The sequence below is a fragment of the Lagenorhynchus albirostris genome, chromosome 6 (genome assembly GCF_949774975.1).
Source record: "Lagenorhynchus albirostris chromosome 6, mLagAlb1.1, whole genome shotgun sequence".
NCBI classification, from domain to species: Eukaryota; Metazoa; Chordata; class Mammalia; order Artiodactyla; family Delphinidae; genus Lagenorhynchus; species Lagenorhynchus albirostris.
The window spans coordinates 22430664-22574842 of record NC_083100.1 but is presented as its reverse complement, the minus strand read 5'-3'; the positions used below and the strand labels follow the sequence as shown (position 1 = coordinate 22574842).

General features: G+C 37.8%; 1 protein-coding gene across 1 annotated transcript; it reads right to left on the bottom strand.

Moving 5' to 3' along the window:
- Nucleotides 1–47936: 47936 nt before the first annotated feature.
- BARD1 (BRCA1 associated RING domain 1) lies at nt 47937–124577 on the bottom strand. Its single transcript, XM_060151303.1, has 11 exons — nt 124435–124577; nt 112850–112906; nt 109362–109510; nt 95429–96390; nt 86427–86507; nt 84559–84731; nt 74321–74429; nt 67984–68116; nt 67314–67406; nt 49855–49952; nt 47937–48795 (listed from the first exon to the last, which is right to left on the bottom strand). Exons 1-11 carry the CDS (start codon nt 124575–124577, stop codon nt 48463–48465), a joined length of 2331 nt encoding a protein of 776 aa, XP_060007286.1. The 3' UTR covers nt 47937–48462.
- Between the last annotated feature and the right edge of the window lie 19602 nt (nt 124578–144179).

Here is a 144179-nt window from a genome sequence, read left to right as displayed (position 1 = left end):
TCTAGGCTCCCATGTGTCTATCTAGAACCTTTACATTACAAAATCCAACCTTCTGCTTTGTTTTAATAATGTCTTTAGGCTTCCACTGCGAATTTCTTCAATACACAAAGATATTAATTGGTGAACAAGAAACCTATTTGAAGGACTTCATGCCCTACAATTATTTTGGGGGAGACTTGGGGTTTTCATTAACATATGAAAAAATAGTTGTGCCTCATCTTCTCAGTGATAACTTGCTGTAGCCATAATTCTATCTGCACGAGGCTATCGTGTGTTTTAGAATTGCAAAAAAGAGTTTCCTCTGTCAGAGGTAGCATCCCAAGACAACGTAATGAGAAAATAAAGCAAGAAACATGCAGTTCTCTTGTGACTGTAAACAGCTAATTTAATGAATTACACAGTAGACAAAAATGAAAATGAAAACAAGATTGACTCGATTTATGTGAAATCCCCTCTCTTTTTTTTGCACACACACACAAAAGGCTCAGAGTTTCAAATTTGTTTCTTTCTAATCCAGAGACCAAAGAAGTGGAAGCATGTAATTTTTTTCTTAGTAAAAAAGACTTTTACCATAGTAATACCATGTATTATGACACAGAGTCCATTGAGAAGAGGCAGAGATGTATTACAAAGTAGTGTTCACATTTTGTGGAAATTTGTGCACCTAAATTTCCTTATTAGAATAATCTGAACTGGGGATATGCAATTATTATGCAGCAATAAAAGACTATTGTACTGAAGGCTTACTTGTTCATTACTTGGTTTGGGGTACATTTTTATTGCTGCTTTGTACAATCATATGATGGAATCTGTGGCACATGAAAGCACAATGACATACATGCAAGGCTTTTGATTATAGCACTGTTTGTAACCAAAAATAAATGGGGAAAAACTAAATATCTATCAACAGGAAATATTTTAAATAAATTATGACATATCTGTTTAATGAAATCTAGGTAAATGTTAAAATAATGAAGTGATTTATGAAATTCTCCTTAACAGATCTAATTACATGAAATTAAAAAGGTGCAGTCTACTGTATATAATACACAATCATTTGTGGGACAAAAGAGGGATTAGATATTTATATATAACTTGTCTATGCATAAGTTAGTAATAAAAAATAATAATCATGCAGAAAAGAATTGAGAGAGAGTAAGAATTAGGGGCAGAAAGAAGAATTTTTACCTTTTCTGTGTTGGATGTTGTCTGTACTTTTCTCTAAAAGACTTTAACATAGATAGTGTGGTATACATGTGCACATTCAACATTTTAAACTTATCCCTGTACCCTGGGGGGTTAGTTAATATTTGAAGTGCCTTAATCAGGAATACACACTTAAATAATTATTAATAGTAACTATTCTTATTAATCACTTGTATTTTAAAGTATTTAATCAAAAGCCCTCATTCCACAAATAGGCTAATATATCACATCATCAATCTTGCTTTCTGATTAATAGCAAAGGTCATGCTAGTTTAAAAAAATAGTTTGTATTGATTTATTTATGTATTTAAGAAATATTTATTGAGCAACTACATGATAAAAGGCATTTTCAGCACTTGTCCAAATTAGTGACCAACAACAATTAAAAAAAGAGAGATTTATATTCTTGTAGGGATCTAATATATTTTTTGAAAAATGTTTTTCTTGGTAAGATTAGTGGATTTGACTTCTGCTTCCAGCCATGATGGATTAAATAGTACCTGATTTGCCCTGCCCCCAGCACAATCTGAAAACTAAACAATACAAATAAGTGTTTAAAGACACTGAAAAACAGGCAGCCCAGGACAGTGAACCCTAAGGGAAGGTAAACAAATAAAGTGAACCCTACATGTGTCCCTCGCTTTCTGCCTGGAGTCACATTCCAGCCAGTAGCACAGAAACTGGGACCCCTAACAAACCACAGTGGTCTTGCTGACTAGAAAACACAAAGATCAGAGTCATGGAGGCAGCTGACATTTGCAGGGCAGAGCACTGGAGAGAAAGTTTCTACACAGAGAAAGAACTCAAAGAAACCTGCTTAGGCACCCTCTTGAGTCAGAAAACTTATAAGCTGTAAGCTGAATAACTTTCACTGCTCACACAGGGCTGGGAGACATCCAAGTTCCAGGGAGCCAAAGTGGAGACATCACTGAAGCACCTACACATTCAACAGAGACTCCAGAAGGGCCATGCTTTTAGTAATGGGGCTAAACCAGTCCTATGGTAGGGGCTACACAAGACTCACTCAAACAAACTTAAGAACAAGCCTCAAAAGTATCACACTATCTCAACTGCCTGCCAAACAAAATGCAAGATTCTTTCTTAAAAAGACAACAAAATCTTGATTCTCAATAATTTAACATGATAATGTCTGACATCCAATTAAAATTTATTATACATGCAAAGAAGCAGAACAATGTGATCCATAACCCAGGAAAACAATCAATCAAAAGGAAAAGTCACCCAATGTCAGAGATAATGAACCTAGTACACAAAAACTCTAAAACAGCTACTATAAATATGTTCTTGGATTTAAAAGAAAACACAAGCAAAACGAAGAAAGAAATGGAACCTGTAAAGAAGAAGTAATAAGAACTTCTAGAAATGAAAAGTATGAAATGAAAATTCACCATATGTGCTTAGTATCAGATAAGACACATACACTGACTTGAAGTTATGGCAAAAGAAACCATCCAAACTGAATCACAGAAAAAACAAAAAAAACAAAAAACGTTAAAATTAGCAAACACTGAGTTATGGGACAGTATCAAGACTTTAACTATACATGAAATTTAAATATTGAAATTGAGGAATCAGCAGGGGGCAAAGGAAGAGAAATTAAAGAACTAATGTCCAAACTTTTAAAAAATTTATTGAAAAACAAAAACCTACAGAAATCCAATATACTCAACAAACCCCAAGTAGGCACATCATAATCAAATTGCTGAAATCCAGTGATAAGAAGGCAGTCTTAAAAGCAACCAGAGAAAAACGACACATCACTTTAAGGAAAACATTCCAAAAGACAATAGAATGACATCTTTAAACTGATGGAAAAGAAACTATCAACCTCAAATTCTATGTCCAGTGAAAGTATACTTTAAAAATGAAGGGAAAATAAAGGCTTTTATCAGACAACAAAAAAAAGGGAGAGAATTATCACTAGCATACCTGTGTGCAAGAAACACTAAAGGAAGTTCTTCAAATTGAAATAAAAGGATATCTCATGGAAATGCAAATGTACATAATGGAATGAAGAGAGCTAGACACAGTTAATGTGTAGATAATATATGACTTGTATTTTCCAAATTTTTGACTTATTAAAAAAATAATAATATATTGTGGGATTTATAACACATGAAAAAATATAATGAAACAATGATAGCAAAAGGGACAGTAGAGAGAAATGGACATAACTCTGTTAAAGACTCTTACATATGAAGTACTATAATATTATTTTAAGTTAGACTCTGATAAGTTAAAAATAGGTATTATAAATTCTATAATAGGGAGACTGGTTCAAGATGGAAGCGTAGAAGGATGTGCTCTCACTCCCTCTTGCGAGAGCACTGGAATCACAACTAACTGCTGAACAATCATCAATAGGAAGACACTGGAACTCACCAAAAAAGATACCCCACATCCAAAGACAAAGAAGATGCCACAGTGAGACGGTAGGAGGGGTGCAATCCAACAAAATCAAATCCCGTAACTGCTAGGCGGGTGACTCACAAACTGGAGAACACTTACACCACAGAAGTCCACCCACTGGAGTGAAGATTCTGAGCCACATGTCAGGCTTCCCAACCTCGAGGTCCGGCAACGGGAGGGGAAATTCCTAGAGAATCAGACTTTGAAGGCTAGCAGGATTTGATTGCAGAACTTCGACAGGACTGGGGGAAACAGAGACTCCACTCCTGGAGGGCACACACAATGTAGTGTGTGCATCGGAACCCAGGGAAAGGAGCAGTGACCCCACAGGAGACTGAACCAGACCTACCTGCTAGTGTTGGAAGGTCTCCTGCAGAGGCAGGGGGTGTCTGTGTCTCACCATGAGGACACGGACACTGGCAGCAGGAGTTCTGGGAAGTACTCTTTGGTGTGATCCCTCCCAGAGTCTGCCATTAGCTCCACCAAAAAGCCCGGGTAGGCTCCAGTGTTGGGTTGCCTCAGGCCAAACAACCTACAGGGAGGGAACTCAGCCCCACCCATCAGCAGACAAGGGGATTAAAGTTTTACTGAGCTCTGCCCACCAGAGCAACACCCAGCTCTACCCACCACCAGTCCCTCCCATCAGGAAACTTGCACAAGCCTCTTAGATAGCCTCATCCACCAGAGGGCAGACAGCAGAAGCAAGAAGAACTACAATCCTGCAGCTTGTGGAACAAAAACCACATTCACAAAAAGATAGACAAGATGAAAATGCAGAAGGCTATGTACCAGATGAAGGAACAAGATAAAATCCCAGAAAATGAAGTGGAGATAGGCAACCTTCCAGAAAAAGAATTCAGAATAATGATACTGAAGATGATCCAGGACCTCGGAAAAGGAATGGAGGCAAAGATCGAGAAGATGCAAGAAATGTTTAACAAAGACCTAGAAGAATTAAAGAACAAACAAACAGAGATGAACAATACAGTAACTGAAATGAAAAATACACTAGAGGACAGGTTTTTTTAAGAGCGATTGGTGGGACTTCCCTGGCAGTCCAGTGGTTAAAACTCTGTGCTTCCACTGCAGGGGGCTCGGGTTCAACCCCTGCCTGAGGAACTAAGATCCCACATGCTGTTCAGGTGTAGCCAAAAAAAAAAAAAAAAAAAAGAGAGAGAGAGAGATTGGTGAAAAACGGCTTCAAATATGAAGAAAAATAAAGCAGAATTCCTACCTTACAACTTAGAGAGGAACTCCACATGAATTCAAGATATAAGTATAAAAAAACTAGGAAGCTAATGAAAGAAAATGTTGGGGAATAGTTGTGATATAGTGGTGAGGAAAGGCTAAAACCCCACATATCAAAAGGTTAGAAAATGTAATGAATTTAAGTATAACAAAATGAAGAATTTCTGCTCAATGCAGGATAGATTATAAACTTGAAAAACATAATTGCAATATTTAAAGTTGACAAGAAAAAAACATACAAAAAAAGTACACTAGAAGGAATCAATAGCAGAACAACTGAGGCAGAAGAATGGATAAGTGACCCGGAAGACAGAGTGGTGGAATTCAATGCTGCAGAACAAAATAAGCAAAAAAGAATGAAAAGAAATGAAGATAGCCTAAGAGATTTTTGGGACAACATTAAACGCAACAACATTCACATTATAGGGGTCCCAGAAGGAGAAGAGAGAGAGAAAGGCCCCGAGAAAATATTTGAAGAGATTATAGTCAAAACTGCCCTAACATGGGAAAGGAAATAGTCACCAAAGTCCAGGAAGTGCAGAGAGTACCATACAGGATAAACATGAGGAGAAACAGGCCGAGACACATAGTAATCAAGTTGGCAAAAATTAATGACAAAGAAAAATTACTGAAAGCAGCAAGGGAAAAACGCCAAATAACATTGAAGGGAATCCCCATAAGGCTAACAGCTGATTTCTCAGCAGAAACTCAACAAGCTAGAAGCGAATGGCATGACATATTTAAAGTGATGAAAGGGAAGAACCTAAAACCAAGATTACTCTACTTGACAAGGATCTCATTCAGATTCAATGGAGAAATCAAAAGCTTTACAGACAAGCAAAAGCTAAGAGAACTCAGCACAACCAAACCAGCTCTACAACAAATGCTAAAAGAACTCCTCTAAGTGGGAAACACAAGAAAAGAAAAGGACCTACAAAAACAAACCCAAAACAATTAAGAAAATGGTAATGGAACATACATATCGATAATTACCTTAAATGTGAATGGATTAAATGCTCCAACCAAAAGACACAGGCATGCTGAATGGATACAAAAACAAGACCCATATATATGCTGTCCACAAGAGACCCACTTCAGACCTAGGGACACATACAACTGGAAGTGAGGGGATGGAAAAAGATATTCCATGCAAACGGAAATCAATAGAAAGCTGGAGTAGCAATACACATATCAGATAAAACAGACTTTAAAGTAAAGAATGTTACAAGAGACAAGGAAGGACACTACGTAATGATCAGGGGATCAATCCAAGACGAAGATATAACAATTATATATATATATACACCCAACATAGGAGCACCTCAATACATAAGGCAACTGCTAACATCTACAAAATAGGAAATCAACAGTAACACAATAATAGTGGGGGACTTTAACACCTCGCTTACACCAATGGACAGATCATCCAAACACAAAATTAATGAGGAAACACAAGCGTTAAATGAAACAACAGACCAGATAGATTTAATTGATATTTATAGGACATTCCATCCAAAAACAGCAGATTACACTTTCTTCTCAAGTGCACACAGAACATTCTCCAGGATAGATCACATCTTGGGTCACAAATCAAGCCTCAGTAAATTTAAGAAAATTGAAATTATATCAAGCATCTTTTCTGACCATGATGCTATGAGATTAGAAATCAATTACAGTGAAAAAAAACGTAAAAAACACAAACACATAGAGGCTAAACAATACATTACTAAATAACCAAGAGATCACTGAAGAAATCAAACGGGAAATCAAAAAATACCTAGAGACAGATGACAATGAAAACACCACAATCCAAAACCTAGGGGATGCAGCAAAAGCAGTTCTCAGAAGGAAGTTTATAGCAATACAATCCTACCTAAAGAAACAACAAACATCTCAAATAAACAATCTAACCTTATACCTAAAGGAACTAGAGAAAGAAGAACAAACAAAACCCAAAGGTAGCAGAAGGAAAGTAATCATAAAGATCAGAGCAGAAATAAATGAAATAGAAACAAAGAAAACAATAACAAAGATCAATGACACTAAAAGCTGGTTCTCTGAGAAGATAAACAAAATTGATAAACCATTAGCCAGACTCATCAAGAAAAAGAGGGAGAGGACTCAAATCAATAAAATTAGAAATGAAAAAGGAGAAGTTATAACAGACACCGCAGAAATACAAAGCATCTAAGAGACTACTACAAGCAACTCTATACCAATAAAATGGACAACCTGGAAGAAATGGACAAATTCTTAGAAAGGTATAACCTTCCAAGACTGAACCAGGAAGAAATAGAAAATATGAACAGACAAATCACAGGTAATGAAATTGAAACTGTAATTAAAAGTCTTCCAATAAACAAAAGTCCAGGACCAGATGGCTTCACAGCTGAATTCTATGAAGGTAACATTCATCCTTCACAAACTCTTCCAAAAAATTGCAGAGGAAGGAACACTCCCAAACTCATTCTAAGAGGCCACCATCACCCTAATTCCAAAACCAGACAAAGATACTACAAAAAAAGAAAATTACAGACCAATATCACTGATGAATAGAGATGCAAAAATCCTCAACAAAATATTAGCAAACAGAATCTAACAACACATTAAAAGGATCATACACCATGATCAAGTGGGATTTATCCTAGGGATGCAAGGATTCTTCAATATACGTAAATCAATCAATGTGGTACACCATATTAACAAATTGAAGAATAAAAACCATATGATCATCTCAATAGATGCGGAGAACGCTTTTGACAAAATTCAACACCCATTTATGATAAAAACTCTCCAAAAAGTGGGCATAGAGGGAACCTACCTTAATATAATAAAGGCCATATATGACAAACCCACAGCAAACATCATTCTCAATGGTGAAAAACTGAAAGCATTTCCTCTAAGATCACGAACAAGACAAGGATGGTGTGATGAACTGGGAGATTGGGATTGACATATATACACTAATATGTATAAAATGGATAACTAATAAGAATCTGCTGTATTAAAAAAATAAATAAAATATTCAACAATTCAAAAATAAATAAGTAAATACATTCTATAATAGCCATTAAAAATTCAGCAGACATAAATCTAAAAAGCGAAATACTATTAATTTAAATAATTTATAATTTATATACTTACATAACATAAATTCATATACGAAGAAATGTCCAAAGAGTCAGGCAGGGTATTATATTATTTGCCTGAATTTTTTACTGTTTGTGATATCTGTCAGCTCCACAAAAACTGAATAATTTTTTTGTGTGATTTCTTTTCTCTTTCTAAATATATACTTATTTTTACCTGTAGTTTTGAATTTGGAGTTTTGTACTATTTTATTCTTAAAAAGCGTTCTCAGGGACTTCCCTGGTGAGGCAGTGGTTAAGAATCCGCCTGCCAATGCAGGGGACACAGGTCCGAGCCCTGGTCCAAGAGGATCCCACATGTTGCGGAGCAACTAAGCCTGTGCACCACAACTGCTGAGCCTGAGCTCTAGAGCCTGTGAGCCACAACTACTGAGCCCGTGTGCCACAACTACTGAAGCCCGTGTGCCTAGAAGCCTGTGCTCTGCAACAGCAGAAGCCACCACAACGAGAAGCCCACGCACCACAACAAAGAGTAGCCCCTGCTCGCAGCAAGTAGAGAAAGCTCACGCGCAGCAGCGAAGACACAACGCAGCCAAAAATTAAATAAATAAAATTGTAAAACAGAGCTTTCAGAAGTATTTAAGCTTTGGGCCACACATGATCTTTAAGCAAGGTGCTGCCCGAGGGCCTGTAAGAACAGAGATGGCTCTCGATCAAGCTTTCAGAACAGGCTGCATGACTGTTTTTGTGCCTGCTTGCTAATAAAAGTTTTTATATGTGACAGAATTGGGCCCAAGACTTGTTTCCAATATAATATACTACCTGGTAAGGAGATTGTTGGGGAGGAGACTAAAGCAGGGTAACCATATAATTTATCATCCAAGCAGGGCACTTTTAATAGTGCTAAACTACTAAACTGAATGGGTCACTAGAATATCAGGCACTAACGGAATCTGGTCCAAGCAAACTGAACGAATAGCCCCTCACCTTCTTTCATCTACTGGATGCCACAGATAGCTTCCAAAAAGGACTTTTGACAGATCAAGTGGGCTTAGGTCAGTTCACGACAGTTTGAGTGTATATATGTATGTATAAATACAGATAAATGTACATATACTTACGTATGCATATATGTATATACAGGTATATATGTACATATGCATATGCATCTATACGTGCATACATGTATGCCTACGTGTATATATGTATACACATATACTTGTGTATATACACATGTATATATGTATTTTTTTTTAGTAACGATCATCATTTCAGATACATAGTCTCTTTGGGAACAATTTAAGATGTGTTTTTAATGTCACTTTGTACTCAAAATACACAGCTATCCAAGAACAAAGTGAGGTACTTTTTTAAGGGCGAATAATTCTGCTACTTGCGTTATTTGTCTTCCTTATGCAGTCCAGTTCTTCATTATGAGGGACAGTAAGAAAACCCCAGATGTCAATGCTTTCTCAGAACCCCATTAAGGCAGAAGTGAGAGGGTGAAATATTTAAAGGCCTCTGAAAGCAGGAGCTACACTAAGTGTTTCTGGGTGTCTGCTCTCTACGTATCTGGTCCCCAAACCTCCCTCTTTATATGTAACTATCCTTAAAAGAAATATGCTACAGGAGCTGTATGAAGTTCCTGTCATTATAATCTCATGAAATAAGTAAATATAACTAGAATTCTCACAGTCTTCTATTTTGGTCTGACTCCCTTAGACTCTAGAATTTGAAGCCAAACAACTGTGTAAAAAATCATCAGATTTTTGCCATGTTGTTTTCTTTTTGAAAATCTCAAATATTTTCAACTGATGCTCTTTGTCTATTTCCTATTTGGAAAGAAATCTACCATCTCACATTTCCCAAAACAGTCACCAATAGGCTTTCACCAGAAGAGGTTGTGAGCACATGTCAGTCAATACCCAAGTTTCCAAATTCAAGGTGATGGCAGGGTCCTTAGGAGAAAATACACTTGGTGTGACTTCACACTCGAGTGACTTTTCAGTTTCTCATTTGATAGCACATTAAAGACAGTGAAAAGTGAAGATGGGCAACACAGAGAAAATAAAACACCCATTCTTGGTGCCCATGATTAAATCAACATTTAGATTAAGAACAGTTTTTAGAAAATAGATTCTTCTGCCTATGACTTTAATTTAAAAAAATTCAAAAACAGTACACTTCTAATAGAAGTTGGAATATAGTCAGCAGAATTGTATGATTTTTTTTTAGCGGCTTTAGTAAAAAGGGTATTGTATTTATTTCCTGTTTTGTCAATATCTCTAATGCTGTTTGTACCAAGTGTACTTGTTGTCATTGTCCCCAGTTTCATCAACAACAAACTTGAAGGAAATTTCTTATGGATTGAATGAATTAATTAAAAGGACTGTAGAAGTTTAGGGAATTATAAACTGATGATTTGCTTGGCCAGTCAGTGCAGTATCTGGATTTTGACTCAAAGTCCCCACTCCACAAGGTCCCTTCATGCTGTTTCACTCTCTCTCCTGCTCTTCTGCTCTTCTTGTCTTTTCTCTTTATTCTCCTTTTTTTTTTGTCTTTATTTCCTTTATCTTAGGTACACACAATAAAGATAATGAGGCTCTCCTCATGGCCCACCATCATCACTAGCTATTCACTTTGTTTCATTTTATTTTATTACATATCTGCTTTGTCTCTGTCCCCATCCCATTCCCTTTCTCGTCTCTAGTCACCTACTTTACTGTATTTAAAATATACTCCTAATATACCATATTTATGTATATTAGATAAACAGGTACCCTTAAAATATTTTTGTGTTTTGTAAAATTTCATAAATAATATTAGATTTAAATCTTAGTATTTGTTAAATTTTTCTGGTTACACTTTTCTTGAGTTCTAACCCACACTATTGTTAATCTAGTTAATTAATTGTGACGGTAGTATAATATTGCACCATGTGGTTTTACCACAGTTCGAGTCTGATTCCCCTAAAGACCATCATGTATCAAGGACCAAATTTTGCCCAATAAAAATGCAGCTGTAAGCTTCGTCAAACACATTCCCTCATGGGTCTGGGCCAGTTTCTCTGAGGTATATACACTGGAATGGGCTTGTGGGGTCTACAAGTACATCTGTATTTAATGTCACTAAGCACAGGCAGGACATTTCCCAAATGACTTTATGTGATGCTTCCCTTGAACAGGGCCTCCCTTACTCTCATCATGACTTCCTCAATTTTGATGTTTGTCAAAGTAGTGCTATTCATAAATTTAAGTTGCATCTCTCTATTTACTGAAAAAAAGTGAACATCTTTTCATATACTTCTTAGCCATTTGGTTTCCCTTTCTCTGAATTACCTATTCATTGTCTTTGCCCAATTTTTGATTGGGTTTCCTTCCTTTTCCTTGTTAATTTGCAGACATTTCCTCTGTTCTAGGTTTTAATCCCTTCTTATATTTTAGAAATTGAAAATATCTTCTCTCAATCTACCATCATATTTTAACTTCATAATGGTAAACTTTGTTAAACAAAAAAAGGTGATTTATGATAAAAGTCAAACATGAAGTTTTACCTGATGGTTAATGCTTTGAGGAATCTGATTTTTTCAAAAATCCTTCCATAATCCAAAGTCATAAAAATGTTCTCATATGTTTTGTTTTATTAACTTTAAAATTTTATCTTTACAGCTAAGGTAACTATCAACAAAATGAGAAGGCTGAACAGGAGAAGATATTTACAAATATTTACTGAACAGGAGAAGATATTTACAAATGATATATCCAATGGATTAATATCCAAAATATACAAAAACTCATGCAACTCAACACTAGAAAAAATAAACAAACAACCTGATTAAAAACTGGCCAGAGGATCTGAACATTTTTTTAAAAAGACATACAGATGGCCAAAAGGCACATGAAAAGATGCTCAACATCACTAATCATCAGGGAAATACAAATCATAACCACAATGAGATATCACCGCACACTTGTCAGAATGGCTATTATCAAAAAGACAACAAATAACAGGTGTTGGCAAGGATGTGGAGAAAAGGGAACCCTCAGGCCCTGTTGGTGGGAATGTAAATTGGAAAGCCACTATGGAAAGCAGTATGGAGGTTCCTCAAAAATATTAAAAATAGAACTACCATATGATCCAGCAATTCCACTCTTGGGTATTTATCCTAAGAAAATGAAAACACTAATTAGAAAAGATATATGCACCCCTATGTTCACTGCAGCATGATTTACAATAACCAAGACATGGAAGCAACCTAAGTGCCCATCAATAGGTGAATGGATAAAGAAGATGTGTGTATACACACACACATATGTGCATGCATGCACACTATGGAATATTACTCAGCCATAAGAAAAGAATGAAATCTTATTGTTTTAGACAACATGGTTGGACCTAGAGGGTATTATGCTAAGTGAAATAAGTCAGACAAAGACAAATACTGGATAATTTCACTTATATGTTGAATCTAAAAAACAAATGAACAAAGATAACAAAACAGAAACAGAGTTATAGATACACGGAATAAACAGGTGGTTGCCAGAGGAGAGTGAGGTAAGAAGAGGAAAGAAATAGGTGAAATTAAAAATAGGAAATTAAGAGGTACAAACTTCCAGGTGCAAAATAAATGAGTCACAGATATGAAATGTACAGTGTAGGGAACACAGTCAACAATTATGTAATGTCTTTGTATGGTGACATAATTAGACATATTGTGGTGATCATTTTGAAACCTATAGACATATGGAATCACTATGTTATGCATCAGGAACTAACATGGTGTTGTATGTCAGTTATATTTCAAAAACAAACTTGAAGAAAAAGAGATCAGGTTTGTGGTTACCAGAGGCAGGGGGTAGGAGGAGGGGAACTGGATGAAGGCAGTCAAAAGGTACAGACTCCCAGTTATAAGTAAGTACTATGGAGGTAACATATAATATGATAAATACAATTAAAACTGCTCTATGCTATATATTAAAATTGTCAAAAGAGTAAATCCTAAGTTCTCATCACAAGAAAAAATTTTTTCTATTTCTTTAATTTTGTATCTCTGTGAGATGACAGATGTTCACTAAACTTATTGTGATAATTATTTCATGATGTATGTGAGCCAAATCATTATGCTGTATACCTTAAACTTATACAGTGCTGTATGTCAATTATATCTCAATAAAACTGGAAGAAAAAAATAAATACATTGAAAACAAAAAAGCTGGTGATTTCAATAATAAGGATTGGAAAAAAAATTATCTTTACCAGTTTAAATCTTTAACTCATCTGAGGTTCATATGGTATTAAGTAGTAATCCAATTTTATTTTTTCTCTCTAAAGAAGGAGAGTTTCTCCAAGATCATCTATTAATAATCCACCCTATACTTACTGTCATATACCAAATACCCATAAATATGTGGATCTAACCCTGGGATATTTACACTCTTCCATTAGTCAATTCTCTTTTCCTGAACCAGTGCCATCTTGTTTTTATTTCTTTGCACTAGATTCCAAGGGTTAATAGTTCATAGTCCTCAATTTTGTTCTTAAAAAGAGTTTGTTTATTCGTAGACTTATTTTTCCATATAAATTTTAGAAAGCCACTTCTCAAATATCATAAAAGAGTCCTCTAGGAATTCTAATTGGAATTACATTGAATTTAAGATTAATTTGGGGAGAAACTAGGTCTTCACTATATCATATAATCTCATCTTTGAATACATTATATCTGTTGACTTATTTGTCTTCTTTAACTAACTTTACAAGCTTAAAAATTTTTTTTTACTGAAGATGTTGTGCATTCTGTTAGTTTTATTCCTCAGTATTTCATAGTTTCTGTTGCTCTAATGAAAGGCATTTTTGTTTTCTTATATTTTCTACTTAGTTTTTATTCTCTTTTGCAGAAGAAAGTTATTGACTTTTGTATGTGAAACTTGTATCCATCATTATTTACTTAGATATTTTCTCCCTTCCCTTTTTTTTCTTTCTGAGATTAATATTAAAGAAGTGTTGGCATTTCTACATCTAGCCTTCATATCTCTTTTCTTTCATTCTTTCCATTTCTTAAAAACCCTTTTCTGATGCCTTAAAACAAAGTCCCTCAACCAGATCTTCCAACTGACTAATTCCTACTTCGATTGCGTTTTCTCTTCACTTCATCTCATTCATCGAGTTATTTCAACAGCTTAAATGTTAACTGAGGACCACTGATTCACCCTCACTGATGCCACATGGTGTAAAAGAATCATCTGGGTGAGCTCTGACCTAATCCCTGATGCACAAGATTGTGAGATATAATAAAATTTGTTCTTAAAAATGCCACTAATTTTGGCCCGGTTCACTGCACAGCAACTGATAACCAGATCGTCATGAGATGGTGGTAAATGAGGATGCAGCTTTGACAGACAGATGAATCAAATTCCAGTCTAGATTTTGAAAAGAAAACAAAAATAATCTAAAACTGGTTTAATCTAGACTTTAAAAGGAAAATAAAAGCTGCCCAGATTGGTCCCAGTGCAGACAGTCTTTTCCCTGCTCTTACCTCTTAGTGGTGTCATGGGAGTCCCGGCCTAGTAGAAATGTCGAGCTCTCAGGGGGCTTTCACATCACTAGATTCATCTGCATGGACCACTGTGGGGACGCTTCTATTCATAGTGCTGTGGCCTGTTTATTAACTGAAGTAGCTCACCTCATTATGAATACATCAAAATGTGCTTGTGTTTGCTCTTTGCATTCTCAGAGTGATTTTTAAAACAGCATTTTTACATGCTGAGAGCCTCTAATGAGGAAAACATCAATTCCAAAAAACATTAGGTTTCAAAAGGAACAGCTAACTAACCTTTCTGCTGGTAGCTTACAGCCCACGCATACGGGCTGAACAATAGATTGTCATTCATCTAAAGAAGACAACCTACCACAGATCTTGAAAAAACATGTATTTACCTTTAATTTGCCTCAAGTATGTAAAATTCTAAAGTCACTTGTCCAAGAGAGAACACTGAGTGGCTGTGTGAGGGGAGAAGAGTTGTTACATACAATAAACCCAGTGTACCATGTGGAAAGAGTAGAAAGGTCCTCGGGAAAGTTGTTTTTTTTGTTCTTGTCTTTGCTTTTCCTACTTAGCCTCAGTTTTCTCACCCATAAAAGGAAGATAATAGTACTCATTCTCAGGGCCAATGTAAGAATTTAGTGAGAATTTATATCTAAATTGCCTGAGAAGCACTCAATAAATGGTAGCTGTCACTTTTATTGTTATCATCATCATTATCATTAAAAAGGGAGGAATGAACCTCAGTAATTCAGAGCAGGGTTAAAACCTAGAGATCATGGAAAGAAAGTATTTTGTCAAGATGTCACTCCAAAACCAGTGAAGCTTTAGATTAGCTAGAAAACCAGCAGAAGCACCACAATTACGTCACTTGGGGGTGCTGGACCAGAACCCAAAAAGTCAGTTTAGACAGAGTACTCAAATGGAATCAAGGGAATGAAGACCTCATGTAGAAAGAAAATTTTTGACCCATATAGCCCATCCCACTCTCTATGCCATTTTTAAAGGGCAATATGCCTTGATCAATTCCCATCATAATGTTCAAGAGCAGGGAAGTCTGGTGGCGCAGTGGTTGAGAGTCCGCCTGCCGATGCAGGGGACACGGGTTCGTGCCCCGGTCCGGGAAGATTCCACATGCCGCGGAGCGGCTGGGCCCGTGAGCCATGGCCACTGAGCCTGCACGTCCAGAGCCTGTGCTCCGCAATGGGAGAGGCCACAGCAGTGAGAGGCCCGCGTACCACAAAAAAAAAAAAAAAAAAAAAAAAAAAAAAGCAGGGAAGTCTTCTGGTGAAGGGCAATAAGGATAAAATAGGACAGAAAGATGTCATCAAGAATTCCTCTTGGAAAGGGCAGTCACTATTTGGAAAGAATACTTTGATAGGGTAGCAGACACTGTCGGTGCACAGCCTACATCTTCTTGGGTCCCTCATTCTGTTTCTTTGTGCACCTTCACCCCAGCTTCCACGTGCACTTGCCCCTCAAGGCCCATGGTAGTACCTCTTCTTTGAGGGACTGCACTTAGGCTCCTGGAGTCCTTTGCCTGCACATACAGAGAGCCTCAAATACATGACAGTTTATTACCCTTAGGTTGGCCCTTGGCCAATGACCAATGGTGCCTGCGCATGGAAGCCCAGTCTTCTTGCCTTAAGTCACAAACTATGAGGTGTAATTTGTATCACACAGCATCATGTCAAGGGTAAGGTTTCGCCTGAGGTTACACCTTTGCTTGGCTTCTTCCTGTTCTATGTTCTGCTTCCCTCACTTCTCCAATTTCTCCTGGGAGCATCATCTGAAATAAATCACTTGCACTTGACTTCTCATCTGAGGGTTTGCTTCTGAGAACCCAACCTAAGACAGTGAGCCACTTCAGTGTTGGCTGCAACAAAGAAAGGATGCATAGGTAACAAAAGGCAATCTTCCCTCGGAAACTGGCAGAGCCTATTAATTGGAGAGCCCTTTGTTTCAGTGGATTTGAGAATTTAAATTTTGCTGAGACACAGCTGGTATTTGTGTGATATAACCACTCCCCCACATACACACATATTCAAGTCATCTCCTCTGTAAAATATCAAGTAATGTCTATGTCACACACTAAGATATTCACACACATGTGTGAATTCTTTTGAAGAACTGACCACGTGCTGAGTTCCTCATTAGGAGAGGCAGAAAACAAATGCCGAAATTGCTCTTGTGAACTTACACAGATCCAGAGATTTAGGGTGCATTTCACTCTGGTTACACATATAAAATACAAGAATTTAAGTTGTAACAAACAGAATGGAAAAACAACAGCAATATATTAGTCTTATCCTAATCTATTTGTTCTCCTCTTTCCTTAACACTTTAGTTATATAAAATGCTTAACTCATCTGTGCCAAATTTCCCATTCTGTTATCAAAAGTCGAACATAATTATAACATTTGCTTCCCTCCTTCCTTCAGTGATCAAACACTACTCTTCACCCTCTCAACTCCTCAGCAGATCTTTTCCCACCTTTCCCTGTCTCCTTCCTCTGGGTGTCCTCCCACCTTCCTGTAATAGAAGAGTGATGTCATCCTGAAGGAACACGCAGTCTCTATTTTCAAGGGCTCTGTCATCATTGCAGCCGTCTGACATCCTGTCATTGCCCATCTCCGTCAGTTAATACAGAAACACAAACCTTCAGTGACATTATGCAAATGTGTCACCTTCCCTGGAGAAATTCTGCCTGGATGTCATTGTCTAGGTATAACTGAAATAACACATTGTCTACTTAGACAGCTGTAACCTACTCTACTGTGTCAGAAAAACAAATAAAAATTATCTTGACCTCATTTGCTAAGGGAATCTACAATTTCTAGCATGGAGTAGCCTTCTAGACCAAAGCTCCCACAAGGAAAAAATGCTTTAGCAATCCATAATCCATGTCATCTGGGAGGAACCCTCAATAGAAGTCGAATTTAAAACTCACTGAGTAAAATTTCTTCTCCTGGGATCCAACAGGCAATGTAGGCTTTTCAGGATCCATACCACACCCAAACGGAAGGGGAAATCACTCCGTTTTAATCGTGTTCTCCTCTCCTTCAGGTTCATCAGGCCAATGCAAGTAACCTACATGCACTAACCTTTCAAGACACTAAAGCATATAAACTCTTGTTATTTACGCATCCTAATCGACTGGCTCACCGACAATTGCTTCTCATGACCATTTCAGCCACCGACATCCTTAGTCTTCCCTTTCACTCAACAAATAGTCCTTAACTATTAACTGTGTTCACACACTCAGTAAGTCCTGGGAAAAACACAGCACTCAATCACCAACAGCCTGTTGTCAATGAGCTTGGAACCCAGAAGGGGAACTAAGAAATATATACACACAAAATCAATGAGAGATTGTGCATTGTTTTGAAAACCCAGAAGTGCTTCAAGAAGGTAACATTTATAAGCAAATATAGAAAAGAAGGTTACAGCGATTTTCTAGTTGCAGCTGTAACAAATGACCACAAGCTTAGTGGCTTAAAACAAAACAAATATTGTCTCATAGGAAATACAGTTGTGGAAGTCAGCAATCTACTAAGTATTAGAGAGCTAAAACCAAGGTTGTCGATAGGACTGGTTTCTTTTTGAGGCCCCGGAGGAGAATCCAGTCCTTGCCTCTTCCAGCTTTTAAAGGCTACCTTGGCATTTTTAAACTCGTAATAGCATCATTCCAATCCCTGCTTCTGTCTTCACATCACCTTCTCCCAATGTGATCTTCCGTGTCTCCCTTATAAGGAGCCTGTGTATATATGGGGCACACCTAGATAATACAGAATAATCTTCCCATCCCCAAATTCTTAACTAAACCACATCTGCAAAGTTCCCTTTTCCATATGAGGTAACATATTCACAGGTTTCAGAGATCAGGATGTGGATATCTTTCGGGGCAGGGGAGACATTATTCAGCCTACCATGGAAGTGTTCCAGGCCACAGACATTTTCCCGACGAAAGGCATGGAAGCAGGTGGGGATACCACCACTGGAAGAATGGTGAGGTAAGGGCTTATGCAATGGAGGTAGGAAATCTCCATTTAAGTGGTAGGACAAAATGCTACTAAGGAGGCTGAAAACTATTTAAAGACAACTAGAAGAAATCAAAAGTGTAGAACAGAGAGTATTTTTAAAAATCAATATGACAGTATTGTACAGAATGATTTGGAATAGGAGTCTCAAATATAAATGGTCTAGGGGCCAGTTACCTTAAGTGAATGAAATGCTCAGAGTTTAAAGAGAACCCAGCTGTGGGAGGAAAGGAGCCCACAGGATCCCTTCTAAAAAGGCCAGCACTGGGCAGCCCGAGCCAGTTGTGGCCCTGACGGATGCAGACCCAGTGGTGTCATAGCATCAGATCTTTCAAAAGAAGTGAGAAATCAGGATTTTATATAACATCTCTCAATTTGTAAATATTAATAACTATTCAGAAAATTTTTTTCAAAAACATTGTAATATTGAAACAAAGCATGTCTGTGAACTTGACACACCCACAGCTGGCAGTCTGCAGCCCCTGAATGAGAAGGCAAAAGGAGTCATTCAGTGCTCAGGGCCAATCTCTGGTCTGTACATGGAAGTGTGACTAGTATTAGGAACAAGGTTATAACCTTAAACCCTCAATTGTCCTTTTGCTGATTTCCACATGTCAAAATATTATCCACCACCATTATCTAGTTGGGGAAACAGAACGTAGACATGAGAGGATAATTAACTCCAAAAGTTCAGATATGCTAAGTGTCAGTTAGTATTATATCGACTGTTGCTTCAGAGATCAAAAGGACACTGGTGGTTTGGCCTGACAGAAAGCCTCTTGGATAGACTATTTCCTCAAGTCTGATCTCAGATATTTGGTTCCAGTCATTACATGTTCAATCAAATATCTTCATTCCTATAGCAGTTGTACTTGTGGCCTAATCAACAGCCAATCCCATCTCTGACTTCTTGCTAACGAAGTCTTGATTCTGTGCAAGAATCTGTATCCTCATCTTTAGTGGAAGCTGGGCCCCTCCCCAGATCTGTGGGAAAATCTTGTTTAGTATAAGTCTATCATGGCAATTCCATTCCTCTCCCAAGTGACCGGTTTCAGAATTGGTCCAACAATTCAGTTCTGACCACTGAGATGAGAAAGCAATTCTGTTGATGTAACTTGTAGGGGAGTCTTCTTTGCTCTTATAAAGGCACAGACACTCTTCTAGACATAGAAGATTGCTGTGTGATGTCTGGAGCTGCTGCAGCCTTCTTGTGTCCATGCTGGGGCAAGCATGAAGCAAGATCCATCATGTTGAAAGTGGTATGGCCAAAAGATGAACCAGTATCATTCGTGATATTTGCTGCTAACGTTAAACATGGGAACACCACAAAAGATGACATGTGGCTGGCTGGTTCAAGAACCATAAGGAAGGAAATCCACAAACACTTATAGCAATGGTTAAAATCAGGCCTTTTCAACACCAAAGCCAGATGGCTGGGAAGAACAACATGAAAAGTAAGAAAAAAGAAAACAGATGAACACAGTAAAGGGTCAAGGGAGCAATTAAGAGCAGAGCTGACTGTAGAGATTCCAGGTATAATAATACAGTGACAGCAGGAAGATACCAAGGAGGGCAGCAGGAGAAAGGGACAAGCTACACCCACTTCGGACCCTGTGGCCTTCACTAAGAGCATGGGTGTCCAGCCAGCCCAGCAATCTAGAGAGTGTTTAGTAAAAAAGAAATAATTTTTCAAGAAAAATTTCAATAACTGCATAAAGAATCTTAAATGGTACCACTCTGAAACCCTACTACACAGTAACAAAACTTGGGGGCAGTGAATGGGCAGTTTAATTTCTACTCATTTAGTAGCAAACTCAATTTTATCAACTCAAACTGAAATAACTGAGATTATAGGGGCTAATATGTGCAATATGATAAGTTAAATGATAAGGAAGTAAGAGGAAAACAATTGGGTGTATAAGTAAATGCACAAAGCAAAAGAAGCAAAAGAATGAAGACAGAAGCAGAAAAAGCTATAGTCATCCTAAAAGAGGAAACATGAGATTGTTATGCAATTTAAATAATGTAATTAGAAAAGAATTATCAATAAAAAATAAGTCTATGGAAGTATGACCTAAAGATCAGAAAACAAAAGCTAAACTTATAAAAATTATGAAAACTATGAAAATTAAGGCAATTACGGTTAAGTAAAGCTAATAATTTAGCTGTTAGAAACAATTTGAGCATCTTGACATTTTTTGAATGAATCTCAGTAAAAAAGTAGAGAGTAATTCTCTATCCCTGATTTTTGATAAATACACGAATTAATTTTTAGTAATAAATGTATTATTTCTAAGTCATATGTATTTCCTGAAGGTGCTGATATTGTTAGAAAACCCAATATAGCTTTAAGAAGCTACATGTATTTTAAGAGGGAGAGTCAGCAAACTATACCTGTTAAACAATTTTCCAAATTCAAAGATATTTATTAATATTTATAAACATTATTAATATTTAATACTATTTCACAGGTTGAAATGCAATCCATTTCTTTTTTACATCTTTATTGGATTATAATTCCTTTACAATGGTGTGTTACTTTCTGCTTTATAACAAAGTGAATCAGCTATACATATACATATATCTCCTATCTCTTCCCTCTTGTGTCTCCTTCCCTCCCACCCTCCCTATCCCACCCCTCTAGGTGGTCACAAAGCACGGAGCTGATCTCCCTGTGCCATACAGCTGCTTCCCACTAACTATCTATTTTACATTTGGTAGTGTATATATGTCCATGCCACTCTCTTTCTTCATCCCAGCTTAACCTTCCTCCTCCCTGTGTCCTCAATCCACTCTGTACATCTGTGTCTTTATTCCTGTCCTGTCCCTAGGTTGTTCAGAACCATTTTCTTTTTTTTAAGATTCCATATATATGTGTTAGCATATGGTATTTGTTTTTCTCTTTCTGACTTACTTCACTCTGTATGACAGTCTCTAGGTCCATCCACCTCACTACAAATAACTCAGTTTCATTTCTTTTTATGGCTGAGTAATATTCCATTGTATATATGTGCCACACCTTCTTTTTTTTTTTTTTTTTGCGGTACACAGGCCTCTCACTCTTGTAGCCTCTCCCGTTGCAGAGCACAGGCTCTGGACGTGCAGGCTCAGTGGCCACGGCTCACGGGCCCAGCCGCTCCGCGGCATGTTGGATCTTCCCGGGCCAGGGCATGAACCCATGTCCCCTGCATTGGCAGGCGGACTCTCAACCACTGCGCCACCAGGGAAGCCCATGCCACACCTTTATCCATTCATCTGTTGATGGACACTTAGGTTGCTTCCATGTCCTGGCTATTGTAAATAGAGCTGCAATGAACATTGTGGTACATGACTCTTTTTGAATTATGGTTTTCTCAGGGTATATGCCCAGTAGTGGGATTGCTGGGTCATATGATAGTTCTATTTGTAGTCTTTTGAGGAACCTCCATACTGTTCTCCATAGTGGCTGTATCAATTTACATTCCCCCCAACAGTGCAAGAGGGTTCCCTTTTCTCCACACCCTCTCCAGCATTTGTTGTTTGTAGGTTTTTTGATGATGGCCATTCTGACCAGTGTGAAGTGACACCTCACTGCAGTTTTGATTTGCATTTCTCTAATGATTAGTGATGTTGAGCATTCTTTCATGTGCTTCTTGGCCATCTGTATATCTTCTTTGGTGAAATGTCTGTTTAGGTCTTTTGCCCATTTTTGGATTGGGTTGTTTGTTTTTTTGATATTGAGCTCCTAAATACCAATGCTTCAAGTGTCTCATAAAATATAGACTTATACATGTATAAGTTTTTTTCTAATGTAAAAGTTATATTCATGTCCCCAGATGTTTTTTAAAGTATAGCTAATTTACAATGTTGTGTTAGTTTCGAGTATACAGCAAAGTGATTCAGTTATACCTATATATGTATAACCTATATATAAATATAGGATATACATGTATGTGTTTTAGCCTAATTGCCTACATTAGTGGTTCTCAACACTTTTTTTTTCAGCTTTAACATATGTAATGGACAATGTTCACAAATTCCATTCCCTTGGTTACACAGATTTTGCTGACACAAAGAAAGAAATAGCTGGGACCTCTGGATGTAATGTAGAGTTATAATTCACATTTTTATTCATACTTTCTTTATCCTTACGGTCTTCCTTACTGGTAAAACTAAATAATAATAATTGCAATTTATTAGGATTTAAATGATTCATAATCTCTCACATATTATCAGTACATAAGTAGCAGTTGCATTTCAAGGACAAGGCTGTGAAATATGAACATTTACCACTTAGCTAATGAATTACAACTCAACCCCTTTCCTCCCATATCAGAAAGCATGTAAGAGAGAGAGTCTTGGGTATATCTTAATTTTTTTTTTTTTTTTTTTTTTTTGCGGTAACTGGGCCTCTCACTGTTGTGGCCTCTCCCGTCGCGGAGCACAGGCTCCGGGCGCACAGGCTCAGCGGCCATGGCTCACGGGCCTAGCCGCTCCGCGGCATGTGGGATCCTCCCGGACCGGGGCACGAACCCGCATCCCCTGCATCAGCAGGCAGACTCTTAACCACTGCGCCACCAGGGAAGCCCTATATCTTAATTTTTAACAAAAGGTAACTAACTCATTTATAAACTTTGGTACTCTTGTTAGTAACAAACTACCTATACCTGGGTTCACAACCCATTTTTATCACAGGTGCGTAAGTGTGGCTTGACATCATTTTGGGGAACTGTTAGCCTGTTAAATGCAAACTAAAGTGTTTGTAAAGAAAAAATTCAATTTCATATGTTGTGTCTGCAGAGGGAAAAAAAAGACATAGTAACTCTGGATCATTATAGAACATGAATTTGGAGAACAGGGTCAGTGTATATTAATAATTTTTATTATTTTCTATCTCCCAAGGTCACAGCCTTCATTCTACCTATGGACCAGAGTTTAATGAAAATATGAAATGTTATTATAAAAGAAACAGCATAAGAAAATTCATCATCATGCAGATCCTATGCATATTTTCAAAATCTCATTATGACCTTAATATGCAATTTCTAATGTTCCTTGTGCCTGGTGTGACATGATGGTGAGGGGGGAGCAGCAGGGAAGAAGTGGCTTAAAGTATTTAGGAGTCTGAGTTGATAGTAAAGCTCAGTATGAGTCAACAGTGGCAGGAGGCAATCAAAACTCTCACACATTCTTTATTAGAAACATAGTATTCAGAATGAGTTCCCTGCCTCACAGACTATGCCTAGATTAATATGTGCTATTTGGACCTCACCTTCTTGAATGGGATGTGGAAAAAGAAGAGAAAATTAAAAGAAGAGTGACTGGGATGGGTTTGAAATCCTGTATAAAAGAACTGCCTTGGGCTTCCCTGGTGGCGCAGTGGTTGAGAGTCCGCCTGCCAATGCAGGGGACACGGGTTCGTGCCCTGGTCTGGGAAGATCCCACATGCTGCGGAGCGGCTGAGCCCGTGAGCCATGGCCGCTGAGCCTGCGCGTCCGGAGCCTGTGCTCCGCAATGGGAGAGGCCACAACAGTGAGAGGTCCGCATGCCACAAAACAACAACAACAACAACAAAAAAAAAAAAAGAACTGCTTTGAGGACATGCTAGGTAAGATAAGCCAGTCACAAAAATGTTATGATTCCACTTCTGTGAGGGTCTTAGAGGAGTCAAATTCATTGCGACAGGGACTCAGGGGAAGGTGGCATGTGGAGTTGCCATTTTATTTTATTTTATTTTTTGCCCACACTGCACGGCTTGTGGGATCTGAGTTCCCCGACCAGGGATTGAACCCGCGCCACGCAGTGAAAGCCCGCAATCCTAACCACTAGGCCACAGGGAACTCTGGAGCTGTCATTTTCAATGGGTATACAGTTTCAGCTTTGTGTGATGAAAAAGAGCTCTGGAGATTGGTTGCACAACAATGTGAATGTACTTAATACTATGGAACAGTTGACTTAAAAATAGTTAAGATGGTAAATTTTATGTTATGTGCATTTTACCACAATTAAAAGCTTAAAAGGAAATCTGCTGAAAGAACAAAGATTGTTTAATCAGGAAAAGAGAAAGACTCGGGGTCAAAAGATAGAAGAGGTCAAATCTATTAATGAAGAGTCAGTACATGGGAAAAAAAAACCCAAAAAACACAACTTATTCTTGTGACCTTAAGAGAAAGCCAGCACCAACTGGTACTAGCTACTGGGCTACAAATTTTAGCTCAACATACATAAGAACAATTCAACAGTCAGAATGTAGGACAGAAAGATAGAATAAATGATTGATACCTATGATTCATGATATTAGCGACCCTGAATAATTCACACCCCAGGAACCAGTTAGGAGCAGTGATGTAGTATAAAGAGCACTGGGGAAGGAGTCAGACGATCTACGTGTATGTAAGTCCACCTTTGTTACTAAATAGTTGTTACTATCATAACATACTTTAATGTACCTTAATGTCTTATCTGTAAATTAAGGTCTTGGAAAGAACTTCCAAGTCAAATGGCAACTGAGGTGGGCATTTAACTCCACACCACACCGATTTCTACTCAAATAATCAAAAGAGGAAAAAATTGTCAGAAACGAGGAGATGTGGGGCAGATATAGTGCACATAGGTCAGACGAAAAGCAGACACCAAGATGCTATCTGCAACTCTTACCAGTGAGAGAGCATCTAAAGAGTAGAAAGGACCTTGGAGCATCACGTTACCAACCTGATTATCAATATAATTTAGAGGAGTCAGAAATCAATTCATGGCTGAGCCTGGGGAGAGATGAAAAACATCCCTTTGAATCACTTTGACACTGCAGAGCATCAGCTGATCACTGTTCTAGACTGCGGTTTGACTTTGTCTCCTCTCTTTATTGAACCTCCTTCAAAAGATAGTAAAGGATAAAAGTCCTCTAAGACTAGATGGAGGCCTTCAGCAGATGGGCTGTTTCAACATATTTCTAGAAGAGAAAAAGCAGATGGAAGAGTGCTGACAAATGAGATAAAATTGTGGAAGCTGTAGTCTAGAGTTCAAACAAAGTAGGATTCAGGGCAGTAGAGAGATAATCAAGTCTCCAACTTAAGACCAAGAACAGGTAAGACAAAGGACAGGAGGGGAGAGGGAGCAGACAATAGGGTAGTTGATTGCCTGTCTGTGCGCACCACCGAGAAGTTGATTCACTGCCCACTCTACCCCCCCATCCCACACTTGCATGTAGAGTATAGGTAACTGGTATTTACCTCCAAGGGAAAAAAGTAAAAGCTGATTAAATTCCTAGACAATTTTTTTTGAGATGGGGGGATAACTAAGGTAGCTAGTGAATGTGTGTGTGCCCTCCTGATTCTGACACTTGGCAATAATAGATTGCTCCCTCAGCACTCCTTTTTTTTTTTTGTGGTACGTGGGCCTCTCACTGTTGTGGCCTCTCCCGTCGTGGAGCACAGGCTCCAGACACGCAGGCTCAGCGGCCATGGCTCACGGGCCCAGCCACCCCGCAGCACGCAGAACCCTCCCGGACCGGGGCACAAACCCGCGTCCCCTGCATCGGCAGATGGACCCTCAACCACTGCGCCACCAGGGAAGCCCAGCACTCCCTTTGAAGACAAAAAAGGGAAGTTCTTCTTCTTCTCTTAGTTCTTCTCCATGTGGAGGAGAACTAAGACACAAGGAGGTTGTGCAACCAATAACGACTGCCTATCATGTGAGTGACCCATACTGAATGGTCCAACCCAGTCAAAGCTACAGATGTCTGCAGTCCCAGCTGATACCAGGTAGAACGGAACCATCCAGGTGAATCCAATCAAGCCAGAGGCTCATGAAATATAACTTTTAAGCCACTAAGTCTTGTTATACAGTAATATATAACTGACACACACACCCTCCCATGTTAGATTGATGATAAAATATACAATTTGTTTTCATCTGACTTAGACTTAAAATATTTGTTGTCTTTTTAAAATAATGATGCTTAAACTTGTTAAATCATCAGGAAAGGACAATTTCTCCTCATGAATCAAAAACTATGTCTTATCTTTAAGTCCATACTGTCTTGACCAGTAGTACACCTGGTCATTTTGTAAATATTTATTTAAGATATGATGCTTTTCAAGAGATATACATTTATAATGTCAAAACTAAATGGGAGGGGTGGGATAGGGAGGGTGGGAGGGAGGGAGATGCAAGAGGGACGAGATATGGGGATATATGTATATGTATAACTGATTCACTTTGTTATAAAGCAGAAACTAACACACCATTGTAAAGCAGTTATACTCCAATAAAGATGTTAAAAAAAAAGACTAAATAGGGTGTAAAGAATGAAAAGTTTTTGATAAGCAGCATAAAAATTTCAATAAAAGACATTCTTTTGGAAATTATTTTGAGCATTTAAGGGAGAATGACATTAACAGATGGAATGCTTTCCTTCAAAAAAATAACCAAAAAAAAAATAGGAAGGAAAAAAAAATAACGTCTAGTAATCTCTCTGTTGGTCATATTGAATTGACCTTTGATTTTTGATTACTTTTGAGAACATATTTCCTGTACTGTCACGTAGAGTTTTGCAAGTTTTTAAGTTCAAAGCCAAATTTCAAATTCACATATTTTTACTACACCATAAAGAACAAAAATACATGCATTTTTTTAGATACCTCTCATGTGATTACTTTGCGATTTCAATAGTCTATGTCACTAAAGTTCCCCTTTTTAATTCTTGAAGGTGATATTGAATATATGCGTGACTGGGAATCCAATGTAAACATTAATCTTGGTTGCAATTTGATTATTTGATCCCAGTGAGTGTATGTAATTATGAAGAATAGCTCAAGAAGATATACTTTCTATTCTGTAAGGTTAAAAAAAAAATGAGATGGGCTTCCCTGGTGGCGCAGTGGTTGAGGGTCCGCCTGCCGATGCAGGGGACATGGGTTCGTGCCCCCGGCCGGGAGGATCCCACATGTCGCGGAGCGGCTAGGCCCGTGAGCCATGGCCGCTGAGCCTGCGTGTCCGGAGCCTGTGCTCCGCAACAGGAGAGGCCTCAACAGTGAGAGGCCCACGTACCGTTAAAAAAAAAAAAAAAAAATGAGAATTAGGAATAAAACATTTTTATTTGAGAATATCTCCTCACTTAAGAATGTAATTAACCTTTTCCAAGAAATAACTTACTACCTTAAATATGAAGGAAGGATAATAAATAATCTGAACTGAATTATTATCAGAACTGCATGATAATTGTATCTGGGTAACAACTAATGTATCTGTGATTTTGATAGAGTGTAAACCATTTATTTGAAAATATCATTGATTTTATTTACCTTAATTACATAACATCTATAAAATATTTCAAATTTAGATAGGTGGCTAATATTCTGACAATAATATTATAATTATTGCAATCCTGTATCTTGAAACTAGAGAGCATCTGGAGGTGTTATCCATCTCTAAAATATCATACCTGTTTGATGTCAAAAACTTCTGATTTCTCCTGACAGCCAATAACTTTGCCTGCCTGGATCAAGTACATCTATCAGCAAATTTCTTCCCTTGATAGAATAAACCCTGAATTTAGAAAGGCTAGTATGGTGTTAAAAGGCTCTTAAATTATAATTTCTTATATCTATAAAGGACCTAACAATTTACACGCACATTATTACTTGATGTGCAAAGCAACCCCATGGGATAGCCAAAGATGATTATTCTTGTGGTACAGGTCAAAAAAAAGGAGACTGTGAAAAGCCTTGTCCGAGTTGACAGTTAGTAAATGGCGCAGTGGGGACTCAATCCAGGACATGCCTGGTTTAATGCACTTGCTACTGTATCATGCTGTTTCCAACCACACAATATACTTTAACTTGAGGGACTGATAGCAGAACCTACAACTGTTGACTTAAAAAGGAAAGTGTACATTTATTTTATGTTGTATTAGAAATTACAGAATATTGTAAAGGACAGGGACATAAACGTGTGGTTATTGTCAAGAAGAGCCCTTGCAAAAACAGCGCCTCAGCAGAACATGTATTTCCTCTGCATGTGTCTTCTGATTCACGTCTGCTTAGCTTACTCAGAAAAAATAAATTTTTTACTACCACCCCTTCTGAGGAAGCAATCTTGCTACAGAAGAGCAAAATGCATGTTATTCTGTACTCATAAATCAAAAATATAGCTGGCTGAATTCTGATTTCAGAGTCACCATTGTTGGCAATGATATATAAGCCAAAAGAAACTTTCTTTATAAAAAAAAAATGGTTTCAGTGCTATGTTCTTAATATATAAAATAAATACAAATATTTGGCAAAATGTTATAGTTGAACCCTGTTTCAGAAATACTTGAATTTGTTCTGATAGAGGCAGAAATTCTTGACATCTTAATTTCTGGATGTGAGAGTGCGCTCTGATGTAAGAGTGGCAGTTGCAGATCTTATTATCAGGAGATGGTGATTTAATTTCATAAATCCTTGACTTTTGTGTGGCAGAAATATGGAGCAAAGCTCCAAGAAATTGAGAAACACTGTACTGGCCCAATCATGCCTAGCAGTGATGTGAAATTAGGTAAAGCAGAATCCTTCAAGCCAGAGAGAGTATATCGACATAAATAACAGGAGATTCTGTGTGATTGCATCAGCTCTTATCTTTACAATGGCAAACACAGAGCAGCTGAAGCCAGCAAACTCCATCAATGCCACAATGAAATGGGCTTGACTCATAACTGCAGGACACAAATATGCCTATCCTCCTCCAAGGGCGATGACGACTCTTAAACACTAAAGGCTCAGTTCTGGATTTTCTGGTAAGATCCCAAGACAGCCCAGCACTTAATTATTTCTCCAATTTTTTAAATGTTTCTTTTTCACTAGATCGGACAAATTTTGCCTCTTTTCTGCATTCTGTTGTTACTAGTACATTTTGCCTAATAAGCAAGAATCTTCTCTGAAATAGCCTATCTTATGAAAGGGTAAAAATGAACTTTATCGGACCAGAGGCGACAGAAATGTATACGGGTCACTGTCCTCTCTCAAATGCAGGCATATTAAAATCACATTACCTTCATATTTTAAAGCACATAGGGGAAAAAAATCATAGTTATCTTTTTCAGCCAGGCTGTTTCCCAGCTTTACTATATAAGAAATTCACCATTAACAGTGAACCTGGGCATTATTCTTCATGGGTTATATTTCTATCTGTTCCATCCATCTTGCATTGGCACTCTTGAAGATTCCTTTATTTAACCCATTACATATATGGCTAAAGAAATGTATATACCTGTTGTTTATCATCTTAGCTATTAAATACTGCCAACTGAATTATTTGAGTGAAACTCAGTATCACTAAAATTATTACCGTTTTATAGTTACAATTCCCTTGTTTTAAATCAACCTCAGAAATGTGCTTGGCATAACTGTATCTGCATTTACCCTCAGATGAACTTAAGCCTCGTCAAATGAAAAGACACCAAAATGTCATCTAAATGTAATCTGATCATGTATCCACGGTTAAATTAACCTTTGATTATATAATTGTTTGAGCAATGGAGCCTCAGCATTGAAAGTCTTTATTTTTCATTACAGATCAATAAGGCTAATGAAATCAACCATTTGCAGGGCAAATGTCAATCCACTGGACCATGTTGGTAAGGAGATCTCCAATGTGAAAATGTCACTCTAGAAAAGAATACAGTGTGCAGTGGGCTGATGACAAATGGGCCCTTTCTGATGGCTGCAAAGCCCCAAGCCAACCATGTGGCTTCAATCACCACAGACCACCTCTTGTCCTTTAGAGCAAAGATGATGCTATCAGTTCATTATCTACTGAGTGGATGTTTTGTGGTTTGGGTTTGCTTTCCCCATGGGAGAGAAGATAGGTTGAAAAAAATCTACATTCATTACCGTCTGGACTACACTCATTTATGAGAAGCTTGGCCAAGGACAGACGATAAGGGGACAGGTAATTAATCTCTGTGGAGTTCAAGCCCAATACAGAGGCTTTGTGATAACTCTGCCTAACCAATTAAGGTAACTTCTTAAGATGTGAATGTGACCTTTATACATATATAAAATGGCATCTGCACACCATTCTTTTGCAAGGGTCAAGCTCATTTTTTTCTGTCTTAATATTTTAATGTTTGTAGCAGGAACATCCTTTCATTCCCTCTCTAACTTATTTCCCCCGGCTTCTACGAGCTGTTGCTGCTTCTTACGTTTGCTGCTGGCTATAGCTTCTACTGCTCCAATTCTTCCCTAGTTTTGTGGTAGTTTGTTCTTTCTGCTATGGCTTCTGGTACATAACACACACATGTAATCGCCATGTATAAATACACATGCACACTCACATACCTACGTTGGCTAGCTCCTGCTTCATTGCTAACAGTTCCATTTTCTTTTGTTGTTGTTAAGGGTCAGCATTTTGCAGATGGGGTGATCATGTGACTTTCTGATCAATGAGACAGAAGAAGCAGATTTTAGGTGTGGTTGACAGAGCTGGTAGCTCTCCGGCTCTCTCCTTCCAGTCTAAAATGCAGATGAGATGGCCAAAGCTATAGTGAACACCTTTAACAATGCTGTAAGGTGGAGAATGGGACCCACTGTACCAGCCCTGGACCACTTGCCTCTAGATTTTTTTGTTACATAAGATAAAAATAATTCCCTACCTCATTTAGACCGCTGCCTTTCAGATCCATGAGACTGATGTATTCCTAAGACAGATTCCATGTATAATTATTACTCTATTCATGCCAAGCACTTTATATGTATTAATTTAATCTTCATGACCCTTCAAGACATTTTTGTCCCCATTTTACAGATGATGAAACTGAGTGTCAGACACGAATCATTTAAGTTAACTTTATATAAAGTTAGTCCATTATTAACCACTACACTACGTCCTCTTTCACACTGCTTTTCTGAGTTCATCCTCTTTAGAGTTGTTGCTTCAGTGAGCTTAGCGACTGATTCTTTGCACTAAAAACTCTTCTAGAGCTACATGTGGCTTCCAAGATGTTGTGGAGGGCTGAGGTAGTAAATAGTTCACGCCCTTGAGTGAGATTATCTGGATTCAAGTCTCAGCAGGACTAAAGCTATCTGTAAGGCTTTGGCCAAAGTACTTAAACTTTCAAATCCTGTTTTCTTATCTTTAAAATGGGACAAAAATTATACCAAGGAAATGAAAGCCATTAAGAATTATTTAACACTTGTAAAACCAATGAAAATTATGTCTAATCATGGTAGGCACGCAATAAGAAAGCATTCCCTGCTTTGATTACTATATAGTCCTGACTTTTAAGGAGCTTATACAAATTAGGTCATGGTTTCTTTAGTAAGAGCCAAAAGACCATTGACTTTCACCAGTAACTGGAAATAAAAGTTTTGGTAATTTTCTGATAGCTACACTGAGTCAATGTTGAGGTAAAACCCAAATTCTGGAGAGAAAAAAAGAGAGAAAGAAAAAAAGCTAACAATTCATAAGGCAAAAAAACCCAAAATGTAGTGTTTTATTTACTGAAGTGGGTGAACCTCTGATGGCTTTATAAAAGTAGACAATTCCAAGAATCCTGTGGAACCTTGTTTCCTCTTGGATGACAAAGCTAGAAAATCACTGGGGAGCATGGAAACAGACTTTTTGAGACTGAATGCCATTGAACAGTCAATGAGAGGTAAAAATACAGAGAAGGCAGGAGAATGGTGATATGGGGGGAATGGAAGTCTAGCTGAAGCCAAAAAAAAAAAAAAAAGTAAACCAAAGACAATGCAATCAGTCTTCTGTTCAAGATGTAGATGTAGGGCAGAGGTAGAGGCAGAGACCTTTCTATTAAGGAAGAATGTATTAAAAATATCTGGTGGTAGAACTGGCAATAAGAAAACACTCAAATATAAAGTGGAGAAAAATGGGGGGGAAAAAAACCCCTTAGGTCCAATTCTGTAGCCTATTAGTTTACATGTGATGTAACATTTTAAACAAGACAACTGAAGCAACATGCTATATTTAGTGATCCTTAGATCACCTACAAATGGAAATGATTTATAATGGAACAAAATTTTGGAAAAGGTTCAAAACAAGAGAAGAAAATGGCTCAGATTCTAATTCACAATTTCCTGAAACCCAGCACAAGTTGACGGTATTACTAGGGATGATCCCATCAAGGACATGTTGAACTCTGAATTTTTTTTTTGTTGTTCTATGGATTCCTTTCCTTCAAAAATTATTATATAATATTAAGATATTTTCCAGAGATAACCACCTGAATATGATATTTCTATGGATTATTTACCACTCATAGCAGGGTAAGAGGTTTATTGCCCTAAACTCCCACAATGTACAGATATATTGAGAATTGAATGACTATATTTTCTTACAGATGAAAAGCCACAAAACCACAAGCTTACCTTTGAATGAAGAGGTGTAGCTTACCTGCCAATTCTTAAGAAATTATAGTGTAATTTGTGTATTTATTAAAGCAATTATTATGTATGCTTCATTTTGTTTATTCTTTCTTCCTCTTTCCTCAACCATAGTTCTAGGAGATTGATAGACTTTCTACTTGGTATTCCACCCTCCAAAATGTCCAATCGGTCATCATCAATTGGCCTTATCTTTTTGTGTCATCATTACCTGATAGCTTTCTCTTCTTATGCCCTTTTAAAATCCCCATCACCTCCCCTACATCTAGATGACTTTCATTTCATCTCAGCAGATCTCCTGTGAATACTGCCTTTACTTTTAGGCTCTAAGATTTATAAATCTCAATAGTACTACCTAAAGAAGAAAAACATGCCTGGTCAGAAAACATTAGGTGGGAAGGCTTGCTGCTAAAAAGATTAACCATGAATATCATGATAGTTTGTATACAGAATACTACAGATGGAATCAGTGGGCTTTTCTGGGCAAAGAATGATTCAGCCATTTAAAATCACCATTCAAGGGCCCAAATCTCATTTGGAACTGTTTAACTAAGTTCAGTTAGCAAGTTGCTCCAAGCCCCACATGACTGCCTTATTTTGTCAAACATTACTCTAAGGAGGGCCAGAGAACACCATTTTAAACAAACTATGCCCAGTTATTTCCAAATGACAAAGTAGTCCAAAGCACCGTTTTATTAACTATATATAAAAGGTAAAAATTTCTGGTTTTCAGAAGAATGAGTACAGATGTTAAAGGCATTGTTCCATTGCTTGCCCCTTTCTTGGCCTGGAAACCACACTGCAAAACCCAATATACGGTGGATGAAAACAGTATACAGTAGATGAAAATGACTTCGTAGATGGGAGGAAGGTCAGACCCCAGTGCCTGCAGAGGGAACACAGACGAGGAGAAAGAAGTTGACTCACCCCTTAAAATCCCACTCTGAGGGAAAACCATTACCACCTAAGAATTATTTACCAAGCCAAATGTCAGTGGTGATGGGAGAATAAAAACATTTTTCAGACAAAATACTTAGAGACTGTATTGCTTCTCATGAAGCTACTGGAGGATATCTCCATCAAAATATCGGTGTAAAGCAGAAAACAGGGATTCCAATAGAGAAGAGAAGCAGAGGGGTTTCCAGGACCTGGGAGAGAAGAGAAGTCGCAGGATGAAAGCTATGCAGCAGATATTACCAGTGAGCAGTCCACACTGGAGAGGGGAAACCAGAGGGCTTAGGAGGGAAGTGTCCAGAAAAACACTGAAACCAGTCTATTACCTGAACAGGTTCATCTTGGAGAAAAATTATATTGTGAGACCTTTCTCAAAGATGTCAGGAAGGGGCTTCCCTGGTGGCGCAGTGGTTGAGAATCTGCCTGCTAATGCAGGGGACACGGGTTCGAGCCCTGGTCTGGGAAGATCCCACATGCCGCGGAGCAACTACGCCTGTGAGCCGCAACTACTGAGCCTGCGTGTCTGGAACCTGTGCTCTGCAACAAGAGAGGCCGCGATAGTGAGAGGCCCATACACCGCGATGAAGAGTGGCCCCCGCTTGCCACAACTAGAGGAAGCCCTCGCACAGAAACTAAGACCCAACACAGCCAAAATTAAATTAATTAAAAAAAAAAAAAAGTCAGGAAGTATTGGAAGATGTAGACATATACGTTCAAACATTTGAACGTAAATTTTAAAAACTTACAAAAATTCAGGAAAAACAAAAAGGTTTGCAGAAAGGAAATGCAATCACTGCAAATAACTTGAAAGAGCAGGGAATATTTCCACAGTCATCACGGTGAAAACTCTGAAGAGAGATTTAAGTCACTTATTAGGAAGATTTGGAGAGGAAAGGAGACAGAATCTCAGACTGCCAAGATGACCATGTACCATAAGAGGAAATCAGTAGGTGTCTAGAATGGATGAATCAAGAGAATGCAGGGCACACATACATACTAACGGAGAAGGCAAATACCAAAGTAAACTGCTGAAAGGGTGCAAAATGATTGTTTCTGGGGAGAGACTAAGAGAGAGATTCAGGAGACTGATGCTTTTTCATCTAAATCTTTTAGTATTATTTGACTTTTTAGACTATGTACACAAATTACTTTGCTACAAAATGGAAATTATTTTAAATGCCAACAATCCATATAAAAAGCCTTTCTTACATTAAAAAAAATCCCTTCTTAATGACTACATCTGAATTCATAGAAAACCAGCATGAATATTAAAAACATGCATTTTTTTGGAAAAAAGGTAGAAGACATAATCTGTATAGCTTTAACTACTGTTTAAATTATCTTTAGATTAAATGTGATAACTTAGCAAATTAAACACTGATAGCCAAAAAACGCCACCTCATTTCCTATTCATGGCTTCAGCAAGATACATTTCCTATTTCTGACTTGACTTTCTAATTAAAAAAAAAACCTAATAACATATTGACAAAATGTCATTCTTAGAAATATCACTCAAGGGAAATCAAAAAATGTTCTGTGGTGAATATTAATTCATCTGGTCCTAAGAATGAGTCCTAGAAACCTTTTCAAAACATACCTGTCTATCCAGAGCAAACGCTGGTTGGTCCTTCTGCCAAGTCAGTCACGTATGGTTGTGTGTGAGGAAGTCTTCTTGATGCCCCAACACAGAAATGCCCACTAGGGTACAGGTCTCCACCAGGGCGTTCTTCCTGCACAGGTGACAGGTGCCAGCCTTGCCAGAAACAATACCACCTGTGCAGTCATCTCTCTACTTGCTGGCTCTCCTGCTGGAGTGTAAGCCCCTTGAGGGCTACGGCCATGTCTTATTCACCTTCGTTGTTCCAAGTGAGCAACAAAGCCTGATATCCAACAGTTTCCAGATAAATATTTGATGAATCAATGTACAAAGTAGTGAGGGAATCAGTATCAGACTCTTGTTCAACCTCCTTTGAAAAGGAGATCTATATTTTTCAAATGGAAAAGGATAAAATGCTATGTGTAATTACTAGTGAATCTTTGCATAGCACTTGAAGAGGATACTTACTGAAAAAGTCAGTTGCCTGCCCTTTGTGCTTCTGTCATATCTGCAAAAAAAAAAAAAGGTCAATGAAAAATAGCTTCACACTTCATTTGCTTTTCACAATGTATTAATTCCTTTTTAAAATAAACATGATATTTATGAATCATTACTTCCACAGCCCAGAAAAATAATATGAATTTACCATGAGGTATCAGAACTCACAGAAAAAAGAAATGATTATTATAGTGAGAATGATGATTTTAAGGCACATGCATCAACCACATTCTATAGCAAAAACCGCATACCTTAGCTTTAGAAATGCATGTCTTGAGGAATCAGATATATTACATACACAATATAGAGTTACATCTAGTCAAATACAGGCACATTTTGCATTGCAATAGGTGCATGAATCAGAATACAATCTCTAAATGGTGTGACCACATCACAAATAAATTTCCAACAATAAATAGTACCAAAGATGTAACTTGCACTGTGGGAAGTGCAGGCATTAAAATCACCTAGAGAGCTTTTTCAAACCATATTCCTCCTTCCCAATTTCTCCCTGTCTTTGAGCTTTTATCCCCCTTCAACCCTCAACTAGGAGGGCATGGCCTCCCAGCTGAGAATCACTTCTATACTGAGCCACAATTAGTGACTGGAATAGGTCCTATACTTCCCGTATGCTGTGGGGAAAGCAATGCACATATAAGGATTCCTTAAGTTTTTCAAGCATGGCTCAGTTTAGTGATGGTAAATACATCCAAACTGATAAACCAACTTGACCAGTTGGTTGTGGCTGCCTGAAGTAAGAGTTGAGGAAGATTTTAAGACCCTTTTTAGTCTCACAAACAGAAGTAATGATTAGTAACCTCTGCTGAGGTAGAGGCTGGTGGGGGTCACAGCATGCAGGGGATGGATGCCATCTACTCTTCTAGATGCTCTACATCAGCTTAATAAGTTCTTTTAAGTAGAAGTCAGATTATAGGCTCTATAACAGCGAGTGCTTTGGATTTCTTAAAGAAGCAATGTACCCTGGAAGGTGACATGGCAGAAATAGAAAAATGCATGCTTTTAATCTGGGCCCAGCCAATAACGAGGCATGTGATCTAAAGGTCTCCAGGCCCGTTTCCTCATCTTAACACAAGAGCTCCTCACTGGCAAGATGACCCGTAAGATCTCTACCAAACAGCCTAAAATTCCTTTTCCGCTTCTTTTTCTAATTAGCTTCTAACCCATAAGAGCTGGAGTGTTCTGAACCTTACATGTAAAGCCTCATCAACTCATGAAAATCATAGCAATCAATGAAGGCTCATTTTCTAATTTTTATATTTTAAGCATAACTATAGGTCTTAATTTAAATATGTAGGGTGTGCACTGCATTTTATAGAGATGGTAATGGTAGATACTGACTTGGCTTGACATTTTAAAGAAAATCTCTCCCTACCCCCAGGACCAAAACGTATTATAAAGATGTTTATACAGCTTTCTTTATCTGTAATGGAAATAACCCAAATATTCAACAGAACAGATTTGATAAATTATACTACATGTTGTTGATAGGCTACTATACAACTACAGGAAATTACATTTAGGAATATTTAATTACATGGAAAAATATGGGAAGTATTTTCAGGGTTTAAATCCTTAGTTATAAAAGCTATATGTGTGTGTGCTTGCATAGAAGAAAAGATAAGAATGTTAATAGTTGTTATTCTGAGTTGTGGATTAACTCAATATTTCCAAGGCCCAAGTAAGTGAATAAAGTGGAAGCAGGGTAAGACAGTAAGGAGTGATGGGGACTGTGGAAAACTGAAGCATACATGACCTTTCAATTTGCATTCAATCTATTTTTTTACATTACGAAAGCCAAAAACCAATTTGTCAGTTTATGGTCCCTGAATTTGGCTATTATTTTCTTCCTTGTGTTTTTGTATGTTGCAAATTTTCTACAGTAACTATGTAATACTTCTGTAAGAAGAGTTATTAAAAAACTTGAAGGTAGCCACACTGGTAAAATTTAGAAAAAGACCTCTATACTTCACTGATGGAAGAATATTTTGGCAATATTATTTTAGCCAGCAGGCAATGGGGAGTGGTTTTGAAAATTTTGTAGTATTAATAATAAAATATGAGTCTCACAAGTTATAAACCAAAGGCAGCCAAAAATCAACCTTTTTTTTTTTTTAAGAGATGTGTAAAGTAAGTTTATCCCAAAGTCATACAGCAGAAGGGTTGAGGTGCCCAAAAGGGATTGTGACACAATGCTGACAGAAGTTTGGCCAGTGCTTTCTAAGGGGCATATGTTAAGTATGGAAGGCAAGTAGTCTTGGTACCCAAAGTACATGCATTCAGGGGATGAAAGCCAAACAAAATCTTACCTGAATGTGTAGGAGAGGCTACATAGCTGGGGAAACTTCACTCATAGCTGGGGAGAGAAGTCAGACATGAGAAATTAGCCAGACAAGCCAGGTCCTGGATGTTGTTAAGGCTAATGTCAGTAAAGTGAAGATAGGACAGCCAGCAGTTGAGCTGGGGATGGGGACAATAGCCAGGATGATTCAGGACCAAGATGAGCTGTGCTACCCAAAGCCACTTTTCAAGAGCTGCTTTTAGAGATGTCTCTGATCCATCTTGCTCACACAGGAATGAAAGGTGATCCTGTGAGTGCCTACAAGGTGCTCAGTGCTTTCATCCACCTTGACATCCAACTGAGACAGACAGTATTATCCCAACTTTATAATTGTACACACAGGTTAACTAAACTAGTAAAAAGATGGTAAACAAACCCAAGTCCAATCGACTTCAAAGCTTGTGCAGGAGGCATGCCCTTCCTGGGTCTTCAATCCAATCTTCAAGCCTGACGTTAGGCTCACTGACCTTCTCAGAGTGGCTCGCACAGGCAAACTGGAGCACTGGGACCAAAGGAATCCTTGTAAGTGCTGGGGAGTTAATCACAAACCCTTTAAGCCAGGTCAGAGTCAGAACAGTTTAGTGTTTTCCTCACTTCTCCCATATCACCATTCTAATAGACACTTCCAGGTATAGACAGGTGCACTCAGAGACTTAGAAAGCTACACCAATAACCAACAATCCCTAATTCATAAGAGAGTATGCAGCTAAGCAGCCAAACATAATACATATCAGCTGACTGGGAAAAAAAGTAGAGCTGCTTAGTTTTCATTTATTGGTTGCTTTGATGTGCATATTCTTGAAAAGGGCTGACTTATAAAGATATACATTAAGTTCACAATTTGTAGTTCACTCCGTCTTCAAATAAAATAGTGGCTCATCGTTATCAAATAAAAACATTATTTCCTGCCACATTTAGAGAATAGACATTTGTGACCATGATGAGGTCCACAAACCTTTAGAACATCATTGACTCTTTTTTCTACCCCAACTCGTGGAGGCAGTAAGAGCTAACGTGTAATGTGGTCCCCCTCTCTGCATCTTATTTCCACAGGAAACATCAAACCTTCCGAAACACAGTCTTCATCTATGCAGAGGTCACTTAATTGCTGAATTCACAAAGAAGGCTCAAAAGAAAACAAGAAAGATGAAATAAATGATAAGTCTTACTTATGAAAATTTAAGTATCTAACTCAGGTGAATCATTAAAACTCTCACACATTGTTTATTTATCCTTATTTCATCCATAATTCTAATATGCTTCCTATCTGGTTTCTATTTCCCAGAAAGTCAAAAGAAAAAAAAATTAACAAATTAGATAGGGTAATGTATTTATGGAAATAGGTAAGTAGCTATAAAGTAGCAGCTGTCAAGGGGAAAACTGCAAAATACAGGTAGAACTAGAACTAGAAAACAGCCATGTGTAACACTGTAGAAAAGCTCCCAACCCTCTGACTTCAGTAGAACCCTAAGACTCTGACAGAGGTGATTCAAGATGGCTGCATAGGAAGAGGCTGAACTTACCTCCTCCCACAAACATGACAAATACAAAACTACATTTGGATCAATTCCGTCTGAATAGAACCTGAGAACTAACTGAATACTTGCTCTACAAGAAAAGATAAAAGGAGATCAAGATGGGTAGGAGTGGCAGAGAAACACTCTTGCCAAAAATCCCACCCACACCTGGTGGCACACAATAAGGAGGGATTTCACCAGGCAGGTGCTTCTCCTGGAGGAGTGTGGGGTTGGTGCCCCACATCAGGCACCCCATCCCCTAGGATCTATACCAAAGAGACCAACCTCAAAAATGTCTGGCTTAGGGCTTCCCTGGTGGTGCAGTGGTTGAGAGTCCGCCTGCCGATGCAGGGGACACGCGTTCGTACCCCGGTCTGGGAAGATCCCACATGCCGCGGAGCGGCTGGGCCCGTGAGCCATGGCCGCTGAGCCTGCACGTCCAGAGCCTGTGCTCCGCAACAGGAGACGCCACAACAGTGAGAGGCCCGCGTACGGCAAAAATAAATAAATAAATAAATAAATAATAAATAAATAAATTAGGCAGTATAGACAACCACAAAGACCCAAGAGACAACCAAGAGCTAGTGCAGGGTTGAATAAGAAGAATCAGCACCTATATGAGGCCACTCCTTCAAGACTGAGAGAATAGTTTTGCCTAATACATAGAAAAAATATGGAGAGCCAAGAAGAGTGAGGAAACAGAGAAATATGTTCCAACTGGAAGAACAAGACAAGACCTCAGAAAAAGACCTTAATGATACAGAAATAAGTAATCTACCTGATAAAAAATTAAAAGCAATGGTCAGAAATATGCTCAGTGAATTCAAGAGAATGAACACAGTGAGAACTTCAACAGAGTTAGAAAATATGAGGGAACCACTCAAGACTTGAAGAATACCATAACTGAAATTAAAACTACACAGATCAGCAAAAGAAAAAGAACAGCGAAAAGAAAAAACGAATTAAAAAAAAAATGAGAATAGCTTAAGGGGCTCTAGAACAACATTGAGTGTGCTAACGTTCACATTATAGGGGTTCCAGAAGGAGAAAAGAGAATGGGGCAGAAAATTTATTTGAAGAAATGATGGCTGAAAACTTCCCTAGCATGGGGAAGAAAAGAGACATCCAGGTCCAGGAAGGACAGAGTCCCAAAGAGGATGAACCCAAAGAGGTCCACACCAAGACACATTACAATTAAAATGTCAAAAATTAAAGAGAGAATTTTAAAAGCAGGAAGAAAAAAACATCTAATTACATATAAGAGAACCCCCACAAGACTATCAGCAGACTTTTCAGCAGAAATTTTGCAGGCCAGAAAGGAGTGGCATGCAATATTCAAAACACTGAAAGGAAAAAACTTACAACCAAGAACACTCTGACAAGGGTGTCATTCCGAATATAGAGAGAGAGAAAGAGTTTTGCAGATAAGCAAAAATTAAAGGAAGTCATCACTACTAAACTGGCCTTATAAGAAATGTTAAAGGGAATTCTTTAAGCAGAAAAGACCATAAATAGAAATAAGAAAATATTAATATATGAAAAACATAAATCTCACTGGTAAAGGCAAATATATAGTAAAGGTAGTGAATTAACCACTTACAAAGCTAGTATGAAGATAAAAAGACAAAAGTAGTAAATCAACTATAACTACAATAAGTAATAAATGAATAAGCACCAAAAAGATGTAAAATATGATGTAAAAAACATAAACCTTGGGGGGGGATGTGGTGTTTTTATTTTTATAAATTTATTTATTTTTGGCTGCATTGGGTCTTCGTTGGTGTGCACGGGCTTTCTCTACTTGCGGTGAGTGGGGGGGGCTACTCTCCGTTGAGGTGCGCAGGCTTCTCATCGCAGTGGCTTCTCTTGTTGTGGAGCATGGGCTCTAGGCACACAGGCTCAGTAGTTGTGTCTCACGGGCTCTAGAGCACATGCTCAGTAATTGTGGCACACGGGCTTAGCTGTCCCGCAGCATGTGGGATCTTCCTGGACCAGGGATTGAACCCATGTCCCCTGCAGTGGCAGGTGGATTCTTAACCACTATGCCACCAGGGAAGTCCCTAGTGTTTTAAACTGTGCTCAAACTTAAGCAACTATCCACTTAAAATAGATTGCTTTACATATAGACTGTTACATATGAACCTCATGGTAACTATAGTTACCAAAATTTCTAATAGATATATCAAAAAATAAAGAGAAAGGAATCCAAACATAACATTAAAGAAAATCATAAAACCACAAGGAAAAAGAATAGGAAAAGAAAATAGGAACAGAGAATTACAAAAAACCCAGAAAACAATTGACCAAATGGCAGTAAGTTCCTAATTATTAACAATTACTTTAAATGTAAATTAACTAAATGCTCCAATCAAAAGACATAGGGTGAGTGAATGGATTTAAAAAAAAAAAAAAGACCTATCTATATGCTGCCTACAAGATACTCACTTCAGATCTAAGGACACAAACAGGATGAGAATGAAGGGATGGAAAAAGGTATTCCATGCAGATGAAAACAAAAAGAAAGCTTGGGTAGCAATACTTGTATCAGATGAAACAGACTTTAACCAAAACTGTAACAAAAGACAAAGAAGGACAATACATTATGATAAAGGGGTCAACCCAACAAGAGGATATGACATTTGAAAATATTTATGCATTCAACAGAGGAGCACCTAGATACATAAAGCAAAAATTAGCAAACATAAAGGGAGGAATTGACAGTAATACAATAATAGTAGGGGACTTTAATACCACACTTACATCAATGACTAGATCACCCAGACAGAAAGTTAATAAGGAAATGTTGACCTTAAATGACACATTAGACCAGATGAACTTAAGAGATATAGACAAAACATCCCATCTAAAAACTGAAGAACACACATTCTTTTCAAGTGCATATGAAACATTCTCCAGGACAGATCACATGTTACGCCACAAAGCAAGTCTCAATAAATTTAATAAGACTGAAATCATCATCAAACATCTTTTCCAACTACAACAGTATGAAACTAGAAATCAATTACAAAAGGAAAACTGGAAAAAACACAAACATGTGGAGACTAAACAACATGCTACTAAACAATCAGCCAATAAAGAAATCAAAGAGGAAATCAAAATATATCTTGAACAAATAAAAATGGAAACACAACTTTCCCAAATCTGTGGAATGTAGCAAAAGTAGCTCTAAGAGGGAAGTTCAAAGAGACAAGACTATGTGAATAAGAAAATTTACACCTGAAACTAACACAATATTATACATCAACAATACCTTAATAAATTTTAAAAAAATTTAAAAAAGAAATAAGAAAATTTACAAATAAACAATCTAACTTTACACCTAAAGAAACTAGAAAAAGAAGAACAAACAAAGCTTAAAGTTAGTAGAAGGAAGGAACCAATAAAGATCAGAACAAAAATAACTGAAACAGAGACTAGAAAAATAAAACACAATAGAAAAGATCAATGAAAGTAAGAGCTGGTTCTTTGAAAAGATAAACAAAATTGATAAATCGTTAACCAGACTCATAAGGGTATGTGTGGGGGGGGTGGAGTGGAGAGAGAAAGAGAAGCCAAATAAAGTCAGAAATGAAAGAGAAGTTACAACTGATACCATAGAAATGCCAAGGATAAGAAATTACTATGAACAATCATATGCCGAAAAATCAGACAACCTAGAACAAATGGCTAAATTCCTAGAAACACACAATCTTCCAAAACTGAATCATGAAGAAAGATAAAATCTGAATAGATTAATTACTAGTAGTGAAATTGAAACAGGAATTTTAAAACTCCCAGGGGAATTCTACCAAAATTTTTTAAAGTTAATACTTATCCTTCTCAAACTGTTCCCAAAAGTTGAAAAAGTTCCAAACTCATTTTACGAAGCCAGCATTACCCTGACACCAAAACCAGACACCAAAACAAAACAAAAAAAGGCAAACCAAAGTCATCAACAATACACTGAAGGATCATACATCATGATGAAGCATAATGAAATAGGATTTACTCCAGGAATGCAAGGAGGGTTCAATACCTGCAAATCCATCAGTGTGATAAACCACATTAACATTAACAAAAACAAAGGATAAAAATCATATGATCGATTCAACAGATGCAGAAAAAAACATCTGACAACATTCAACATCCATTCTTGATAAAAACTCAATAATGTGGGTGTAGGAAATGTACCTCAACATAATAAAAACTATATATGACAAATACACAGCTAACATCATACTCACTGGGGAAAAGTTAAAAGCTTTTCCTCTAAGATCAGGAACAAGACAAAGATGCCCACTCTCACTACTTTCATTCAATGTAGTATTGAAAGCCATAGCCACAGCAATCTGACAAAAAAAGAAATAAAAGGAATCCAAACTGGAAAAGAAGTAAAAACGTCACTGCTTGCAGATGACATGATACTATATACAGAAAATCCAACACGCCATGAAAAAACTACTGGAATACATAAATTTAGTAAAATTGCAGGATACAAACTTTATAGAAATCAGTTGCATTTCTATATACCAAAAACAAGCTATCAGAAAGTTAAGAAAACAGTCTCATTTACAATTGCACAAAAAGAGAATAAAACACCTAGGAATAAATTTAACCAATGAGGTGGAAGACCTGTACTCTGAAAGAATTTGAAGACAACACAAATAAATGGAAAAATACACCTTACTCATAGATTGGAAGAATTACCACTGTTAAAATGTCTACGCTACCCCAGGCAATCTACAGATACTATGCAATCCCTATCAAAATAGCAATGGCATTTTTCACTGACCTAGAGCAAAGAATCCTAAACTTTGTATGGAATCACAAATAGCCAAAACAATCTTGAGAAAGAACAAAGCTGGAGGCAAACCATAAAACTCCTAGAAGAAAACATAGGCAGCAAGCTCTCTGACATTGGTCAAAAGCATTTTAGTTTGATGAACCTGTCTCTTCAGGCAAGGAAGGACACAAAAGCAAAACTAAACAAATGGGACTACATCAAACTAAAATGCTTTTGCATAGCAAAAGAAACCATCAATAAAATAAAAAGGTAACCTACTGAATTCATAAATCATATATTCCATAAGGAGCTAATATCAAAACTATATAAAGAACTTTTATAACTTAATATCCAAAAATAAAACAAACAAAAAACACCAAAAAACAAAAAAAAACCCAGAACAACCCTATTTAAAAATGTACAGAGGACCTGAAGAGACATTTTCCCAAAGACATACAGATGGCCGACAAGCACATGAAAAGATGCTCGACATCACTAATCATCAGGGAAATGCAAATCAAAAGTGTTTATCACCTTACACCTGTCAGAATGGCAGTGATCAAAAAGACAAAAAATAACAAGTGTTGGAGGGAATGTGAAGAAAAAGAAACCCTTGTACACTGTTGGTGGAAACGTAATTCATGCAGCCACTATGGAAAACAATATGGAGCTTCCTCAAAAAGTTAAAAATAGAACTACCATATGATCCAGCAATTCTACTTCTGGGTATTTACCTGAAGAAAACAAAAACTCTAACTTGAAAAGATATATGCACCCCGATGTTCACTGCGGCATTATTTACAATAGCCAAGATACAGAAACAACCTAAGAGCCCATCAAGAGAAAGTGGAAAAAGATGTGACTTATATGTACAATGTTTATATACAATATCAACAAATTCAGCCATAAAAAATAATGAAATCTTGCCATTTGCGACAACATGGAGGGACATAAAGGATATTATGCTAAGTGAAATAAGACAGAGAAATACAATTTCTCTATGATTTCACTTATATGTGGAATCTAAAAAACAAAACAGAAGCAGTCTCACAGATACAGAAAACAAACTGGTGGTTGCCAGAGGGGAAAGGGGTGGGCGGGTTGGGTTCAGGCAGAATCAGTGAAGGGGATTAAGAGGTACAGACTTCCAGTTATAAAATAAAGTCATGGGGATGTAATGCGAAGCATAGGAAATATAGTCAATAATATTGTAATTAACTTTGTGTGGTGATAAATGGTAACTAGTTAACAAGGTGACCATTTTGAAATGTATATAAAATATTGAATCACTATGACACACATATGAGACTGATACAGTACTACATCTATTACACTTCAGTTTAAAAAAAAAATGAACCACAAGGGAATCACTGTGTAATAAATTACAGTCTTAATGATGATTCCAAACTACCAAGGTTACACTGTATTCAAAAAAGTTTATTTAAGTAATAAAGTACCTAATATACTTTAGAAATGCAGTGCTCAAAAAGACAAGCTTTTGTCAGCTGAAAGATTTCCTCACAAGTCTTGCAGAGGATCGTTCTTCAACAGTGCAGAGTAAGTCACGTCTATAGAAGAAACAGAGATGTGGAAGCACAAAGAACTTTAGTGATTTATGGCAAATAAAAAGGAAGCTTGAGGGGCTTCCCTGGTGGCGCAGTGGTTGAGAATCCGCCTGCCAATGCAGGGGACACGGGTTCGAGCCCTGGTCTGGGAGGATCCCACATGCCACGGAGCAACTAAGCCCATGAGCCACAACTACTGAGCCTGCGCATCTGGAGCCTGTGCTCCGCAATGGGAGAGGCCGTGACAGTGAGAGGCCCGCGCACTGCGATGAAGAGCGGCCCCCGCTCTCCGCAACTGGAGAAAGCCCTCGCACAGAAACGAAGACCCAACACAGCCAAAAATAAATAAATAAATTTTTAAAAAAAAAGGAAGCTTGCATCTATGACTGAAAAATGAAAATAATTACAAGTATATCTATACAGAAAATACAAGTTTCAAGAGCTTAACATCAACTAACTGCTGCCAAAATAAATATTTAAAGAAACCAAAAACAAAACTGCTTAATAGTGGGACACAAAATACAACAAAGAGGGAGGAGGACAAACCAAGAAAGTGAATGAAGGAAAGCGAGTAGCAACTCCCCAAAGTGTTTTTACAAACGGGGATTCAGATCAGAGGAACAAACACAAACCTGTCTAGGAATATGACCGATGAGGCAATAGAAAGTGACTAGAAGTCAGTTATAAATCAAAAATGACAACCAAAATCCCAGAGTCTTAAATTATTTAATCCAGACATTATCTAACCCCTCAGATTTGCTTGGTGCTATGTTGTTTATCATTCTCCATTTGAATGAAATGTGGAACAAACACAATACTGGTTGGAGAGAGTGTTTCAGAGCTAATTCACCCTTGAAGGTCAGGGTCAGCTGTATTATTGTGTTCACATAATTTATTTCTTTATATAGAAAAATAACATGTCAAAGAAGGGATTAAAGTAAATTTTATTTTGAAATAATCAGCTGAATCTCAAACTTCAAATAAATGGATCTTAAAATGTTCATGAACTTCAGAATCTCAGTATTCTAATCTAATGGTTACCAAACTATTCCCTTTGGCCCAAAAGGGACCAAACTGGCAAGTCTCAACAGTAACACCCTTTCCATGTCTTTAATATTATAAGTACATTAAATTTCTAGAAAGACTTATTAAAGAATTCTACTTCTTAGAAAATATTTTAAAATGATCTAATCTACCTTATTGATTCACAAATAAGAAATACTCAGACCAGAGTAACCTTCCCAGGTCTCCCCATTCTCAGGTGACATCCTGTCTACTATTCTGCAGCCTTGATGGTCCTGGTCCTGGTATTATGAATAAGTCCTTTTCACTACTACCATTAAACTTTTGTATCACCTGGACAAAAATCTGTTCTAAATCAAGTAATCACCAACTTCTGCCTCCCCAGCAATCCAAAAGTGAAAAACAATTTATGAAGAAAGAAATTAAGACCTACAGAAAAATTATTTTAGCAATACATAAGGTCTACCAGAAAGACTGCTCCCTAATTTATTTACATTTGACTAACAATGTCTCTAAAATGTGTTAGAAAAAATGTTCTACACATTTATATATATATTAACACAGTTACAAGTTGATTAACAATAAGCAAATATATACAATAAAAATATATATCATGAGCCCAATGTTGACTTTCACCACCAGAGAACAGTAATGTTGAGATTCAAATCATGATTTCCTAATTAAGAGACAAGATTTTTTTAAAAAGGGAACAAAAATGTAGGAACAGGTAAATTATAAGTAGCAAAATAAATACAACTGTAGACAGGAGAAGAATTTAACACCTATGGTGGCAAATTTAGACCAGGTAATCTATTTTCATTATAACAAAGCCAGAATAAATTATTTGACAATATTATTTGCTTACTAAACGAAGGCAAGTATTTTTGCTGGTGGCAGGTGTGGATTTTTTTCATCAAAGAACATTAAAAGGGTGAGACATAACACCACTTGTATGTTTAACCAACAGTTCTGATCCCCTCTCATTAATCTTTGACAGCTGATAATGTGAATAGAAAGACATGATGAATCAACACATATGCCAGTTTTAAAAAGAAAAATCCCTTAAAGCAATCTCCGCATCTAAATGGTAAACATAGAGTGAATTCATAATCTGGCAATTTGGTTTTTTTTTAATTCAAGGCAAAAAAATGTATGAATGAGTCCACCTATTTGTAAAAATGTGAATGATCAAAACAGTGCAGTCACTGGGCTCTCACACTGTGTAAGTTCAATTTGAAATGTACATCTGGTATAGGATTCAGTTGTCAAGAGGGATCAACTCAAAGGACATCACACAATCTATAAACCAGCTGGAAGAAGCCATCCAGACTTTGCCCTGCCTAACTCTCTCTGGGCGATGATTAGACAAATCCTCATAGATGATATACTGTGTGCAGAAGTGCTGATCAGAATCAGGTTTGGCATGGTACGCGACTGTATTGATGGTTTGAGTCACGTCACTGTCTGGCTTGGGCTTTCTACTGAGGATCTGTCCCCCAGACGCAGTGACAAGCTTAATAAGGCTGTCCTTTGGATGGTGTTTGAAGGTTCCCCCAAAATAGAAATAGCATCCATCAAACAGCTTTGGCAACTGAAAAAACAAAAAAAAAAAGCTCATTAAAAGCAGACCAAAATATTTAAAAACACTGCATATGAATAGGGAAATAAAAAGAAAAGTCACAAGCAGTTAAGAAGCTACTTAATGAGGTGCTAGGACAAGCTGTATTTCAAATAAACCATTTAGGTAAAAAAAAAAATACTCATGCAAATAAAGGTTTCCTATACAATTTTTTCCTTAAGACTCTGGTGCTTTTCACTCTTCTCACATTTTAGGTGTGCTCTGTGTGTGTGTCTCTGTGTGTGTGTATGGTATACATCCACATAAAACCTGTTCATCAAGCATCTTATATCAGAATATTTATTCATTTATTTCGTGGGACTTAAAGCCCCAAGAATTCCTTCCTAGGGTAACTGAAACATGCTTCACGGATACCAAGCTAAACTTAATTGTAAGCGTAACAGCTTTGCTATGGAGTTTTCCAATTCTGCCCATCCATATTTAGGTTCCTATATACTACCAATCTAAGGTCCCCAGGGCAGTGACGTGGGAGTGTGGCCTCCAGGATTCTAGAGATGTTTTCCTTAGAACACAATACATTATATGGCCATGGCTAGGGATCCAATTAGATATGAAACACACTTCTGTGAGCTTTACAGAAAAAGTTTCACAAGTCCCTTCTACAAAAACTTTTCTTTGGCATTTTTAATATACCTATATGTCAACAGGGTAATGGAATTTTATCCATTAAAACTACAATATATGGTAATAAAGACATGGTTAACTAAATCCGAGAAGTAGCTCTAAGTCTTCTCTCAAGCTACTTCCTATATCTGAGACTCACCTCAGATTCTGAAAGGTTTATGGGAATGTTCAAGATGCCCAAAATCTAGTAACAGTATGAAATTATTACATTCTGGTTTTTACTGCTCATTGTAATCATCTCTCAGAATCAAGTGCTTGAAATAAGCACAATTAAAGTTTTAATCAGTCACCTGGACTTGTTGAAAGGGCAGGAGAAGTTTTTCCTGATGGTAATAATAGTATTAAGTTATAATAAGAACAATAAAAGTAGTATCAAAAGGAAAATACCAGCTGTTCTCTGTTGAGCCTGCTTCTATGTGGTCCTTCAGGAATTTCATACTTTTCTTCCTGTTCATATTCTTTTCTTTGTAGACATGCTTTCACCCCTGGGAAAAAAAATGAGGATAAAAGCAAAATAAATATCAAGTGAGCATTATTTCTTTCACATTGAAATTATGCCATTTACCTAAGTGATTTTTCTTCTTCATGGTTAAATATTGTTCTGAAACAGAAAAAGAAACTTTACTTATGCCAAAACAAAATGTAATAAAACTGGTTTTCCAGGGCTTCCACGGTGGCACAGTGGTTGAGAGTCCGCCTGCCGATGCAGGGGACACGGGTTCGAGCCCCGGTCCGGGAAGATGCCACATGCCGCGGAGCAGCTGGGCCCGTGAGTCATGGCCGCTGAGCCTGCGCGTCCAGAGCCTGTGCTCCACAACGGGAGAGGCCACAGCAGTGAGAGGACCGCGTACCGCAAAAAAAAACAAAACAAAACTGGTTTTCCATATAAAGAAAATGTAAGAAATCTTTTCTTCAGAGGACTGAGCAATGAAGTAGTACTGAATACAAATTTTAGTTTTCTTTCTGAAAAACCTAAATCAGTACATTATTTCATGTACAAGAATAAAAATCTAAATTTTAATTTATAACCATTATCAAAATGAAAGTAATAAAAAGTCCCTCATTTAGTTCAGCCCACAATGATCTGACCCTGAGGTCTTATCATCTGCCCCACTCATTCTGGTGGTTCTATGCCTAACCTCCTGTTAGACTATAAGTGATCTGACATTAAGGAAAGTACTTGAGTCCAGAACACCTCGCTTATTAAGCTGGTCAAATAACAGGGGCTCTACAGCTCTTGTTAAAATAAACAGTAAAGCAGAGTCTGGGACGTGTTTGGAATTGACAGGTAGTCAATGAAGTCACCAGTCTAGAGATGACTTGGTGAATATTTCAAATGTTTTAGAGCAGCTTCAACTGAGATATTCCAAGACATTGCATAATATATAAAAGTTAGAATATTTTAATGACTGAATACATCTATCTCACCAAAAGCAGAGCTTTGTCAAGGGACTGAATTTTTTCTTAACTTGGGACTATGAATGCATACTCCAGTTGAACACTCAACCCTGACATATCTGTAATTTCCTATCATGTGATTCTTAATTTTTTGCTAGTTTTGCCTGGGGACTAAAACATCCCCAGTGTTTTCAATAAAAGGATCTTTTTTTTTTTTTTTTCGGTACGAGGGCCTCTCACTGTTGTGGCCTTTTCCGTTGCGGAGCGCAGGCTCCGGATGCGCAGGCTCAGCGGCCATGGCTCATGGGCCCAGCCGCTCCGCGGCATGTGGGATCTTCCCGGACCGGGGCACGAACCAGCGTCCCCTGCATCGGCAGGCGGACTCTCAACCACTGCGCCACCAGGGAAGTCCAAGGATCATATTTAGCTAAGTTTGCTATGCTGAATTCTACTCTTTTCACTAACTTATCATAAATATGATGTTTTTTATTAAAAATTGTTTTTTGCATGTAGTAAAAATCATATTTTAAAAATAGAATTTTTAATAACTACCCACAGGGTATAAAAAACTATCTTTCCAATGAAGCTAATACTAAAATATTAACATTACTGTATACTAAAAATGAGTCTCAAAATAAAATTTTTGACTAGGTCAAAATCATAGGAGAAACACTGACAGTGTGCTTACATGACATCATATATTGGTTCTACATTAAACACCAATGCAAAAAAAATTACCAATCTAGCCAAATCACTGACTTACCTCAAACTCATTATTTCACATATAAATTATTACTTTTACTTTTTATCACTTAAGCATGTTACCCCCTTCCTAAACCTCCTTTCCTGATGATATTTGAAGAGCATTTATACCAGTATCTTTAGATGAACTGTATATGCCAGCATATAAAGCCAAGGACTGAACACTGAATACTCCTATAATATCAAGTAACTGTAACAAGTAAAGAGCTAATGTGTAACTACAGAAATAAATAAATGGGCTGTGCCTATGCTGGCTGCTTATGCATTTTATGGGTTTATTTGACTGGTTATTTAAACTATCAAAAAAGCATACTAAAATGGTTTCAATTGATCCAGGCAATATGCCAGCGTTAGTCAATCAACAGAATGTAGGCTTAACAGACACTAGAATGAGATAAGCATGACATCAAGAGAAATGAGATGGCAGACACCAAGAGGGCAGCATGGCACTACCAGAGGGAGAGGCCAGTACTCTTTCAGTGTAAATATGCCTCAAGTCACAAAACTTTCAGCCTTATAGCAATTGTTCAGTAAATTTCTGTAAAGGCAGGCAGAAAAATCCAATGCTCTAATTACAATTACTGAGCTAAATGAAGAATGTGTTCCTCTATATCCTTTTATTCCAAGTAACAATTTGCCAACTCTCTCTACCACTTAATATCAGCTAAAGAAGGAAAATATAGCTTCCCTGTGAAAACTAAGGAACAGTTTCTAGGTCTATAACAATCTGTTAGGATTGCCGTTGTAGAACAGAAAACATGGAATATGTTTTGAAATTTGGGTGTGACATCTAGTCCAAAGACTGTAACTCGAACACCTACAAGGGCCACGCAAATTATATAATCATGTGGGGAACCCTGTGTTAAGTGGTAGGGAGTTATGGAGACTGTAACAAATAGGAAAATGTACATCATACCTAAAGACACAAAAATTAAATGATTATGCTGAACTAAACCACACAAATTTTATCTGTTTTGGACTTAGATTGCCAATTTGACTTGATGCTTGTCTAATCAACCTCTTCATTTCATAGATAAGGAAACTTAAATCCTAAGAGATTTAAGCAGCTTTCCCAGTGATACATGTGAGATAAGAACTCAGATATCCTCCAACTTCTAGATCAGTGTTTCTTTATCTTTATTTTATTAAAAAAATAAAGCATCTTAGGAAATGCCAGGTGCTCTCTACTCAGATTTAACATACTGTATCTCAAAATAAATGACACAACCACTTAACAGATGACTAAACAGGAGGATCCTTATTTTTTAAGAGATTAGCCAAAAGGTATACCAAAGCGTCAAAAACTGCTGACTACCTGGGAGTGGGGGGTTGGAGGGCGGAGAACAATGCATTTGGCTTTGTCTTCAGTGAATCAATGAGTTTGTTTAATCTGACTGACGCCAAAGCTGTCACTCTCTCATTTGTACCCTATGAGTTTCAGAATGTTCATACTTCTCAGTAGACATTTACGATAATTACATTTAATATCAACTTCCTAGTAGATTTCTTTTGAGATAAACCAATTGAACTGATTTACCAAAACAAGAATGAAATGCTTTAAACTTTCAGCAACCTAAATGCTGATATATTAACATCATCAATGAAATGGAAGAATCTACAAGCCATAATACTACCTAATTAACAAACCTAAATAATAGATAATATTTTAAGGTTTTAATTACTCAACGTAAGTTAGTTAAGCAAACTGCAGCAAGAAGTGTTATATCTATTTTCCATGTTAAAAAAACTATCAGAACTTTCACAACATTCCTAGTCATAAACTCATCTAAAGTATAATATATACTGTAATCCTTAATCTCTATAAAGATTTTAAAACAGGTCTTTTTCCAGCAATTTAAAGATACTTCCTTACTGTATAGCACACAGAACTATATCCAATATCCTATGATAAACTATAATGGAAAATATAAAAAAGAATGTATATATATAACTGAATCGCTTTGCTGTACAGCACTAATTAATACATTGTAAATCAACTATACTTCAATAAAAAATACATCCTAAAACTCAACCAAATTATATTTTGTATTTGTACTTAATAAAGTCCATATTATTCCATTACCTGCCAATAAAATAGTTCAGCAGAAATTGATTCTTGTGAAGAAATACGCATATGCAAGATCACTAGTTAACTTTCTCAGCTAAATAGGAGGATCTGAATCCAAACTGAAATGACTATACATGAATAATTTATATTGTTTATGTAAACACAGATTTCTGAATATGCCAGAATGATATATACTTTAAAATGTGTCAAGCCACTATCCTTGTAAAATGTATGCTTTATATCATCTTTCTTACTTTTCACACGTTCTATTATATTTTAAGATTTTGACCAAAGCTATCATTTTTCAGAAGTACAGGAATCAACTACCTATCTTATTAAAACTAAGATTCTTTTCAGCACAGATGTATTCCAGATCATGTGTATATCATTTCAGGTAAGCTTTCCTTTTGCCCTGATTTTATTACTTTTTTATATAGAGGTAAGCAGCCCAATTCCCAAAGTACTGCTTAACTCAAAGTCATTAACTCGAAGTCATTAAAGTAGCTCTGGCTACCTAAGCAAACTCTAGAATCTGTATACTAATGCAGCTTATGAATTCTGGGATATGATTTTTTTTTTTAAAAGAAGCTTGTACCATCCAGAAATGTATTCCTTTATTCTGAATCTCGAGGAGCCACTCTTGCCTCCTACCTCATAAAAGCACATATATCCATGGATGTATATTTTCATTTCAGCTGCATGAACCACTGATGATGCTCATTAATCTATATTAAGTTTAGTCACTTTTCCTAGTTTTAGAAGGAAAAACAGGATTGCACAAGTGGGAGGGAGTAGAAAAAAGGGTTTCTGAATCTACAGCTACATACAAATGATTATAGAATACAATGAAGACAGAATGAAGCGTTCAAATGGAGATCTGTTAAATGTCCAAAGAGGAAAGTATCCCTCCACGAAGACCACAGAATGTGCTTACTCTCTTCAAAAGCTAGAGCAATAAATAAATTCCTAATTTAAAGAACTGTTATTCTTCTGAAGCCACTGGCTATTTGTAACTGAAATAGCACTGAAAATCAGAATTAAATATTACTCTTAGCCAACACTAAATGTTATCCTAAAAAACAAGAAAATACAGAATCAATATTTTATGTCAAAATCAAAAATCCTAATAAATATGTCATTAGATCCAAACTGGGCACTTACGTAACTCAAGAAAACTGCATTATTAGTAAAATAAACACTGAAGAATTTCCTTTCTGATTGTATTGAAAATGAACACCCAAGTTGTAAAAACAACAAAAAATTATTTTTAGATGCTTTTCTAGTAGGCTTTTTAGTCAAATAGGCTATGATATCACTAAATTTCAGACAAAAGGAAATGGTTTTTAAGAGGAAACTTTTTACAACAATGACAAAAATGGAAAAACAACTTTCACTCTCACTGAAATTTTTAAAAAATAGGATGGCAAGTAAAAGAAGAGCTAAGCCCAATACTATGAAATTCCACAGTGAAGAGTGGAAGGACAATAAAATGAAGGCTGAAAATGTAAAATAAAAGGTAAATGCTCCTCTCGTGCCATCATAAACATTTAGATTTAGGAAATCAACTGTCACAGATCATTAGATTTTGTGTTTTCATATAAATACCATTGAACAACTGTTTATTTTTGGCTACTTTTTAAGCCAATATTCCAATTATAAGCATATTTATACATAAAAATACATTTCCTCATAGGATAGTTTGCTAAATTTATTTATTTTACTTAATGCATATTGAGAAGCAGGTCAAATTCTATCACAAAAATATATTACTGTATCATAAAATTTGCTTGGGCAAAATCTGGGTATCAATTCTAAAACCTTGTATTATGAATAATAATATCAAAACAATCCTCAATAATTTAAAAACTCATACTTGGTGTTCTTTGTTAGTCATATATTTAAAACTGAAATATTTATGTAAGACTTCCATTTTTATTGGACAATAACCATATTAAAATTTATCTGCTAGGTCTGCACAACAGGTATCAACAATCTGGTGTACCAGATTGAAGCAATATACATTCACAGGTTCTAATTTCCCTGATTAAGAATGAAACCCTCTGGTGGCGCGGTGGTTGAGAGTCCGCCTGCCCATGCAGGGGACGCGGGTTCGTGCCCCAGTCCGGGAAGATCCCACATGCCGCGGAGCAACTAGGCCCGTGGGCCATGGCCGCTGAGCTTGCGCGTCCGGAACCTGTGCTCCACAACGGGAGAGGCCACAACAGTGAGAGGCCCGCGTACCACAAAAAAAAAAGAATGAAACCCTCACCTACCCAATTAATTTTTAGAAAAGATCAAAAAGAAGATCTAATTGTTATTAGAACTTGAGAATTTGAACTTCTTCATAAAAAACTTGAATTTAAGAGACATACATTGATTTTGAAACTGTTATAAACTAACAGACCTCTACCTACCAATCTACAACTGATTTGATTGTTTCTTTCCCTGTACATATTTACACATTTATATATTGACAGTGAAGATATAATTGTTTTATGTTCTTTAAAAAATTTAAACAAATTTGTTTTTTCATATTCAGTCCTACTAATTATCATATAAAAATAAAATTTTTTTCAGAAAACACCTTTAAGCATTCCAGAATGTTCTCAATTTTCTCATATTCCGGTTATTCCCCCCTACTTCTTGTTATAAGAAATAACAATGCAAATAGTTTTTTTTCTTTCTTTTGTATTACTTGCTTGGAGTATATTCTCAGAAGTAGGACTATTACATCAACAGATGTTAATTTTTTTTTATTCTTAGACAATCTTTGTAAAATATTTCTCTAAGCATGAAGTTGCCTAATCAATCTTAGCTGACAGAAATGCTTTGGTATATTTATTTTTTGATAATTAGCAAAATATGACTAGTAAAAACTACCTGTATTTTTAAAATTCCACAGCTCACTCAACATCAATTTGAAGAAATAAATTTTAATAGAAAAGTATAAGTTTATTAATCTGATTATGGAGCTATTTATAAAATGATGATATAATGATTGCCTCTTAGGATCAATCTTCCTCATCTAAAACAAAAACAAAGAAACACCGTATCTGGCCCTTCCTCTCTTCACAGACACAAGTCCAGTGCAAAATGTCTGGCCCATTCCCACAGCAATTCCCTTAGGTGCTAAGGCCTTTCAGAACTCCTATAGCAGCAATTTTATTTAAACTTAGATGAGAGTGGGGAAGAGGAAGAGATTATGAAAGAAAAGAGGACAACCATTTGCTCTCCCCATCACAATGAGATGAGAAATGAAGAGGCAGAATTAAATTTTTTTTTAAAAAAGGTTAGGCTAGATGAGATTTTGAAAGCAGTGTACTGAAAGAACAGGTCAGTAAAATACATTTTCACTTTCTGAAGGCTAGTTTACATCCTTAGGATGCAATTCCACTTTTTTCATTCTCTAAGAGACGAATAAAATGGCATATTTATATATCTTCTAATCTTCATTCTAGTCACCTCTTTCATTACCAAAATTCACCCTGTACGGGGATGGTTATTAGTCGTCTGTGAGGAATTAGCACCAAAACTAGGACTAAAGCAGAATCTCAGGCACAAATTTAACCTTGAAGAAGGAACTTTCCTAGCTGTATCTCCCGTTTCTGTAAAATAAAGATAAATACCATCTGACAAAATATCTGTAAAATAAATATGATGAGACAGAATGGCTAGTACAATAGTATAATTATGCCCTATTCTTAGAATGTTCATTCAAAGTTCATTAACTATGACACTGTAAGATGCTCTCTCTATATATATAATATAAAGAAATAAAAGATATGGACCAATTAAGACAAAATAAGTTCCAACAGAAGCCTTCCAATAGTTAAATTTGGATCCAATGGATCCAGACTGTTTTGTATAATTCTTTTTGTTAATTTGTTTAAATTTGCTTAAGTTTTTAAATAAGACAGTTCTCTGCAGAGAAAGTTTAGATGAAATTTCCTCTTTAATCTACTTGGTTTGTGGAAAATGCCATAAAACGTTGATACTAAACTTGCTATATAGTTCAGCCAGTAAAGCTTCTGTCTACCAGGCAAGCTGGTGGATAACCTCAAACACAAGATCTAGTTTTAATAAGTCATAAATCTTTATGATTAATTTTGAAAGCTTTGGTCCACCACATCTTTCCTTAATATAGATGGTTTTCAACTAGTTTTGAATAGCTGTGAACATTTTTTTAAAAATCACACTAAGTTGCCTGACATTAAGAACAACACAGAGACTTCCGCGAAGATGGCGGAAAAGTAAGACGCGGAGATCACCTTCCTCCCCACAGATACACCAGAAATACATCTACACGTGGAACAACTCCTACAGAACACCTACTGAACGCTGGCAGAAGATCTCAGGCCTCCCAAAAGGCAAGAAACTCCCCCACGTACCTGCGTAGGGCAAAAGAAAAAAGAAAAAACAGAGACAAAATAATAGGGATGGGGCCTGCACCAGTGGGACGAAGTTGTGAAGGAGGAAAGGTTTCCACACACTAGGAACCCCTTCGCAGGCAGAGACTGCGGGTGGCGGAGAGGGAAGCTTGGAGCCGCGGGGGAGAGCACAGCAACAGCGGTGCAGGGGGCAAAGCGGAGAGATTCCCGCACAGAGGATCGGTGCCGACCGGCACTCACCAGCCCGAGAGGCTTGTCTGCTCACTCGCCGGGCCGGGCGGGCCTGGGAGCTGAGGCTCGGGCTTCAGTTGGAGCGCAGGGAGAGGACTGGGGTTGGCGGCGTGAACACAGCCTGCAGGGGGTTACTGCGCCACGGCTGGCCGGGAGGGAGTCCGGGGAAAAGTCTGGACCTGCCTAAGAGGCAAGAGACCATTGTTTTGGGGTGCGTGAGGAGAGGGGATTCAGAGCACCACCTAAATGAGCTCCAGAGACGGGCGCGAGCCGCGGCTATCAGCGCAGACACCAGAGACGGGCATGAGACGGTAAGGCTGCTGCTGCCGCCACCAAGAAGCCTGTGTGCGAGCACAGGTCACTCTCCACACCCCCCCTTCCGGGGAGCCTGTGCAGCCCGCCACTGCCAGGGTCCCAGGATCCAGGGACAACTTCCCCGAGAGAACGCACGGCGCGCCTCAGGCTACTGCAACGTCATGCTGGCCTCTGCCGCCACAGGCCCGCCCTGCACTCCGTGCCCCCCTACCCCCACCCCCGCCTGAGTGGGCCAGAGTCCCCGAATCAGCGGCTCCTTTAACCCCGTCCTGTCTGAGCAAAGAACAAACGCCCTCCAGCGACCTACACGCAGAGGCGGAGCCAAATCCAAAGCTGAGCCCCTGGGAGCTGTGAGAACAAAGAAGAGAAAGGGAAGTCTCTCCCTGCAGGCTCAGAAGCAGCGGATTAAAGCTCCACAATCAACTTGATGTACCTGCATCTGTGGAATACATGAATAGACAACGAGTCATCCCAAATTAAGGAGGTGGACTTTGAGAGCAAGATTTATGATTTTTTTCCCATTTTCCTCTTTTTGTGAGGGTGTAAGTGTATGCTTCTCTGTGAGATTTTTGTCTGTATAGCTTTGCTTCCACCATTTGTCCCAGGATTCTATCTGTCCGTTTTTGTTTGTTTTTTTCTCTTAATAATTATTTTTTTATTTAAATAACTTTATTATATTTTATCTTATTTTATTTTACTTTATCTTTTCTTTCTTTTTTTCCTTCCTTCCCTCCTTCTTTCCCTCCTTCCTTCCCTCCCTCCCTCTCTTCTTTCTTTCTTTCTTTCTTTCTTCCTTCCTTCCTTCCTTCCTTGCTTCCTTCCTCCCTTTCTACTTCTACTAATACTTTCTTTCTAATTTTTCTTCTCAGCCATGTGGATGAAAGGCTCTCGGTGCTGCAGCCAGGAGTCAGTGCTTTGCCTCTGAGGTGGGAGAGCCAACTTCAGGACACTGGTCCACAAGAGACCTCCCAGCTCCACATAATATCAAACGGCGAAAATCTCCCAGAGATCTCCATCTCAACACCAGCACTCAGCTTCACTCAACGACCAGCAAGCTACAGTGCTGGACACCCTATGCCAAACAACTAGCAAGACAGGAACACAACCCCACCCATTAGCAGAGAGGCTGCCCAAAATCATAATAAGTCCACAGACACCCCAAAACACACCACCAGACGTGGACCTGCCCACCAGAAAGACAAGACCCAGCCTCATCCACCAGAACACAGGCACCAGTCCCCTCCACCAGGACACCTACACAACCCACTGAACCAACCTTAGCCACTGGGGACAGACACCAAAAACAACGGGAACTATGAACCTGCAGCCTGAAAAAAGGAGACCCCAAACACAGTAAGATAAGCAAAATGAGAAGACACAAAAACACACAGCAGATGAAGGAGCAAGATAAAAACCCACCAGACCTAACAAATTAAGAAGAAACAGGCAGTCTACCTGAAAAAGAATTCAGAATAATGACAGTAAAGATGATCCAACATCTTGGAAATAGAATTGACAAAATGCAAGAAACATTTAACAAGGACCTAGAAGAACTAAAGATAAACAATGATGAACAACACAATAAAAGAAATTAAAAATACTCTAGCAGAATAACTGAGGCAGAAGAACGGATAAGTGACCTGGAAGATAAAATAGTGGAAATAACTACTGCAGGGCAGAACAAAGAAAAAAGAATGAAAAGAACTGAGGACAGTCTCAGAGACCTCTGGGACAACATTAAACACACCAACATTCAAATTATAGGGGTTCCAAAAGAAGAAGAGAAAAAGAAAGGGACTGAGAAAATATTTGAAGAGATTAAAGTTGAAAACTTCCCTAATATGGGAAAGGAAATAGTTAAACAAGTCCAGGAAGCACAGAGAGTCCCATACAGGATAAATCCAAGGAGAAATATGCCAAGACACATATTAATCAAACTGTCAAAAATTAAATACAAAGAAAACATATTAAAAGCAGCAAGGGAAAAACAACAAATAACACACAGCGGAATCCCCGTAAGGTTAACAGCTGATCTTTCAGCAGAAACTCTGCAAGCCAGAAGGGACTGGCAGGACATATTTAAAGTGAGGAAGGAGAAAAACCTGCATCCAAGATTACTCTACCCAGCAAGGATCTCACTCAGATTTGATGGAGAAATTAAAACCTTTACAGACAAGCAAAAGCTGAGAGAGTTCAGCACCACCAAACCAGCTCTACAACAACTGATAAAGGAACTTCTCTAGGCAGGAAACACAAGAGAAGGAAAAGACCTACAATAACGAACCCAAAACAATTAAGAAAATGGGAATAGGAACATACATATCTATAATTACCTTAAATGTAAATGGACTAAATGCTCCCACCAAAAGACACAGATTGGCTGAATGGATACAAAAACAAGACCCATATATTTGCTGTCTCCAAGAGACCCACTTCAGACCTAGAGACACATACAGACTGAAAGTAAGGGGATGGAAAAAGATATATCATGCAAATGGAAACCAAAAGAAAGCTGGAGTAGCAATTGTCTTATCAGACAAAATAGACTTTAAAATAAACACTATTAGAAGAGACAAAGAAGGACACTACATAATGATCAAGGGATTGATCAAAGAAGAAGATATAACAATTGTAAATATTTATGCACCCAACATAGGAGCACCTCAATACATAAAACAAATACTAACAGCCATAAAAGGGGAAATCGACAGTAACACATTCAGAGTAGGGGACTTTAACACCCCACTTTCACCAAGAGACAGATCATCGAAAATGAAAATAAATAAGGAAACACAAGCTTCAAATGATATATTAAACAAGATGGACTTAATTGATATTTATAGGACATTCCATCCAAAAACAACAGAATACACATTTTTCTCTACTGCTCATGGAACATTCTCCAGGATAGATCACATCTTGGGTCACAAATCAAGCCTTGGTAACTTTCAGAAAACTGAAATTGTATCAAGTATCTTTTCCGACCACAACGCTGTGAGACTAGATATCAATTACAGGAAAAGCTACGTAAAAAATACAAACACATGGAGGCTAAACAAAACACTACTTAATAACAAAGTGATCATGAAGAAATCAAAGAGGAAATAAAAAAATACCTAGAAACAAATGACAATGGAGACACGACGACCCAAAATCTATGGGATGCAGCAATAATAGTACTAAGAGGGAAGGTTATAGCAATACAATCCTGTCTTAAGAAACAGGAAACATCTCGAATAAACAACCTAACCCTGCAACTAAAGCAATTAGAGAAAGAAGAACAAAAAAGCCCCAAGGCTAGCAGAAGGAAAGAAATCATAAAAATCAGATCAGAAATAAATGAAAAAGAAATGAAGGAAATTATAGCAAAGATCAATAAAACTAAAAGCTGGTTCTTTGAAAGGATAAACAAAATTGATAAACCATTAGCCAGACTCATCAAGAAAAAAAGGGAGAAGACTCAAATCAATAGAATTAGAAATGAAAAAGGAGAAGTAACAACTGACACTGCAGAAATACAAAAGATCATGAGAGATTACTACAAGCAACTCTATGCCAATAAAATGGACAACCTGGAAGAAATGGACAAATTCTTAGAAATGCACAACCTGCCAAGACTGAATCAGGAAGAAATAGAAAATATGAGTAGACCAATCACAAGCACTGAAATTGAAACTGTGATTAAAAATCTTCCAACAGACAAAAGCCCAGGACCAGATGGCTTCACAGGCGAATTCTATCAAACATTTAGAGAAGAGCTAACACCTATCCTTCTCAAACTCTTCCAAAATATAGCAGAGGGAGGAACACTCCCAAACTCATTCCACGAGGCCACCATCACCCTGATATCAAAACCAGACAAGGATGTCACAAAGAAAGAAAACTACAGGCCAATATCACTGATGAACATTGATGCAAAAATCCTCAACAAAATACTAGCAAACAGAATCCAACAGCACATTAAACAGATCATACACCATGATCAAGTGGGGTTTATTTCAGGAATGCAAGGATTCTTCAGTATACGCTAATCAATCAACGTGATACACCATATTAACAAAGTGAAGGAGAAAAACCATATGATCATCTCAATAGATGCAGAGAAAACTTTCGACAAAATTCTACACCCATTTATGATAAAAATCCTGCAGAAAGTAGGCATAGAGGAAACTTTCCTCAACATAATAAAGGCCATATATGACAAACCCACAGCCAACATTGTCCTCAATGGTGAAAAACTGAAAGCATTTCCACTAAGATCAGGAACAAAACAAGGTTGCCCACTCTCACCACTCTTATTCAACACAGTTTTGGAAGTTTTAGCCACAGCAATCAGAGAAGAAAAGGAAATAAAAGGAATCCAAATCAGAAAAGAAGTAAAGCTGTCACTATTTGCAGATGACATGATACTATACATAGAGAATCCTAAAGATGCTACGAGAAAACTACTAGAGCTAATCAATGAATTTGGTAAAGTAGCAGGATACAAAATTAATGCACAGAAATCTCTGGCATTCCTATACACTAATGATGAAAAATCTGAAAGTGAAATCAAGAAAACACTTGCATTTACCATTGCAACAAAAAGAATAAAATATCTAGGAATAAACCTACCTAAGGAGACAAAAGACCTGTATGCAGAAAATTATAAGACACTGATGAAAGAAATTAAAGATGATACAAATAGATGGAGAGATATACCATGTTCTTGGATTGGAAGAATCAACATTGTGAAAATGACTCTACTACCCAAAGCAATCTACAGATTCAATGCAATCCCTATCCAACTACCACTGGCATTTTTCACAGAAGTAGAACAAAAAAGTTCACAATTTGTATGGAAACACAAAAGACCCTGAATAGCCAAAGCAATCTTGAAAATGAAAAACGGAGCTGGAGGAATCAGGCTCCCTGACTTCAGACTATACCACAAAGCTACAGTAATCAAGACAGTATGGTACTGGCACAAAAACAGAAAGATAGATCAATGGAACCGGATAGAAAGCCCAGAGATAAACCCACGCACATATGGTCACCTTATCTTTGATAAAGGTGGTAGGAATATACAGTGGAGAAAGGACAGCCTCTTCAATAAGTGGTGCTGGGAAAACTGGACAGGCACATGTAAAAGTATGAGATTAGATCACTCCCTAACACCATACACAAAAATAAGCTCAAAATGGATTAAAGACCTAAATGTAAGACCAGACACTATAAAACTCTTAGAGGAATATATAGGCAGGACACTCTATGACATAAATCACAGCAAGGTCCTTTTTGACCCACCTCCTAGAGAAACGGAAATAAAAACAAAAATAAACAAATGGGACCTAATGAAACTTCAAAGCTTTTTCACAGCAAAGGAAACCATAAACAAGACCAAAAGACAACCCTCAGAATGGGAGAAAATATTTGCAAATGAAGCAACTGACAGTGGATCAATCTCCAAAATTTATAAGCAGCTCATGCAGCTTAATAACAAAATAACAAACAATCCAATCCAAAAATGGGCAGAAGACCTAAACAGACATTTCTCCAAAGAAGATATACAGACTGCCAACAAACACATGAAAGAATGCTCAACATCACTAATCATTAGAGAAATGCAAATCAAAACTACAGTGAGATATCATCTCACACCAGTCAGAATGGCCATCAACAAAAAATCTAGAAACAATAAATGCTGGAGAGGGTGTGGAGAAAAGGGAACCCTCTTGCACTGTTGGTGGAATGTAAATTGATACAGCCACTGTGGAGAATAGTATGGAGGTTCCTTAAAAAACTACAAATAGAGCTACCATATCACCCAGCAATCCCACTACTGGGCATATACCCTGAGAAAACCATAATTCAAAAAGAGTCATGTACGAAAATGTTCATTGCAGCTCTATTTACAGTAGCCCGGAGATGGAAACAAGTGTCCATCATCGGATGAATGGATAAAGAAGATGTGGCACATATATACAATGGAATATTACTCAGCCATAAAAAGAAACGAAATTGTGCTATTTGTAATGAGGTGGATAGACCTAGAGTCTGTCATACCGAGTGAAGTAAGTGAGAAAGAGAGAGAGACAAATACCGTATGCTAACACATATATATGGAATTTAAGGGAAAAAAATGTCATGAAGAACCTAGGGGTAAAACAGGAATAAAGACACAGACCTACTAGAGAATGGACTTGAGGATATGGGGAGGGGGAAGGGTAAGCTGTGACAAAGCGAAAGAGAGGCATGGATATATATACACTACCAAAGGTAAGGTAGATAGCTAGTGGGAAGCAGCCGCATAGCACAGGGAGATCAGATTGGTGCTTTGTGACCGCCTGGAGGGGTGGGATAGGGAGGGTGGGAGGGAGGGAGACGCAAGAGGGAAGAGGAATGGGAAGATATGTATATATATATAACTGATTCATTTTGTTGTAAAGCAGAAACTAACACACCATTGTAAAGCAATTATACTCCAATAAAGATGTTTAAAAAATAAAGAAAGAAAGAAAGAACAACACAGAAACCATAGAAAAATGTATTAGGATAGAAAGTATTTGAGGGTTCTTGCTTTCTTTTTATAAACCCAGCGGCTATTTAAAGTAATTGTCTCAAACTCTAAACCTATTTCTCAAACCTATTTGAACTTTGTATTAGACAATATGGGGATATGAACTTCAGTAAGAGATTCCATCCATCTTTTATCCTAAAAGAACAATTGATATTAGAGTATATTATTCACTACTGTGAAAATCACCAAGCAGCACGCTATTAGGTCAGCTTGAATCCATCAGTGATTCTATAAAAATGACATGACCAAGCCACTAAAGTGACAAAACTTCCCTTTCTTAAAGAAGGCAGATATTTGGAAATGAATCATGTAGTCTGTATACATAGATGCAAGTTTGGCAAATTCACAAGAACTAGACTTACTGGGTAAGTGGTAAATGTCTTAATATTCAAAATTTCACATGGCTTCTTTATTACTGAGACATTATTATTACGAAAATCCATTCCTTCCTGTAACCACAGGCAAGGTTTCTGGCACAAGTTCAGTACAAAAACATCTATAATCATGGATCCATTTTAAGTCATTTTTTAAAATACTGAGGCCCAATAAGACTTGCCCCTTGATTAGAAAGGGAAATGAAAGTTCAAAAATAAGAGACATAAAGAGAAACTTTTTTTTCTATGTAAATGGCCAGTCAGTCCAATTGTTTATCATACTTGTTTAACTGGTTGACTGTCAGAGTCTAGTAACAGATGTTGTCGAGAACAGATAGAGTAGCATTACTAGTCACAGCCGACTCAGACCAAATCAGTGGAGACTACCATCACAAGAAAAGTGGTAGCTGTGTTTTATAAAGACGTGAATATCAGTTGCTAAAAGGAAACTTTTTTACAAACCAAGTTAATTTCAAACAACAGATTAAATTAATAATATAAAGATTTTGATTAAATCAAGCATCTCTGCCATAAAACCTTCAAAACACAAAGCTATAAAACAAAAGATTTTTCAAAACTAATCCATCATTTGCTTCTTAAAAGGAAAGGTTCATTAAAAATACTCACTATTCTTTTTTAAATTTTTAATTTGAAATAATTATAGATTCACAGGTGGTTGCAAAGAAACATACAGGGAGGTTCCATGCACCCTGTCTCCAATGTTAACATCTTACACAACAATAGCACAATTATCAAAAACAAGAATTTGACACTGATACAATCCAAAGAACTTATTCAGATTTCATCAATTATACATGCTCTCTTTTGTGTGTATGTGTGCACACATGCGCACGTACACCTGACATTTAATCACATGTGTAGACTGTGTAACATAACTACCACTAGGATCAAGATACTCAACTGCATCATAACAAGATTCCCTGTGTACCCCCTTTATAGCCACTATTCTTTTATAAACAATTAGTTAGCAAAAAAGATCATTTCACTGTCCTATATTAGCCGTCATATCACAAGTAGATACTTTAGTGACTGAGGCGTAGAAAATAACCTTGCATGAGCTTTCTTTTTATTTTGTTAAGTCCTAGGTGAATCCAAGGTTAAGAAAAACAAACAAGTGAGAGCTGGGAAGGTGAGAGGCAGCTCCAAAGGTAGTGGTGTTTGACTACGTAACTAGAAAGGGGTAATGGGGACACATTTTCATCAGAGGTTTAGAGACTACCTAGTGTATTCGCCCCAAACGAGGTAGTACAGCGCAGTCTAAATTGCCAAACAGCTTCCTAAAATATACCATATTAGCTAAGAGAGCAAAAGAGAGAGTTATCCAGTTAAGTTTTTAGGAATCAAAAAGGGAAAGCAACAAACTACTTTCATTTCATAGTTGTATATTTAAAACATGCATTTATTAAATTAAATATATCACGTAATAGTAATACAGATTGTTTAAGCTCACAGGTCTATTACATAATCCATTTACTCTTAATTAAAATAGTTGGTACTGTAGAATAAAAGATTTTGAAACATACTTGTGGATATTTACTAAGAACATCTAAATGATACCATTAATATGAGACGCTTTTTCAAAATGCAGTGACTAACCAGAGGTAAAAACAAATTAGCATAAGGTCCTTAAATAATTATTGGCAGTAGTGTATTATAAAAATGAAATTAGTCAATTTCATTTTATTTCATTACTTAATTCCTTTTGTAATTCTCCCAAATCCAATACTTACATTCAAATTTTAGGATCCAGCAACCACTGAGAATCCCAAGCATACATTTCAGGGTGCTTTGAACTGTATCACCAGGAACAATGACATGAGTTACTGGAAAACAAAAAAAGCAATAAGAGAAACAGAAATATAAACCGAAATAGTTTTTTAACCAGTCTGCTTTTTATACCCAGTTAGTCTACATTTTATAAACTTATACCTGAATTTTCTTGAAAGGCAACAATTTTTATACTTAGGTATAAGACTTCTTTTATTTAGTTTCATTCTCTATTCTGGCTACCAACATGAAAAACCAGATCATAAAGCATATATCTTAAAGCCACAGTAGCCAACACAAATTTTTCTTTTCTATTTCAAATTATAACTAAGGAAGTAAAGCATTACACTGCATTACAATTTATTTGTCATTAGCAAACTCATAAAGTTGCTCTGATGTATTGTTCTGTCTTAAAATAGGTGCAAAGCTTTAAACTTTATATTTCCTAACTAAATTGAGACTTGTAAGTAAGTAGTTTATAACTGTAAAACCATTTTAGAATTGTTACCAGATTCAAAGTATATAGTCAGATCCCAATGGTTAAAACATATAAATTATCAAAGGGAACTCTACAATGGAATTACCCATTTAAAAATTTCTTCAACCAAAGATAAATAAATAAATAATCCTCACCTGTACTGTCAAACTCAGCACATTTTTTAGCCTTAAGAATTGCTGCAAGCTCACTGAGCATTTGCTGTTGTTCTGAAGAAAGTCCACTGCCTATAAGTACAAGAGGCCCATCCCTGCGCTGACCAGTGTTTACCTGTCAACGGAAGAGGAGATGCCAGTGTTAAAAACATTTAAAGATTAGAGAAAAATTAAACTGACTTTCAATTGATACAAGCTTGGATTTTATTCCTTAGTTTATCTAGTAATTTCTCAAAATTTCCATTGAACCTTAATGCTCAATGCATTTGAATAACTGTTTTTCTATTTCTTTACCCCCTTCTCCCAATAAAACACTACTTGGGCTAGCTGTCTATACCCAGAATGTCTTGTTTCCTTGATTATACTTTTTTTTAATAAATTTATTTTATTTTTTATTTATTTGTTTTTGGCTGCATTGGGTCTTCGTTGATGTGCGGGGGCTTTCTCTAGTTGCAGCGAGCGGGGGGCTACTCTTTACTGCAGTACGCATGCTTGTCATTGCGGTGGCTTCTCTTGTTGCGGAGCACGGGCTCTAGGCGCACGGGTTTCAGTAGTTGCGGTGCGCGGGCTCAGTAGTTGCGGCTCATGGGCTCTAGAATGCAGGCTCAGTAGCTGTGGCGCACGAGCTCAGCTGCTCTGCACGGCATGTGGGATCTTCCCGGACCAGGGATCGAACCTGTGTCCTCTGCACTGGCAGGCAGATTCTTAACCACTGTGCCACTAGGAAGTCCCTCCTTGATGCTAAATTGGGTCTCTCTAGGGTTTTACAACTTCATTCTGTCACCAGTAAGCACTCCCCCCTTTTTTTAAAGTAACCCAAAATACCCACTTAAAATGATCAATTCTCTATCTCCCCCTCACTAACTTATTCCAATAGAGTTAAACTCAACTTGGTCTTTTTAATTTAAACTGAGATTACATAAAAAATTAAAGAAAACTAAGACTTCTAGAACAGCACTGATCTCAAAGACAGAAAACAAAATTTTAACACTAAAACAGTTACCTCTCGAAACCAAGAAAGTGAAAACAGACAAAGGAATACCAAAGTTACATCAGACCCACCAACAGTAGTAAGTCAATGCAGCTTATGAAAAGGGAAGTGATCTAACAAAGACTAATATTTTCATTTTAATAGAGAGACTTAGAACTTACAGAAGACAAAAAAGACAAGAATAAAAAGCAGGCACCAATGGATACCGTTAAAGATTAGACATGAAAGATTCAAAGAAGCAACGGGACAGTGTTTTCAATAGCAGCCAACAGAAATTTAATAAATGAAATTGGAGTGAGAGTTAGCCAAAAGCTACCTGATAGAAAAGCAATGACCCAGCAGATAAGAAAGAAAACGTAAATCAGGACTACTGTATTACAAGATAAAAAGCCAAACATAATACTTTAATTTTCAAACACCATACAAAGGGTCCTCCTAAATGTATGAGTGTACATGTATTCTGGACATCTGGGCTCTCAAAAGTTCCACAGAACATGAGTGAAACACTGCAGGTATAATTACCAGTATAGTTCAGCAAGTAGATTGGAGAAAACTGATATTTAAATATTCATTTCACATATCTGAGTAGTGATAACAATTTATCTAGTCTGATGCTGTACAATATTACACATAAATTGTTGGCTACAACTGTAAACAGACTGATCTCAATAATTTATTCACTCAAAATACATTAAATAAGATTCTACTATGTATTTAAGTGTGTATTGTAGACATTTTTAAAAAGATTTCTATAAAAAGTTTTTTTAATGGCAATATTCAACACTTAAAAGTTTGGCTTACTGAATTACTTCTTTCTCTAAGGTTCAAGTTGCAAAGGTTTTCCTGGATATGCTGTGCACACACCACACACATACTGACATCACATTTCTGTCCACTTATCTTTCCTATTCACTAAATTATAAGATGAGGTAACCATGCCTAACCTAAACACTGTAAACACTCCGTAAGATGAAAATAGTTCAGTCTACTTTATCAATCATTCAATTGCTATACAATGATAATATTAAAAAACAGCATTTCAAATATTCTTGTCAGTTATACAAATAAGTGCCATAAAATAGCTCTGAACGGAACACATTACTTTTCAATTTATATAACTCCACTTCAGCTAAAGTAGTTCTCTGCACGAAATAACAAATGAAAGGATATCAATTCTAAATATAGCATATGATACTATTTCCACCAACCTCAGGAAAGCACCAAAGTGGGTCAAGCATTTTCCTATCCAGTTTCTAAATTAGAATAAAAAATAGAAACTGGCACTAATTTTTCATAGTTAAGGAAAGCTCTTTAAAAAATGAATAAAATTGGGCTTCCCTGGTGGCGCAGTGGTTGAGAGTCCGCCTGCCGATACAGGGGACACGGGTTCGTGCTCCTGTCCGGGAAGATCCCACATGCCGCAGAGCGGCTGGGCCCGTGAGCCATGGCCGCTGAGCCTGTGCGTCCGGAGCCTGTGCTCCGCAGCGGGAGAGGCCACAACAGTGAGAGGCCCATGTACCGCATATAAAAAAAAAAAAGAATAAAATAAAGCAAACAGCTATCAAAGCCACATGTCTGATATGGGGTGGGAGGTGGGAGTGGGGAAGGCATCTGATTTGAGAGTAAGCAGAGGTCTCAGAACCAGGAGGTTCAAAAGATGTTCAGAAAACATACAAAAGTTTCAATACTCTACTTTTAGAGAGATTAGATATTATGTACACTGGCATTAAATACACTTTTATTTAAGGAATAATTAGATATGAAACTTTTTCTTAGAAAAATTAGTTATTCTGAATTTATCCAAATTAATGAGTTTATCAATAATAGCACCTGAAAAACTATACAAGGAGTCTAAGGGAGTGAGGAAGCATATGCCATGTGTACATCTGGCTCCCTACATTTGTTCCTGGTGGAGAAAACAGCTCATGCTAAGGACCTGAAATGGGACCATGTTTCGGGGGGATTCAAGAAACAGCAAGGCAGCCTATGCGGCTGAAAAAGATGAGTGAAAGGGAGTCTGATAGTGGCTGGGGAAGCAGATCCCAGAGCTTGATTTTAATGAGTACACGTAAAGAGACAACCCTTTCAGGGGCTTCCCGGGTGGCGCAGTGGTTGAGAGTCTGCCTGCTGATGCAGGGGACACGGGTTCATGCCCCGGTCTGGGAGGATCCCACATGCCGCGGAGCGGCTGGGCCCGTGAGCCATGGCCGCTGAGCCTGCGCGTCCGGAGCCAGTGCCCCGCAACGGGAGAGGCCACAGCAGTGAGAGGCCCGCGTACGGCAAAAACAAAACAAAAAAACAACCCTTTCAACTTAAGGACTTTTTACCATTCACTGTCGTTTCCTTAGCCAACGATCTACCATTAAGACAGTAAATAACATATTCACAGGCTATGTCCATGTGACATGAAGAAAGTATAGGTTTCTTACATTTAATAAAAACAGGATCATAATTGGATAGTTGAATTAAAAGGAAGATTGCCACTCTCAGATTCCGATAATATCATAAAGATATCTTTATTTTTGACATATCTAAAATAATCCTTTCCCAGCTTTTACATAAAAGAAACTGGCAAATGACAACTTATTTATGTTCTGCCAGCAGAGTTCAAGTCCAAAAGAATAAAGTGCCAATTTATAGTTAAGTATGATGGGACTGAATGAATACTGACCTAAGATTTAAGAAATTTAAGTTCTAACTAATCCATTAAAAAAGTTTTTGGGGGGGCTTCCCTGGTGGCACAGTGGTTGAGAGTCCGCCTGCCGATGCAGCGGACATGGGTTCGTGCCCTGGTCCGGGAAGATCCCACGTGCCGCGGAGCGGCTGGGCCCGTGAGCCATGGCCGCTGAGCCTGCGCGTCCGGAGCCTGTGTTCCACAACGGGAGAGGCCACAACAGTGAGAGGCCCGCGTACCGCAAAAAAAAAAAAAAAAGGTTTTTTTTCCTATGGCTGGTTAACCCTGGGCAAATCACACTACATCTCAGTTTTCTCATTTATAAAATGAGGAAATTAAACTGCTAATTTCTAGGTCTTCCAATTCTATAGATGGGGCACACTTAAAAGGCTTAAGTCTAGAGCAGGACATTAAGAGTTTTCAAAGTATAAGGGTAACCAGCCTGTGACAGCACCTATGACCACCTCAAATTATAAACACTTTCGGTGACCTCCTTATCTTAAACAATGGGGTCAATCACTATTCCACTGCCCTCACTACACAAGAAGTCTTCTCTGAACAGTTCTAGATCTCAGCTCATCCTTTTCTCTCATTTTCCCCCATCTGAGCAGTTGCTAAGATACAGTGCGTCCACCATCCCTGTCTCTCTAAAAGCCCTCATCTCCTCTCCACACACCTCTTCCTTCCCCCACCACTTGTAGTTCCATTCCTCACCATTTCACACCTGGATCCCACACTTCAATAGCCTCCTAATCAGTCTTCAGTCCCGGCCTGCCCCCAACTACCCCCTGCAGAGTCCCATTCCACTTAGAGACACGCTGAAGGCGCCCCACTAACTGGGGAATAAAGTCTAAACTCCTCCACAGGGAACTCAAGGTCTTTCACAATCTCTTTACCTCCAACTGCTCTTTAACACACCTCATGCTCCTCTAACACTGCACTCTAGTTTCTCAAATTTCTAAGGTCCTTCGTGTCTCTGTTTCTCTGACCAGCTGTCCCTTAGATTTGGCCTGCCATCCCTGCTTCGTACACCTGATTGCAGCAAGCAATCAAAAGCCATTCCTCACTCCCTCCACACTAAGAGAATCCTAATTTTGTTCAGACACCCACTCTTCAAGGACTGACCCTATCTTCAACCGTGATGTATGCCAAAAACAATTGTGTGACCAGTCCTGACCAGTAAGACATAAAGGGCAAGTCCACTGGAAGGCTTCTGGGAAAGGTTTTGGTCCTAACGCTGGACACTGTCACATCTGGAATTGTGGCAATTATCCTGCAGCCACTAGGAGGGAGATTAGTGAGGACAAAGCCACCGAGCGGAGGATGGCGAAGTAGAACAACAGAAATAATTTGGGTCTTTGGTGCAGCCACGTAATTGCTAAACTAACCAAATTAAGAGCTATCCTATATTGGGATTATCGTTATATAAGATAATACGCTGTCTTTAAGCATTTGCGTGAACGTTTTCGTTATGTGCAGCCACTAGCACTCTATTAGATACCCTGCTAAAAGTTGTACCTTTAAAGGCTTACTTAAACACCTTGTCACCTTCTCTTCTGATCCCTCCTAAAGTCAGCTTCTTCCTTCATGATTCTACTGTACATTTTCTATGGCATGTATTACAAATTCACTGCAGTGTGTAATAATTTTTTTTACATCCATATTCCCCACTAAACTAGAGGTTCCTAAGGAACAGGCATTCTTTCCACAAGGCAGTAAATGGCACCACCATCTTCTCCACTATTAATTCTACTCCTTCTCCACATTTTGTATGTAATCCATCCAAAAGTTCTGGTGGCATTAACTCAAAAATACATACTACTCTCATTACTTCTCATAATCTCCACTGCTGTTACCTTAATCCAGGATGGTATCTTTCTCCTGTCACAAAGAAACAGTCCTAAGTGATCTCCCTGCTTCCACTCTTGCTGCCACACCATGTTTCTTGATTAGAAAGCAGCTAGAGTGAACTTTCTAAAGCATAAATCAAACCATACCATTCCTTGCTTTAAATCCTATCAATGGTTTCCCATTACTCTTAGACATGCCCTATTCACTAGCAATAATGACCCTCTCTCTAATCTTCAAATACACCAGAGTCATCCACTGAAGGGCCTACATACTTGCTGTTCCCTCTGTTTGGACACTTGTCCTCCAGATATTCACCTGGATGCCCGCTCATCGTCATTCAGGTTTCAGACCAAGTATCGGTTCTTTAAAGGCCCTCCTCGATGACCCAGCTAAAACAGTGCCTTTTTTGGAGCCCCCATTCTCCACTCTGTTACACTCTATAAGATCTGCTTCAAAGCACTCATTTATAAGTTTCCGAAATTATTTTATTAGTTTACATATTTACAGTCTTTTTCTTTCCTAGCTCTCACTAGAATGTAAGCTTCTTGAGAATAAGAGTTCTATCAGTCATATTTATTGCTGTATGAGTGCTGCCTAAAATATAGAGGGGGCAGGTTAATAAATATTTGTTGATTTATTCTGATTATGTCTTTGAACTTGAATTCACAATAGCTACTACACAGAAAGTGCTCAATAATTGGTGAATGAAAGCAGTTCACTAACTGGAAATTTTGTCATTATGTTCGTTTTATAACTGATTTCAATAAAATACATAAATTTCCCAAAGCTAAAACCATACTCACTACTGAACAATGGCTAGTTGATGATGATTCATTCTTCTCTGGTAGCAGCAACAGCGATTTCATATTTTCACTGTCTGTATAATCCACAGGCCGCAGACCAAATATGTTACTGGTAAAATAAGTGCAGATGGGTTTAAGTAAATGAAATGTGTGATTTGATTCTTAACTAAATGAATACACTAGTGGAACAACTTTTTCAACTTCCTTAATAATATACAATTTTTACTAAAATAAATGACTCAAGAATTCACATAAGGCATAAGGATCAAGTACCACAAGCTGCTGAATAGAAAAATGATATAAAATTTCAATTTGACACCAGACCATTATAGGGAGTATTTCTAACTGAATTTATTGTTACTTACACATGAAGTTTTTCACAACTCTGTATTCTTGTGTATTCATATTCATATTTTAAAATATAGCTTCATAATCATTAATCACTATGGGGTGAGATGCTTTCAAATGCAAGTAAAAATCATTTACTGTAGCTATTATAGGCTCCATAGTCTATATAAACAAATACAGAAATTAGATAAATTCACAAGATAGGAATTTAGATCCACTAGAAGGAAAACTATGCCACAAGACAAACAATTTAATAAAGTAGTAAACAGGGCACTTTTTAAATTAATTTTACTATGTATGTACACTATAATCTACAATAATCACAGCCATCACAGAGCAAACTGACGTGCTGCAGAGAACATGCTGACGCAGAATTCCCAGCATGCACTAATTCACGAGTCACAGAATATTATACTGGAAGAGACCTCAGAAACATGGTACAATGGTTATTTCATAGATTAGAAAACAGAGAGAAAGGTTCCAATGACTTGACAAGGTCACATTTTCCTTCCATTCATTCCAACAATATTCCATATTGCCCATGACTAGTCTTCCAATCATAAATAAATTGTTAAAACTACAGCACCATGTCTATTATTCCACTTCTTTACATATGGTTTCAAAATGATTTTAATTTATTATACCATGGCAGAAAAATTTTCTAAAATGAACATTTCTTTTAAAATTTTGTTTTTTTAAGATTACATGGTATCTATATAATGGTCATTTATGTTCATGTACAAAAATGCAGTGTGGGGGCTTCCCTGGTGGCACAGTGGTTGAGAGTCCGCCTGCCGATGCAGGGGACACAGGTTCGTGCCCCGGTCTGGGAAGATCCCACATGCCGCGGAGCGGCTGGGCCCGTGAGCCATGGCCGCTGAGCCTGCGCGTCCGGAGCCTGTGCTCCCGTAAGAACCAATGAGATATAAGGTCTGCACAGAGCTCAGTGGGGCAAAAGCAGAGGAAAGAAAATAGGAAGAACTTAAAAGCCTGGTGAAGCTGCTTAGATGTGAAAGGAGAAAGAATAAAAGGAGGTACAGAAGTAGAATGGGTCTCCCAGCAGAGAGTAGCGAAGGCCGTGTGCGAAGGCGTTGAAGTGAGCTAGTGTGGCAAATGAGAAACACCAAAAAACTTAAAAACAAAGAGAAGAGCAAGAAAGACAGAAGAGAAGAAGGAGGAGAAAGACAGAGAGAGAAGAGAGAGAAGGCACAGAAGAATGGGGTGTTCTGGAAATGTAAGCTGTGACCAGAAACAAAAAGGATGGTACTGAAGAGGTAGACTGTCTCCTTAGGGCACAAGAAACCCTGAACAGCTCCCTAGACGGTTGTAAGCAGAAGGGATATCATCAATAGAGCAGGGTAGCTAAGAGCTAGAGTTACACAATCAGACGGCCTGAATTTAGATTCCAGCTCTGCCACTCAATAGTTGTATGACTTTAGAGGTATTTAACCTCCTATGCCTCTGTTTCCTCATCCGTAAAATGAGAATACAACCTACTTCGTCGGATTAATATATGTAAGGACCAAGTGAATTAATGTATATGTAAGGACCAAATGAATTAATGTATCAAAAGCACTTAAAACAGTGCCTGGCAGATAGTAAGTGCTCAATAATTGCTTGCTATTAATATTAACAGATTGGCATTTGGGGGAAGACAGATACAAAATGAAGATATAGGAACATAAGTTACATCTCCAGTGTTGACCTCTTCTCTTTATTTTCTCCAATTTTATGACATACTTCATGTATGCTTTGTAATGAGAATTTAGATATACACTAAAGGGAAGGACAGAAACCTGGTTTCTTAGCAACATTAAAATAGGAGTAGATTTATGTTTTCCTATATGGTACAACATAAAAGATAAAAAGTATGAATGTACAATGTAAAGTAAAAAAGTATAAACTAGATGACTCTGAAAAGTCCTTTCCTCACTAGGATTCTTTTTAATCACTAAGGCTAATAAAAAGGAACTTTAACACTTCAGCTTTTTTTCAGGAGTTTAACATTTTGGCTTTACCCCAAAGGTAGAGTTCAGAATATAGTATAGCACTTCAATGTCCTCCTCCCCTCAAGAATGATAGAATAGACACCCACCTACAACTGTGCCCAAGATGAGTTTTACCACCAGTAGAAGGGGAGAAGGAGAGATGGGCAAATTTAAACTTGCACTTGCACATATAGATCATTCAATCCCAAACACACATGCAAAAAGGCTTTTTTACTAATGCTAAACCTATCATGCATGACAGAATACCAAGATGGTCCATGATGAAATCCTTTATAAACAACTATGAAATTGCAAACATAGATTTTAAGTTTTCAAGTCACTTGAATTGCGGTGAAGCAAGAAAAAGCAGAGAAATTCAAAAGAGCAACATGTTTTTTTAAAAGCTATAAAACATAAATTATCTGTTACAGATTAATTTTTTAAACATTAACTAGGGCAGTGGAATAATTAATGAGTCCAATGGTCTATATACTATTCTCTAATTAAGAATTCTACATCCTTGCAAGGAAAACTCTGTTAATAGCAGACCAAGTAACAAATCCTAAACTCTGTATTTCTGTTAAAAAAAAAAAAAAAAGCATATGATATTCTCCAAACACTCAAAATAGTTCTGATGTGACTGGAATAGCTTTGGTTTTAAGTTCACACTGGGATGCACAGAAGGCAGTGCAGATGGATAGCCAACGAGGTTTTGAACAGTTATCAATATAAATATTCTTGAGCAACAAAGAAGTATAGAAGATATGAACCTTATTCTCACATCTGAAGTTAATATAGAACAAATTTTCCTTCTTAGGTAATGGACTCTCATTTTAGTCCTTAAGAAGTAAATTTCTCATGCAAAACACAAGTAAATTCAGAGTTAAATGAATTAACACTGTATTCAAATGTAAGAGGCATTTAAAAAACGCCAAAGTTTGCACAGCAAAAGCTCAAAGCACATAAGAAAGTACTCTAAGCCAAATGTGACTTTAAGAAAACAGTAAAGTATTAGAATATTAAAATTAAATCAAAATAAAAGATAAAGTCAGAAGTACACATATGGCCTCAGATAAAACTATAAAATAGGTAAACTTTGTATTATAGTCCACAGGGACGATTTCAGAATAAATTTAATGGGATAACAAAAAGTCCGTTTCTCTTTAGTTCCTGCACTCTATTATTAATACATTAGTATTTCAGAGTGATAACAACTAGTAACCAAATTGAGAGAGATCTCCAAATATTATACAGTATGAAAGTTATCAAAATAAATAATGTTATATCAGGTTGGAGACAAGGGACAGGGGATGGAAAACAGGAGGCAGGGTGGGAATTATTTCTGTAAGATACTCCATTCACATCCCCCAGACCAGAGAAGGTGGAAAGCATCCTGATTATTTTTAAGAAGCTGTAAGTATGATTTTCATATCAAAATCTGAGGGCAAAAAATGAAACCTAAAAAACAAACCATTCTAACTTACACCTATAGATGCAAAAGTCTTAAATAAAACCCTAGCAAACTAATGTAAAGTATTTGTTTAAAGAATAACACAATACACTAAGTCAAGTTTATCCCAGGCATGTAACATGGTGTAATATTTTAAAATATGTTAATGACATCAACAGGCAAAAAGTCTAAGATCATCTCAAAATCAGTTAATAAAATAAAATACAGTCTTGTTTAAAAATGGTAAAATAACTGGGAGGAAGATTTTTTTTTTAATTGAAGTATAGTTGATTTACAATGTTGTGCTATTTTCTGGTATATAGCAAAGTGATTCAGTTATACATACATATATACACATATATATATATATTTTTTCATACTCTCTTCCACCATGGTTTATTATAGGATATTGAATACAGTTCCCTGTGCTATACAGTAGGACTTTGTTGCTTATCTATTTTATTTATAGTGGTTTGTATCTGTTAATCCCAAACTCCTAATTTATCCCTCCCCCATCCCCTTTCCCCTTTGGTAACTATAAGTTTGTTTTCTATGTCTGTGAGTCTGTTTCAGTTTTGTAAATAAGTTCATTTGCATCATATTTTAGCTTCCATATAAAAGTGATATTATATGGTATTTGTCTTTCTCTGTCTGACTTACTTCACTTAGTATGATAATCTCTAGGTCCATCCATGTTGCTGCAAATGGCATTATTTCATTCTTTTTCATGGCTGAGTAATATTCCATTGTATTTATACGTATACCACCTCTTCTTTATCAATTCCTGTCAATGGACGTTTAGGTTGATTCCATGTCTTGGCTATTGTAAGCAGTGCTGCAATGAACATCAGGGTGCATGCAGCCTTTCAAATTATGGTTTTCTCCAGGTGTATGCCCAGGAGTGGGATTCCTGGATCATATGGCAGCTCTATTTTTAGTTTTTTAAGGAGTCTCCATACTGTTTTCCATAGCAGCTGCACCAATTTACATTCCCATCAACAGTGTAGGAGGGTTCCCTTTTCTCTACACCCTCTCCAGCATTTATTACTTGTAGACTTTTTGATGGTGGCCTTTCTGACCAGTGTGAGGTGGCAGGTACCTCACTGTGGTTTTGATCTGCATTTCTCTAATAATTAGTGATATGGGTACCTTTTCACGTGCCTGTTGGCCAACTGTATGAGAAGATCTTTATTTTTAATATTGATTTTAATAGTGACTTATAAACCTACAATCACTATTTTTTAAAAATGAGAATAAAACAAGCATGCCAACTATCAATATTATTTTATAATATTGTTCTGGAAACTGTGACAAAGGCAGTAAGAAATAAAAGTTAATAAATGACCATTAAATCCTTCAAATTAGGTGTTGGCTAGGTATAAGAGAAACACACTAAAATCAACAGCTTTCCTCTATATCAGGAATAACAAGTTTTATTTATTAACAGAATATCCACTTCACCAGGGCAACAAAAGGCTCAAATACCTAGGAAAATCTCAATAAATAGTTAGTTCCATGTGTATACAAACACACATATATAAAACAGATTAAAAACTTGACTAAGATGTATAACAGAAGACTTAAACAGAGAAACATACCATGGTCCTGAGTGAGAAATCAACTTTATTAATCCACTATTATCTATACACTTACCCAATTTTAATCAAAATCATAATAGGATATTCTTGAAACTTAACATAGTAAACCAAACTTCATGTGAAGGAATAAACTGATAAAAAACAGCCAATTCCCCCTCCACCCCCCACTGCTACTGTCACGACTTTAATTCAGACTCTCATCACTTGTCCCCTAGATTTTTGGACACACCTCTTCACTGAACTTCCTGCCCAGTGTGAAGGTGAAAGTTTTAAACTTAAAATTTGAACTCTAGGGCTTCCCTGGTGGCACAGTGGTTGGGAGTCCGCCTGCCGATACAGGGGACGCGGGTTCGTGCCGCGGTTCGGGAAGATCCCACATGCCGCGGAGCGGCTGGGCCCGTGAGCCGTGGCCGCTGAGCCTGCGCGTCCAGAGCCTGTGCTCCGGAACGGGAGAGGCCACAGCAGTGAGAGGCCCGCGTACCGCCAAAAAAAAAAAAAAAAATTGAACTCTTTAGCACACAAGGCCTTTCACTGCTTCTGCCCACCTTCTCTGGCCTCTCATCTCATCCTCCTCCCTCCCTTCATTCCAGTCTTGTATCAGCTCCTAGAAGTGAACCAACAAGCAGTCTGGCCGTAGTACCTTAGCACCCATCATCCTCTTTCTGAAAAGCCCATCCTCCTATTCTTTTTCTTCAGATTCAGCTGAAGTGCTACTTCCTCTAGAAAGCCTTTCATGCCATCCTCTAGTCATATTTCTAGCCCCTACCCTGGATTTTCATAGAATCTTGGGGCACTGAGCTATGAAGGCCTGCATACTGTTCTGTAACCACTAATATAACTGTCTGTTCCCTCCTACTAGAATACAAGTAGCAGGTAAAACAGCTGGGGAGGTTTAAGAAGTAAAGGGAGTGATGGAGAAGAGAATGAGAAAACCTAACAGCATTTCATTGGAAACCCAGGAAAAGAAGGCATCTAAGTAGAAAGAAGACTTCAACTTTGAGATAATAAAGATTGCCAAAATGTCTGTTCTAGAGCTGAAGAATGCCATTTAGAAATTTAGAATAAACAAAAGAACCTACTTATCTACAACTTCAATTAGTCAAAGTACCAAGCCCTAAAGAAGGAAAGATAAAAGAATAGTTTTTGCCCTTTCTTCTACTACTTTCTTCTACTCTAAGAGTAGGGAGAAGGTCTCTACTCTTCTCCCAGGGATGGAAAGAGTCTAGTCCTGGTTATTGAGAAAAGAGATACATTAAGAGTAACAGAGAGGGCTTCCCTGGTGGCGCAGTGGTTGAGAGTCCACCTGCCGATGCAGGGGACACAGGTTCGTGCCCCGGTCCGGGAGGATCCCACATGCCGCGGACCGGCTAGGCCCGTGGGCCATGGCCGCTGAGCCTGCGCGTCCAGAGCCTGCGCGTCCGGAGACTGTGCTCTGCGACGGGAGAGGCCCGCATACTGCAAAAAAAAAAAGAGTAACAGAGAAAAAAAAGAAAAGCGTGTTTGCCAACTAAGAGTCTGGAGTCTGAGATATTAATGGCTTAAAAGGAACAAGAACTTCAGGCAAAAAAAAAAAAAAGAGTAGTAAGAACCCTATATAGTCCCCATGCCCCACTCCCCATGCTCTGCTTAAGGGATGGAGGAAGGCACAGGAACAAACTTCACCTATTCTCACCTGCCAAGTACTGAACTCTAGAAAGACAATAGACAGAACACTGGCAGAAAGAAAAGTAGACCTTAAAAATGCCAAGGCTGGAGGAATTACTTTGGGAAATTATTTTGTGATCCCACAAAAGGTAACATGGGTGCCTAATGGGCAAGAGACTAACAATTCTGCTCAGGGAGCACATATCATTTACTCTGGCATCTACCAGGAACCCATTCTACCGGCCTAGATAAGGTGCAGCTTACGGAAACTTAGTTTTAGACATTCTCTTCACAATTATAGTCAAGTTGGGAGCAGAAGGAAGCAATTCCTATTTTCAGCTCATCAGCCCCTTTTATCAAGAGAGGAAAAACTATACCGTCTTTTTATGCATTCGAACACTTACTAATTCACTCTACAAATAAATGTGGGTACAGACTACGTTAGGCACTCGGCAGGACCTGGGAGAGCAGGCACGATCCCTGGTACCTAGAGCATACTACCTAATGAGAAGATAGTAAGAGGCAGGTGCACTACCACCTCTGGTCTATGACTGGGAGGAAGTGTCACATACAGACAAAGGATTCGGGAAAGCCAGCCAGAAAGAAATGATACCTAAGATGAAACCCAAAGAATGAGAAACTGACCACCAAAAATGAATACTCCAGACAAAGGGAAAGCATATTTAAAGGTTAGGAAGCAAAACAGCTCGGCACATTTTAAGGAAATAAAAATTTAGAAATGCTAGTGCAAAAAAAAAGGCTGAAGGAGAAGGGGAACAGGACGAACTGTGGAGAGACAGGGCTGGAAGGATGAGGAGAGCCAGACCATCTGGGGCCCTACAAACCATGTTCTAAAGTCTTTTATTTTAAAAACATTAAGAGGTGCCAGTGAAGGGTTTTAAGCAAGTAAGTCATTTGACCAGAATTGCATATTTTTAAAGTTCTTGGGCTGCTTTATGAAAAGTAACCTGAAAAGGAAACCAGTTAGTAAATGGCAAAGCCAATCACGTCAACAACTACCACAAAATAAAACAGAAAGCAGAAAACACAGAAAATACTTAAGTATAATGACCAGTAGTCCACAAAATAAGGATGTTTAGAAACAGCTCCCAACCTGTTATACCCTAGATTAAATCGACTCTTGCATTTGCCCTATAGTTGCCTTACTATCCTCTATCCAACATCATTCCCAACTTCTGTCACCAAATAAACCTTCCTTCCCTACTATCCTAATTATATCAACCAGCTCTCTGGAATGCAGTAGCCACCTTGGCATATGTGACTATTTAAATTAATTAAAATACATTTTAAAATTTATTTCCTCAGTAGCAATAGCCATATTTCAAGCGTTGAATAGTAACAGATGTCTAGTAGCTACTGAGTGCCCAGCACAGATACGGAGCATTTTCATGAGTGCAGAAAGATCTACTGGACAGTGCTGGGCTATCGATGTACCTAAAACTGCCACTTCACTGCGTAAGCCTATTGAGAACAACACAGCTATCTGAGAAGGCACCTGTGAAAGCAGACGCGCTCACTGTCTCAGGCCCTCACCTTGTGTATTAATGAGCTTCACGATGTAGTGAAGAATCATGGTGCACACACCATAAGACAGGCCCTGTGTTTTGGCTCATTAATCCTCACTATGCTCTAAAGAAACAGAAAAGCAGCCAGCATCACCCATGTTTTATAGGTGAGGACACCAAGGCACAGAAACTAACCTGCCTGAGGCTATAAAGTCAATAATGGAGTCACAAATAAAAGCTGGAATCCCTAATGTCCTGACTAGTCCTCCATTCATTAGAGTAGTCATGGCTGATTTAAGAACCCATGAATAGAAACTATTCTGTTTCACCTGACCCAAGCAACCACTTGCTCTATCAAATGGATTGCTATGCCCACAGGAGGGTCATATCTGTTAGATATGTATATATATGTACACATACACACACACACATACATGAATACATACTGTGTATGTGTGTATATGTAAAAAAACAGAAAAATTGAAAAATATAAGATATGTATTCCCTGAGCTTGCCCTATCTTATTACATGTGATGGGAAATAAAGGATATTAAAAACACCTACAGGGGCTTCCCTGGTGGCGCAGTGGTTGAGAGTCTGCCTGCCAATGCAGGGGACATGGGTCCGTGCCCTGGTCCGGGAAGATCCCACATGCCGCGAAGCGGCTGGGCCCATGAGCCATGGTCTGCGCGTCCGGAGCCTGTGCTCCACAACGGGAGAGGCCACACAGTGAGAGGCCCATGTACCGAAAAAAAAAAAAAAACACTTATCAAAACTAACAGCACCAAGGTATGGTATATTCCTGTGTTATTAACTTGTTTTTCAATTACATTATATGATTACCTATAAAAAAAGTTACAACCTAGAAGCTCTGCATTTTGTAATCCTTACTTGCCTCTGTAACCAGCGTTAAGTCCTGACTTTTGTGTGCTCCTTCCAAACCTGTAGAAGTAATGCTGGCACAGAGAGGCAATTCTTGCATTTTCATTTCAACTACCTCATTAACTGAAAAGAGTAAAATAATATATAGGGAGACATGAACCAAGTTAGATATTAAAGATATAAAATCCACATACAGCATTTGCTTGTGACACTCTTGAAAACAGCAATTTTAAAATGCAGCTGCCAGCATTCACTAATGTGTCTCTCTGCCCTAACACTGCAAAACAATTTACCCAGAGCTCATTTGAATGATGTAAAAAAATCTAAGAAATAATTTGACTGCACTTGCCTAACATCTGAATTCTTACATATTTTAACTGTGGTTACACTAAATATGCGGAAAAAAAAAAAGGAGAAAAGGAATAGAATATTTAAAACAATTCTAAAGTATTGGGAAGCATACAAAGCAGTTATATGCTTCTAATTCTTACCTTATTAATAAGTATGAATCACTTTATATAATATAAAAACTAAGTGAATTTTGCCAGAAAGTCAAAGCTTCCAAAGTTAACTTGACAACTGTTTCTGAATTAAAAGAGCAAATCTCCCTCAAATATGTAAGTATCATAAAGGAAAAGGGCATGAATGCTGATTTTAAATCCAGAATATAATGGCCACATCTAAATTTAGTTGTGAAAGAAAACAGAGCCATCAACTTGGGTAGTAAAGTCTCTGTTTCATCACAGACCTTGATTCAAGAATAAGTCAGCGAAAAAAACAGTTTTTAAGTTGAACTACTTACACCGCGCTCCTGGAGGCTCCATAGGAGAGTAACAGCTTGACTATATCCACGTGCCCATTCTTGGCTGCGTCGTGAAGAGGTGAGTCATTCTGATACCCAGTGGTGTTCACCAACGCCTTGTGCTGGAGCAGCAATTCCACCACCTTCAGGTGCCCGTGATTGCAGGCTTCGTGCTAATTAAAGAAAAAGAAGAGTGATGAGAAAGAGCAATGAACAGCATCATAACAAAACCACACTTCAGAAAAATAAATGTGAACCTCAATCAGTAAATTGGTTCTTACCTAAATACTCGTACTAAACCATAAGTTGTTGACAGAGTAAAAGCCACTATTAATAGTCTTTATGGTAAGATGCATGGCGATCAAGATTTATGCAATTTATGGAAAAAGATTTTTTTCATTTGAGCCTTGGGTCAAGCTCTCTTAATTTGGAAGAAAATATAGCTTTGGGCCAATTATGGCTCCTAAATTGTTCTACAGTAAGAAATCTAAAACAAGAAAAAAAAAACACAGAAAATATTTAACAACCAGATCATGCATAAAATCTGAAATCCTCCAAGGCTGAATAGAACTCACCAAATCAGGGGCTTAGCCATAAGCTAAGCGGTGCACCTGCATGTATACATAAGCGCCCAACAAAGTGGATATCCTAGAATGAGTATTTATAAGAAAAGCCTCTCCAACTGCTGAAGCTACAGATACTATATGGCTGGTGCCAATGATAACAGAAAAAACACAGAGTAGGCACTCAAAAACAGCTTACTGAATGAATGTTCAAAGATGCTTTACATGCACATATTTCCTTATGTTTAACGATCTGCTAAAAATGCCACTATGCTGTAGTATTCTAATAAACCTCTGGCATGCCATACTTTTTAAGTACATACTTTGAAATCTTAATAGACGATACACCACATTAAATGTCTGTAGGTCTATTTCTAGGAGAAAGGGATCCAAATAAGGCATTAGGTCCTCTAAATCACTCACCAACTTCTACTACAGTTTGCCTGAGTGGCTTAAAAGAAAAATTAACCATTCTTTGAAAAGGTTTGCCAGGCTGTGGAGTCCAAACAACAAAGTGACTCTGATCCAGAATAAACACTCCCAGCTTAAAAAATTGGCAAGAAGTCATTATATACAACTTGAAAACCCTATGTGCACCTATTCTAATGAGACTCTCTCAATTTCTGTGAATTTACAGTTCACAGAATAAGGGCATCCACCTCATCTCTTAACACTTCTATGGCTGCATTCAAGCCACATGTTACTGTCCTAATGTAATTAGCTGATATAGCACTTGTTCCCATGTATTTGTACCATTCTTTTCCCAGACTATCCTTCACATTTTTTTTTTTAGTAATAATAAGCAAAGACTTTAAAAAATGTTTAACATGAGCAAAGATTTCTACTGCCTCTGTGTGTCATACCCTAGATAGGGTATAAGTGAGACTAAGACATCTAGATCCTCGATAAGAATCACTGCCTTGTGATACATTGCTACACCCAGTTCCTCCGACCTCTCTTTGTTCCAAGAAATGTGGTTCCAATGACATGCAATGCTGCAGAATGGAGCCGGATGTCAGCTGTAGCAGTTACCTCTCCATAAATGAGCTAAATTCAGCAATATGGTGTAACTGGATTCTTAAATCTAAATGTAGTCAGTCAAAAGGTAGCCAATTTTTCGCCCGTCACAACAGAAAAGCTAGATAAAACATAATCATTTACTCTTATTTGTTGAAAATATAAGTTCTTCAGATTAAAAAGAGATTGTATATGTGGTAGAGGATGATATATAGGTGACTATAAACTATAATAACTATAAAACATAAACAGAATGATAATAAAAAAACAAACAACTAGAAACTATACCAATGGTGTCCATCCAGCATGGTCCTTAACATTCGGGTCACTTCCGTTTTGTAAGAGGTATTCAACAGAAGGTATGTCGCCCTAGTAGAAAAATGAAAAGGTAGAAAGAAATTAAAAATCATCAAGGACAGAAAAAAAATATTAAGATTTAAGATTTTACCTTCTTCAAGATAAAATTTAAATCTTTTCTTTTCTATGCCTATTGCTCGTGAGTCAATAAATGGTAAGCTGTGTATGCATGGATTGTTCTGAGGTACCAACTCATCAAAGCCATGTGGTCCATCACTGAATACAGAGTACAAAATCTCTGCTATTAACAACCTGTATCAAAATTCATTTCAAAATACCAAGGACACTAGCCAAAGATCACCTGATCAAAATGAAGTTTTTAAAGTCACCATTTTGTTTGTGAAAAACATCCTTTCTGAGCACACATGAAAATGGTTTCTGATTTCTGTTTAAAACAAAATTAAAGCCAAGAGGGCTGCTCAGTGAAACCAATGTTAGAAAGCCAAGAACTGTTGTCTTATTGGCAGTTAATCCACTTATCCTCAAAATATTTAGTTTATATTTACCTTATTTGCTCAAAGATATTTTTTAGGCAAAAGCAAAGCTTATTTTCTCCAAAATAACTGACAGCTTACTCTGAAAAAGGCTGAATAAATAAAAGTCACATATGACAAAAGTTATACATGCCAATGTTGTGTGTTGAGAAGAGCTTCTTTAGGGAGAAGGACATCTCCTCTCTCCTACCACTCCCAGCCCCAGCACTCTTCTGAAATGAGTTTTTCTCTATTGGTTTGAAAATGTAGAAGTCACTAAGTCCCCTAAATACAGTAACATTTGCTTTTATTGGATTGTTTCGGACTACCTCTCAAATACAGCAAATCTTAAGATGGTAGTTTACTCAGTTTTCTAAAAAAAACAAACCTGCATACAACATATATTTTTAAGATCCTAAATTAGCAAAATGACCTTAAATATTAAATGGGCCTAAAAAAACAAGTATTCTGTATGTTTCAAATCAATTGCCCCACTTCCAATAAAAAAAATATTTCCCATAGTTCCCATAGAGGTCCCATAGTCCCATAGAGGTACAAATTCTACACCTCTAGCACAAGCTAACATACACTTAGCACCTTTTGCACTATATTCAAGTCAGTTCCAAATGAGCTCAGGAAAATCTGTCAAGATACAAATTTGGTTTTTTTTAAACGAACCCATGAATATTGGGGCAGATGAACTGCCAGAACCACACACATTCCTGACCTTCAAAATGAAAGTATCCACAAAAAAATATATGTAAACCTTCTCAAAAGTGTCCTCAGTCTAATTCTACATGGCAATCACAAAAACATATTAACCTAAAGAAGCCTGTAAAATAATATAAACACAACTGTGGAATGGAAGAGTCCCATAGACAATTAGTGACAATTTAGAAGCTAAAAGCAGAATCTCTTTTCAGGTTGCTAGCCAGTGGTATTTTTCTTTCATGTCACCTCTTCATATTATCAAAGGTGTCTGCTGTTAACATTTTACCCCTATACGTCCCTGAAATGTATAGCTGATTTGCAAATTGCTTGCTTTTTATACCCGATCTGCTTTTTCCTCCCTAGTACTTAAAAGCTCGTCATATTTTCTCCTTCTACTTTATGTAAATTTAATGTCATGCACACAAATAAAATTATGATAATTAGATAGGGTCCACAGTAACTGCGTAAGCTTGAACCAATATAAAGTTTCCAGGAAACAAATTAACTTCCGCTTCTGATTTCTTTAAATTACTTTCTTCTCAAACAGAATATTTTCTGAGTAATAAGCACTCATTTTTAGGCTTCTCACAACTTAAAAGAATAATTGAGATTCTCTTAAAACCACAGCGGGGGGAAAACCATCTAAGAAAAAAGTATTTACTAAAGCTTATAAAAAATTTTAAACAGACTTGGTGTTTTCAAATAAAACCTTAAAGGCTGAAAACAAGGGAACATGAGTGTCATATTGAATTTTCTTATTGCTAACCTTTCTTTCATAGGAAATATTCTTCATACATGCATATGGCAGTAGTATAAGTTAACTTTCCAAAAACAAATACACACACACACAAATAAAACTTTTTCCTTATAAAGGTTAGCTCTTCTAAAATACTATTAAGAATAAATATTTTTATAAAAATAGTACAGGACATTACAATTAAGTACAATAATGATGACTTAGCCAAATGGTTGAGCTTTTCCACATAAATGAACTAACCAGGTACCTAAAATTTCTCCTTTTAGCAACTAGGTGTTGTTAAAAAAAAAAAAAAAAGTTTAGTCATCTGGAATGGAGCTCTAAAGTTTATTAAACATTTTCTGGGTGTCTTAGTTATTTACTGAATAAAATAATTTCACAGATGACTCGGACAACCTAGCCATCGTGACAGTAAGTTACTGGTATTACAAAGATGGTGGGTGATAAAGGGAAAAATGGAGACTGACTCCAAGAGGTGCTCTAGAAATTGAAATCTTGAAAATATCACAGATGCCAGTTTGCTTTTGAGTCCTTTGTTATTGTCTGAGGAAGCCAGTATGGAGGATAAGTAATAACATGATTTTACACACAATATAACATGACTGCCTTAAGGTATAATGAATGGTTACAAAGTCAAACCCTAAAGGAGATGCCTCACAAGGGATTTTCTCTCTACCTAAGAAATCCTCATCACCTTTGTTATGTTAGGTACACCATCCCTTGTAAGTTGCCTTCAAAATATTATCTATTATGTCTGCACCTTAAATACATCATGGCAGGTCAACTTCAAGCCATTCTTCTATTTCTAATACATTCACTGCCATGGCATGAATTATGAGTAATCATTACCATTTGAAGAATCTGTGCTAGAGAACTTTGGGGCAGTTTATTCCAGCATCAACAAATTCTAAAGCAAAGGTGAAAAAACAGAATAACAAATCAAATTTTTCTCTCTGTATAATGAAATGTCAAATACTAAGATTTTTCTTATTAAATCAGAAGAATAAACAATGAGTGTTTATCTTAGTTTCTAGTAGGCATAATACTTCCTCATAAAATCTCTTGTTTATAACATAATGTTCTCAAAATCACTTTAGCCATAGGTGACATAGATATTCAAGTACAAACATGGGGGCATGAAGAGAGCACAGTGAATCTCAACTTTTGTTCTGGTTGAATAAGGATACTCACAACATCCCAGACACAGTATTAATAAATATTCTGCTTGAAATTCCATAGTGTGAGAAAATAAATGTATAAATAAAGAATTCAAGAATAATCCTGTCTAAGGTATGCATGCAAATGGCACTGAATGTCCAAAAACTAGTTGGCTGGCCTATAAGCCCATGATCCTGAGGAGAAAAGGATCTGAGAACTGAGAACATAAACATTATCTGCTGATGATATAGTAACTGTCTACATTCAGGCAGCCTGAATATTTAGGCAGTCTGGATATTTAATAGAGACTTCTACTGCCAAGTACGGAGCGTTTCGAGATAAATAAGGTTAACAGATGCTTTACATTAACCCAAAAGTCCCACTTCTAGGAACTTATCCTAAGGATATACCTGCTCACATATGAAACAAAGATTGCTCACTGCAGCACAGTTTATAGAAGCAGAACAATGGAAACACAGGCATCCATCAGTAAGGAACCAGTAAAATAATAAAAATTCATGGAACGCTATGCTACAATAGAATGTACAGAAAAGTGTGTACTAACATGGAAAGCATTTACTTATATTTGTATAAAGAAATTCACAAGAAAGGGCTTGTCAGCAAGAGGGTGGCTGAGGACAGAAATGGGAGTGAGGCTTTCCACTGTAAATACTTTTATTCTTATTTTTGAAGCATGAAGTTATTACTCACATTTTGAAATTACATTTTAAATGGGCAATAAACTCCACATAACCACAAAGTCAAATTGAGGAGTCATATAATAAACAGAAAGCTAAAAACATATAAATGCGAACAAAACAATGTCACCATAGAGGAAAAACCAACTCTGGGAATTCTGTAAAAGACTGATTCAGAAGGCAGGCTATAAGGTAGATTTCGAACGTTAGATACAAAGGATCATGAGGGAAAAGGGAAAGATTCAGAGGAAAGGATATAAGAGGCAGAAAAAAGAACATGTGCCAAGTATTCGTAGCATTAAAGTTCAGTGTCAGAAGAAGAGGGTTCAGATCATGGCTAAGTGGGAAAATCGCTCAATTATTCAGCAAATATCAATCTATTACATACCAGGCAGTGTTCTAGACACTGAAGACAGAACACTGAACAAACAACTCTTGCTCTCATTCTGAAGAGAAAGACAGGAAACAAAAAGATCTCTAATAATGATGTCAAGAAATAATAATAGGAAGAAAAACAAAACAAGCTAAGCATATGGCAGAGACTGCTATTTTATGTACATTCAGAAAAGTCTCTCTGAAGAGGTGGCGTCTGAGTAGAGGTCTGTAGAGGCCATAAGGAGGACTGTGGATTTTATTTTAAGTCAGCCGGGAAGTTATTGGTAGGGCAGCACAGAAAAGACAAGTTATGGCTTTGGTCAGATGACTTTGGCTGTTATACAAAGAACTGAGTGCACTAAGTACAGAGGAAAAGCAGAGAAGGTAGTTCAGTGATGTGGATGAAAACTGACAACACCCACACCGCCACCAACAATGTCCACGTTCTAATCCCCAGGGACGTATGACTATGTTACCTTACACAACAAAAGGAACTCTGCAATGTGATTAAGTGTACAGACCTGGAGGTGGGGAAGATTTATCCTGCACTGTCCGAGTGGCTCCCATCTAATCACATGAGTCCTTAAAAGCAGTGAACTCTTCCCGGCTGGGGCAGAAGAATGGAATACCAGGACTCCACCTGCTGCTGTCAGCTCTGAATACAGAGGAAGAGGTCCACACACCAAGGAATGTGACAGCCTCTAGAACCTGAGAAGGGCCCTCAGCTATAAGCCAGCAAGAAAACAGGATCTCAGTCCTACAACCAGAAGGACAACCACAGTTCCTGCCAACAACCCAAGTAAGCAAGGAAACGGGTTCTCTCCTAGTGTCTCCAGAGAGTAGCATAGCCCACGAACTGATTTTAGTATGGTGAGACTCATACAGCCTTCTGGCCTACAAAACTGTAAGAAAATTAATTTGCCTTGTTTTAACTCACTAAATTTGTGGAAATTTGTTATGACAGCAATAGGAAACTATTTCAAGTGGTTAGGACAAGAAAATACAGGTAGCTTCCACTAGGGTGATAGCTATGGCCAACAAAGATGCCCAGAGGTAGGTCTGGGGCGAGCTATTAAAGAATTTTATTAATGATGTGACTAAGTTCAAAGATCATTCTATAAAGCCATCACTGTAGCAAGGGAAGCTAACTAGCCCAACAGAAGAGTAAAACTACTGTGGGGTTCTCTGCCCTCAGTGTATCCACCAGGCATGCACAGTGCAACAGTGCACACTTAGGATCTGGGGGAAACATGGAAAATGTGGACACTGCATGTCTATAAGATGTTTCAGGGGAAAATAACAACTACAATAACAACAACAAAATCTATCTTTGACAGCAAAAAACCTCATTTGTTCCGGCTACCTGCAAAGTCATTAGGTCTGTATTCATGACTCAGCTGCAGTAACTCCTTTTCCCTGCTCCTCGTTCCATGTTATAGTACAGCTGACCCTTGAACAACACAGATTTGAACCGTGCGGGTCTGCTTATACACACATTTTTTTTCAATAAATATATTGGAAAGTTTTTGGAATATTTGTGACAATTTGAAAAACCCTGCAGACAACCCAGGTAGCACAGAACTATCAAAAAAATTAAGAAAAGCTAGGTATGTCATGAATGCATAAAATATATGTAGATAATAGTTTATCCTTACATAGACATAAGGTGATATTTAATATAAAATTAGTAATGTGTTAGTCTTCTTACTGTTTTATAACTTTGCTCTCAAAGAATTACATTACCATACAAGATGCCTCTCTGTACAGCGTGCCTCTCTCTTGTAATTGGAGAAACTGCCCATTAGCCTATCATCACAGGTAAGTGGTTTTTAAAAAAACGTAATGATGTTTCCAATACTGTAATATGAATATGACTGTAATACTTAGGCCATAAAATTTTATGATTCATTTATAGTATATAGCTATGCTACAGTGATGCAACTCTATCAATTACACTAGTCTACCATAAAGCAATCATATTGCTGCTTCTTATCAATGCATGAATCATTATACATGTAAATAAATATGAATTTCTTCTTCACAATATCTTTTCATTTTTGATGTCTAGTGTTAGTAATACATATACCAACTACAGTGTTTTGTATCATATAAGACAACGCTGATGCATGTACTGACAGACGATTCATCTTATAAACAGATGACGTAAACTTATGCTATCTAAATGCAGTACAGTACCATAAATGTATTTTCTCCTCCTTATGATTTTCTTGATAACATTTTTCTCTAGCTTCCTTTACTGTAAGAATACAGTATATAATACATATAATATACAAAATATGTGTTAATCGACTTTGTTTTATCAATAATGCTTCCAGTCAACAGTAGGCTATTAGTCGTTAACTTTTAAGAGTCAAAAGTTATACGAAGATTTCGACTATGTGGAGGTCAGCCCTCCTGACCCCTGCACTGTTCAAAGGCCAACTGTAGCTTTAACTTTAGAGCCACCTCAAATCCTTTTCTGAAGGAGGTGGATACAAAGCATAAACAAAACAGCAGGATTGCAGCATTTGGTTTTCAAGTATGCACAGATTATCCATTCTCGGTTGTAAACAAAAAAATTAGGATAGAAAATGAAATGAATACTATTTATAAAAAGATAAATACACTGATAAATCCTTTGATTTTTCTTCAAGTATTTGATTATTAAAATCCAGCTGAGACGGGGACATGCATTCACCTTATAATAAATTTGTAAAAGAGGACATTATTGTTAAATAGGCATTTTAAAAAACAATAGAAATCAATTAACTTTTCTTAAATGTACTATATCAGAATCTGCCAATGAATGACAGTATAGTATTTGATAAGTTCAAGAAAATCAAAATGAGTAATTCTAATTCTGGCAAGACAATTGCTAAGTAAAATGACAATCTGACAAAACTTGTATTGAAGCAATCTTGAACATATCAATGGAGAAAATTCACCAAGATGGCATCATGCCACCCTTTTTTCCTGTCTTAAGTTTCCACTGGGCTTTTTTCCACAGCCTACGCCAAGCACAGATAAACTATGGCCTGTAGGCCCGACACCTAATTTCATGTGTAAAGTTTTATTGGTTTACATATTATCTATGACTACTTTTGCACTAAAACAGAGTTGAATAGTTAAGACTATATTCCTACAAAGCCGAAAATATTTACTCTAATTGCCCCTTTAAGAAAGATGTGCCAAACCATGGCCTAGACTCTAGGTCCTAGAGATCCTCACTAATAAAGATAAACGATTCTTATGACTGAGTGAAAAATTCTCTACCAATGGAAGCAGATGCTTAACTGCTGGTTTGAAAATAATTCCCAGTAAGCAAAATGTAGAAACTAAAGCAGTCTACATGTATGTATTAGCCAGAAAAATGAACAAAAAATATTTATTATTATGCTAGCTACTTATATCTATGAAGCATTAATAACATTATGTTAGGATTATTATACATTATATATTATATAATACACACACAAACACATAGATATAAGTAAAACAAAGAGGACAAAAAATATAGTCTGCTTTTTAAAATCATGCTTTGAAAAAATCAGACTAAAACGTAACCAGAGCCAACTCCAAAAATTCAAGTTGTTCATAGGATACGAAATGCCTAGAAAGTAGTCATGTTGCAGGTTCTCCCCTTACTGGCATCAGGCGTAGAGATCCTACATTCATCATTTATTGGAAGATAAAGCAAGAAAAAAAAAGCGTTGGAAGAAACTCACTTTTTTGCTTTTCCCTTTCTCCACAGAAAAATACAGGAATCCCTGGACTCAATGCCTACTCCATGTTCTTCCTAGACATTTTATGTTGCTCACCAGCTTCATGTTCAGGGCCCCAAGGGGCTCTTTCCAGACCTCCCAAAGTTCCCCATCCATGCAAAGGACCCAAGGGTTTCCCAGTAAATTTACTGAAAGATCATAAAAGCTACGCTAATTTAGTACTAATCTCTCCCATATTGTATTTTCATAACACGTGCATGAATTCACAGACCAAAGTCTATAAAGCTACGATGCTAACTGCTCCCCTCTACGTGCAGCACTTGCATCAATTTCAAAGATTAACCACTACAAGTACATACACCACATGCTCAGCAAACTAGCCAGGTTCCAAAAAACGAACACTGCCGCATCCCAGGTGTAGAGGCAATAAAGGTAACTCAGTGAATAGGCTAGGAAAAGGAATGGGCTGACTGTGGGCTCCAGAGAAGCCCCTTTGTGGTGAACCACAGGAGCCATTTCTGACAATCAAATTTTCAGGTCATTGGAGAAATGTACAGACCACGTCTCGCAACCTCCCAGATCCCGGCAGTACCCACTAGGAGTGTCAACAATACAGAAGCTCATCCCCTCTCACACTGCCCCTGAGCTCTGAAGTTAGGTAATAAAGATGTGTTGCCAGCAGTAACTTGGCAATTGTCTGTCTATATCCATAAAGCATGAGAAGAATGGGTAAACAAAATGGTGAAAACTGACAAAAAACATTATGGAATAGACAAAAATGAAAGCACTTGGCAAAGCTGAAGCTGAAATACGGAAATATTGGTTTTGTCCTGCAAGATCAAGCTCCTCAGGACTAGGGGCCACTGCTCTGAGGTAGGGATACAGTCCCTATGAATTTCTGCTTCTCTGGTTCACAGGAAGTATCACATCTGGTTAGGTTAATTAGCCTAGTAATCTTATATCATTTTCCACAAACTCCAAAGAAACTGTTTTATACTGGGTCTCATTCTGAAGTTGTATTTTCGAGTAAGCATCCTACCTTAATTGAAGCAATATGGAGCAAAGTCTCTCCTCGATGATTTCTTTTCATAGCCATAAGACTACTGGGCGATAGCTTCATTGCTGAGGGACTACACATCATTCGTCTGTAACTTGGACTATTCAGTGTAGAAGGGGGCGTACCTGGTGAAGGGCTAATGGATTCATCTAATATATTACTGCTTTTCCTCCTCACTGTGTCACCAACTTTAAGTTTCTTTGAAGGTGGTGAAGAACATCCAGGCAATGGCATGTTTTTTGAGAGCACTGTTTGCTTAATAGAATTTCCACTGGTGCTCGGACTGCTGCTTCTACGTCTCTTAGAAACAGAACTGGAAAGTCTCTTGCGACGCCCACGTTTCCCATTATGACCTGATGGCAAGGATTTCTTAGACGTAAGATCGCTTTCACAGAGAGTCTTCTCAGGAGTCACTACTTCATTCCTGCTCTCAATTTCTGGAGACTCAATGTGCTCAGCCAATGGTAAAGAGACTTCAGTTAAGCTTCTAGAACATTCAGATTTTGTTATGGAGCCACTCGCTAGTAAGTCTACTTTAGCATTTATCTGCGGACTAGCAATAACAGATGGTTGGCTACAGAAGGATACTAGCTTTTCCTTAAATTCCTCTTCGGAGTCAGGTTTACCGTCTTCTTTTTCTGCGTGTAAATTCCATTTTTGGTTGATTTCAGCCAAAGTTTTCTTTTTCTTTTTTTTCCCAGATTTTGTGGAAGCCTTCTTAGCTCTCTCAGAAACATCCACTGGAGGGCTTGTAGAGACAAATTCGTACATGGAGGCCTGCTGAGCATTTTCATCGTTTATCACAGGAGGATGAGTCTGCACTGAAACTTTACTCACAACATACCTGACCTTCTTACTTCGAGGACTAAACCACATTTTTATTGAATTCTTCTTATATTCTGCATCACTAAATAAACTTTTCCTAGATGTTTCTTCTTTCACATCTGATAGGAAAAAGGAAAAGAAATCTGTTACACGACAATCTCTCCCATCTTGAGCTCCCAAAGAATTTTGTTGATAGTTCTCCTAAGGTGTATCACCTTTTATTTGTGTACTTCTTCCTTCCCTCCTAGATTCTGAACTCCCTGAAAGCAGATATCCTCGTTCAACAAATATTTACAGAATCCTACTTTATTTCAGACAATGTTCTAGTGGCTGGAGACACAGCAGGGAACAGAACACGGGAAAGACAAAATATACAAATAAATAAGTAGAACATACAGTCTGCTGTATGGTAGTGATAAGAGCCATGGAGAAAAGCTATACTAAATAAATAAACAGACTGATAGGCAGGTATGAGACTTAATAAGCAGTAGTCAAAAAAAAATTAACACTTATTAACTGATGCTTAATTTAAAAAAAGACTTTTGAAAATCAATCAATATAATTCACTGTATCAACAAACTAAAAGAAAACCATGTGACTTTTCTCAACAGATATAGAAAAAAGCAAAATCCAACATCCATTCATTATTTTTAGAAAGGTTCAGCATTAAGGATAAAAGGAAACTTCTTCAACCTGATAAAGGACATCTACAAACTACACACCGCTAGTACCATCCTTAATGAAGAAAAACTGGAACTACTGTTTTGTTCCTATTATCTTGTTCCTGTCATCAAGAACAAGGTGAAGATGTCTGCTCTCACCATCCCTATTCAACGTCATACTGAAAGTCCTGGATAGCACACCAAGGTAAGAAAAAGATAATAAAAGGCACACAGATTGTAAAGGAAGATATAAAACTGTGTCTATTCACAGCTGACTTGATTGGCTATATAGAATATCCCAGAGAATCTTTTTAAAAAAATAAAACAGGTGACTGTAACAAGGTCATAGAATACAAGGTCAATGTACCAAGTTCAACTGCAACTGTATTTCTGTATACTAACAATGAACATGTAAACTGAAATTTTTAAAAAATCTGGTACTGTTTATAATAGTACCAAAAAAAATACTTAAGTACAAGTCTAACAAAATATGTACAAGCTCTGATTGCTGAAAATTAACAATATTTATGAAAGAAATCCTATACAATTGGAAAGACATACCGTGTTCATGAACTGGAATACTCATTATTGTTAAGATGTCAATTCTCCCAGACAGATTTATAGACTGTAACATAATCCCAAGAAAATTCCAGTATGTTTTAAAAAAAAATAATAGACAAGCTAATCCTAAAATTTACATGGAAGAGCAAAGTAACTATAATGTGGAAAAGCAAAAGACCTGGATGGCCAACACAACACTGAAGAAGAACAAAGTTGAAAGGACTACGCTACCTGATTTCAACTTACTTCAGACAAAATGAATCTCGGGAATTAAAGATAATAGTCACAACTCTTCAGGTACCATCTAAAGTAACCTCGAGCTATATAAACAAAAAACTAACGAGAATGAATGAACTATAACTATATACTCAAACATGCTCTTGAGCAGAAGAAGCCAGATATAAAAGAGTACCTAGAAACGGCTGCAACTAATCTAACGTGTTAAGTCAGAACAGTGATCATCCCTATGGGGAAAGGAGTCAGTGACTGGAAACAGGCAATGAGAGGGGCTTCTAGAGTACTGTTTATTCTTCTGGGTAAGTTCAGTTTGTGAAAATTCATCAAGTTATACATTTACGATGTATGTATTATATACTATATAAGAAAGTTTTTCTAAAAAGATACTATTTATAATCAGGAAATAAAACACAAAGATTCGTTAGAACTTTAAAAAAGAAAATAGGGCTTCCCTGGTGGCGCAGTGGTTGAGAATCCGCCTGCCGATGCAGGGGACACGGGTTCGTGCCCCGGTCCGGGAAGATCCCACATGCCGCGGAGCGGCTGGGCCCGTGAGCCATGGCCGCTGAGCCTGCGCGTCCGGAGCCTGTGCTCCGCAACGGGAGAGGCCACAACAGTGAGAGGCCCGCGTAGCAGAAAAAAAAAAAAAAAAAGAAAGAAAATAATCATTGTCTCATTGTCCCTAATGACATTTTGTGAGTGAGCACTCTTTACACAAACACCTTGCTGCTTCAGCTAAGGTCATGAAGAAAGGCCTCTCTGAGGAGCTCACTTTTAAGTTGAGACCTAAATGACAAGAGGGAAGCAGTCACTTACGGATCTAGGAAAGTGTTTCCCAGGCAGAAGGCAGAGTAAGTGCCAAGGTCCTAAGATGGGAACCAGTTTAGCATATTCCATGGATAGCATGCCATTGTGGCTGGAACTTGGAAAAGGAGCAGAAAATGGAGGGAAATGAAGTCAGGCAGGTAAGCAGAAGCATTCTATAAAAAGCTCAGTCTCGGGGTTTTTTGCTGCTACTCCTCATTCCACTCACTTCTGAGGTGGGAGGGATCAGGACTTTATCTGCAGTCTCTCCCTTAATAATCATATATATACATAACATACACGCAGTTATTTATGTATACGCTGGCAACTCCAAATGTGTAAGTGCAGCCCAGACCTCTCCCCTGGACTCCAGGCTCCACTATTCAACTGCCTACTTAACGACTCTACCTGCATGTCTACTCCTAGTAAGTATCTCACACCAAGCATGACCAAAACTTGCTCCTCCTACAATTTTCCCATCTCAGTAAATGGCACATCCATCAGTCCGGCTGCCTTAGGACAAAACCCTTAAGAGTCAAACCTGTCTCTGTTCTCTCTCTCACATTCCATATGTAAATTACAAGTTCTACCAGTTCTACCTGAAAAATACATCCAAAATCTGACTACTTTTTGCACCTCCACTCTTACCACCACAGTACCATACTGTCTCACTAGATTACTGCCCCACCCTCCTTTGTCCTCTCCCTGACGATGTCTTTGCCTCCTCCGCTCTAAGTCGATTCTCAACACAGCAGTCAGTGGTCCTTTTATAACTGGTCAGATCCTGTCACTAAAACCCACCAAGGCTGTCAATCTGACTCTTAATAAAAGCCACAATTTTAGTCTAAAAGGCCAGAAATAACCAGACCCTCCATTTCCTTCCTGATCTCACCTCCTGTTCTTTCCTTCCTCACCATTCCAGCCACTGGGCCTCCCTATTGTTCCTCAAACACAAGAGGTATGCTTCTGCCTCAAAGCCTTCACATTTGCTGACCCTTTGCTTAGAGACCTCTTCCCCAAATATCTGCATGGCTCACTCTCTCACCAACTACAGGTCATTGCTCAAAGGTCACATTTTTTGTGAGATCATCCCTGACACTCTATTTAAATTTACAAATTCTCACCTCCTACTTATTTTACACCTATTTTTGTGTCTTGTCTGTCTCATCCCATCAGAATATAAGCTCTAGGAAGGCAGAAGTTTGTATCTCTACCCTGCCATTCCCCAGTGTCTACTCAATGTCTAACACATAGTAGATGTTCAACCAATGCCTCCTGCTAAATAAATGAACTTAATGGGATCATACAACCCAGCTAAAGCAAGCTGGATCTCATTCAGACTCAATTCAGGAAGAAGAATGTTTTATGCTTTAGAATGATCACTCTGGCTGCTACTGAGAAGGAACTTTAGAAGAAAAGAATGGACACAGTGACCAGTTACATAGCTATCATCCACTAGAAAGATCACAGTGGCTTGACGAGCACTGTAGCAGTAGAAATGGTAAAATACAAAACCTAAAAGGCTACTAATTAAACAAATAGGCAGGGGAGAGATGATAAAATGCTTAAAGCCCAGTAGCAAGAGGGCGTATGATACATTTCAGTAACTAAAAGACAACCAGTACACTTGCCTTGCAGAGAGAGCAAGGAATAAAGTGGTTTAAAGATGAAGATTATAAAGCGATAGTCAGACCGTGCAGATTCTAGCTGGCAATGTTAAAGACTTAGATACCTATGCTAAGAGCAATACAAAACCAATAAATTGCTTTATATGAATCAGGTGGCATGACTACACCTGTGTTTTTAAAAGATCCCTCTTGGCTTGAGTGTGGGAGAATAGGTCAGAAGAAGGCAAGAGTGGATGCAAGAATAATTATTAAGAGGCCGAAAGAGGAGTCTAAGTAGAAGACGACAGCCTGGGGAGGTGATAGTAGAAAAAGAAAGAAGTAGAATTATTTGAAAAATATTTAGGAGATAAGATTTACAGGATTTGGTGATGAAATGAATAAAGGAGAAGGTGACAAAAACAATTCATATGTTTCTGGCTTGCACCACTGAAGGCACCTAGAGAAAAAACACTGATGCTGGAAGAGACAGGCCGCCCGGGCTCCTGAACATCCCTACACACTCTTGCAGGATGTACCAAGAAGGCAAGGCCCTGGCTGCTTTGTACCCAGGCCATTGCTCAGGGCTGTGTTTGCAGCAAGCCACCGTGAGGGATGCAGTAGTGTCTCCCCAGGGGGAAAAAAGCTCCCCTATTTCTGCTTATTATAAAAACAGTCAGTTCCCCAAAGCTCAGAGCTCCTTTCCTATATCGCAACCCCCTGTACGTGCAGGAAGCCATGACAGGCCCTTTGCCAAGTATCATCAAAGATGCAGCACTGCACTGAGGAACTTCAGGGACAATGTGATAAAATATTTGCAAATTTTACACGTACATGCTCTTTCACAAAGCAACTTTACCTCCAGTAACCTATCTTACAAAATATACAAAATATTCATACATGTGCCTGAAAACATAGATGTGTTAATTGCAGCCATATTTGTAATAGCCCAAATTAGGAAAAAAGTCAGTGTTCATTCACCGGAAATCAGTTAACTATTGTTCATCAAGTGGAAATCAGTTAACTATGCAGCATTTATATTACAAAATCTTATGTAGCCGTGATACATGTCAATTAACATGCAAACATCCTCAAGACACTTTAAGTGTAGCACAACCCTATTTACATTTTTAAAATTCTATTGTGTTTATGTCCAAATATTTTCATAAATTCATAAAAGAAAGACTAGGAAGGTTAAACAATGAAAACAGTACCTCTGAAAAAGATGTTGGGTTTTTTGGTTGGGGATAAAGGGTGAAGGGGGGGACTTTCACACTTTACACACTTTTATATTGCTTAATCAGTTACTAAGAGAATGTTCTCTTATATTTCTTAGGTAAATTAAACAAATAGAAAATAAAATACATGAAGTTATATACCTAATTGGTGATAGAGCTGGCATTTGAATTCATGTTGCCACTAAGTAAACATTCAAAAGTTTCACTAAGTACACACTATATGTGATATTGTGATTTACAAGAAATATGTATTTGGTCTTTGTCCACTGTCCCAGGCACATAGTTCCTAAAACCCTTGTAATTTCCCGTATGAACCACAGGGGCATCTTTTGTTAAATTTAGTTGTGTTCCCAGTTCCCAAAATAGCTCCAATGAAAAAGGTGAAATGGGTGTCTTTTATTATTCATAACAAGCCCCATTTCAACCACACCTGAGTTTATGTTAATGAGGTGACTTTTGGAAAGCCCCTAATGATGGGGGCTTGTTGCCAAGGGAACCAACCTGGATTATAGGGCTAGAACTTTTAGTCCCACCCCCTGACCTCCAGGAAGAGAGGAGGGAATGAGGTTGAGCCAATCACCAATGGCCAATGATTTAATCAATCATACCTATGTAAAGAAGTCTCCATTAAAAAACCCCCAAAACAGGGTTAGAGAGCTTCCAGGTTGATGAACGTGTGAAGCTGCTGGGAGAGCGGCACACCCAGAGGGGGCATGGAAGCCCCTTACCCCTTCAACATACCTAGCCCTATGTATCTCTTCTGTCTGGCTGTTCCTGAGGTATATCCTTTTATAATAAACCAGTAATCTGGTAAGTAAAATGTTTTCCTGAATTCTGTGAGTCACTTAGCAAATTATTCAAACCTGAGGAGTTGACGGGAGCTTCCAATCTATAGCCAGTTGGTCAGAAGCACAATCTGGACTTGAGACTGGCACCTGGTGTGGCGGGGGGGGAGTGGAGGCTGGGTCGGGGGGGCAGTCTTGTGGGACTCTTAACCTGTAAGATCTGACACTATCCCCAAGTGGACAGTGTCAGAACTGAGTAAACTGTAGACACCCAGCTGATGTCACAGAATAGCATGATGTGTGGAAAACCCACACATCTGGTGTCATAAGTGAAACAGTACTGTATGTAACACAGTAGTGTGAGTAGAGGAGACACAATGGAGAAGTGAGCCTTTTTCTACACACATATAGTATAATCTTTGTACGTATTGTATTCTTTCAGACCTACTGATCTTGCCTGTTAACAGATGCTCCAGAAAGAGTCAGTGATGAACTGTACAGTTTTCCCTTTCTGATTCTGGCAGTGATCCCTCTTCAGGTTCTCTTGCTTTGTTTTTGCCTTTAAGCCCATTCACTTTTCTTTAAAAAATATTCCCTTGAAATTCTCTTCTCTCGCCCCACACAGGCAGGTAAAACCCAGGTCAGCCCAGCACAGAGGTGTGCACATAAATCGTGCTCAGAAAACATTGATGAATTGATGAATAAATTATCTGATATCCTCTCTTAAATCTTGACAGGTATTGATACAAGGGAGGTTAGAATTCAATTTAAGGGCTAGAAGAAATCTGAAGGATCACCTGTCCAATTCTCTCATTTTAAATATGAGGCATTGAAGTTAAAAAGGAGAGGAAGGGAGTCTCCTAACTCCCAATTCAGTGCTCTTCTCTCCACACAAACTGGATTATCAAGAGGACATTTCAGGTATAAAAAAGAACACCAGAAAGGCAGGGAAACTAGAAAAAACACCATCACCATGACCGCCACCACCTGACAGGATTGACAGTGACTAACAAATAATTTCATATTGCCTGATACTCATTCTCCAAATTAACACAGACTGAATCTCCTATAACCAACTAGGACAACTGAAATATGTTCTGTCTTATTTTTTTAAAAAGAAGGAAAAAGGACATTATTTGAATCATGTTTTTCTCCTGAGAGGTCACTCCTCATTCAAGCTGAAGAGAACTCTGTATAACAGTTTTCTTACATTATGGAATCAAGAGAAAAATTTTAATGAACCAAGTTCTAACACTAAGTTACTTTAAGAAGAAAACCAACAGCCACCGGTACATCTTTCGCCTAAGGACTGGTAACAGCCACTGTGTAGGGAATAAGCGTGTCTGACATTACTACAGTGTTATAAAACATTGTCAAGTGTGCTCTTCCTACAAAGCTTTCATAGTTAAAAGAGACAACGTAATTTTAATTTCATTTTTCTTATTGTTTCTGGGAATACATTTCAACATTTCTCATGTCTTAAAATATTAGCAAAAGAAAAGTTATGAAATATCATTTTTTGAATTCCTTTTAGATATTCTTTATTCACACAGAACACTTTATCAGTTTAAAATTATTAATACACAAGAGGATTAATAAACTAAAAGCTCAGATCTTCTCTAAAGTTCAAAATCTCTTTTGCCTATTCTTTCACCTCATGTTTCTTAAGTACAAAAGTCCTATCCTTATAAATAGATCTACCATCTACCAAGTAAAAGACAGCACTTTAAACAGATAAGAAAAAATGAAACAGTGGATTTTGAAAAACAATTAGCATTTATCTCTGTAGAAATTTCAGAGATATGATCCTGCCAAGCAAAAGAATTCAGTCAAATGCCACTCCACTCCAAAGAAGCTATCCCTTCCTTCTGGAAATGGAAAAGGAAAGCACTGCACTGACAAGTCAGTAAATGATAAACCCAGCTGGAAGGAGGAGTGGGTATCCGAATAAGAGCAGACCCTCTGACACCCTTTTACATCCGAACTGAACATCACCTGCTCAGAAAAGTGCTGTTAGGACAGGATCTTGGAAATAAAAACAAACAGAATGAGGATCCATTCACACAGACTTTATGTCTAAATTCAACAAGGTCTTTTCTCTGCAGTGACAAGTAGATTTCAAAACCAAGTCCTTTCCGACATAATCTCGAGACTAGAGAAAAGGTCAAAATGAAATGTTATCAAGATTACTTTTTAAGGAAGACTCAGCATTACAAAGTCTTAAAGGTTAATCCTCTGGTAGCCTGTAAAAACTCGTACTTGAGTTTTTAAAATTTATTATTAAACATAGCTGATGACATTTTCAATTAAAAACAATGTCAAATTCTGAAGTCCTCAACACTTATAAAACTTCCAAAATGTAGAATTAGGCATTTTAAAGGAAATTGAGGCTTGTAGGTAGTAACAACACACTCAATCAACTAAAAAATCTAAATCTAAAAAGACAACAAAACTTCAAACTCAGGAGCACATATTTCCTAACTTATAAAGGAGTAAATGCAGAGAGCATATATTTATGTAGTTTACATTGTACACAATAATCTCACTAGTCATCCAGTAATAAATTTACTTAAGAAGATTTTGATTATGCATCTTGTCCTAACTAAGCAAGAACCAGTACAGCAAGCATGATTTTAAGCTCTGGATTTTACACAGTATAACTAAGTTAAGACTGTAAAAAGCAAAATCACCACCACTGCTGGCATAAATCATACTACTAACAGCTACAACAGTTTTTACGGGTGAATGCTTCTAAGCATGATAAATTATCATACTCATTTCATGAAGAAAAATATTGGTCCTTCCTCTACATAGTAAATTTCCTAATGATGACATTTTTAAAACAATTCTATTCTCTGAATTTAAATATTTCTGAGTACACCACAAAATATCGAGGAACAGACAACACACATGTTGCTAAGGAGCTGCTTAGCCAAGTGTTTTTCTTAAAATTTAGTAATAAACTAAAGAAAAGGGAGGCAATTAGAAAATGTGATTTAGCTATCATTAATCTACATCAAAGGATTATAATGATGTACACTGTGTGCCTTTCAAATTATTCTCTATTATAGGTTTCACAGCAGAAGTTGAGAAAACTCTGACAAACTAGCCCCTTATTAAAAATCAAAGGAAAGTACTTTGCTACCATCTGTGCAACATTAACACCTTCACTAAAGAATGATTATTTTGTAAGTTAAGAAGTATTCAGTTCTATTTAAAACAAAACAACAGCGACACAACTATTCAAATGCTCATCTTCATCTATTATAAAAAAGTCATAGCATATATGAAACACTATGTAATTTGCTACAGAAAGACCAGGATCTCTCCCAAACCAGAAAACAGAAGGGAAAGTTGGGATCCTATGAAAGCATAATCAAAGCATTTTTTTTAATGTCACCAACACCAACATATGCTTCACAAAACCTAACCAGCACCTGCAAGGTCTGATTTAATATGATAGGGGGCAAGAGAAAATAAAAACTTTTAAATTTAACGCCACTGGTAGAAAGCAGACTACATTTTAAAGAATAAGGTAAAATTATCCATAAATGGTTGTCAGAAAAATTTATGACAGACAACCTCTTCTCTTTAAAGTACACTGAACCAAGAAAAATTTCTTCAAGTATTTAGAAGTTCATTTGAGAAAGTATTACTGTAAATCAAGCTTCTTTATCTCCAGTACACTATATACTATGTCCACCATTTAACAAGTTCTTCCTAATTACCCATCTTAATTATAGTAATTATATATTTTATAGTAAATGAAAGTAACAAGGTTCATTTGGAAGATGAATTGTGAACTACAGGTTTAAAAAAATAAATATAGAAAATGTGGGAGATGTCCAACCATTCCGCTTAATTCATCATCTTCAGCACTTGACTATTTAACAGAACCATATGATTTTGGAGCTAGAACTCAGGAATCACTTAATCTAATACCTTTATTTTATAATGATATCATTTTCCAATTTCCTCATTATAAAGAGGATCAACCATTATTCGTCCCCAGCTATTAGCTCCCTCTACGCATTCACCTAGTTTGCCTTATACTTTAGTTTTAGAAGTACTTGCTAGATAATAAACTAACATAAAGGTATATATACATGAAATATATTGAACAGATAAACTATAAGGAACCAAGGGATATACCGAAAGAAAACACCTCAAATGCCCTTCAAGGCTAAATTTGTTTTGGGGGACCTTAGGAGGAAAAGTTGATAACAATGCAACTTACAATAAGTAGAAAACACTTTGTACCATGGAAATTACAGATCCAGATAGAAAAGTATATGTTTATACTCTAGACTTATTTCATCTTCTCTAAATGTACCAAAGGAGGATGTCACCATTATAAAATGGATTATTGAAATCAAAACCTAAGAGTTTGTTTTAAAAATTGTTTTAATTAAGTCTAGTCTCTAGGATATGAATTAGTCTTAACGCTGCCAATTTTTCTCCAACACAATTCAACAAGTAAAACAAACGCCCACACGTATAACAAAAGCACCGTGTTAAATGATAAAACAATAAGCAAGAAACTGACAGCATGACCACCCTGCTTAACCTAGGCCCTCAATTTCCTCACCTACAGAATAAAGATCCTAAAATTCTGATTATAGGTTAGGCAATCAGTGAAATTTCAATTCATCTTAAAATAAGTAAACTATTAAAGCCAGCACAGCTAAAGTCTAGTAATGACTAAATGTAATTATTATTCATTATAATAAGGAAAATGAACACAAAATGGCCTTTGGAAAGTGAATCACCATAATTCTCTCCCCAAACTCCACCTCTCCTCTGAGATGAGAAAGACAGCATTCCAAAAGGCCTCAGGTCCCACACAAAAACTTGTTCTCAACTCAGCAATTTTCCTAAATATCTTTTTTAATGATGAAATCTTAAGGCATTTCATATTCCATGGTCCACAAAATATGAAAACCATACTGATAATTCAAACATCACTAACTACAGTAAAATTTCTTGAGGAGTCATCTAATTCTTTGCACCACATGGTACGCAGTACCCCGGCATGCGATAACTGACTACAATCAACCCACTGAAGGTTATTCTGCTCCCCCATTATCACCATTAAAAATGTCACATTACTTGTTTATGGGTTAAACTATGTCCCTCCCAAAATTCATATATTGAAGTCCTAATCCCATTACCTCAGAACATAACCTTATCTGGAAACAGGGTCATTGCAGATATAATTGGTAAAGATGAGGAAAGTGGGGCTCTATGCAATATGAATGGTGTCCCTATAAAAAAGGGAAATTTGACACAAACATGCATACATGCATACCATGTGAACATGAAGACCACCTTCTACAAGCCAAGGAGAGGCCTGGAACACACACCTCCCTCACAGACCTCAAAGTAACCAAACTCACCTAGCCCTTCATTTAGAACTTTCGCCTTCAGAACTGTGAGACAATAAATGTCTGTTGATAAGCTACCCAGTCTGTGGTACTTGCTTACAGCAGCCCTAGCAAGCTAATATATTACTCTACAGCAACTGAAGAAGAATGAAACATCATGACAGCCACAGACAAAATATAGATAGCACCCAAATTTCAATGCATGGCCAACATTCCTAACGGACCACACATCTTAAAGAATCTGAGGAAAGCCACTTTCACATAGACATGAACCTTTTTCATATTGTACACTTAATTCAAGAGACTTGCTAATTCACCCCGGCCCCAAGCCCCAACACTGCTAAAAATGCACGGACTTTTTTATTGCGGTACGCGGGCTTCTCACTGTTGTGGCCTCTCCTGTTGCGGAGCACAGGCTCCGGACGCGCAGGCTCAGCGGCCATGGCTCACGGGCCCAGCCGCTCCGCGGCATGTGGGATCTTCCCAGACTGGGGCACGAACCCGTGTCCCCTGCATCAGCAGGCGGACTCTCAACCACTGTGCCAACAGGGAAGCCCTAAAAATGCATGGACTCTTAATTAACAACTCCTGTTTTAATCAATGGTAAGGGGGTGGGGGGAGGGGTAACAGATCATACACTAATCTGTTTTAAACAGAAAATAAAACACTGTCTGTCAGCACTGCTTTGATAAAGAAGGAAAACATTACAGATGAACTAATAAAACTTTTCTTCACTGTGCTCTTAAAGAGGTTTACTACATATTATTTTTTTAAGTACTTTTTAAAACATGTGCATATATAATTACATCTGAAAATCAGTAAAACTTTATCACCATAGCACATTTTGTCATGAAAGGATGGAGTCTAATACAAAAATCAGAAAACTAGACGAAGAAAACTTTTCTTAGGTAAACTGCAATTTAAATTCTTCTCAGAAATATGGACCTGGTCAATACGACTCAAAGTAGTTGCCTTCTTTCTTTATTTTGCCCAATCAACTTCACCTTTAGTAGCTGACAATAACACATCATGTTGGAAAACTAAGATTAAAAGTTTTCAAAACAGAAATTCAACCATTTTATATGAGCTTTATCAATCATTCATGGCATCCTGCCAGTCAAGAAAAGGTTCTCCCATAAACACAAGCTAAAATGATGGTATCTGGCCAATAAAAAGACAATTTCAATCTGATTATGAAGATTCAAAAACACTTTACTTGCTTTCCACAGCTAATTAGTTCTCAGCGGAAAGCACAATGGGAAAATATATAGTTAATACACAGTGTAAGAACAGTTTGAAAAACATTAACCTCCATTTAAATAGAAAAGAAAATGGATATTAGATTTTTGCTCTTTCAAAACTGTGCAAAATTAATCTAACTAATTTGTAGAAAAGTGATACCCAAAAGGTTGTATTTTATCTTGTGAAATAATAGTTAACTGAGTTTAAGGACAAAATCACTATTCCATATATATTATACAGAAAGTATTATAACTGTAAAAAGCAGGTAGTATAGGTGGTGAAAAAGTCTCTGGACTGACAATCAGAAGAAACGGGCTCTATTTCTCCTGCTCCTGGTACTAACTGCATGTGTGACTTCAGGCAAGATCATTTAACCTCTCTGGACCCTGGTTTCTCATCTATAAAATAAGGGAGTCAGACCTAATTACCTCTAAGGTATCTGTCACCTCTCAAAATGATTCCTAACACTATAAATCTTAACATCTGAAATATGTCATTCATATTTTACATACTTTATGAAATCAGTATGAATTTATCAGTTATTTAACTAAGAGAGACAGTGAAATTTCTCACCTGAAAAATCAGTGTCATGTAGCAAATTTCGAAGCTTACTACAAAGCTGGATCATGTTGTCCAATTGTCTATTTATCTTCACATCTTGTATCCAGGCTGGGGTGTAACACACTGGACATGCGGTTCCAATGCAGTCACTTACACAATTACTTAAAAAGGATCAAAAAATATAGAGATATCAATACATTCAGCAGGATCTGAATTGAAAAAAATGAAGTTTGAACTGAAGTAAATGAAGCAGAGGCTGTTCTAATAAACAATGGTCAATTATAAAATATTAGTTAAAAGTGTTTTTGAAAGAGTATGACACTGACACACACACACCATATCTAAATCTAAAGTTGCTTATGTAATTTGCTAGGTAGAGACTACACTTGGCCAGACAATAGGATGCATAATTTTTCCCTGCAAATAAATCTATAGTTTCTAAAGAGTGAGAGTACAGAGGGAGATATAAAAAAATATTTAGTACCTAATGCATGTAAGCCATGCATCTCAACCTTTCCTACTCTAAAGCTAACACTGTGCTTCATGGAGATACCTAAAATTACTGCAAAGAAATGGGGAAAGGTGTTTTTTCTTTTATTTTTGTACAAGTGTCTAAAGGCTTTAGTTTTTGAGAAAAGATGTTTGGTTCTTTCAGGTACTTTTATAACCTGTAAACTCAATTAAATTACCTCGGGTTATATGTCCAAGAGTTACAGTCTCATAGTTAGAAAGGTTTTTCCTAACTTTGGGGGTTACAAACCCTTTGTGACTCTGACGAAGATGTGCACGAGCGTTTGTTCACAATCCCCCCTGAAGCCTATCTGTGAATCCTGAAATAAGAAAGCTCTAAATCCACACCTCCCTTAGCTTCACCAGATGGGCTCTAGCAGGACTGGGTAATATAATAGTCGTAAAAGCCACATCTCCTCCAAACACCACATCCCTTTTCATGTAACCCTCTCGTTTGTAGGGCCAGAGGATTCTTACAGTGGAGCCCCCTTCAAAATACGTAACCTGTCTTCTACTCAGCAAAATAAAGAAATCTGCAAAAATGTAAAAGCAGTGCCACTCTTCTATTTTTTCTTTAGTTTGCAAAATAGTTATTTCTCCTTAAAAAGTGTTATTTATGTTATTATGTAATGGGTTTTTTATTGTTGTTTTTAAATGAATTAGTATTTTTTAAATGTCTCAGTTTTATATGGGAAACCCTAATTCTTGGCATCATATAATAAAAATGAACCAAACTACACTGAGTCAATTCTTTCCTCTGTTCACATACAGGTGATCATTTTCTCTTTTAAGATGTTCTAATGCCTCCCTTAATCTTTCATTGGCCATTTTAAGTCACAGACCCCTTTAGAATCCAATTAAATGTATGGAACACACACACATACACAAGCTTTACATACAATTTCATTACATACAATTTCAAGTTTGTTATGCTCCAGATTCGTCACTAATCTATTATATACAGTGAGTACAACCCCTGAAACAAATCTGCTTGCTTCAGAGTGGAGACAGGGAGCGGCCAAAATTTTATACAGGAATAATGGGAGGCCTCTTGGAGGAGGTAATATCTGAGCTGAAATGGAACTGATGAAAAGCTAGCCTCACAAAAGTCTGGCAGAAGTACATTCTAGCTGGAAGAAATAATAAGTGCAAAAGTCCTGGGGCAGGAGTGAGTCTGATGTGTTTAATACACTAAAAGGAGAAGGTGGCTCAACAGTGTGAGCCAGAGGGATGTGCGGTCCGAGAGGCAGGCAAGGACTGGGCCCTGCACAGGGTCTCATGGGCCTCAGAGCAGAGTCTGAATTTCATTCTAATTGTAATAGGAAGTCACTGAAGAACTTTAAGAGCCGTAATGATACAAACGTGATTTACATTTTCAAAAGATCTCCTGTGAGATCACCCACAAGAACGTAGAAAATGGGGAAGCGAACCAGCTATGAAATAGTCTGAGGAGAAATAATTTGATGGTGGCTTGGACCAAAGTATAAACAGTAATAAATATAGAGAAAAGTGGGAAAGTTCAAGATTTAGGGCACATTTTGAGGTGAAACTGACAGAACTTAATGACGTGGGATAAGGAAGTAAAATAGCAACCAGGTATGACTACTGGTTTTCGCTTTGAGCAACTTTGATACCATTTATTCCAGTGGCACCAGTTACTGCTATGAAGATTACCGAGGCAGGAACAGGGTAAAGGGGAGGACTATCAACAGATCTGCTCTGAACATATCAAGTCTGAAATCCCGTTTCATCATCCAGATGGAGACGTCAGGTAGGCAATAGATACTATTTCCTACCCCATCCTCCTGCTGGATATGCCCTATGTAACAGACCTATGTTTCTAGAAACAAAATTGGGACCCCAAGCATAGGTGCCCTCCACACACCCCCAGCCCACTGAAGTCATACAGTAAATTACTTCCACATGTGCTTAAACTTCATATTGCAGTCTGTGCATGCCGGATAATCACAGTCATAACTTGAAATAATTAAAAGATTGATTCAAAGGAGGATATATTAACCCTGTCTCAGACAATTAAACTGACATTCACTCCTTTAATTGATTCCCACTGAGTAAGAAATAAGATGAAATGAAAACCTAATATACTAACCTCTCAGCCAGGGCTTTAATGGGTATAATTTTATAATAACTGTTATGGCTTAAATTGTGTCCCACCAAAAGATGCTGAAGTCTTAAACCCGAGGACCTGTGAATGTGATCTTATTTGGAAATAGGGTCTTTGTAAATGATCAAGTTAAGATGAGACCATCAGGGTGAGTACCCTAATCCAATATAATGGGTATTTTATAAAAAGAGGAAATTTGGACATAAAGACAAACACGCACACAAGGGAGACTGCCATGTGGACATGAAGGCTACAATGAGAGTGATGTATCTATATAAGCCAAGGAAACAATGTCAGAATCCAAAGATTCTCCACCAGAAGGTAGGAGAGAGGCATGGCACAGATTTTCCCTCATCGCCCTCAGAAGGAACCAACCTACCTGACACCTCGCTGTCACACTTCTAGCCTCCAGAACTGTGAGACAATAATTTCTGTTGCTCTAAGCCACCCAGTTTTTGGTACTTTGTTATGGCAGCCCTAGGAAACTAATCCAGTAACGATAAGAACTAAAGTTTCACAATTTGCAAAGTCTGGATTCAAAACTAACTGGAAAAATAAGAGAGACATATTTGAATTATACAACAGATATTAATTTTTCCCCAAAACTTAGCAAAGTCACCTACTAAGCTTTGTAACTGTCAACAAGTCATCCTCTTTGAGCTTTTAGTTTCTGATTTGTAAATCAAGACAGTTGAAAGGACCAAAATGAGATAATGTACAGTAAGTCACTGCAATCTATGAGAGTTACACAACATAAGGTAACACTAGTATCAACATGATTGCATGACTATTACCTAGTAAAAAACATAGTTACACTAAATGTGTGTGTATGTGTGTATAGCTATCATAAACCATAACTACTTACCTACAGAAGATGTGCTCACATCCTCCTAAACACACAGGGTCCCTCAGAATATTAGTGCTGTTTGAAGAAAGAAAAATAATCAAGACTTAGGTCGTTGTTAGATAAACATTTTTTACTCAACATTTCACAAGTCCAAGGCCCAACACTACCATATTTCTTTCTCAAAACAGAAGATATTAAGGATGTATTCATTTGAAAGGTTGTTACTCCCTGATTAAATATTGTCTCACCACACACCTGCTGAATTCAAATAGCAACTACCAAACTCAGTACAAATTGTAACACTTTTTATAATGCATATACTGTGAAATCATAGAAAGAAGCAACTTTGTTCAGTATCTCTGAACCTCTTACAGGCAAAATCAACCACTGGCTGCTTCTTTCAACTAATGATTCAAAGTGTAGACCATAAATCTCAAAATCAGACCCACAAGTAGAATGACTACGTAGTATATTGTCCAAATGAGAACACTTCTGAGAGCGAAGGGGATAACTAGACAGAACAGCAGGACTGCCACAGAAAAATAGGACATCTGGTCACTTTGACCATAAGAATTTATGGTTTCCCATTAAAAAAAAAAAAAAATTTGGTTTCCGGTTGTTGTCAAGTACCCACCAATTTTCTACAGATGTCTTATCAAAAATGCAGCCATTCTTTCATTTTACAGGAAGTTGTTTGTTTTCTTTAAAGCAACTGCAAATGGGAATCATTAGGCTGGCTGTCTGCAGACAATTAAGTATTCCCAACATTTCCATCAAAAAACACCTGCTAAGTTTGATAATCCTAAGAAGGTAATGCTACTTAACTAATAAACACATATCAAGTCATTATATTCAGAGGGCGTAATGAGGCAGGAGCAAACAGGAGAAGTAAAGCTTTTAAAGAACGAACATCTTTTGTGCTTGGTTTATTATACTAACCCTAGGACCTGTAGGTATTTACACCATTATTATCCAATTACCTCTGTACACATACCATATATCAATAAAACCAGTTTTCCACACTTCTTGAAAGATCAAAAGTATCACACTGCACATTTTAATAGTTATGAACATTAAAGTGAAATTGAGCTTTCAGAAAGAGTGCTAAAAACAGAGCACACCCACAATGTTATACTCAAGATATCGAAAATGGGGCTCACTGACATTATAAAACCCATCACTTTTTAAAAACCCAGAATATCTGATTTTTCTATCACACTACATAGAACACGGTGATAAAAATATGACTTGTGATGTGCCAGCCACTTCTGTGATTCTGGCAGTTCAGATGACCCTTACTACAATGCGTATGCTGGTCCTGTAATTTTTGTTCATTACTTGACCTACCAAACCTAACCCCTGATCTCGAATCAAGTGTGCTGAATTCTACTTCATTACGAGCTCTGCCTCTAAGATCCCAAAAGTGGTGTGATCTCACTCCCTCCTATCGTAATATCCCGCTTCTCTTTTATCCCATCACCCTGACCAAACCTCCATATTCAGGTTGTTTTCCACATGGAAAGACTTCCATTCAGTATTAGCTCCTTGGATTCCCTACCAGCCCAGGCCACAGAGCTAACTTGTTCTGGGCCATCTTCACCACCACCCTAATTCTACTAACCTCTTAGACACTCAAGGATGCCAATCTATTGATACAATGCTAGACAGGCTCCCCAGTCCACTCCCGTGCCTGCTCTCAGGCTCTGAATAACCATTACAAAAAGACAGGAAGATATACAAACTTGTCTCTATAAACTCATTTGGTAGTTTCCTCACCTTTGTATCTCTACCAAAGTGATGCAGTAGACATTCTGTGGGTAAACAAATGAATAGACGGCTATACAAAACAATCCCCAGGCTCTAAATCCCATTAACCTTACTGAAGGCAAGCAGTGTGAGCTTTTCACCACCAGACTCATTCCTACCTCTCCACCCGTAATCTTACCCCTCCCTCCAGGCTCAGAGGAAAAGAACTCCTTCAGTCATTCTTCCTTCGTAAAATGTGCTGCTCTATTGTCCTTAGATCCCTTAACTTCTCTGCTTTCTAACAGTCTATTCTCATCACTACAGTCACCTTTCATCTTCCATCTGTATCCAAACATGGAAAGGTAATCTCTCCTGCAAACTAAAACAAACAAAAAACCCTTTAGACCAGCAGTCCCCAACCTTTTTGGCATCAGGGACTGGTTTCATGGAAGACAATTTTTCCATGGACGGGGGGCGGGGTGGGCACGGCAGGACAGAATCAGGCAGTAACGCCAGGGATGGTTCAGGTGGTAACGCAGGCGATGGGGAGCGAGGCAGATGAAGACTTGCTCCTGCTGTGCGGCCTGGCTCCTAACAGGCCACGGGCCGGGGCTTGGGGACCCCAGCGTTATACCGTGCCCCCCACTGTACCGTCTGCCCCAACTCCTCCCTTTCTTGCTGATGTAAGTTCTGGTAAGTCCTCTGTAGGTGCTCTGTACCAGCTAAGTCCATCTCCTTTCCTTCCTAGCTTTAATTCCCACCACTCTGCTCAAACTGCTCACCAAAGCATCTTTTGGTCCTCTTTCTCCCTGAGCCTCTGTGAAATAACATCGACCTCACCTTCTTTCCTAAAACCTTCCCTTCCACTGAGTTTTAATTTCCTTATAGCACATTTATGTGCTGATTTCAGCTCGTTCTTAGCTGCTTCTTTTCCCATCTCTCCATGTAGGTTTACCCCCAGGATGCAGTCCACAGCCTTCTGGCTTTCTCTGCCAATACCTGACTCAGTGCCTTGATTCTATTTCTAAACTTAAATTTCCATCCTAAGATGACTCTGTACCCCTTGATCTATAGTTCTTACCCCTCACCCTAGCAACAAGATGCTACAGTGCAAGTAGCAATGAATCTAGTACTACAAATAATTGATCAACTGTACTAATTATTCTAATTAGTGACCTAGAAAATACTTTTTATTGCTGTTAATAGATGAGAAAAGACACTGGGAGAGTGAATGAAAAGTATGTGCACACATGTGCTGGGAGAAGGAGCAGAGAGAGGAGTGTTATAGCCAAAGCTGGGAGACGGTAGTGCCAAGTTCAAAAGAATTTTAATGGAAGAGCTCAAAGAATAGATACACTGCACAGAGGGTGGCACAAATCTTTGTCAAAGCGAGACTTTCTGAAAATGTCTAGAGCTTAGCTGAGAAGACACTCTGGAATAAAAGAATTCTTATTACAACCAGACAGTATCTATCAAAATTTTAAATGTACCAAACTTTAACTCAACTATCCTACTGCAAGGAATTTATTCTTCAGATAATCTCAGATGCTTGAAAAATTGAAATTTCAAAACACTAAAGATATCTATCTAAACAAAATACCAAAAGCTTCCAGGAACTAAGAAATAATAAAATGTCAGATACATATGTGTGTGTGTGTGTGTATAAATATATATATATATTTTGTTTTAAGGATTCAGAATAGTGTAAGACATCTCACGGGTGACAAGGAAAAAACATTTGGCCTTCACAGTAATGAATGAAAATTATTTTGTACTTTGAATTCTATATCCAGTCATCTTCCATAGTAGAAAGTTGATCATTGGTAATAAAAAAAAACTCACCCTTTCAGAGTAGGAAGTTAACAAAAAATGTCTAAAATGGAAAAAAAAAATCTAGAACTAGCAATAGAAACACATTTCGTAATCTGGAAATTAAAGAATAAAAAGAGATGAAAGAGGTTGTATCTGGAGTATAGAACTCAAGGGTGATAAGGGATGAGGCAAAATAATGTTTTCATTATAATATTTGTCCTATTGACTTTGTCAACTGTGTTCACGTATAATTCTAATAAAAAATTTTTAATGTAAAGGCACATGGACAAGGATATTCACTCCAGCATAAGTCTTGTGTTTATTACAGCACAAGACTGGAAACGGTCTAAATTTCTACCAAGGAAATGGTTAAATAAATCATGATACACCTACCTGATGACCGGTACCCTCTCATCTGAGGTACAAACATAGAGAACCTCTTAAAGGATACACAAGAAACTGATCAGAGTGGGTTCTTGAAGAAGATTCAGACATACCTGTCATTCATTTAACAAATATTTAATAACCGTATACCATGTTATTTTAATTCTTTGGCATATACATGTATTACTTTCAATTTTTAAAAACTTAAAAAGTTCTTCACAGTCTGGTTACTCCAAAGCCAGGCAACCTTTGTTCTCACTGCTCCTCAACAAAACCTGCTCGTATCAGGCCAGTCAGTGTCTGTAACATTTATCAAACACCTTATGACCAATTCCAAGTCTAGTACTGCTCAGACTGTCCCCAGCCTAGAATATACTTCCTCCTCCCACAAAACTATTCAAGCCGAACACATTTTCCAAATACCATCCAAGATGATACAATAAAAATGACACTAAACAAAGAAGCACAATTTCTTGGAATTTAGTTTCCATGCCATCACTCATGCAGAATCTGTACCCTGCAGCAGACACATATAAAGGACACAAAATTGACTGCATTACAGTCTTTCCTAAGGGGCTTACAATCTAGCTGGGCAGTTTTATAAGCCAAGTTAACATACGACTTAAGTACAAAATGCTCTAAAGTTCCAGAGATGGCATCAAGCTGGGGCTCTGGAAATCAATGTTGAAAACTAAGTATTTTGTGTTTTATCTGCCTGATTCTTTCTTTTCTTCTTCTTCTTTTTTTTTTAAGTCTCCAAATAGATTGTAGTCCTACAGACAAGAGATCCTGACTTTCAATTCTTCAGAGCTCCCCAACACACCATTACCTACCTAGCATGGTGCTATGCGAACAGCAGGATTTCAATAAATCCTTAGTGAACGAACTAAGTGGAAGACTACATACAAAATGCATTTATATTAACAATTCTATTTTATCCTTACCCTATTTTTGTTTGATATACATATATATTAGAAGGAAAAAAATCCAGAAGAATAACAAAAGACATTTGCATAGTAACAGGACTTCGGAACCTTGAAAATTCAGCTACTTTATTTTTTTCCATCTGCAGTCATACTTCTGTTACTTTATATGTAGTTCATTTGGAAAGACCGGTACAGTCAGAGGATTATAACTTAGGGAAGAACTAAATAGGGAAAACAAACTTTTTTTTTTCTTTTTAAAGGTCCTATTGAGAGAAAATTTTCTTTGCAAAGAAGAAAAGGAAAGTAAATTCAGTTGAGATTACAATACAGAGGCAGACCTATTTCTTAACTGAATGACTCCCTAAGCTTCCATGAGACATCAACTGCTATTTAATATTAAACAAGATAGCTACTACAACGCTCTTGCGTTTTAGAAAATTCCCATGCTATTTTTAGGTGTGGACCAACACATTTAACACCAAAATGCAGAGGCTCCCCAAGCCAATTAAACAATTGGCTTTATTTTTCTTGAGGAGAATAAATAAAATTGTTAACAAGTCAGGGATATGGATAATGATATGAAAGCATCTTATTTTGTATAGTTATTCTGTATGCCATATTAAAGTAAATCATATGAGAAAAACAGTAACTCATGTCTAATTGTTCAGTGTCAATAAATACTGAATAAATCAATGAGTCAAATATCCCCAAAATCAAAGGGGTAATAGAATTCTATCTATTAATGACTATAATAGAATCTACTATTAGGAGACAGATAAGCCACAGAGAATATCATGTATACCCAGCTCAAACAGTTTAGGTTATTTTGTCTTCTATATTCCCTTTCCTCCAAAGCAAAACAGTATCTAAGTAATTGCTGATATTCCTGTCCTTAAAGCATCACTTCCTCCACCCGATGTTCAAATACTGAGTTTCCAGGCTCAGACATAGGCATTCACCTTTATACCCTCTTCCCAGCCCACTTCCAGAAGTACGCCTTCAATTGCCACATATACGTAGATAACTTTCAAATTTGCCCTCCACCCTGAAAACTGTCCTCTGGGCCCCCAGACCTGCATAACAGTAACTTCACTTGTAATTCCATCTCCTCTGCTATGGAGGACAGTACTAAAGGGTGCTCAATGTGTCTGTCTGGTAAGTCTCCCTGGCAGTCCCAAGCCCTATATAACACCAGGCATGTGTAGCCTGTAACAGGGCTGTGCATGTCGTGGTTCTAGCTCTAAATCCCAGGCGGAAAGACCTGCACCTTCTACATCTCCCCTGAAACTTCAGTCACTGTTTACTACCAGGAACCTGTGGAGGATTCTTGGCAATTCAAATGAATTAACCAGGTCCTCTGGTATTTCCACCTGCAATGTGACCCTAACTTAACCTAAATTTTCATGTCTTAATTTAACAAACACTAAGAAACTATGTGTCCAGCACTGTGACTGCAAATGTGAACCTGTCTTTATGAAATGTGCAGTATAACTGAAGGAGACAGGTGTCAATCAGAGAATAAAAATACCACAAAAGTAAATAAATCCCATAATTTGGAGGGACATATGATACGTGATCACTAATGATTTGTGCCCTTTTCTATGTGTATGTCAAACTTCACTAAAAAGTTTTGTTTTTTTTTTGCGGTACGTGGGCCTCTCACTGCCGTGGCCCCTTCCGTTGCGGAGCACAGGCTCCGGATGCGCAGGCTCAGCAGCCATGGCTCACCGGCCCAGCCGCTCCGCGGCACGTGGAATCTTCCCGGACCGGGGCACGAACCCGTGTCCCCTGCATCGGCAGGCAGACTCTCAACCACTGCGCCACCAGGGAAGCCCTAAAAAGTTTTAAACAATGTTTTGCATCCAAAAGACACTAATAATTCCAGAGTCTGTGAATTGGACAGAGCCTGAAAAATCAATTCATCCATTTTCCTCATTTTACATATGAGGACACCGGCGTCCCAGGAAAGTTACACAAATTGCTCTCCTCAGGTAGTAACTATGTGAAACAACGTTAAGCTTCTAATCCCTACGATCTGACCTTGTCTTTAACACTGCCCACCTGACTCACTCCCCCTCTATTCTACATACTTTTTAGCATATTTTTATTTGCTATAATCCTCTACCCGGCTCACCTATAAAAATCTCTCCAAGCCCCAATTCAAAAGTCCAGGAATCTTTCCTCCACTGATCCCACCCAAGTACTCTTCTCTGCATCCCCTTGGCCTTCATCCTAATTTACCCTGAACTGTGTGTACACTTCATCGCTTATAACTAAGGATAGCGCCTTAAGGGTAGAAAGCCTCACTGCATCACCACTTACCCAACTTACAGTGCCTCAGGGATTGTTTCCTAACAATGAAGGAAGTAATCATCCCGTCAAAGGATGAATGGCCTACAAGAATGCCTCTCAACATTCCAAACTAATGAAGAAAGACAAAGGCTAATACTGGAGTCAGGGAATCTACCCTTTATTTTACAAGCATTCATATAGCACTTAGAACATAACACACACTGCTCTGAGTACCTTACAAATTAACTCATTTAATTCCCCTAACAAACTTAAAAAGTAGAAACTACTACTAACTCATCGGCAGGTCAAGAAAAGGAAGCATACAAAGATGAAATAATTTGTCCAAAATCACTGAGCCAGGATTTGATGCCAGGGTCCAAAATCCATTCTCTTAACCACTAAGCTATGCAGCCTCAAAATAGAAGAGAAAACAATCTCAATCACCTTTACTAAAACGACAAGAGATAATTTAGAAAATTAAAATCACCTATCTTAAAAATCACAAGACTGTTTTTTGACTTTTTACTAAAAGTTGATTAAAAAATCACTAGAGGGCTTCCCTGGTGGTGCAGTGGTTGAGAGTCCGCCTGCCAATGTAGGGGACACGGGTTCGTGCCCCGGTCCGGGAAGATCCCACATGCCGCGGAGCGGCTGGGCCCGTGAGCCATGGCCGTTGAGCCTGTGCGTCCGGAGCCTGTGCTCCGCAACAGGAGAGGCCACAACAGTGAGAGGCCCGCGTACCCCCAAAAAAAAAAAAAAAAAAAGAAAAAAATCACTAGAACAACAAGGTCCTATAGTATAGCACAGAGAATATTCAATATCCTGTAATAAACCATAATGGAAAACAATATAAGAAAATGTACATATATGTATAACTGAATCACTTTGCTGTACACCAGAAGCTAACACAACATTGTAAATCAACTACAATTTTAAAAGTCACTAGAGGACTTCCCTAGTGGTGCAGTGGTTAAGAATCCGCCTGCCAATGCAGGGGACATGGGTCTGATCCCTGGTCCAGAAGATTCCACATGCCGCGGAGCAACTAAGCCCGTGCGCCACAACTGCTGAGCCCGCGCGCCTGGAGCCCATGCTCTGCAACAAAAGAGGCCACTGCAATGAGAAGCCCGTGCGCCACAACGAAGAGTAGCCCCCGCTCACCACAACTAGAGGAAGCCCACGCGCAGCAAGGAGGACCCAATGCAGCCAAAAATAAATAAATAAATAAAATGAAAATAATAATAAAAAATAAATAAAAGTCACCAGAACTCCGAATTAAAATTGTGGTAGATGCTAAACCCCAGCCCCCACCAAAAAACAGATCAAGAGGTATCTAGTTATTTAAATTCCCAAAACAGTGTCATAAGACACCTGGGCTTTTTCACTACAGCTCCCATTTCCTGCTTCCTTTAGGAACCCATTATTCTCATGCTTCCTGTCTCATTTTCCCAAATCTTTAAATAGCTTCTATCCGGTTGTGAGGCTTGGACCTAACACATATGTCACATCTGGCCTCTTGAACAATTTCATCAGCTTCACCTTGGAGTCATACTTATGTTAAAGGTGAAGAAAAGATGCTCTGTAATGTAGCCAATCCACCCTCACTCACAAGTAATGCTTGCCGCAAAACAGATCCAATATGCTACACAGGACAGGTGACAGCTGGGAGCACGAGATGGATGACAGCTGCAAGCTGAATGTGAGGGTAATTGGGGTAATCACTAGCCCACTGGGTAAAACTTTGAAGCTCTGTAAAAAGGACAGACACACCGACACACAATTTCAAATAATATGACACTGTTTTGAATGATGGGTAGCAAAAGCAAGAAGCAGGCCATCCTGAGTTGCTCCTTTGGAGTAACGATGTCAGGCAGCTACTAGGCAAAGCACAGGAGGGAAGAATGCGTTGGTTTTTTCCTATGCTTTACTCACTACAGACAGTGCCAAACGTGCAGTGACAGGGAGAGGAACACTAATCATTTCTAAACACTAAACCCCATGTGACATTAAATTTTACACCAAAAAGGATTTTTAACCTTAAGATGTTTTACCTGTTAAAACAGTTTTGCAAACTACTGTCTATGCACCAAATCAAGCCAGTAGCCTGTTTTTGTAAAGCCCTTGAGGTAAGAATTATTTTTTTATGTTTTTAAGGGTTGTAAAAAAAAAAAAAGAACAGACACTGTTTGTGACAGCAAAGCCTAAAATATATACTATATGACCCTTAACAGAGAAAGTTTGCAGAGCCCTATGTTAAAATATGCACCAAAAGAAACAGCTGAGATTTAGTTAATCCATCAGTGGTTCGTATATTAATTTTTTTTTTTTTAAATCACTGGAGGGGATTCCCTGGCAGGCCAATAGTTAGGACTCCTCGCATTCACTGCCAAGGGCCCGGATTCAATCCCTGGTTGGGGGACTAAGATCCCACAAGCCGCATGGCGAGCTGCAGACCAAAAAAAAAAAAAATGTTTTTTCATGAATAAACAAATCACTGGAGTTCAGTATCATTAACCATCCACGACGGGTCGTATTAAAAGTCTGGACCTAGTTACTGATGTCTACTTTCAGTCTTTTGGCTCCTACTGTCTGCTCACTTCAGTTAGAAACTGGAAAAATACTGGTAGGGGATAAAAGTGAAACTGGCTTTATTAGATTTCAGGACAACCTATAGATTATTCCTCTTTTATTCCTCTTTTGTCTCCCCCAAACCATTCAGCAAGCAGACTGTATTTTTGTATTTTCATAAAACACCTGCTGTTAATCACTTATTCTATAACAATCACCACATTCACCACTTTACATGTATAATTTCATTTAGTTTCTTCCCTCCCATAGAATGTTAGCTTCATAAGGGTTGGGGTTTCTGTCTGCTTTGCTTACTAATGAATCTCCAATGCCTAGAGTAGTCTGGCACTTGGTAGGTGTTCAATAATATATTTTTTTATTATTAATGAATCCTCACAGGAGGATGAGCTGAGCACCATCGTCACTCAGATAAGGAAACTGAGGCACAGAGATGTTGAATGACTAGGGCCATTCAGCAGTATCAAAGCTGGAACCTGACCCCAGCAGTCTGACCCTACGGTCCAAGTGAGGCATCACGCTGCCGCCCTAGTGCCTTCCGTACAGAAATGTGCCATCTGAATGTCTAACTTTCGTTGACTTATGAAGGTGTGACTACAATTGCTTATAGCAACCAGCAGAGCCAGTTTTAAATTTTTTAGTCTCTGATGGATGACCCTTGTGCTATGGGAAAACACACACAACATCAGAATGTCTTCATGTACAAAAGTACCACTTTTCTAAGGAGGGTAATGATGTCATTTTGTCACAAGGTTTAAAGATTTTGTAAAACAAAATATAAGTGCGAAACTCTGACAGTTATGTCCTTTCCATTTTTAAAGAAAGAGTTGCTATGTTACTTATGCTTTACGTACAACAAAGTTCTGCAAGTTGGACATCAGAGCGGGAAAAAAAAAATCAAAACAAAGTCCCAAAAAAGAAATAGGGTAGAACAGCTACAAGCAGAGAGAAAACCTGCCAGAGTGATACGGATGCAGAAATACTGAGCTGTGCACACAGCAGGCGCTCAATAAACGCTTTTGGAAGAAATGAAAAGTGAGATAAGCCCTTCTTGGGTTTTATAAACCTTCTTTATTTCTATACTAGGAGGAGCCACAGGAAAAGAAGAAGCAAGGAGTACCAGTCAAGAAAGTGATGTCTTCAGATGGAATGAAAACTTTGAACTTAAAGGATTCCCATGGTATAACAGCAGGAAGGAAAATAAGCAAAAATAATAAACAGCATCTCTTAAGAGCTGGAACCCCAAGCCATACAGTCTTTGATCAAACCAAGGAAATGTGATATTGAAAGAGAAATTGGCGATGTCCATCACCCGGCCATCTTCAATCTACCCCTCAAAAAAGTCCCCAAAACTCTCCTCCCTCCCCAAATAAGGCTGCGACGGAGAAAAGGTCAACGGGGCCAGCTCAGCAAACGGTGACAGCTGCTTCTAATTTAGTGGGCCTCTTCAAACCTAACAGCCCTCGGCCTAAGGTTCTGGTATTACCCTGGTCACAAGAATCACGGGCCCGGTAAACAGTGCAGATGCCTCAGCACTACAGATTCAAACTCTGGAGGCGGGAACAGGGATCCGCATCTTTAGCCACGCCTCTAGACTCTCAGGCCCGCTAAAGTTTGAAAACTACCATCTTAGTTGGGTTTGGTGCAAGAAAGGCTAGAAAGCCGCCCAGAAAGGGTTGAATGGGGGCCCGGAGTGGGGATAAATAACACCAGATCCCTGGTACTAACTCTGCTCGGCGGCCCAACTGCTGGGGGGAGGTGGGGAGACGGGAATGAACGGAGGAAACCGGAGGTTTGAAAAGACGCCTGCCCCCCGCCGAGGCCCTCCCGGCAGCCCCCTCGAGGGTCGGTCTTTACCAACGCGAGCAGCGCAGCAGCTTCTCCAGCCGGTAGAGCGCGGCGCGGCTGTGGGCCCAGGCGCCGCGACCAGCCGGCTCCATGGCGGGCGCAGGATGAGGCTCGTTCCCGGAGCGGACCCTCGGCTGCCTGTTCCCCTGCATCGCCCCGCCCTCGCGGAGAAGCCTCCTGGGAGAGCGGGAGGCTGGGCGAACTCGGGCAACCACCCAGACAGCGCAAGCCTGCGACCTGACAGCCGACCCCCTGCCCCAGCTGTTCCCACTTCTGTGCCGGCGGGACGCCTAGGGCACCAGGAGCGCGGGGTGGGCGGGGCATGGCCAAAACGCGCCAAAAGTCCCGGCGCGCGGGACGGGGGGCGGGGCCTCGGCGAGGGGCGGGGCGCGGCCTTGGTAGGACACCTGCTGTCGTTGGGAGAGGGGGCGGGGCCACAGGCTGCCCTGAGGCGTAAAGGCAAGAAAGTGAGCAAGTCCTTGCTTTCCCATAGTGAGGATTCTAGGGACCCTTAGCCGAATTTAATCAATGGAAAGTCACAAACCGAGAAACTTTTTAGTTGAGCATGGTCTGTGCTGTTTCGACTACTGCTGAGCTTGGAAACGCTTTGCTTGTAACATTGACACTCTTTTAATTCCTAAGAAGGTAACTTTCTTTTCTCTCCCCACCCCCACCCCCGGCTTTTCATTGATGGCCATATATACAGATACACCTACTACGCACCCCTTCACCCTCCCCATCCAGTCCGCTGCCAAACCCCTGCATTTTTTTCCCCTTACTCTCAAATCTTCCCACTTCTGTCTTCACAACAGGCCCAGTTGTATCATTTTCACCTGGAGTGTTCCCATAGCCTTCTAGCTGATAACCCGGTGTCCACCCGAGTGCCGCTCAGTCTTTAAGCTACACGGCAGCCATCTAAAACATTTCCAAATAAACACGTGGTTAGTAGACGCAGAACGAGTAAAACTAAATAAGATCTTATAGGGTGTTTTACCTGACCTATGATAACACATGAAATTAACCAAATATATATAAATATATATATTTAACCTCACAGGTAGCCAAGAAGTTAATCCTTGATTTTTTTAAGCCATTGCTTACCCTTTGCAGAGAAATCAAACTCTAGAGAACTTAAAATGTTAAATGAACTTGGAGAGATGCTATGGTGTATAATGGAGTTAGTTGGAGACCTCAGGAGCAGGGAAGTCCTACTTCTAATCCCACTTCCTCCACTGAATAATTGTGTGATTTAAGTCAAGCCTTAAGTTCTCTGAGCATTTGTTTCCTTATCTGCAAAACGGGGATAATAGTGTTTATCCTGTAGAGTTCTGGGATTACAGTACATGTAAAAGCACCTACATCATAAGCACTCAAAACTAATGTGAAGATGATCAGTACTGTGAATGCTTTACTTACCACAGCATGACATTGAATATTTTTATCAGATGCTTTTTTTTATTAGGGCATAATTTAACTGTGATCAGAGTAAATGAAAATTTCACATTTTGGTCAAATGCTTTGAGGACCAAACAATTGTTACTGGCCTGTTCCTCCAGTGCTATTAAATGAATTATGATGCAGGTGCAATGACTTCTTTCTCCTATGAGTTTCCTCTTCCTTCTACCACTGCTCCATTACCTCTCCCCAAACTCACAAAATTCTTGGCAGCTGTTTCATGGTGGCCATAGTACACGTCAAGAGAATAAGCAAGCTTACTCTTCCATCTGCCACTTCCCCTTCCATTTGCTTCCTCCCAGCCCTGCAGTGCTACAGCTCAGGTGACTGATGCTTAGCTTTTAGTGGAGATGGGATATGTGGGGGGTTTTTTTCTGCTTTTATTTATTTATTTTTGTGTGTGTGGTACGCGGGCCTCTCACTGTTGTGGCCTCTCCCATTGCGGAGCACAGGCTCCGGACGCGCAGGCTCAGCGGCCATGGCTCACGGGCCCAGCCGCTCCGCGGCATGTGGGATCTTCCCGGACCGGGGCACGAACCCGTGTCCCCTGCATCGGCAGGCGGACTCTCAACCACTGTGCCACAAGGGAAGCCCGGGATATGTGTTTTTGAACCAACTCTTCCTCTCAGGCCTGGATCCTGAATTTCAAGAGCCAATTCTTTCTCCCATGTCCATTATGTGTGCAGGTGAAAGATGGGTGACCTACCCAGGATGAGGTACACCAACAGCGTGTGAAATCCTGAAATTCTGTTCCCAGAAAAAACTTCCCCAGGCAAATGCAGTCCAGCTATAGGGTCCTGGTAAAGCCTTAGCTTAGGGCATTAACAGTATCCCCTCTCCACTTTAAAAAGGGATAAATGGTATCTTATTTCCTTTTCCGTTTCCCTGCAAGGACCCCCTGAGTCCATCAAGTTTAGGTTTGTTGCTCCATTTCACTCCTAGTCTATCCTCCTCTCCTTCCAGTTAAGCAGTATTCCCCAGAACCTTAGAACCTTCAACCCTTCCAAGATTATTCATCCTACCCCAGTGTAACTCTCCAGTCCCAGGGGGGATTCTGAGGCATACAAATTGGCTTGCTTTAGCCCATTTACCCATTCTCTTTCCATGCCCTGCCCCACATCACTTTGATTACCATCTGTAATTCTACTGTACTCCAAAGGCATCTCCAGCCTGGATCTCTTTCCCAATCTTCAGGCTCAATATAACAGTTCGTTGAAAACAGTCTAAATGCTAATTTTTTTCTTCTGTTGTGTTGTGAAGTATTTTACAAGTAGTAAATCTTACTCATATTCACTTGGATAAACATATATAACAAGTAAAATGGGACAAGCGTAACACCCAGACTCTCAGCCCGTGGAATGTGAAGCTATCTCACAAATTCAGCACGTACACTAATTCTTCTCTGGCTTTGAATTATGGTGTCATGCAGTGAAATCAACCACCTCAATTCTTTTGAGTGCACTCTCTGACAGATATAAATTTTGTTTGCAAGGACCTCTACGAAACCTAGAGTTACCCCCAGAAAATGCAGTTTGAAAACAACTGATAAAGAACAATTGAATGTGGTAATTGATGGAGTGGAACAAACCTCCACAGCATCTAGGAGTGTGGTGTCTGCTCTCTGCATTTGACTGAGCTAGACTTCCTACGTGAAAATGCCATTAACCTAAGTTAAAGTCATAAGCTCTGTGCCATTTTTTCTGGAATCCAATGTGACATAATGATTAAGTGCCATAGAGCTCTGGAGTCAAGCAGAACTGGGTTATAAACCGACCCCTGCCATTTCCTAGATTTGAGCCCATGGGCCCATTGTTTAACCTATCTTGGAACTTAGTTTCATCTTTTGTAAATGTCAGATTACTGTATATCGATCTCTCACAGGGTTGCTGTGAGAAAGGAATTACAAACTATGAAACTGTTCTAAACCAGGAATGCAGCACAACCAATGCAAATCCCTTCACAATGGACTGTCCTGAACTTTAATACATATATTGAAGCTTAAGTCACAGCGCACAACACATTTTCCCATCTTTAGAACTGGTTTTAGCATTGTTGAGTTGCACTAAGCCAGTTATGCTTGCTTTAAAATTCTCTTACGAAAGAGTACATCTTCTGAGCTAGAGGGAGCCACTCAATTCCGCGACTATGGAACAGAGATACTTGCCGTAGCAATTCCTTTGCAAATATGGTGCAATAACTCTGACAGGAAGCTTGAATTTTGCTTAATGACCATAATCTCTCTTAGTATCATCGCAAATGAAGTTATCTACTGAATTCCTAACACCATCCTTGGCATGGTGTTAGGGCCCGTTAACGAAAATCCCTATAGTTTTGTTCAGTTAACTTGGAGATCTGTTATTCATTTTGTTCTTCCTTTAAGAGCAAGGAAACCTCAACAATTAAAAACAGTAATTTTGCCCTATGTACTATAGACAGCTTATATGAAGCAAACAAAACAGTATGGCCAAAACTAATCAGTACCGGCCACTCACAGACGCCACATGACGAATGTGGACCCCTACTTGGGCAGTACAGTTGTACATACATGTATTGATCAAGTTAGTGGTTACAGTCTCTCTGGGTTGCACATATAGACACAGTCTCAATGTCATGCAGACCTTGGCATTTACTGAAAAATTACCTAAGTCACTAGAAGCATCTAGATATTTTGAAATGGTTTTGAAAGGATGTTAACCCCATTCTTGTGGGCACCTGCCAAATTTCTGTTACAGAATCAGAAGTATGTAGTCTAAGGACATAGATATATTATTATGTCCCTTCAGCAATGGTTTTAAAGGTTTTGATGTCTTCTGTATTTCCTGATCATTTATCAAATTCAGTCTGACACAGATATTTCACTCGTCATTGTTTTTGGTTCAATAGACTTCAGAGTTCAGCTCATTCCACTGCCTTTTATTGCTTGCTGTTTTTAAGGAGAGATCTCAGTAGAAACCCCCTTTTTCTGTACAGTGTAATTACTGAAGCACATAAAGTGGTTATAGCAGGAATTTATCACTTTCAGGTGGAAATATTCGCAGCCAAATAAAAGATAGAGTAGGAACGCCAGAAGCAATTTATAACAGGCTCACTGACATTTTGTGTTGAGAAGCTCTACCACCGAATAAGTATTAAGTCATAAATCTCTGTAAATGTGATTAAAGCCAGCAAGTTATTCTTTGATGGGACACCATAATGAAAGAATGTTGTGATGCAAAGCAGGAAGATTCTGTTGACAAAAATCACCAAAAACAGCTGTATGTAAAATTTACAAACTGCTTGTTTTAAATTCTGTTGAATTCCAGCAGCTGTTTGTTTGCACATAAAATGTTCATTTAGGAAATGAGCATTGACCCTAGTTTGGGTTCCATTGTGTTTCAAAATTTTGTAATCAGTGCAATCAAAATTCATACAATAATTTAAATTTCTTTCCAAGGACATATAAGAGGTAACCAGTATATTTAAGTATGCCTTGGACACATTATACATTCGATAAATAGGGAAATGAGTGAATGACTGTATACCATTGTTCCCGAAAGCAATGGCCAGTTACCAAGGGCATTTCAGCTTTTTTTTTTTTTTCCATTCACATATACTGTTTTGGAAATTATGCCTTGTTCATATTAGATTCATTTTGCTAGTATTGATAATAACCCTTAATAGGCCTTTAGAAATACATTTTGGAGTTTAGAATATTGAATTAAAATTTAGTTACTGTTGTAAAGTCACTCTCTGTGACAGAAAGTTTATTAAATCTCTCCTCAGTATTTTTACATTGCCTTCATTTAGTTGCTTTTCTCGCTATCTCAAAAGATAGCTTATATATTTTTTCATCTGTGAAGTAGGGATAATAGAAAATACCTCATTGCTGTTGAATGGATAAAATAAGCTAATAACCTTAGCAAAGTCCTTGACACACAGTAAGTTCTTAATAAATTCTGTCACTTATCACTCTATAAAAACTCTAGGTTCAAGAATAATAAAATGGGGCTTCCCTGGTGGTGCAGTGGTTAAGAATCTGCTTGCTAATGCAGGGGACACGGGTTCGAGCCCTGTTCCAGGAAGATCCCACATGCCACGGAGCAACTCAGCCTGTGCGCCACAACTACTGAGCCTGTGCTCTAGAGCCTGCGATCCGCAACTACTGAGCCCGTGAGCCACAACTACTGAAGCCCGCGCACCTAGAGCTCGTGCTCCACAACAAGAGAAGCCACTGCAGTGAGAAGCCTGCACACCGCAACGAAGAGTAGCCCCCGCTCACCACAACTAGAGAAAGCCCACATGCAGCAATGAAGACCCAACACAGCCAAAAATAAATAAATAAACTAAATTAAAAAAAAAAGAATAATAAAATGATAAGAAATTTATTCTTAGATAATAAGAACAATATCCTCTTGGATAGTCAGGTAGATTGCAATCCAGTATATTTCAACTTTTAAAAATATCTGTTACCCCCAGCTTCAAAATAATACATATATATATATAAATTGCATATATATATATATATATATATATGCAATTTTTAGGTGTTAATTGGGAGATTGGGAAGTTACTTCAATGAATAAACCTTATCTTAAAACTAACTATAACACTTTGCATTGTTAAGCCAGACATACACAATGATAGTCTTTCCTTTACATGAATTAATCAAATCACTGAGAAAAATATACAGTCGTTCCTCAGAATGGGACAGGGGTCAGGGGGGTCGGGAGGGGGTGTGGGTTCCATGACCTATCACGATACCAAAATCCAAGGTTGCTCAAGTCCCGTGTAAGCCCTCTGTATCCGGGGTTCCATACCCAAGGGTTAAACCAACCTTAGATCATGTATTAAGTTTGGGATCCACGGTTGGTTGAACCCGCGGATGCCAAAACTACAGATACGGAGGGCCTACTGTGTTTATTGAAAAAAGTCCACGTATAAGTGGACCTGTGAAGTTCAAACCCCTGTTGTTCATGGGTCAGCTGTATCCGTTGGTTTTAAATTTCCACAAAGAGTCTATATAATTTAGACTTACCATATAATCCTATCAACCACCTGAAGGTAAAGAGGTCATTATCTATCCAATTGACAGAAGGGGGAAAGGGGCTTCAGGCTGTTTAGTAATTATCCCAAGGACACACAGGTTATAAGCGGCAGAGTAGGGAAAATCGATTCAGGTCTGCCTGACTTCACAGCCCAGGTTTTAAGCACCTGCATAACCTAGTTTTAATTAACTTCCAAGGACTTTAAGTCCAAGTCAGTTTAAATATGAGGGTGTGTACTGATGTTCAGCACAATTATGCATTGTACGATGATAGAAGAAGTTTAACTTATAGTCTTTCCCCTCAGAGAATTTACTGTCTACAGACAAGATTAATATAAGAAACAATACAAATAATATGATATGAGACAGGTTATAATTAAGTGTTCAGTTATGTGGTGCACATGTAAGTATCACAAAAGGTCAGGGAAGAGAATGCTTAAAATTGCTTACAGGGTCCTGTTGGTCCAGTGGTTAGGACTCAGCGCTTTCACTGCTGTGGCCCAGGTTTGATCCCTGGTCATCAGGGAACTCAGACTTTGCAAGCCTTGTGGCCCGGCCAAAAAAAAAAAAAAAAATTGCTTACAGAAGACTGGGGAGGACTTCCCTGGTGGCACAGTGGTTAAGAATCCACCTGCCAATGCAGGGGACACAGCTTTGAGCCCTGGTACGGGAAGATCCCACATGCCGTGAAGCAACTAAGCCTGCGTGCCACAACTACTGAGCCTGCGCTCTAGAGCCCACGAGCCACAACTACTGAGCCTGCGTGCTTCAACTACTGAAGCCCACATGCCTAGAGCCTGTGCTCTGCAACAAGACAAGCCACCACAATGAGAAGCCTGCACACCGCAATGAAGAGTAGCCCCCGCTCGCCGCAACTAGAGAAAGTCTGCGTGCAGCAACAAAGACCCAACAGATCCTAAAATAAATAAACTTATTTAAAAAAAAAGAAAAAAAAGAAGACTGGGGTGATCGTGGATATCTTTGTGGAAGAAGTGAAAGCAGAAGTTAAGTCTTATAGATAGGTTTAAAGTAGTAGAAGGGTGGAGGAAGATTATTTCAAATGGGCAAAATGATATAAACACAGACACAAATGATGGGGGAACATCAGCACCAGTTTGACTAAAGCAAAGACATTGAACTGAAGCTTAGGTCAGAAATGGTCAGATAACAGCAATTTCATCTGGCTCAACCTAATGCATATTAGATAGTAGTGATTACATATAGTACATAGCTGAATGCAATAAGGAACTTCTGGAATTTGGGGAGGAATTAGTGAAAAGTCACCCTCTTGAGAGGGAAGCTAGCAGGAATCAACAAATAATGGTTGAGATTATTATTGCTCATTTATGCATTGTAAGAGAGATTTGGAAATAGGTTGCTTAGAGATTCAAAGAAAAGCCCCAATCCAATCAAAGCAAATAGAGTAAAATTAAAGGACTGAATTTTTTTTTAAACTTGCCCTTTCAGGGCAACTTGAGCTTGAGAATAAAAATTGTCACATTATTAATAATAACAATCTACATTTATATAGTTTTGGCATCTACCAGTGATGTGTGCTAGCTGGTTTATACAGGCTCATAAGAGCCAACCTTATATTTGTAGGAATTTTACTAGCTATTTGTTAAACATAGCCATTATTAAAAACCATATTGTGTAAACTTAGAATTAAATAATTTCTTAAAACAAAAGTAATAAATATTTAAAACTCATCACTTCCTAAATGTTTTACTACACTTTTTTTTTATTATCTAACCTCTTAATGTGAATTACATTTTTTAAAAATGTCTATGATGGACATGCCATGGTATATAATGGTATGTCCTTGCACATTCTTGCCAACTCCACATTCAGTAACATGACCTTGGTAGCTTGAAATCTATGTTAATAATACAGATTAATATGTCATATCTATAGCTCTTGTATCGTGAATAGGTACAAAAAATTGATGATTTATTTTTCCAGTATTCAAAACTGACTGAGCAAACAATTCACTCACATCACTGACAAACAAGTTTCACTTTTATCTTACTCATGAATTGAACACAAATATCAGTGAACGTGTGTGGGAATTACTCTCAGAAAGCCAGTTGTTCAACATTTACCCGTACACCAGGGCATCTTCCTGCTGTGTTGGATCTGGTGTCTCCCCCGCACCCCCCCCACGCCCCCCACCCCGCCCCGCCCCGCCTCCCCGCCCAGTGGAAGTCTTCAGGCTATATTTCATGTTTACTCACAAACACAGTGCTATTGGCTACAGTATTGGCATCTAGATTTTCCCTCTTCCTAGGCTTTGATTCTGAGCCTTGCAGTGACTTCTGCTGCCTCGGCTCAGAAACCTGATATGCTCTGAGATGGTGAGATTTTTACTCCTTTGGACTCCACAACCCCTCCAGCTCAAAATCGTCTCTAGCTGCTGCCTTTGGAAGGTACTCTGGGTCAACACTGCTTTATTAGAATAGGGAGATTTCCTTTTCCCCAATCTTGTACCTACTCTGTACTAATTATGTTGCCTAGTGCCTTCAGTATCTCCCAAAAAGAATGTATGAAGTTGACGCTTCTGGTTTTGCTGTGCTTTTATGTTCACATCACATGCCTGTGAGGGGCTGGACTGGAGGAACACTTCCTACCGTATTTTACTTTCTCTGTGTGTTTCTGGCGGGTATCACTAGCTAATACGTTATATATTTAACTTATATTGATCTAATTTAGTATCTGTGTTTCCTCATGGAATGTAAGCTCCAGGAAAGCAGGGATTTTTGTCTACTCATTGTTATAACCCCAGCACACAGAACCGCACCAGGAGCTTAGTAGGTATTTACATGAATGAGTGAGTGAATGAATGAGGACAAAGCGACAGATATGCTGTAGTCAGAATCAGCTTGGCCCTTTGATGCTGGGGGCATTATTTCTGGACCAAACTTGCTCTACTTTCTCTTTAATTAAGGTAAGTTTGTTGTTTTCTCTAGACATTCCTAAATCATCTGTGCCCTCCGAGTTCTCTAAAGATGATTCAATTCTCCTTGGTGGGCGTTGCTTAGATTCCGCTCCCCACACCATTCCCTAGTCATACATGAAGCCATAAGTGGAACGTTATATGTAATCTAACTGAATGAAGAGAAATAAAACCTATGAGCGTGTTAAATCAGAATGTTAAAAAAAATGCCTTTTCTTAATGGTTCAGATCGGAATTTCTTTTGTGAGATGGTTTGGGAAAATTCTTGATGAGGTTCTTGGCTAAGAGGGATATTAGCAAAAGCCGAAGCAGCAACAGGCAGTGTTTAAACTACTTTCCACGGACAAGAGAAATTAGGTTTGGGGCTTGGGAAGGAGGAAGGGGAAGAGAGGGAGAGGGACAGAAGGAGGAAGCAACAAGATTGTCACGAGATGGGAACTGCAACTAGAAAAGGCAGCCAGTGAAGGGTCTCAGGAGTTGCGTGACTGAGAACCTTAAGAACAAGTCCTAAATTATGGAACTCTTTTAGCTGGATATAGGATTACTGTGGAAACGAACCGGAAATCAATGGATTTATGGGGCCTGGCTCCCTGGAAAATGCTATGGATGTTTTCTGTGTACACTGAGTGTAGAGGTGATAATATTTCATGTCTGAACAGGTAGGTCTCTTGTGCAAGTGAACTGGCTGAACACATTATTACTTACAGATCAGAATCAGAACACATCATCATGCGGCCAAAAAAAAAGGTAGGAGCTGGCTGGCAATCCAGGACCTTGAAATGATGAGGAAAGTATGAAATTGTTAGCAAAGACGGTGAGAGCTCAGATTTGCACCAGTCTGGTTTGAAATCTAATCTTTTGTTTTATCTCAGTAGGGCTGGGTAAGAAGCTTCAGGTTTTTTTTTTTTTTTTTTTTAAACATCAGATACTTCCTGCCCCCAAGGGGAAACGGTTTGCTACCAGAACAAGATGGACAAAGGTCGTGGTGCTGGAAGATGTTTCAGGCTTTTATCGTCTCACTCTCAAAACTGTCCAAACAGCCCAGCAAATGAAGGCTTATCCTGCCAGAGACAAGAAACGACAGTCCGTGTGGGTAAAACAGATTACCTGAAATTTTTTCTGATCATATTGTCTTCTCAATAGAGTTCTATTTTCACACTCAGTGACTTGATGTCAAAGATTTTCACATCTTTCTGGCTTATTACTTTAGGTGAATGTGGATGCTGTGATAGCAGTAATTATCGAAACCCAGAAAGAACAGGAAAAGGAAAAAAGACCCTTTGTTTTCCAGCTCTTTTTAATGGTTAAGAGTATTTAAAACTAAAAGGAGAAATATACTTTAAAAGTATACATATTTTTAAGAGAATTCATGAGCATCTCTTGGGGGAGGAGCAGGCAGGAAAAAGCAGGAGAGGTGGGATAGCAACTAATGAATAAGCAAAACAAAAACAAAGACAGGACATTGTTCTTGAAACTATAAGATACATGGTCAGGCCCTGGCCCTGTCATTTGCTAATTTTTTTCCCTAAGCCATTTAATGCATTCTTCCAATTATCTCATGCATCAGATGGTTCTTGAGTACTTACATACCAGTCACTATCTTAGGTGTTGGAAGCCCAACCTGACCCCCTCATCACAGAGTTTACAATCTCTGCTTCCCTTTTATTAACTCTACAATGGGAAAAATAATAATTGCCTTCTCATAGTGTTTCTGTGACGATCAAATGAGAATACCTTACGTAAAAGCAGTTTGCAAACTATACACGTGAATGATTATCATTATATTTCTCTTTATCCAAACTCAAAATAAGAGGTACTCAGCCAACCCTATATTTGTTAAAATTAAAACAAATTTTTTAAACTTCAATCGTCAGTGCACAATGGCCCCTGCCGAAATAAATACCTTCTTTTAAAAAAGTCTATCAAGATTTTGTGCAACTCCCATTATGATCAATAGACAATGTGGCTTGCTTTGAAATGTCTCCTCTTCATTTCATTTCTAAGTAGGAATTAAATTTCTTTTCTTGAATTATAGGGTGCCAGAATAAATGATTGAAGCATTGGGGGAGAATCACAAAATCGCACTCATTCTGTTCTGATATTTGAACCACAGCCAAAAAATCAATATCCTATAATTTGAATAGAGATATCCTCAGACTTAGGTAGTATTTAATTACACAACATTAGTACAACATAGTTTAAAAAAAAATCTAAAGATCATTTTTTAAAATACTGAATTAAAGTAACAATTTAATCTGCTTACTCAGAGAATAAATTTAATATCAAATCAAACAGAACCATAGCCCCACATCCTCTCTTATTCTCATTCATGTGCTATATCTCTTTAAATAAAATTACAGCACTAACATGGTCACAGGTTGAGCAATCTTGACAAGCTCAGCTCTGCTTAAGTGTGTTATAATTATTCAAAAATTGTTAAGTATTACTTGAAATGAGTATTTCTTGTATTTTAAGTATTACTTGCTGACAAGCATACCTGTTTTGAAATAGTGTAATACCTATTTTAAACAGTATTTGATCCATTGATCTTCTAAATAAAGATGCCACTAACTTTTGAAAATAAAGGTTACCATAAGACAATAAAATAAATACATCACCTTCTTTCCTACAAACTGAACTATGTTTGCAGCCTTTGTCAATAAATCAATATGTGTATTCATTTCTCTGTTGTGCTTTACTTAAATTTACAACCAAGTAAACATAGAACAAACCACTACATAATACAACTAAGATCAAATGCATATAAATGTAATAGTACACACATACAAATATATTATTGTAGTAGGATATAAGATTAAACTTGACTCATTCTTAAATTCATAAGGTTAAAGAGTTGCAGACTCTAGAAATATAGGAAAGAGTTTTTTCTGCAGTAAATTATTGCAGACAGTTGGACATTCCAAAGTGCTAACAACTGGGCCCAAGCAAGCATAAAGAATAAACAGATCACTAAATTTGGTTTATGCGATGTTTAAGCATAAGCAATGCAGTTTTCGCCTTTATAAGGCAAATGTATTTTAAAATCAATTTGTAATGTGACAGAAAGACAATAAAATAGTTTCAGTAGTCGTGTGATACACTGTGATGGTTTAGTTCTGTGCAAACATGAATCAAGACACCCATATCCTGTCAAGGCAACAAAGGACCTAACCTTGCTAAGAAAGAGCAATATGAATTCCAAACAATGCGCTTCTTAAAGGAAACATTTAAGGAGAAAAAGGGCACCAAGTTCTTTGGAAGAGAAGTACAATCTTATTCCAAGTTGATTGTACTGCAGCCTCTGTATTTTAAAGTAGCTTCACTTGTTATCTTCTTCTTTGTATACTACTTAATACATAAAGTATATTTATTAAAATTCCTAATGAAAATTTGAATACAAATATAGTACTCATTATTTTACAAGGTTTGGCATGTTTTTTTAATATAGTAAAAGTTTAAAACATTCATGTTTGTGAAAATCAGTATTTTAACTCACTGAAATGAAGTATAGGAAGAAAAACTTTACAATTGTGAATTTGTTTTTAAAATAATAAACTTTCTTTTGTAGTTTTCCAACATGACTTCAGAGGGGATAACAGCTCCTTTCTATGATATATTATTCATATTCTGCATAAATGAAATGAAGAATATCATGAAACAGTTTATAAAAGTTTATAATCAGTCAATGAACTACATTTTACTTAATAACTATTTAAGTGAAATATAATAAAATCCTGTATAAATCATGTTTTTATAAGGCATAATGATTTCACATTTTATATTGGAGCTATGTCACTGGTGAGATTTTCTTTAAAATCATCTATTAAGATCAGTTGTAAGGTATCTGAAGAAAATAAATTGCAAATATGGACAGCCTCTTAAGATTCAAACTCAACCTAAAATTTATGCTTAATATTTTTATTGGGCATCTACACTAGAACTAGGGGTGACCAAAAGACCCAGTACTGATGACCTATGGTTCATTAGAAAGCACTGGGAGGGTAGGTACCCATAGTTCTTATTCCTCACTTGTACGGATGCTCTTGGCTGAATCATAATGAGCAAAGATGTTCAGTCATATCCCCTTTTTCAATTACTCAAGCCGGGGAGAGACTGAAAATTTATTCTGGTGATGGTATTCTCTGATACTTAGAATTAACAAAAAGAATACATTGAATAGAAAGAGATTCCTTTTCAAGTCCAGAATGAAAGGGAAGGATGTGAGAGATTTGTTTCCACATGTTGCAGAATAGTAATGCAACCAGAATGGCCTCCTCCTGAGATTGTGCCTGTTGTACCTGTTCGATTTGTTGAAACTTGATTTTCATTAGAAAAAAAATTTTTTGGTCAGACAAGTATTTAGAAAGATCTCTAAAATGTCCCTGTTTACCACACGGTAAATAAAACCTGATTCTTGATATACAGGACATTCAAGGAGAAAGTATTGAGGAAGAGGGACAAGAACCTTAGGGAACTGATGACATTAGGAGGCAGGAGAAGCAAGATGATGCAGATTAAAAGAAAAAATTCAGGTATACAGGAAGCATCACTTAAGTTTGAAAAAACTTATTTTGAAGAAGAGTTTGGGATTGTACGTGAATAAGGTGGGTGCAGGGAGGAAGAGACTGAAAAACATCGCGATCACATTCTTCTTTTTAAAAAACTCTCCTCCAGCGCTGAGAGGTCAAGGGTTGAGAACTGAGAAAAGGCCACTGATTTTGGATATTCTACCCCCCAAAGATGATGGCATTCCAGAACAAGTGTTGTTACCTATGTCCCCAAATGCCTGCTCTTTCATCTTTTTCAGAATATTGAGATCTGAAATGGCTCTGGCTCATTCCTTTTTCTGTTTTTGCCCAGTAGGTCCCTGGGATCTGACACTGTTTCTTACTGGGGAAGGTCCACTTGAGGTGGGTCCTCTTAACCCCGGGGCAAAATTTCATAACAAATACTAAAGTAGGAGAATGAAAAAAAAAGAGAAGGAAGAGGTGATGGAGAAGAACGAAGAGGAAGATAAAAGAGATCTGATGGATCTTTAGCTTAAAAAATGAAATTTAAATTGTGAAAATAAATTATCTTATTTAACATTTAGGTTATAACTGCAATTATGTGTTCATTTTTTTAAAAAAATTATTTATTTATTTATTTATTTTTGGCTGCGTTGGGTCTTTGTTGCTGCGTGCGGGCTTTCTCTAGTTGCCGCGAGCCTGGGCTGCTCTTCGTAGCAGTGCGCAGACTTCTCAGAGCGGTGGTCTCTCCTGTTGCAGAGCACGGGGTCTAGGCGCACGGGCTTCAGTAGCTGTGGCTCGTGCGCTCCAGAGCGCAGGCTCAGCAGCCGTGGCTCATGGGCTTAGCTGCTCCGCTAATGTGGGATCCTCCCGGAACACGGCTCGATCCCATGTCCCCTGCATTGACAGGAGGACTCTCAACCACTGAGCCACCAGGGAAGCCCTTGTGTTCATTTTTAGAATGAACCAAGAATGAGCTAAAAATTCATTGGTTTGCGGTGTAACATGGCAAAGAAATGTTTTTGATAGTTGCACATGGCATTATTAATCCACTTTTTCCCAGGGGCCTCTCTTAATCCTTTGATAGTCAAATAATTCTCTTTTGAAACTCCTACCTTGTCATCATTGCTACTGCTTTCTTTTCTTCTCTCCAGTGGTTGAGTGGTGAAATTCTCTTTGCTCAAGATTCTAGAAACTGCCCATTGTCACTTTCAGTGACTTCAAGAAAGTTTGCATCTTATGCAATATTTGTATTTTTACTTTGAATTTGATTTGCATTGTATTTATATCATATTGTCCAGGAGCTGATGCTTTAAGCAACAGGGAGTATAGAATCTAGTGTTAGGCATAGAGAATTCTGTGTTCAGTGAGTACTAATTTTATAAATGGCCAGTTTTGTATTATGTATTTATAAGTATTTTGTATTTTCTTTCCTATACAATCTTGTATAAATCCAGGAATTTGATTATGAAAACTCAGAAGAAAGACCTCTCTGATCTCTAAATAATCAAGAATGGCCTGTCTTCCCAAACATCCTATAAATGACTTGATTTTTATATAAATGAAATGTAATCATTGAGAAATATCATTTTATATAAATGAAATGCAATCATTGAGAAATGATTTCTCAAATCATTGAGAAATAAATTGAGCAATATTATTTCACCCTCAGAAATCTTGTTATGCTATTCTCATGTCATAATAATATATTTTGGGAATATATGCCTAGTCTTTAACAAGTTAATCGTTCATCTCAAAATTTAACTTAAAAAAAAGCAGAAAAATAATTGCTTACCCACTGCCTGACTGGTGAGCTTTTAACAAACAAAAGATTCTCTATTTTAATTGCTTTTCTCTGTGGCAGTTTAAACTGGTAAAAAAAATGATTAGTCAGATAGTTAGGTTTGTCTTTAACTTTGTTAAGTTGTTTGTATATGTAGGGAAAAGATAACTGTAAATTATGACAATTTGAAATGCAATTATAATCTTATGATACAATGCATATTCACAGTCAGAAAAATACAACGTTGGAATGAGACTTGTTGCTAGGAAATGAAGCTCTCTCTACCAGTTAGCATTTCTGGAAATTTTCACTTAAAGTGATGTATTGATTCATTTTGAAAGTTTCTCTGGATAAATTTGAATTTTCAAATCTGGTTTACATAAGGAACTAAGATGATAAAAAATGTAAATCAAACTTAAATCTATCCAATCCTTTTCAAAAAATAATTAAGAATGGGCATTCTGGCAAAATCCCACATATAATTTTAAATCTCCACATTCTATCTGACTAGTGATTTAGGAAAAATCATCATAATGCATCATAAAATTTACTTGTTTGGCTTTACAAAGAAAAAAAAAAAGATTTGCTTCTGGAAGAAGCACTTTCAGTGCCCAAATTGTTTTGCATTTGGTTGCATTAGAAACCAAGCCATTATTGGCCAACAGATATTCAGTAAATGCAAAGATTCAATAGAGATGCACCTCCTTTCTGCCATCTTTAATGCTTTTCTATTCTAGTAATTTGGTCCATATCTTGCCCTTTTAAAAACATCCTTTTTTTCCAGTCATTTCTTTATTTAGAATCCTGTGAACCTTCTCATTGCTTTAAACAATGGGGACCACTTCTGACAATACACTGTTGATTCCACTTTTCCCCCACTGTCAGCCACAAACATGCTCTAGTAATTATTAGAAATGACCAACCAATTTCCCTAGGACAATGGCCATAAGATTTGTTTTTAGAACTTGGTCCATGGCAGGAGCAAAAGAACTCTGTCTCATATACACTATTTCTCTCACTTTCAAATGAGTAACAAAGAAGTAGCATCGTATAAGAATAGGTCAGTGAAATAATATAAACAACAGTGATGTCTCAGGATGATTCTCAATTACTGTTAGTCTTGTTTTGAATTAAATTCTTCAATAAACTCAATCACACAGTAATTTTAGTTGATGCATATCAAAATTTAGTAAGTTCCTAGAAGGTTAGCAGTACATAAAAATTACCAAATGATTTAAATTTCCCAAGGAGGTCTAAAAAATTATATATTACTGTGAGAGGTGCATGAGAAAAAATAGATTATAAAAATGCTAGACCATGGTAACTGCCGTGCCTTTCTGCCCAACAATCTCTACGGAAACTATAAACTTCATCTGTCATTTTACTCTACCTCACTGAAGCTTTCAAATTCATGACAAAATAAATGACAGACATCAAATTATGATAGAAGAACCCTAAATTGTGGGTCTCTCACTCACTAGAGAAGTCATAATACCCATAAATGTAAGCTTCTATTGCATCCCCTCATCTGCTTTGCTCCAACTTAATTTGTCTGCTGAAGTCAAACAAATGGCACCTTGATCTTTCCTATGTGTTTCTCACACTTTTATTTTCTTCTGTATTTATTCCTGCACTGAAAGTATTTTTCCCTTCCTTTCTTCCAAAGAGAAGGACCTTTCTTTGTGCAAGAAATCAATAAAGATATAACAACTCCTGGACGGTTTTCTCAAATTTAACCCACCTTCCTCTTCACCCTAAGCACTTAGCAATCATTTTAGCCTTGTATATAGCTGTAACTGATAGTGAAAAAGATTTCATAAATTTGGGTATTCTTCCTTGAATTTATCCTATCTCCTCAACTGTAGCAATTTAGTGACCCTCATTAGTGCATAGGCTCTAGAATCACGGAATCCATTCCAACTTTACTAAAGAAATTATGCAATTAAACTTGCATTTAGATTGCCCACTTCTGAGAAGCTGCCTACCTTCCCCAGAGAAAGTGCTTTATGCATAACTGGACCTGCTGATGCTTATTCCATAACTGTTAGCCCAGGCTAGACAGCCTGGCACAAAAGCTCTGTCCAAAGGAGATTACCTATTATAAATCCTGCTGGGCAAACCAATTGAATCCTCATCCTGCGGAAGTCAAAACTCAGGCTCAGAGGAGCTAAATTGCTATGATGGTAGACAAACAGACTAGAGAGATTTTATGTGCTGAAAAATGTGATAGTCTGAAAAAATAAGCCGATTCATGCATGGATAACTGGGATAGCCACCAATCTCATGCTTGTGTCTACACTGCATTTACATTTTATGTACCAAGTAAAGGCCAACTAAAATCACTGTGAGTTTCCCAGGAATGAAACTTGAGAAAAGTGTTGGAAATATTGAGTGATCGCACAACATGCTGATTCAAAAAAGTCTTCACCACAGTACAACCACGCTTGCAAGGAAATTGCGGCAGGCTTATAAGAGGGAGGTAGAAGGAGACTTGACTACAGAGACAGAAAAGGAGAAGGTGGTGTGATGGTGAAGCAAAGACAGATCTGAAGATGGAGGAAGGAGCCATAAGCCAAGGAACACAAGCAATGCAGCTCTAGAAACTGGAAAAGGCAAGGAAACAAATTCTCCCCTAGAGCCTCCTGGGGGAGCTTGGCCCTGCCAACACTTTAGTCCAACCCAGTGAAACCGATTTTGGACTTCTGACTCCAAGAACTGCAAGATAATAAATACGTGTTGTTTTATGCCACCAAGTTTGTAGTAATTTATGCATCAACCATAAGAAACTAATACAGAGATGTATGTGCATATTCAGGCTTTGTATTTGGTAAACAGAATCATAGATACACATTAGAATTTTTTTTTTCTTTTCCTCATCACTAACTGGAGATAGGTACCTATTTAATGCAAATTTCAATAAACTGACAATCAAGGGTTGCTCTGGACAAAATTTAGTTAATTACAAGATCTGATTATCTTCAAATAGCAAGCAAATTCTTGAAATTATTAATACTAATGTGAATTAGCATTATTCATATTAGTATTATTGAGGTTAAAAATGTACACATATTTTAACATATTATGTGGTTGAAATAATACTCTAAGATGGTAGAAAACAGAAAAATAGAATAAAGGTCCTTGATTGTCACAGTGGTTAAAAAAAAAAGTATACATAAATATAAGATCTGAGTCTGTATCTTTCAAATCTATTATTTTATTATTTTATCCAGTCTTTTATTTAGTTTTCTATTTAACTTTACTGAAATAGTAGCATGAGACATAGTTAATGTTTTCAATTTAAATTGCATTAGACTTATACTTTGATTTATATTTATATTATATTTATATTTATACTTTGATAAATATTTAATTTGCAATTTTGTTGATTTTATATTTTATTTATGTATTTATTTTAGTTTATAAGAGCTACTAGCTTAAGGAGTTTAGGCTTAGTCTTACCTTTGTGTATATATATATATATGTGTGTGTGTGTGTATATATATATATATATATATATGTCAACCTCAGTATCAGAAACTTTTTTTTCCCTTTAAAAGCCACTATTTTTAAAGCTATTTTAAAAGCTACTTGACTCAGAAACATTATCCGAAGTTTCTGTGAGGCTTAGCTAGGCAATGGCTTTCTATTCCTCCATACTTGCCCAACAAATTTCCAGGAATAGAGTATATCTCTCAAAGCCTGAGAAACCTTACAGCACCCATACACATGTGCACCTTATTGTTAAAGATATTCCCAGATACCTTTGCTCTGGGATGTAATTTGCTAAACTCAATCTTTATAATGAATTCAACAATTATGTGAGTTAAGCATAGTTTTCAGAATAACTACATACTCACTCTGGTTGGAACTCTTGTAGTTTGAATATGCAACGTTTCAGTTAAGATAATATTGTTCCTTAGATGACAGTTTACATGATATAAATTCCACAAGTAAGGAACAACAGACAGTTAATAGACAATGGAGATAGATGTTAGAAATGTGAACTCCTTAGATCTTACTCATCTCTGAAAA

Coding starts and splice junctions, on each gene's coding strand:
- BARD1 (XM_060151303.1), bottom strand. CDS start 124,577: ATGCAGGGGAACAGGCAGCCGAGGGTCCGCTCCGGGAACGAGCCTCAT. Junction 112,907..124,434: donor CTGCTGCGCTGCTCGCGTTG/GTAAAGACCGAC, acceptor TTCTTCAAACAG/CACTAATATTCTGAGGGACC. Junction 49,953..67,313: donor CTGGATCCTAAAATTTGAAT/GTAAGTATTGGA, acceptor TTTTTTTCCCAG/GGGTGAAAGCATGTCTACAA.